The 143,733-nt window shown below is 48.3% G+C and overlaps 3 protein-coding genes and 2 pseudogenes across 3 annotated transcripts; 2 read left to right on the top strand and 3 right to left on the bottom strand.

Annotated features, from left to right (window-relative positions):
- Nucleotides 1-53,451: 53,451 nt before the first annotated feature.
- On the top strand, nucleotides 53,452-54,408 carry LOC144273971 (olfactory receptor 6N1-like). The gene has a single exon (XM_077832698.1). The coding sequence runs from the start codon at nucleotides 53,452-53,454 to the stop codon at nucleotides 54,406-54,408; it is 957 nt and encodes a 318-aa protein (XP_077688824.1).
- Nucleotides 54,409-78,347: 23,939 nt separating this feature from the next.
- On the bottom strand, nucleotides 78,348-90,901 carry LOC144275009 (olfactory receptor 6F1-like; annotated as a pseudogene).
- Nucleotides 90,902-99,212: 8,311 nt separating this feature from the next.
- LOC144275008 (olfactory receptor 6F1-like) lies at nucleotides 99,213-103,365 on the top strand (annotated as a pseudogene).
- Nucleotides 103,366-106,748: 3,383 nt separating this feature from the next.
- Nucleotides 106,749-107,702, bottom strand: LOC144275298 (olfactory receptor 14A16-like). Its single transcript, XM_077834506.1, has one exon. It carries the CDS (start codon nucleotides 107,700-107,702, stop codon nucleotides 106,749-106,751), a length of 954 nt encoding a protein of 317 aa, XP_077690632.1.
- A 15,225-nt stretch (nucleotides 107,703-122,927) lies between these two features.
- On the bottom strand, nucleotides 122,928-123,887 carry LOC144274428 (olfactory receptor 14A16-like). Its single transcript, XM_077833256.1, has one exon. It carries the CDS (start codon nucleotides 123,885-123,887, stop codon nucleotides 122,928-122,930), a length of 960 nt encoding a protein of 319 aa, XP_077689382.1.
- Between the last annotated feature and the right edge of the window lie 19,846 nt (nucleotides 123,888-143,733).

Raw genomic sequence — 143,733 nt, 5'->3', positions numbered from 1 at the left:
TGACGTGGTTTATGGCCAGCCTCCCTCTTCTGTTCTCTTCTCCCTCTGCCCTTCTCTCTGGGTTGTCTCCTCTGTAAACACAAATTCAACTCCCCTCTCCATGCTGACAACTCACCCATAAGCCTCTCTGCACCAGCCCCATCTCCTGCTGGCCAAATGAACACCTCAGCCTGTCTCTGGGACATCTCCTTGTGCCTACCTAGCTGTCAGCTCAAGCCCAACATGGCTAGAGCAGAGCTCTCTGTCTCTCCCCTCCTGTCCAAGCCCTCTCTATTACCTCCTTTCTCCATCGCTGTGGACAACGCCAGCATCCTGCCTGTCTCTCAGGCCCATAACCTGTCACCTTCCACTCACACCTCTCTCTAGGTCAGGGGTGGGCAAACATTTTGGCCCAAGGGCCACATCGGGGTTGCAAAACGGCATGGAGGGCCGGGTAGAGAAGGCTGTGACTCCCCAAGTAGCCTGGCCCCCACCCCCTATCCACCTCCTCCAACTTCCCGCCCCCTGACTGACCCCCATCCCTAACCGCCCCCTCTGGGACCCCATCCCCTAACCAACCCCTGTCCCTGAGTGCCCCAACCCCTGTCCACACCCCTGCTCCCTGACAGCCCCACCCCCGGGATTCCCACACCTATCCAACCCCCCCTGTTCCCCATCCCCTGACCGCCCCCCCCAGAACCTCCACCCCATCCAACTGCCCCCTGTCCCCTGACTGCCCCTTATCCAACCCACCCCCCACCCGCTTACCACGCTGCTCAGAGCAGCAGGAGCTTGCAGCCACGCTGCCCGGTAGGAGCAGCGGGCCAGAGCACCAGCGGCACAGTGAGGTGAGACCGCAGGGGCGAGGGAACAGCGGGGAGGGACCTAGGGCTAGCCTCCCCTGCTGGGAGCTCAGGGGCCGACAGGACAGTCCCGCAGGCTGGATGTGGCCCGTGGGCCGTACTTTGCCCACCTCTGCTCTAGGTCCTCACATCCAGGGCTGTGCTTAAGTCTTGTGGTGTTTTCCTGCATAACATCTCTAAGATACAGCCTTTCCTCTCCATCCACACAGCTAAAATTGCCATCCAGGCTTTGATCACATGACATCTCAGTTACAGCCACATGCTTCTCTTTTCCCTCTTCCCCAGCTCATCTCCATTCAGAATATTGCTGCAAGCTGCAAGGATCATTCTCTGAGCCCACTGCTTTCACCATGTCACCCCTCTTTGCATCCCTCCACTGGCTCCCCCTTCTCTATTGCATCAAACAGAAGCTTCTTGTCTTCTCTTTCAAGGCCCTTCACATACTGTCCTCTCCCAACCGGACATCTCTCATTCACTGTACCAAGGTGTTGATTCCCACCTCCAAGCGGTCCATGCTGCCAGCAACACCCACTTGTTAAATTTTCAGACAACCACCTTCATGCTTTCTGCCGCATGCCCTTCATGCTCGGAAGGAGAGCCCCTTAAACATTTGCAAACCTACCTCATTATCCATTTCCAATTCCCAAATCAAAGCTCTTCTTTGCCCTGGTGTCTACCAAAAATTCAACAGCCTGTCTCCTGGGGCGCTCAGACCACTGCCTATCATACCGACCGATACAGTCTCATTATTTCCTTGCACTCCCCTGTCTGTCTGTCTCCATCTGTCTCTTGTCTTATACTTAGATTGTCAACTCTTTGGGGCAGGGACTGTCTTTTGTACTATTTTGTACAGCACCTAGCACAATCGGTTCCTGATCCATGACTGGGGCTCCTATGTGCTACAGTAATACAAATAACACAGGCTAGAGAATGTCACTATTATGGCTTCAGTGCCCTCCCCCCTCACCACCAAAAAGCAGCAAAACAAAACAAAACAAAATCAACCTCCCAGCTCAAAACGTATGTGTTTACACTCAGCTGGCGAACTCAATGTAAAGTACTAGTAGAGGTGAGGGAGAGGTGTCTTTTACCTTGATGTAGCTAGTCCAGGAATGCTATACGCTCAGCCTAGTATTTACCTGGACAAGTGACACAGAGGTTAAAGCCACCTGTGCCTTGTCTGAAGCACTTATCCTGAAGCACTTACATGAAAGGAAAGTGATCAGGGACAGTCAGCATGGATTCACCAAGGGAAGGTCATGCCTCACTAATCTAATCGCCTTCTATGATGAAATTACTGGTTCTGTGGATGAAGGGAAAGCAGTGGATGTATTGTTTCTTGACTTTAGTAAAGCTTTTGACACTGTCTCCCACAGTATTCTTGTCAGCAAGTTAAAGAAGTATGGGCTGGATGAATGCACTCTAAGGTGGGTAGAAAGTTGGCTAGATTGTCGGGCTCAACGGGTAGTGATCAATGGCTCCATGTCTAGTTGGCAGCCGGTGTCAAGTGGAGTGCCCCAGGGGTCGGTCCTTGGGCCGGTTTTGTTCAATATCTTCATAAATGATCTGGAGGATGGTGTGGATTGCACTCTCAGCAAATTTGCGGATGTTACTAAACTGGGAGGAGTGGTAGATACCCTGGAGGGCAGGGATAGGATACAGAGGGACCTAGACAAATTGGAGGATTGGGCCAAAAGAAATCTGATGAGGTTCAATAAGGATAAGTGCAGAGTCCTGCACTTAGGACGGAAGAACCCAATGCACAGCTACAGACTAGGGACCGAATGGCTAGGCAGCAGTTCTGAGGAAAAGGACTAGGGGTGACAGTGGACGAGAAGCTGGATATGAGTCAGCAGTGTGCCCTTGTTGCCAAGAAGGCCAATGGCATTTTGGGATGTATAAGTAGGGGCATAGCAAGCAGATCCAGGGACGTGATCGTTCCCCTCTATTCGACATTGGTGAGGCCTCATCTGGAGTACTGTGTCCAGTTTTGGGTCCCACACTACAAGAAGGATGTGGATAAATTGGAGAGAGTCCAGTGAAGGGCAACAAAAATGATTAGGGGTCTGGAACACATGACTTATGAGGAGAGGCTGAGGGAACTGGGATTGTTTAGTCTGCAGAAGAGAAGAATGAGGGGGGATTTGATACTACCTGCTTTCAACTACCTGAGAGGTGGTTCCAGAGAGGATGGTTCTCGACTATTCTCAGTGGTAGAAGAGGACAGGACAAGGAGTAATGGTCTCAAGTTGCAGTGGGGGAGGTTTAGGTTGGATATTAGGAAAAACATTTTCACTAGGAGGGTGGTGAAACACTGGAATGCGTTACCTAGGGAGGTGGTAGAATCTCCTTCCTTAGAAGTTTTTAAGGTCAGGCTTGACAAAGCCCTGGCTGGGATGATTTAATTGGGGATTGGTCCTGTTTTGAGCAGGGGGTTGGACTAGATGACCACCTGAGGTCCCTTCCAACCCTGATATTCTATGTTTCTATTCTATGTCTCTACTCGGATTTTACATCAAGTTAGCTATCTCCGTGTAAACACACTTTTGCAGTGAAGACAATGCCTGGGAGACTCCTACCTCAAGCCCTGAACTTCTGGTTGAGCTAGAAATTGTTTGCAACATTTAAGAGCCCACTTATTGAAAGAGGTTAAACACACACAACATTTCTCCATTTTATCTTTGTGCAAATGACAGCACTCTGTGTAGTCAGGTTTCAGAGTAGCAGCCGTGTTCGTCTGTATTCGCAAAAAGAAAAGGAGGATTTGTGGCACCTTAGAGACTAACCAATTTATTTGAGCCTAAGCTTTCGTGAGCTACAGCTCACTTCATCAGATGCATAAAGTGGAAAATACAGTGAGGATGTTTTTATACACACAGACCATGAAAAAATGGGTGTTTATCACTTCAAAAGATTTTCTGTCCCCCACCCCACTCTCCTGCTGGTAATAGCTTACCTAAAGTGATCACTCTCCTTACAATGTGTATGATAATCAAGGTGGGCCATTTCCAGCACAAATCTAGGGTTTAACAAGAATGTCTGAGGAACAGTGGGGGGGAGGGGGAAGGAATAAACAAGGAGAAATAGGTTACCTTGCATAATGACTCAACCACTCCCAGTCTCTATTCAAGCCTAAGTTAATTGTATCCAATTTGCAAATGAATTGCAATTCAGCAGTCTCTGGTTGGAGTCTGTTTCTGAAGTTTTTCTGTTGTAATATCGCAACTTTCATGTCTGTAATTGCGTGACCAGAGAGTGAAGAAGAGTGAAGCCTGTTGATGGTTCTTTCGCCACTTGGATGTGCAGCAGTGCAGCTGCTCACAATGCACATAGAGGAAGGGGTAGGAAAATGGTAGTCCAGCATCAGAGTTACTCATGCCAAGCCACTGGCCAAGTGGCCTGGACATGAGGAGGGAGCAGGGCCTTGTCAGATGCACATCTGATGCTCCTGGAAGTTGGTTTGCAGAATCAGACCCCCAGAGAAGCATTCACCAAGTCTTTGGAAGCTGTGCACTACTTCAGGACAATACAATCAGTCATGTCTCTCTCCCCCCACACCCTCCACATGTGTATTCGTCAAGACCTAATCATCTTTATTTATACCTCCTCTGTACCCCTCTAACTAGTGCTTCATACACATCCCCAGGGGAAGGGGAGGGCAAATGAGTGCAGCCCACGCTCAGAGAGACACTGACCTGGGAGCAATTTCTAGACACGGTTGAAAATCTTTTCCAAAGGAAGGATTGTCTGTAGAAAAGTGACTATTTTTGGAATGCAAGGGTTTTTTGTGAAAGATTGTCAAGACTAGGAATTTCCTGTATTCACAATATTGTTCTGACACTTTTAAAATCAATCTTTTGTTCACTATATACTCTCTTCCATGCCTCTACCCCCTTTGACCCAAAACCTGAGTTTGTTTTGGGTTAAAGTGGGTGGAGGCATGGCAGAGTAGCAGCCGTGTTAGTCTGCATCTGCAAGACTAACACTGTTTCAGAGTAGCAGCCATGTTAGTCTGTATCCGCAAAAAGAAAAGGAGGACTTGTGGCACCTTAGAGACTAACAAAGACATTTGAGCGTAAGCTTTCATGAGCTACAGCTCACTTCATCGGATGTATGCAATAGAAAATACAGTGTGGAGATTTTATATACATAAAGAACATGAAAGAATTGGTGTTACCATACAGACTGTAACAAGAGTGATCAGGAAAGGTGAGCTATTACCAGCAGGAGAGTAGGGGTGGGCGGGGAAGGGCGGAGGGTGAAGAAAACCTTTTGTAGTGATAATCAAGGTGGGCCATTTCCAGCACTTGACAAGAACGGTAGGGGGGGAAATAAACAAGGGGAAATAGTTTTACTTTGTGTAATGACACATCCACTCCCAGTCTTTCTTCAAGCCTAAATTAATTGTATCCAGTTTGCAAATTAATTCCAATTCAGCAGTCTCTCCTTGGAGTCTGTTTTTGAAGTTTTTTGTTGTTGAAGAATTGCCCCTTTTAGGTCTGAGTTCGAGTGACCAGAGAGATTGAAGTGTTCTCCGACTGGTTTTTGAATGTTATAATACTTGACGTCTGATTTGTGTCCATTTATTCTTTTATGTAGAGACTGTCCAGTTTGGCCAATGTACATGGCAGAGGGGCATTGCTGGCACATGATGGCATATATCACATTGGTAGATGTGCAGGTGAACGAGCCTCTGATAGTGTGGCTGATGTGATTAGGCCCTATGATGGTGTCCCCTGAATAGATATGTGGACAGAGTTGGCAACGGGCTTTGTTGCAAGGATAGGATCCTGGGTTAGTGGTTCTGTTGTGTGGTGTGTGGTTGCTGGTGAGTATTTGCTTCAGGTTGGGGGGCTGTCTGTACGCAAGGACTGGCCTGTCTCCAAAGATCTGTGAGAGTGATGGGGCGTCCTTCAGGATAGGTTGTAGATCCTTGATGATGCATTGGAGAGGTTTTAGTTGGGGGCTGAAGGTGATGGCTAGTGGCGTTCTGTTATTTTCTTTGTTAGGCCTGTCCTGTAGTAGGTAACTTCTGGGTACTCTTCTGGCTCTGTCAATCTGTTTCTTCACTTCAGCAGGTGTGTACTGTAGTTGTAAGAATGCTTGCTAGAGATCTTGTAGATATTTGTCTCTGCCTGAGGGGTTGGAGCAAATGCGGTTGTATGGTAGAGTTTGGCTGTAGACAATGGATTGTGTGGTGTGTCCTGGTTGGAAGCTGGAGGCATGTAGGTAAATATAGCGGTCAATAGGTTTCCAGTATAGGGTGGTGTTTATGTGACCATCGCTTATTAGCACTGTAGTGTCCAGGAAGTGGATCTCTTGTGTGGACTGGTCCAGGCTGAGGATGATGGTGAGACGCAAATTGTTGAAATCATGGTGGAATTCCTCAAGGGCTTCTTTTCCATGGGTCCAGATGATGAAGGTGTCATCAGTGTAGCCCAAGTAGACTGGGGGCATTAGGGGACGAGAGCTGAGGAAGCGTTATTCTAAGTCAGCCATAAAAATGCGGGCATACCGTGGGGCCATGCAGGTACCCATAGCAGTGCCGCTGATCTGAAGGTATACATTGTCCCCAGATGTGAAAGAGTTATGGGTGAGGACAAAGTCACAAAGTTCAGCCACCAGGTTTGCCGTGACATTATCGGGGATACTGTTCTTGACGGCTTGTAGTCCATCTTTGTGTGGAATGTTGGTGTAGAGGGCTTCTACCTCCATAGTGGCCAGGATGGTGTTTTCAGGAAGATCACCGATGGATTGTAGTTTCCTCAGGAAGTCAGTGGTGTCTGGAAGATAGCTGGGAGTGCTGGTAGCATAGGGCCTGAGGAGAGAGTCTACATAGCCAGACAATCCTGCTGTCAGGGTGCCAATGCCTGAGATGATGGGGCGTCCAGGATTTCCAGGTTTATGGATCTTGGGTAGCAGATAGAATATCCCAGGTCAGGATTCTAGGGGTGTGTCTTCTGTTTTTCAAGGCAGGACACTTAGATACATTTGGGGCCTGTCTATGCCACCGGTCTAGAGTGTCTTTGTAAGCTGATGACCCCCAAATGTTGTTCAGAAGCTATGGATGACACAAGCTCCTACATTTGTTCTGTGCTTAGCCCCTAGGGCACAGCTGGGCTGGGCGGCCTTTTCTCACTGTGCTGTGTGGAGCAGGTTATGGGCACGAGGGATATGAAGAGGCTCTCAAGGACTAATTCTTGAAAATAAATATCAATGAACTGCAACCCAAATAAAATATCACTGCTGCTAACGTTGGTGGGTCATAAAATAGTAGCAGAGTGGTAATTAATGATGAGGAGAGGGCAGTGACACAGAGCAATCGGATCCCTTGATAAAGTGGAGCCATTCAAAGAAAACAAGTTGGAAAAGAACCAAAGGAAGGGTCCTATAGCTAGCGACAAAGCATGCAGGCCACACCTACAGAGTGGGGAAGTGTATCCAGGAAAGCACTGACTGTGAAGAGGATTTTGGGGCCATACTAGGCAAGCCATTCAACATGAGCACCCAGGGTGATGCTGTGGTGAAGAGGGCTAAAGCCATCATTAGATGGATGAAAAGAGCAGTGAGGAGCATAGGGAGGTGACACACCATGAGGAAGAAAAGGAGTACTTGTGGCACCTTAGAGACTCACCAATTTATTTGAGCATAAGCTTTTGTGAGCTACAGCTCACTTCATCGGATGCATACTGTGGAAAGTGTAGAAGATCTTTTTATATACACACAAAGCATGAAAAAATTTGGATTTGTTCTGGAAATGGCCCACCTTAATTATCATACACATTGTAAGGAGAGTGGTCACTTTATATAAGCTATTCCCAGCAGGAGAGTGGGTTTGTGTGTGTGCGGTGGGGGTCTGTGTGAGAAAACCTGGATTTGTGCTGGAAACGGCCCAACTTGATTATCATACACATTGTAAGGACAGTGATCACTTTAGATAAGCTATTAGTAGCAGGAGAGTGGGGTGGGAGGAGGTATTTTTTCATGCTTTGTATGTATATAAAAAGATCTTCTACACTTTCCACAGTATGCATCCGATGAAGTGAGCTGTAGCTCACGAAAGCTTATGCTCAAATAAATTGGTTAGTCTCTAAGGTGCCACAAGTACTCCTTTTCTTTTTGCGAATACAGACTAACACGGCTGTTACTCTGAAACCATGAGGAAGACTGATCATGGAATCCTGCATGCAGTTTTGGCATCCACCTTTGAAAAAAGATTTGGAAATATTGGAGATGGGGCAGCAAAAAGCAATGAAACGTTTTGAGGGCTGGAGAAAAATGCCTGCAAATAAGCTATTGAAAGAGCTCAGCCTGTTTAGATTATAAAAAAGATCGGGAGGTGACGTCATTGAAGTGTTGAAGTGACTTCATGGAGAGAAAATATCGGGTATGAAAGGGCTCATTAATCTAGCAGAGAAAAGAATAACAAGACCCAGTGGCTGGAAACTCAAAAGAGACCAATTCATATTAGAAAGAGGGCACACATATTCAACCGTGAGGATGAATCACCAAAGGAACAAACTAGAAAGGGAAGTGGTGGGAATTCCCCACCTCTTGATGTCTTCTAATGAAGACTAGATGCCTTTCTGGAACATGTGTAGTCAAAAACTAGCTCCTATGCTCTCCAGAAAGCATGTGATATGCAGGGGGTCAGATGACATGCTCTAATTGTCTCTTCTGTCCATAAAGTCTGCTAATTTATGAAAAACTGAGTGTAGCACTGGGAGAAGCCTCTGATGTTTTACTTTGTTCGGCTTGAGCCCACAATGAACACTCATTGCGTGGGATGATCCAGGGGAAGCGGCTGAAACATTCAATGTAGCTGGACAGGGGCAGGACATCAGCACTGCAAGGGAGGGGTGGGTGTGGCAGTGACATCACAAGGGCCTTTGGCAGGACCTCAGCCTATTGGACAAAGGTGTTGGGGAGGCGATGATCTCACAGAGAGATCTTGACATCAGCCAGGCAGGACAGGGGTGCAGGACAGGGGCAACCTCGGAGATCCCTGTGGCTTTGCTTCAGCACGTCTCCTTCTCGAGGTCTCTCCTGGAGGACTGAGAGAGCATTCACTTTCACATTTGTGAGCGCAAGGAGGACCCTCTTTGGAGTTTTCTCCTTTTCTTGTAGTGGTTTTGCTCAAAAACAGACGTTCCTGTATAGAAGGTAAGAGCCTCGGAGAGGTTTGGAACCTGACCAGTCTGATCAATCAGGTGCCAGCTGATTTTTAGGAAAGGAAAACACTAGATTGTGGGGGCAGCATTTTAATTCAGACCTAGGACTTTGTCCCTTAGAATTACTGGGGACACTGGGGTTTCGCCTTTTTGTTTTCCCTTTTCCTGTCTCTCCCTCCTTTCTCGTCTTCTCTTGCATCTTTGTCCTTTTCCCCTGCTTTCCTTTCACCACCAGGACCTGTCTGTGCATGTGGAGTTGGGGATGGGGGGTTGCTCCTAAAGACATGTGGCTGGAATGGTGCTCTAAGAGTGACTCCCTCTGGTGGTGACCCGAGACATCTGGTGAGGACTCTCACCTTTCTGCTTCTCAGAGTCTCAATGCTGATTGGGGGAGCTTGGGACTATTGTGAGGGAGGAGACTCAGGTCCTCCTTACTCTCTTTTCAGACCAAGGAAATAGGCTATAACCAAACATGTATTTGATTGCTCTTGCTGCTTTTCTCCATTCATTGTCTTGGAGTAATTCAGGATTCTCTCTCTAATGGGCTAGTTCTTCTAAAATACTTACGAAATAATTAGGTTTTAATCAAGCCAAATGCAACCCCATAGCTTCAGTAACAAAGGGGTCAGGTGGCACCCTACAGAATGGGGACAATCCGCTGGAAAGAAGCGACCCTGAAAAGGATTTCGGGGCCATAGAGGACGAGCTGCTCAGCACGGTCTGTCAATGTGAAACTGTGTTAAAAAAGGTTAAAGCCATTCTTGGCTGGATAGAGTAGTGAGAATGGAAAGGGAAGTGAAAGAGCATTGGTGAGACTGATGCTGGAATGTTGAATCCAGTTCTTGTGTCCACATTTTGAAGATTATGTTAAAACAATTGGAGAGGGTACAGAAAAGATTCATAATTGAGTGTTGGGGATGATGCCTTCTATTGAGACATTGAAAAAGCTCAATCTGTTTAGTATACACAAAAGACAAAGGAGGGGTGAGTTGCTTGACTTCATGGAGAGAAAATGTTGAGTATAAAAGGGCTCTTTTATGTAGCAGAGAAAGGCATGACAAGACCCCATGGATGGAAGCAGAAATCAGAAAAAGTATAATGACAATAAGACCCGGATTTGTAAGAGGGTGATTCGTCATTGGCACAAACTGCCAAGAGAAATCATAGATTCTCCATCTAGATGCCTTTCTGGAAAACATTTGAGTAAAGAAAAGCCCAGCTCTTCTGATATAGAGGAGGCCTTAGGATACGCAGGGGATGAGATTAAATGCTCTAACGGTTGCTTCTGGCCACAAAGTCAACTAACTTGTGAAAACCTAATTGCGGCCTGGGGAAGAAGCTCTGTGTTCTACTGTGTAGTCGGTGTCATCCCCACAAGGAAGAGTCATTGAGTGGGGTGATCCAGGGGAAGCGGCTGAAACATCCAATGTGGCTGGACAGGGGCAGGACATCAGCACTGCAGGGGAGGGGTGGGTGTGGCAGTGACATCACAAGGGCCTTTGGCAGGACCTCAGCCTATTGGACAAAGGTGGCGGGGAGGCGATGATCTCACAGAGAGATCTTGACATCAGCCAGGCAGGACAGGGGTGCAGGACAGGGGCAAGCTCGGAGATCCCTGTGGCTTTGCTTCAGCACATCTCCTTCTCGAGGTCTCTCCTGGAGGACTGAGAGAGCATTCACTTTCACATTTGTGAGCGCAAGGAGGACCCTCTTCGGAGTTTTCTCCTTTTCTTGTAGTGGTTTTGATCGAAAACAGACATCCCTGTATAGAAGGTAAGAGCCTCGGAGAGGTTTGGAACCTCTTCAGTCTGATCCAGCAGGTGTCGGTTGATTTTTAGGAAAGGAAAACATTAGATTGTGGGGGAAGTATTTTATTTCCGACCTAGGACTTTGTCCCTTAGAATCACTGGGGACGTTGGTTTTTCTCCTTTTTGTTTTCCCTTTTCCTCTGTCCCTCCTACCTTTCTCTTCTTGCTTCCTTTGTCATTTTCCTCTGCTCTCCTCCCACCACCAGGAGCTCTGTGTGTGGAGCGGGGTCCGGGGGGGTTGTGGGAGGCCCTCACAGAGAGGTGAGACTGGAATAGGGCTCCAAGAATGATCGCCTCGGTGGTGACCAGGGCCATTCTTTGGGCTATTTGATGAGAACCCTTAGCCTCCCACCCCTCAAAGTCTCAACCTTGATTGGCTGAGGAGGGAGCTATTGACAGGGAGGAAACTCTGGTCTTTGTTGTTCTCTTTTATGACCAAGCAAATAAGTCACAACCAGTTATATGTCTGACCAATGTGGATGCTGCTCTCCATTCATTGTCTCGGAGCAGTTCAATATCCTCTCGAACAATCCAATTCTTCTCAAATACTTGGTGCATAATTACTATGAACAATTGCTGGTCTGTAGCTCATTTGAGAGAAATTCTGCTATGGACTGGCAGCATCAGCTAAGACAAGTCCCTGCTCCTTTCTCAGCCTTTGTTTCTCCTTCTGTCAAGTACGAATAACAATCCTCTCCCACCTACCTCGCCACGGGTGGATGCTGGGGATCCACTGAAGAGTGTCACTTGGAGCAGTGCAGACTAGGAGGTGTCCGATCACACTGAGCCATAGCAGATTATGACCTAATATTCTCTTTTATTTGTATTTTATTCTTTTGAAATTGTGAAGAGCAGCAACTACTTAGCTCAGACTGAAGCATCTCATCTAATTTTCTAGATCATAGTTGGTTTCAGAGTAGCAGCCGTGTTAGTCTGTATTTGCAAAAAAGAACAGGAGGACTTGTGGCACCTTAGAGACTAACCAATTTATTTGAGCATAAGCTTTCGTGAGCTACAGCTGTCGTGAGCTACAGATGCATCCGATGAAGTGAGCTGGAGCTCACGAAAGCTTATGCTCAAATAAATTGGTTAGTCTCTAAGGTGCCACAAGCACTCCTTTTTCTTTTTGCTAGATCATAGTGTCTCTCCTTTGTGTACGACGAGACAGTTGAATGCACTGTGACAAACAGGAGATGCTCTTGTTTTGCAAACAAATATTTTTGCAAAGAATTTTCATCCTACTTCTTATGATTTCAAGAAACAAAGTGGTTTTATCTGAATGGATTTTCAGACAGAAAATGGTTTCCATGAAAATGTTCACACCTTATTTCTTGGGCTTTATCCCTGCCTCCGGGGGGGTTGTTGTCTGTTAGTTAGAACAGGAGTCAGGATTGTTGTCTTCTCTTTCTGGCTCCGTCACGCTTTGCTGTGTGACACCTTGGGTAGGTCCAGCGGGAATAGGGTCAATTCTCTAATTCCAGGCAGCAGGGAGCCTGGGTGAGATAAGGTATGTTAAGGCCATCTGCGAAGGAGAAAGGGATGTTTCCAGGTGCTGAATGTCAAGAATTCTAAACTTTGCTGATATGGCTAGTCTGGAGAAACAAGAACTAATTGTGGCCAAACTTTAACCATTGTTTTTTTTAAAGCCCATTCAGGGATGTGAGTCCCAGAGAGCCATGGAGAGGGGGAGCAACTTGCCCAAAGTCCCACAGATCAATAGGCAGCAATGGAAGCAGGAGTGACCCTCCCTCTCAAAGGCATGGGACCAGCCATTAGGGCCTGGTTGCAATAGCCAGCTGTGGAGGGAGTGTGCGGCAGCAGTTAGTGAAGGGCTCCATCCATGGCTCTGACACTCAGTGTGACCCTGTGCTCCTAGCTGAGGCCCGTTTGCCATCAGTAGGGTTAGGGTCCCATGGCTACAGCTCAGTGGGTTTGGGAGGCTCCAGGAAGGTGTGTAAAGTGCTGGGATGTCAGGATCCTGGAGGTGCTGTCACCTCCGCCCTAGGGCAGTGTTCTGCACCCCCCTGCTGCTGGCTGAGTTTCTCCATCCCTTGGCAATAAGACAGACTCTTGTTTTCACAGCTAGTCGATCGCCCTAGTGTCATCACCCTGCCTGCTGGCTGGGCAGGGTAACTCCTGAGGTCACCACCCTCTCCAGCCTGCCTTGGGCTTGGAGAGTGAGGAGGAGGGCGTGGGAAGTCTGCTGACCCTGAACATCCGCCATCCATCATCCCATCACTGAGAGCAAGTGAGTGGCATTCGGGTTCCTCGGTGGCTTCCCCTGTCTGTCTAGGGAGAGGCAGAAATGGGGAGATTTCCTTTGCAAACAGCCCCCAAGAGCCCCTCATTCTTAGGCCAGGCAGGGGCTTCTCCAGAGCCGTCTCCCGTGTGTTTGGAAAGGTTCCAGCAATGGGGCTCCCACCCCCTTCCCTTGTGGGACACCGTTCCCCAGGCTGAGAGTCTCGGAGCTGGGCCAGACCCTGTGAGCTGCTGAGTCTGGAAATCAAGGGGGAACAAGGAGGGCCCTGGTCTTCCTGTGCCTAGGGTCTTTGTGACTTTGACGTGGGGAATGGTTTCCCAGGAGAAGTCCAGACTCCTGGGTTCTGTTCCTTCTCTAGCCTGGGTGGGAGAGTGGCCTGGGACGACAGGAGGGGACTGCTTGTCCAGAGGAACCGATGGTCTTAAGGACTGACCCCATTCCTGGAAAAGGATGAGACTTCCTGGCTGTTGCAGCAGCAGGGATCACGAGGGGGAACGTTGGGAGCAGATCATGCAATGAACTCCTGCCTGTGTGTGTAGATGGCACTCCCTGCACTCCTGTAGGGGCAGAAGGGGCTGCTGTGGTTGGAGCAGGGAGGAGGAGTGACGGAAAAGGCCCAGGAGTGAAAGGCTGCCTTGAGCCCAGTCTCACCCCTGCTCCCGCTCGGTTCCAGGATGGCCAGGCTCCTGCGGATGTTCAGGAGGAAGGCTCTGCAGGTGGCCCCAGAGCCTGAGGGAAGCAGCTGCCGACTTCCCAAGGGGCAGAGCAAGCCCTGCGTCCCCACTGGTGGGGAAGCAGGTCCCGTCCAGGCCAGACGAGGGAAGTGCCCGGCCTTCTGGAAAAGGACCCCGGCTCCCGGCGCAGGCGCCGAGCTGGGAGAGGCCCCGACCAGGCCCCAGTGGAGCTGGCCCAGGCTGCGGTTTTGCAGACAGGACCCAGCCCAGGAGGGGCGCCGGGCAGGGTGGCTCTGGGGCTTGTTGTGTGGGCAGCAGCGGCCCCAGGAGCCCAGCCCTCCTTCCCATCAGGAGGCATCGCCCTGCCCGGTCTCTGAGGCCCTTCCAGCCCCCGCCGGCCAGGAGGGGGAAGGTCCCTGTCCCAGCACCGGCAGCTCAGCATGGGACAGCGGCAGCACCTGGGCCTCTGGCAGCAGCCAGGCCGATGGAGGCCACTGCTTTGTTCCAGGTGAGGAGCCAGGCTGGGCTGAGGGACGGGTGAGGACGGGGATGTGAACACCCTGGGCCCAGACACTCTCCCAGTGATATGGGGGGGGGGGGTCCCCAGCCCAGGAGTCTGGCCTGAGCCACGGGAACCCCACGGACAGCAGCAGCAGTCACACAGCTGCCCCTTCCGCACGGGGACCTGGGGGTGGGGGCGTGAAGAGCTGCTGCCACTTTGGTCCTTGCTGCTCTGGGGCCGGGGGAATCGGCACCTGCCCTGGAGTCCTGGCCAGTGGAGGAGGGGCTCTGCTCTGGGCTTCTGAAGCTGTTGGGGCCTGAAGGCATCCCTGAGAGGGAGGTTTGGGGCCCGATCTGCCCTGGGTGCCTTAGGTGGGAAGGGGGGTCTTGAATCCTGCTCTGCCCACCACGCCCCTGTCCTTCCCTCCGTGGTGCAGGGACCCCCCGGGATTCGGAGCAGGAGGAAGGGGTGCACATGGCCAAAGATGAAGCTGCTCTCAAGGTCATCCGAGAGCAGCTCCAGTGCAGAGATAAGGTAGAAATGTTCCCCACCTGGGCTTGAACCAAGATTGCCCTGTCCCTTCCCAGCATCCCCACCCCCTGCCGAGGGTCTTGTCCCTCATGATCCACCACCCCTAATGGGGCCCTTTTACACCCATGATGTGGGACCCCCAAGATGGGGGTGTTTGTCCCACAACAGCCGAGGTCGTTTCCCCCCACAGGCACTGTCCCACTTCCTGATCCTGCTTGTGTAGGAGTGGTGGGGGATTTGGACAATAGGCGGGTCCCCACAATCCCCCATTGAGGCCTGAGCCCTGGAGCTGGTTTGGGTGGGGTAGGAAGGTCCCTAGCTAACAGGTTCTCTCTTGCTATACCCCACTCCCGGTGGGTACAGGATGAGGGGCAGCAGCTCCTGTTCCTTCAGGCCATCTACCCCGCATGTCTGGCTGCACGGGAGAGAGGGGAGGACACGCTGGAGCCGCGCTGCTGCAAGGCGGCTGTGGTGAAGAGGATTGTGGTGAGTGAGACAAGCCATACGGCAGCTGGAGGGAGGAGAGAGACATGGGTTTGGCAGGGGTATGGCCGGGCTCATGGGTGGGGACTGGGTGGTGTTGGAGGGGGCAGCAGAGGACAAGGATTGCTGGGGCTGAAGACTTGGGAGAAGAGAAGGGAGAAATTGTGAGATTGGTCAGTAGTGGGCAGGGGGGGAATTGTGGGGCTGGAGGACAGCTGAGAGTGGGGGCCAAGGAATCACATGGTCCCAGCTCGGTCATCAGGATGGGGCTGAATGGGGGCAGTTTTGACAGGGAGGAGGAGAGAAGGGGATTGGGAGTGAGCTTTGCAGGAATCTGGGAAGGAGGACAAGTTTGATGGGCAGGAAGGAATTGGAGGAGCGGGAGGTGGTGGGGGATCCTGCTGGCCATGTGGGGCACTGGCTGTGTCATCTCGTCATTGGGAGGTGTCAGTCGGGCCTGAATCTCACACGCTCCTTTGTCTCCTTCGCGTCTCACAGGAGCTCATCGAGGAGCTTCCCTATGACTCGTCACCCAGCGCCGTCCTCGCCGACTCCCTGGCTGCAGTGGGGAACCTCTGGTACCGAGACAGCCCCATCCCCCCACTCCGCCGGCTCCCCTCACCCCAGTGCTGCTCAGGCCCAAGGCTGGGAGTCACCGTCAGTCTCCCTCCCAGGTCACCTCCCAAGAGTGGCGCCTCTGGCAGAGATGGTGGGGTGGAAAGGGTCACTCTCTCCTGGCGGGGCTCTTCTTTTCACTCCCATAACATGACAGGGGCCTTGGGGAGGGGCTCACTCCGGGGATCAGATACAGGAGGGGCAGCAGGCTCCAGGGAACAGCAGCTATTCCTGTCCTGCCACTGTCTGTCTGGGACGCCTTGGCCTTGTCATTCCCTAGCTAAGTGCCTCAGTTTCCATTCTTGCCAGCCTGTGCCTCTATCCCTGTAGCTTGGTGTATGTGTTGGCGACAGTCCCACCCCCGTACTGCACAGTCTAATAGCAGCTCCTCTCTCTTGCCAGCACCATGAAACCTGCCCTGGAGCCAGCCCTAGAGACCCACCTCTTGCGAGCTGCCCTTCACTCCGTCTTCACCCTGGGCACTGAGAAGGACACCACCGGCATCCAGGTACCTCCTCCTCCTCCTCCATCCTCCTCCTCTTCCAGAGTAGTCCTTGGTCCCTGCTCTCTTGATTCACTGGAGCTCCAGCTTTAGGGGTGGGGTAGTGGAGATGGAACAAGCTGCAGGCTTGGATCCTTCCCTCCACCAGGGAAGAGATTACGCCTCCCTTGGGGATTTCTTTCTTTCTTTCTTTCTTTCTTTCTTTCTTTCTTTCTTTCTTTCTTTCTTTCTTTCTTTCTTTCTTTCATAAGCCGTGTTTTGCCCAGAAGCCCAGCTTCCATCCAACTTGGCTGTTTCCTACTCTTCTGCCTACAAGTCCCTCTGCAGAGACCTGCTAAGCTCATGGATTAAAGGTCCAGGGGTCATCAATTCTTGTGAATTGCCTGCAGTGGGATGTGAAGGAGAGAGGCTGGGAGATGTGTTTGGGAGTCTCCCCAGTGCTTCCCAGAGACCCCTCTTCCCATCCTGTGGCAGGTGTAGGCCCAGGTTCCCTAAGTCTGACCCATGCTTTGCAGACTCTGCACAAAGTCATCCCAGAGGTCCTGGATGCCATGCTGGGGAACCTGCTGGCAGAGTCCCCAGACACAGACAGGCTCCACTTCATCTTGGAGGTGAGCCCCATTTCACCGTAACTCTTTGGGAGACTGGTAAGGAGAGACTGGAAGATCCATTTTCTACTCTGTCCTCCTAGCTGGGTCCCCAGTGGGCCGTCCTTGGTTGGTGGGTCAGTGCAATGTAGTGTCAGGTCCTTCCTTCTTGAGGAACAGAGGAAGGAGCTGGGTCTCCAAGCCAGAGCTCTGCCTGGTTCTGCTGAGCACTAAGCACTGGGCTCCTGGCTGTCTTGGGGAGTGAGAGTCTGAAAATCCACCCTTCCCCCTCCCCTCCAACACACAGAGCCCATGAGATTAGGGAGATAGTTCTCAGAGAAGAGGCACATGCTCCTTCCTAGAGAAACAGGAGGGCCCCAGGGAATCAGCCCTTCCCTCTGATCTGCTCTGAAATTCCTGGGGGGATTGTGCTCTCAGTCACTCCCTACATCCCCCCAAGGATTTCCGTAGTAGGGAAGGGCCGAGGGTTCAGTCTTCTTTCTGGTGAACTGTTCAGGAATCAGGAATTCTGGGAGGATGGGACCAATCCCGACCCCGAACATTGTCCCAATCTAGAGAACGCGGAGAAGTGGTGACCTGAAGGGTACAAGCTGCATCCTGGAGGAAAGAATCCCCTTCTAAAGCTCTGCCACCAAGGACTCAGATATTCCCCCCTGCGCAGAATGTCTCAGGCCCCTGGGGCTGGGGGCGTGGGGGGCTCATTTGCAAAGCAGGAGCAGCTGGCCACTGAGTCTGACCTGCCTCCTTTCCCCACAGCATGTCAACCTCTGGGTCGTGTCCAGGGTGTCCCAGGAGCGAGCCAGGGCTATCAGGAGCAGCACAGCCCTGCTGAGATACACAGTCACCCTCCCTGAGTTTGACGTAAGTGAGCTCTGAGCCCAGCTTGCTGGCTCCAGGCGGAGGTGGGCTGGCTCCAGCAGGCTACAGGATCTGCTGCTGCTGCCAGGGCTGTGGCTTAGGAGGGTTCTTCATGGGGAGGCAGAGTCAGAGCAGGATTGAGCTAAGCTTGAGTCAAGTTCTTCTTGTCCTGGTTCAGTGTTGTCCCTGGGCCTTTAAGGGGACCATGCTCCAGCCCCTGCTTGGCATCCCGGGCTCCCTTGGCAACAGAGCAAATGAAGGCTCGATCTCAAGCTCCTCTCCCCCAGCATCTCCTGCAGAGGGGCTAAGGGGAAGGAGCCCTCTGGCCCAGGGCGGACAGGGAGCTGAGAGGAAAATGCTGATGGAGTCCCCTCTGCTCTCCCTTCCATTAGATCTCAGCCGAGTTCCCTCGGATGGGGCACCATGTGGCCCAGCTGGCTCTATTTGTCAGCGATCCAGACAAGGACATCAGCCGGCAGGCCAGGGAGGGGACTTACCGGCTTTACCAACTGCTGCTCCAACAGAGGGGTAAGGAACCCACCTGGGACACGGAACCCAATAGGGCACTGAGAGTGACCACAGGTTGATAATGGGACCCCAGACCATTTCTCTCAGACTGACCCCAGCTGGAGGACAAGTCTCTCTCTGCCTCTGTTCTTCTCCACTCCACTGTGCAGCCACCAATGGGATCGGAAGGACACAGAAACTGCAACCAGAAGGAGGAGAAAAGTCTCTCTCTCTCTCTTTCTTCCAGGCCTGACCATACATGAGGCGGAAGATCTCTGGTGCTACGACTGGCACCAGGACAGCAGGCTGTTGGGCTACAAGAATACAGCCAGAGTGGGGGAGGTAAGGGCACTGTGCCAGGGCATGACACAGCTCCGGGAGTGTAGCTGGCTGGGTTCCCTGCAGTGGATGCCTACTGGAGACAGGAAAAGAGCCCGCTCCTTATTTCCAGTTCAGAGTTCCTCATCCAGCAACCAGTGGGACACGCTGGTGCTAAAGGTCCCACACTGGGACTGGGCCAAGAGTCTCCTTGTTCTTGTCAGGCTGCAGGTTGGATTCCCCTTGAAGAAACCAAGGAGTTGCAGGGGCCATAGCCAGCAACTAGAGAAATCACTTAGCTCGGGGAAGAGACCTTTGGTCTGTCAGCTCCAACCCCCTCCCCACGTAAGAACAAATGCACACTCCTCTAGTCGCTGAAGTGCAGGAGATCTCTCTGCTGGAAGCAAGACAGGGTCCCCTGTCATCTCTGTGCCCTGCACAGCAGATTGGGCCTGCTCACACACATTAGAGATCCATTTCCAGCCCATCCTGGCCCCTGCCATAAATTGCCTTCCCAAAAGAGCCACTGGAGGCTTTGGTCCCTCAGCATCTGCAACCTTTTAACAAAGGGGCTTCCCTGAGCCCTGGGAGCCTGAAAGCCTCCTGGGGAATGAACTGCCTTGGCCACGGCAGCTCTCTTCCCCGCCCTTTGGGGCATGAGACGCCATTGTACCGCCAGGACTTGGAGGCTGGCTCTGGGCAATCTGCTCGAGCCTCATGTCCTCTTGGTTTTAGGTCTTTGGAAAATTCTTCTCCGTCGGGCAGAGAAGATCCTTTGTGCAGACAGCTTTGCTGGCCATCCACGACCCCCTGCTGTGTGTCAGCCAGGCTGGGCTGGTGCTCGTCTACTCCCTCCTGGGGGAAGCCCAGCAACTGATGGGGGACACGGTAAGCAGCTGCAATCGACTCAGAAGCTTGGGGTGGGGCCCAGAGCCTCCTTCCCATCCTCTCGCCATGCGCTGGCCTAGTAGCAAGGAGCCTAGTGGGGACTTCTGGACTTCATGGACTTCTGTTCTTAGGATGTGGTGCTCTGCTATCACTCCTGGGAAGAACAGGAGAGTCTCCTAAGTGCCCTCTGGGAACCTTTCCTGCCCCACAGAGCTGCACCCATTTCCCCATGGCCTAGTGTCCATGTCACCCCAGCCACCATCGAGAGTTGCTCCCATCCCTGGCAGCCTGGGAGGCCAAGGACTGATGGGATGGTGACTGACTGAGGCACATGGGCGTGGGAAGCTGGTCTTGCTGCTGGTAGGGCTGGACCCGCTCTCGAGAGATTGGGAGGATTCAGTTGGCAGGGGCTGCTGACCTGCCCCGTTCAACAGGGCTGCCATCCTGTGGTTTCAGCTTTTGTCACTGGGGTGTGTTGGGGAAAGGTCTCAAGCTCTCCCCATCCCACTTCACTGCTGCCAGAATCCCTCCCGCCACCCTTCTAGAGCCCCCTCCATGCCCTACCTGGGTGGGGATGGAGGTGGGGGTGGAGGAGAGGGTTCTCCGAACTTGAGCGGTGTCCCCAGGTGGGTTGGAGGTGGAACAGCTGTCACGGGCACTGATGGGGAGGTGGCAGGAGCTCACCCGACAAGGAGGGGGGTTGGCACTGGAGGTCACTAGAGAGGACAGCAAGCCTCCATCCTGGGGGTCAGGAGGGTGAATCTACCACTCAGACATGAGCAGCTGCTGGGTGGAAATGATGGTGCTGGTTCCAGGTGCCCTTCATCCTCCCTGATTCCTGGGGAGTGTCTCAGTCTCTGACATGTTCTCGTTCCCCTGCAGCACGAGGATGTCACAGCCAAGGTCATGGGCCAGCTTCACATCATCCGGCACTTGCACCAGATGCCCGAGGCGCTGCAAGGGCTGTGGCTCATCTGACGCTCTTCAAGGTTCCCCTCCCTGTCCAACAAGTCCCGCTCCCTGCTGCAGGTACTGCTCTGTCTCACTGTAAATGGGGGGCTAGTGGAAGTGGAAATGGAGGCCCCTGGCACTCACAGAAACTCTCTCCCCTCTCTGTGGACCTTGGTCCTTCCCTCGGCCCCCCAAATTCCTTCATCTGAGGCAGGAGCTCTTTCCTTTCCACCCATACCCCTCCCCTCTTTCCTTGATCTCACCCCCATTCCATTCCCCGTGTTCCCAGGCAGAGATCTTCCTGCCCCATATGGCGCAGAAGGACCTTTGGGTCAGGGCTACAGACTGTCTGCCCAACTTAAGCTCAGGAAGCTCTACATTTGAGGAGGTGAGGATGGGACAAAGGCTCCGGGCTAGCTTCATCTCCTGCCCTTTATTCTTCCTTTGGCCCTTCTCTGGGCTCTCAGAGTCTGACATGAAGAGGAGCCTCCTCCCCCCGTGTCTTCTAGGCCCTGGGGTGTGTGACAGCCTCCCAGATGGGTGCAGTCAGAAGCTGAACCACCTTAGGGAGCAGTGGGGACAGGTCCCTTGTCCTAGGAAGCCAAGCAGTGGTAGTTCTCAAAGAGGCTGAGAAGGAAGACCCCGCTCCCTCTTGGAGGTAAGAGCCATTGACTTCTTTGGGCATCTGGGTTTCTTGGGGGAGAAATGGGATCCCTGCTGCATAGCCTGGCTGGGAGCTTCCCCCATCCCTGGGACAGAGACATCTCCATCAATGTGCCACCCTTGTTTTTTTCCAAGCAAGAGGCTCCCCAGAGAACTCCTCCTCAAACCTCTTCTCCTGGCAGGGTTTCTGGGAGGAGGCTCCCGTCCCTCAGTCTCCAACTCCATCATGCATCACTCTTTCACCTAACATCTCCGCCCTCCAGCTCCACTTCCCGCAGCAGGACAAACGGACCTTCAGCTCCTAGAGAACAGACTCTGACCTCCTTCTGATCAGCAATGGGGTTTCCCCCTCCCCTCAGCAAACCTGTCAGCCGGGCTGGACCGGATTTGAAGGAGGAGGTGTCTAACAGGGTGGCCTGGCCTATGGCTGCCTAGCCTGGGGCTAGGCCAAATTGATGATCAAGTGAGCCCCACCTGAGAGGAAACAAGGGAAAACAGCATCAAAAGTCCAGAAGCAGAGTGAGCTGTTCAGTAGACGGCCTTGGGCCAAACCCTGGAGTCCAGGGTAGGACTGGCTTCTCCCACCGTCCCTAAGGAAGGGGACATAGAAGACCAGAGAAACCCAAGAAGGGCAACCCGAACCGAAATCAGTCTGAGGCAGAACTCCCCATGAGGGTGGAAGGCCTTGTTTCTGTTCAAGACATTTTGGGACTTTGTTTGCAAGGAGCACAACCCAGGAAGGAGTGGAGTAAAGGACAGTCACCTGGTTGGAGGGCTGAGTTCCCAGCCAAGAAACTGCAAGAGTGAGTATCAGCGGGGTTGCTAGCCCAGAGAGAAAGCGGTGACACGAGGCATGGCCAGCATCTAGCGGTGAGTGAACTCTGGTACACACCCAAAGTGGCCGTGTCTAGAGCCCTGTGTAGGCTCTTCTGTGGGAAGCTCCCATGGGTCAGTGGGGCCGGATTCTCTCCTGCTCCTTTGGTCTCTGGGCTTCCCACGAGATGTCTGGTGAACTGCCCTTGGACTCTGGGCCCAGCACCGCTCAGAAATTATTCGCTACCTTCAGAGAGACAGGGCATAGCTGAGCCTGTTGGGTAGGCTGGAGAATCACACTTCACTCGAACACACAACACTGAGGTGGTTTGGGAAGCATAGTAACAAAGAAGAGATTTAAGTGATACTAAGCAAGAGAAAGAAACACATTTCAAAGAGAGAAACAAAACACAACACACTTTGTAGTGACTAAAACTGAATCTTAACAAGTCACAATCTTTGCCTAAGCAGTTTCCAGACTAACATCTCAGCTTTCCTAACAGACCTTCTTTGATGTCCCTGTAGGGTAGAAAACTTCTCTGTCGAATCCGCTGATTTGATTGCTTCGTCTTCTGGTTTCAGACCCTCTGTTCTCCTTCTGGGCTGCCTGGACCCTGATTGTAACATCTCTCTGGCCCAGCCTCTTACACAGATGTGTGCTGCAGCCAGCCCAGTGCAGGGAGCAGTGGGGACACATAATCTCCTCCTGTCAGACCAAGCAACAGGGGTCCCATTGAGGCTTAGATGGAAGATCCCAGGCATTTCCTGGAGGTAAGAACCGTCCATTCTTCTGGGCACTTGGGGCTGTTGCAACAAAGAGGGGACTCCTGTTCTATAGCCTATTTGTCCTCATGACTGTGTTTCTTTCTTCTCAGAGGATGCGCCCGGGACCCTGGAGACTGTTTTGTGCAGGAGGTATGAGCGGGGAGAGATCACTCACTGTCCTGACCCCTGGGTCATTAACCCGGGTCTGCAGGGTTCCTGGGAGCAGCCACCCTCCAGCACGCCACCGGGAAGCGTACGAAAAACTGCTTACGTAGGACTGACGAAGTCCAGACCCATTTTGAGGCTCCTATTGGCAGAGTCCCAGAGCAGCTAATTGGCCCCCAGGACCTCCTTAAACCAGGAGCAGGAACAAGAAGCTGTCTGAACAGCTGAGCTCCTCCCCGGCTCTGGACCGTGTGTTGGCTGTTCCTGTTCCCACTCCCCAGGCTTGATTTCCTGGCATCCGGTCTCGGGGTGACGCATCTGACTTGAGGTGCTGAACACAATTTGGTCTTTTGCTTCTGCCCTTCCAGTGTCCTGACCCAGCTGACTCTCGACTCCTGTCTTGTGAGTGTGGACTCTGCCTCTGACCACTAGGTCTGGCTGCCCATGACCCGGCCATGACACTGACTTTTCTACAATTCCTCCAATGCCCTTTTCTGCTCTCCAGCTCTGTTCTCCAAGCAAGACACACCGATGCCTTGGCTCCCAGAGTCCTGCTTGCCTGCTAGTCAAGGGCTCATGGGGAGTGTTTGTCTTGCCCCCTCCCCCACCACAGCTGCTTGTCCTCGGGGACTCTCCCTAGCGCAGAGGAGAATCCGTCCTGGCAGCAATTCAGGAAGTCACAGAAGGGATGGTCTGCTCAGCTCCCTCTGCAATGCCACTGCCCGAGAGCATTACGAGTGGGTGCCCAGTGACTGCGCCGGCAGCTCCTTGAGACACTCCTGGGGGCAGGGTAGTCGTGTTTCACGATGACTGCGGGAAGCCATGCGAAGAGTGCGGCATTGAGAAGACTCTCCTGCTGTCCCAAAGGATTTCTGTTCTCCTGCACGGTCAGACCATGGGGCCAGGTTGCAGAATGGGGAAGAGCTGGTTGGTGATGAGTCGGAGGATTCACCATACAGGTGGTAGCAGCTGCAGAACCTGGAGTCCCTGTGGTCGGGTTACCATGCGTCCGGAGTTTCCCGGACATGTCGGGCGTTTTGGGTTTTAAATTGCCCTCAGGGAGGAATTTGTAAAACTCTCCAAAGGGCCGGGATTTCCCTCCCAATGCAGCACTCTGGGGGCGGAGGGGGAGCTGTGCGCTCTGCGGGGGAGCACGGCACTGTGTCTGGCTCCGCACCCCAGACACACTGCTCTGAGCAGCAGGGTACGGGGGCCGGGGGGGCTGGAGAAGGGGCATGGGGTCCTAAGGGACAGTCAGGAGACAGGGAGCAGGAGGGGTTGTATAGATGAGGGGTTCTGGGGGGAGCCTGTCAGGGGGTGGGCATATGAAGAGGGGTCGGGGGAGTCAAGGGACAGGGAGCGGGAGGGGTTGGATGGGGCGGAGGTTCGGGGGGGAGTCAGGGGCAGGGAGCAGGGGGGATTAGATGGGTTGGGGGTTCTGCGGGGGCAGTCAGGGGACAGGGAGTGGTTGGATGGGTGTGGGAGAGCCAGGGGTCTGTCAGGGTCGGGGGTGCGGATAGGGGGCGGGGCAGTCAGGGGACAGGTAGAGGGTGGAGTTCAAGGGGGGCAGTTAGGGTGGAGGGGTCTAAGGAGGGGGCAGTTGGAGACAGGGAGAAGGAAGACTTAGATAGAGGGCAGGGTCCTGGGAGGGGGTGATCAGGGGACAAGGAGCAGGGGGGGTTGGATGGGATGGTGGTTCTGTGGGGGGCAGTCAGGGGGCAGGAAGTGGGAGGGAGTAGATAGGTGGCAGGGCTACCACTCCCCCCCCACCCTCGGAGTGTCCTCTTTTTTGAAAGTTCAAATATGGTAACCCTAACCTATGGGCCAAGCCTCCACTCCTGAGAGTTCAGGCGAACCTCCCCCTGCTCTCAGGGAGTCTTTGGCTTTCGCGGCTGGGCCTGCCTGCTGAGACAGAGGACTCAGTGCTTCCATCAGGCTGCTCACTTGCAAATGCAGCCGTCCAAAGAGGTAAAGAATGGAAGCGAAAGAGCAAAGCTGGACCCTCCGCTGAGCTCCTGCAATCAAGTGAGCACAGCCTGGGAGAGACGAGAGAAAGCTTCAAGGTGGCTGGTGGCTTCATGGAGCCAGGGGAGGAGAAATAAATAGTTCATGATGAATCCTACGGGCTTTGTCTTGTGTGGTGAAGGGTTTAAAATGGGTCTAGTTACTATCACATTCAACTTTACAATCGCTGTGTCTGATTGAAGGGCAGGTCTAGAAAGGTCAGAGGTCGCTCGAGGAGCTTCAAGTCTCAGATTCTGTCCCTATTGCCTGCTTTGACCAGCTGATCTCAACCCAACACCGCCCTCAGGTGGTCGCAGTGGTGAGCTTTTCCCTCTTTTTCTGGATTCGCCGCCGGCATGGGGACAGGATACATGTGGCCAAGGAAATGGAGAGGCATGGGGGTCACTTGCAGAGGCATGCAGAAAACTTGCAGAGTTGCCTGTTCATGCAGTTCCTATGGGGGAAGCACGGTAGGGTACCGTGCACTCCGGGGCACCATTTCCAATTTTGGAGGTGGCGGGGAGGATAATTTCACCATGATTCCAGGGGCTACTTAGGCACCTGAAAACTCTAGTGTTTTGACAGATAACTTAGCAATGAGCTTGCCAGACTGCTTTCTGGGGAAGACAGCTAGAAGAATGGATACAGGGAATGGTTCTGTAGCTCTGAGCTGTTTGGACACTTTCAGGGAACATTCCCCATGCAAGAGAGAGATCCCCAAAGTTATCCTGGGTAACCCTGAGAGACTTATGGAAAACTAGCAGATCCCACATCTCTGCTGTCACTTTGCACGGACAAACTCGGACTGTCCGAACCTGTTCATGTATTTTACCTGCTTTAACCTCTCAAGATCTTTCACGTATAAAAGAAAGAAAATTAAATAAATGACATAGGTACACCGATATAGGGCCTTAGTGTAAAGCCGATCTCAGAGTTGTCCCATTGAAATGGAATTATTCACAGCAGTAATTAAAGTTAAACATGCACTTAAGTGTTTCCAGGCCCAAGATTAAGGTCACAGCTTATGAGAGGTGCAGATGCAAGAAGAGAAGAGCTGTGCAAAAACTGAAATGCCACTTGGAACCTGGCCCAAACAATGCATCATGAAAAATAAACTCATCTTGTTATACAGTAACAGAGCTGGTTCAAAAGGGTTTTACACTGACAATGCAACCTTTGAACTAAAAATGCCACTTTGGATTACATTGATCATTTGAAAAAAGTTCCCTCTTTAAAAAAAACATTTGGGATTTCTCTGCCCACTTGAGAGAGAACATGGAGTTTTTCCCACCAAAACAAAACAAAAATTTGATCATTAAAAACATTTCCAAATAAGTTGGAAGAATATGGGGGGGGGAAGTGGTTTCTTCTTCAATTTTCATGACCCTCTCCACCCTCCCTATTTTTGACCAGTTCTAATTGTGAATAAATGTCTGTCTGTACATGAATGATAAATATGTCTGCTACTGAAACATTTACAAACAATGGCTCTCATCAGGAGCACTGAGGTCACATTACGCAGAGAAACACCCAGGCCGGCAGGGTTCACATTCTCCAAGACATAAACCGCCCCAGGACGGGAATGTCACACACAACACAGCGTGACTGGCCCGGGTTGGTTAGGTGCATGTTTTGCTGTTGCTGGCAAATTGTGCTTTTCTGAGTGTGGGGGGGAGTTATATTTGAAAGGAGTTCTTCATCCTCTCCCACTCTCATCCAGGGGTGCCGGAACAGGGGAGACCAGGGCCCACCACTTTTTACTGGCCATAAGTGTGAGCGACTGGATGATGGGGGAGAGAAGGGAGTGGGGAGGGCAGTGTTTTGGGGGCAAGGGGCGGCATGAAGTGGGAGCTCAGGGAGAAAGGCGGTGTGAGGGAGGGCCTCAGGGAAAAGGGCAGTTTGAGGGGGCAGGACCTCAAGGAGAAGGGGTGGAACAGGGGGTGGGCCACAGTGTTTGTGCCAGCAGCCCCGCCCCCCCCACACTTTTAGAAAGCTTTTGCCCATCCTGCCCTCATCCCAAATTAATTTGTTGCAGTAAGAAAACTTTGAGCAACAAGGGGACTTAGAGACCCACCATATAACCGCCAAAATCCTCACCCGCCGCTCGAGCTGGGCAAACAGAATTTTTTGGTCACTGGCAATTCCAAAAAAGAGATGGAAAAAAAACGGTTTCAGGTTGAACAAAACTAACATTTTTCCAAATTTTTGATGAACCAAAAAGCTTTTTTTTAAAAAAAAAAGACCCAGGAACATTTCAAGGGTTATAACTTTTTGAATTTTTAAAATAAAAGTGAAGGACATTTTTAAATAAAAAATAGTTTCAAACTGAAAAATCAAAATGCTTTGTTTGGAAAGTGTCTAAATGAAATGCTTCGACTTTTTAAGAACTGGGGGAAGGGTCTGGACGTGAACAATTCAGCAGACTGGATACAAATTCGCAAACAGATCTCCTTCCCCATTCTCCAGGGCTGGGTCTCGATTCCTGTTTCTGGTTCCCTGGGCCTGGTCCCCGTCCCTGTCACACACTGCGGGGAGCTCAGATTCCTGGGAATCCTGCGGACTTCCAGGCTACTGGGAGGGATGAGTCAGCAGCTTCCTGAGGACGAGTTGCGAGTAGGCAAACACTTTCCCTCTACCTTTCCAAAACTCGCATAGGTATAGTGAGACCAGCACCCCCACCACTCCACGCACCATGAGACGATTCCAGGACGCTGGCTCTGAAACAAAAGAGAGAGAAAGGCCCCATGACTAAGGGACTCCGTTAAATCATCCCACTGCTGCCATGAGGATCCCAGAAGATGAAGACGTTCCTGGGGTACAGGAAGAGCTGAGTTGGGTCGAGTGCACATGGGCAGCACTCAGAGCAGCGGGAATGAGATCTCCAGGCTCATTATCCCCATCGGCCAACCTGACGGAGGGAGAAAGGTGAGCCCGGCAAAGCAGCCCTGTTCCAGAGTCTGGGAACTGGGATTTTCAAGATGGGGTCCCTCAGGTTCTTAAGGTTAGAGGGGACGGTTAGGATCATCTCCTCCAGCGTCTCCTGAAGCGTGGGGAAGGGCTAGCCATGGTGGGAAGGGTGGGATTTGAAGATGTATACAGGAAAATGGGGGGGTGGGGTCACTAACACATTGCTGATGGGTGAGGGGCACGATTGGTTTCTTTGCCTTGAGGAGGGGGCTCAGCTTTTAAAAGTTTTGGGAAGAATAATTTAGTCTGAGCCCTGGCATAACCCAGGCCAGAGAACGTCGCCTACTGATTCCTGCACCCAGTCCAGTGATTTATGGCACTGCCTTTGCATTGAGAAGGATTTTATCATAGGCTTACATCCAGCTGCAGAAGAGAAAGGGCATTAGAAGCTGAAAGACCCCAGAAGTGGCTCTGGTTTTCTACTCAAAATAACCACCCGGGGCTGATTTTCCCCAGCCCAGCGCCTTGCAGTCATGCACCCAGCGCCTAGAGAATTTGGTGTGCAGGCAGGCTCCCAAATCCAGACAGTGGCACATCACATCGACTTTGTCCTCGTGTCAGGGACTGCCCTGAGCGCCCACCCTGCAAACACTTACGCACCTGAGCCCTCCCACTGCGATCCAAGGCTACTCCTACAGATGGAGTTAAAGATGTGGTTAAAGCGTTTGCAGAGGTTCCAGAGAGCTGAGGCTCCATGTAAAAGGAACAATACTTCAGTTATTCCAATCTTGGGTTTATGAGATGCTCCTGCCCCCCCGTCCCTTCACAGCTGAGTCTCCCACCCAGTGGAATTCTCCAAGGAACTTCCCACTCCGAGACCCTACACACTGTGTCCAGCGCTAGCTGTCCCTCTGGCCCAATCCCATGCTTCAGGACATAGCCTGAACGCCACCGAGGTCAGTAATTAATTCCCCACCTGCATTTACAGCGTGGTAAAACTAGCCATGTATGTTACAGCGGGTTCTCGCTTTTCCTGGAAGCATCAGATATTGTCCCCTGGGCTGGACCAGGCAGGACAGCAGCTTGAAATGCCCTGCGGCATTGACTTGAACTCAGACTGACCCTGTGGAAAACGGGCTCAGCCACCTGGACAATTAGGTAATCTTGGCAAGCTGTGAGATTTCAAACAAGTAGTATTTGAGTTTGGCTTGGCAATCCTGGGTCAGGGACTGACGTGAGGGGTTGGGAGACAATAAAGGGAAAGGGTCTGAGAAAGGGCGTCCCTTACAATAAATCATTCAACCAGTCACTGTTGAAGTGAGATGCTTTACAGATGCTCACAGACAGGCTCTCCCACCAGCTAAGAATTTGGACACTCTGGTTCCCTGCTGGGACCAGCTTTGCTATTCACTTGCAAACAGGGTGGACAAAAATCAATGATTTAAAAAAAAAAAAAATCAAAAAAATTGGATTTTTTTTGATAAAATGGTTTTTGCCCCTCCAAAAGCTATCTAAAGATAGTTTTAATTAAGATACATTCTAGCTCAAAGATCTCTCATCATGGAATAGGGAGGATAAATTCTAATTCTATAGTATGAGACAATATATTCATGTAATGTTTAAGAAAAGTTTTGTAAATGAGTTCCAATACTTCATGGATTAAGGACCCAATCTTATGGGGTTCCACAGGCTTCTGTATAGATTGTGTAGGTTAATCTTTCTATCCACCCAATGGGATTCAGTGCTCAGTCTAGAAGATACCATCAGAGATGCTTGATTTTGCAGTTCTCAAACTGTGGATTTGTGTCTCCAGAGGTAACATGCTTGTTAACAGCAAAAATGTTTTCAAATAAATAAATAAATATAGAGAGGTGATATACATCCTGGCAAGAAAATCCTCCAAATATTAACGATTAGCCTGTTGAATTGGAGATATTTATGAAGTCATTGCGAGGGGAATTATCTGCTTCAATAACCTTGGGTAAATGAAATAACCAAACAATCATTCATTTTCTGAGATAGCTGTAAAACTCATCTGAAAAGTTTTCAGAATAAATCACCCTTTAAAAATGTATAGTGTGTACCTTCTAAAAATGAAACCTACATCTATCTCTGAGTTGTGAAGAACATGTATTAAGGTTATAACAACCAACAAGAATACACTTTTATGTAGAAATCCATGATTAAATCGAGTCGTCCTGACTAGTGATTTAAATCAATTTGATTTAAAATCAGATCCACCCTGTTTTTGCTGACCAACAGGCAGTTCTGCTCCCCAGGCCCTTCCGGGGTGTCACTGCCCCAAACTCAGCTGTTAGAAAACCAGGAAATGCTCAGCTGAGATCTTCCCCATGTAACACTAGGAAAGAATCTTAGCACTACAGCGGAAAACGAACCACAGAGCTCTGCTAACCAGGAGGAGCTCAGTTATAGGTGCCGGTTCCCCCATATAACCTTAACTCTGTCCTCTTGGAATGCCACTTTATTGTATCTTGCAGAGTTTTGCCAACCCACAGCCTTCAAATCTCAGCAGGTTGCCTTAAAAATCATGAAATCTTTAAAAATAATAAATTTGTGGTGGGGTCTGCTTTTTCATCTTTTGAGTTTTGAGGTGGGGGGGGTAGGGGTCGGGGAAGAGAAGGGAGCAGGGGAAGTCACTTTTTTCAAGTCGTCCTACATAAACCCCATATTTTGGTTTAAACAAATGGATGTGCTTATCACAGGACTCCAGGCTCTGGGGCTTTTAGAAAATCAAACACCAAATACCGTGAGATGCATGACAAAGATCGGGGAGTTGCCAACAGTGGGAATGAGGAATATTTGCCTAAGTCACAGGGAACTAATTGTAGGGAATCCTCTAATTAATGCATCGTTAGGCTCTTTAGCTCTTCCCCCTGTGGAGGTAGAGGCCATGGGTACCCCGGGAACATCAGTGGTCTTGTGCCTGAAGGTACCTCTCCCCTTGACAACCCTCCACTCCCCACCCATTGCACTTCATGCCATTCTGCTGCAGGGCAGCACAACGGGAAGCGTGCAATGCAATCATTCTCATGTCTTTCCATCCATTCTTGGTCCTGTAAGGACACTGAAGTGCCAGGCTTTCAGCAGCTGCAGTTAGAGCGAGAGGGTCTCACACTCTTGTGCATCAGGCCACGTTTATAGAGCCCTGTGCTGGTACAACATTTGTTTCTGCACACGATCCATGGCTACGAAGCGGATCTCTGCAGATTTGCAGGGCGCTGCCCATTTATGCCTGGATTTAGGAGCTGAACTCTGGGCATTATTTTGCAAAACCTGCTCAAGCCTTTTAGAGCTCTTTCGTAGCAAACCATGGCGTTTTTTAAACCCCCGACATTCCATGACTGAGCAAAACATCTCCAGGAACATCAACAATGCTGGCTCGAAGAGAGGTAGCACTCTTCTTAAACAAAATGATTTTAAACGAACAACTTGCTACCAAAAAGTTTGAGATATTTGCTGTGGCAGAACAAAGGGGGGTTTCATCTAAAAGAATGTGACCCCAAGCTTCTTACAATTCGTTCTACAGGCATGGGGCTTGTGCATTTTCTGCTGGGGCTTGGCCGGACAAAGAGCCAGAGCTCAGCCCTAACAATCAACCGGGAGAGCGGAGTCAGAGGTGAGGAAGGCCTGAGAAGATCCTGAGACAGGGAATGAAGGGGTGTCCCATCCACCTGCTCCTTCCTGTAGGTAGATCACAGAAAGATCTAGAGGTGAGTGCTGGGATTTCCCAGCCATGAATAGGCAGCGTGCAATTAACAAGGGCTGCTTCTCATACTCACACACACACCCCCCATCACGCCATGCACACCTCTCACGCCGGCACCAGATCTGATTTCATCTCATGCATTTACACAGCACATCTCTGCAAGCAGATTATAACCCCCAGTGTCCATAACTCCAGTTAACTCTGCAGTGAGGACATGCTCCCCCCAGCCCCAAGACCTTAAAACCCAAGGTCGACTCCCCCTGCTCGAGAAGACACACGCTTCAAACCTGCCCCACCCCGCACCCCCAGTTCCCTAACCTGGGGCTTGCCAGGGGATTCTCTGCTTGTGATCAAGTGGGGCTGGCTGCATGCAAGACGCTGGCCAATCCTCTCTGTCTCCAGATGCTCAACTGCATTCAAAGAAAGTTTACAAAATAATCCCTCTCCCCCCTCCTCTGTATGTTCTTTCCATGCGCTCTTCCCTCCATCCCTATTCTCTGCGTCTCTAAGTTTCACCTGCTCAGCCAGCGGCTGGGGATTTGCAAATAAATAAATAAAAATAAAAAAACTGGACAAAAAAGCCCACAAACATTTTCTGTAAAATCAACATGGGCAGGACCACCAGTGCTGGACCTAGCGGGGCTGCCGCCCCCCGTCCCCCCGGCTTGAAGCGGTTTCCATCCTATCCAGGGTTTACAGTTTGGCTCAGTGGCTCTCTGCCCCCTCACTGTACAAATTGTTCCAGAGCCCCTGGGCGGGACAGGGCCTGAAGAAAGGGGCATGCGGAGGTGTTGGGAACACATGGGCCCTGCAGCTGCCCCCCCCCGCGCCATGCACCCTCCCCCCCGCCCCAGTTCTACCTTCTCTAACCCCCAGACAACACACCTCCCCCTCCCCTTTTCTGCTTAGGACTCCAGCCCCACTGAACAGTCCAGAAGGAAGATGGAATCTCTTACCTGAAGTGCCATCCAAAAACCCAGAGGGGCGGGCTGGAAGGAAGAGCCCCAGAAACACCCCGACCCACGGCATGTCAGAGGCGCAAAAGGAACGGGCGAGATCGGCGGCAACTTCACCAGAAGCTAAGGCCAGCCCACCGTCACCTGAGTCTACGAAAGCGCAGTAAGCTGGTGGTGTAAACGGTGCATGGGCAGTTCCACCAGACGATCAACAGAGCCGGTTAGAGAGTCATTTAACAACTCTGGAATGGCTTTGCAATGGGAGGAGAGTTTTCCGAGCCATGCTTTGCTTCCTGAGGCAGTCAAGATTTGAGCTTTACTAGAGGATTGTACAGGATTCAGGCACTCTCTAGTTCCTCCTTTGTCAGCCCCTTGCCCTAACACCCTGCCTGCCCTGGGTGCACAGCTGAGCTCTCCCTCGCTGCAGGGTGCAAAACCAGAACTATCCCATTACTCTCCCCTGCTGTGTCTCTCTCCCCATCTCTCCCCTCAGGCCAGGCTGCTGCTGCCCCAGGGGAGCTCACTGTGCTGGGTCCCCAGGGCTGTTGCAGATGCTTTCTCCTGCTGGGGCTGGAGGCCTTGTTCAAGCTCCCCTTGGAGAGAAGCGCGCTGTGTTTTTTTTACTTTTTTTAAACTATTCACTTGATTTGCTGCTTCCAAAACCTTGGGGAAGTTTTAACCTAAGCTGGTAAAAATAAGCTTAGGGGTTTTTTTATGCAAGTCCCCACATCTGTACCCTAGAGTTCAGAGTGGGGAAGGAACCTTTACATGGTGGCAGAGCAGTGGAATTAACTTGAAAGCATTTTGAGATCAATTTGAGATTTTTTTGAACAAGAAGCACAGATTTTAAAAAGGAAATTTTCCTTTGGGCTCCTGGAAAGCAGGTTTTAAGCTGCAAACAGTTAGAGGATTTTTTGTCTCTGCTTGGGGGTCAGAGCAGAGACAAAAGGGAATTGTCTTTTGTGAGCTGGAGTTTTCTCTACCTAAAGGCTGGGTAGTTAACCTCCTGCAGGGAAATTCACAAGTCTTCACAGACCTGAAGAAGTTTTTTTCTTTTACCTAAGAGCAACTAGAGGGGTTTTCTGTCTATTTGCCTGGAAACAAAGGTGTTAGGGTTTTTTTTAAGGATTTTTCTGTAGGCTGACAATCACTATCAGAGAACATAGGTATCTGGTTACAGCACAGCAAAATTTTACAAGCCAAGTTTTTTGTTTGTTTTATTTCTAACTCTCGGGTGTAAAGTTAGTTAAAAACAGAGAGGCAAACATGACAAAGCCCAAAACAAACAGCCAAAGAGGCTGCCCACAGGAGAGCTATGGAGGCAAAGGATAAAGAAAGGAAGCATGCTGAGGAGGAAAGGGAGCTGCCCACAGGAGAGCTATGGAGGCAAGGGAAAAAGAAATGGAGGAAAAGGAAAAAGAGAGGAAGCATACACTGGAGATGGAGAAGGCAAATGCTCAGCAGAATAGCAATCCTTCTCCAGGTACCACTTCCCATCCCAGGAAATTCCCCACCTACAAGGCAGGCGATGATACCGAGGCCTTCCTAGAAAACTTCGAAAGGGCCTGCCTTGGGTACAGCATCTCTACAGACCAATACATGGTAGAGCTGAGTCCGCAGCTCAGTGGACCCTTAGCTGAGGTGGCGGCTGAAATGCCTAAGGAACACATGAACCAGTATGAACTGTTTAAAACCAAGGTGAGAGTCAGAATTCGGCTAACACCCGAGCATTCCCATCAGCGGTTCAGAGCCCTAAGGTGGAAACCAGACGTGCCATTTACCCGACATGCCTACCACATTGTGAAACATTGGGATGCCTGGATATCAGGAGCAAGTGTTAAATCTCCAGAAGATTTGCCCTGCCTAATGCAAATGGAGCAGTTCTTAGAGGGTGTTCCTGAGGAAATAGAAAGATACATCCTGGATGGGAAGCCCAAAACTGTAATCGAGGCTGGGGAGATTGGAGCCAAATGGGTGGAGGTGGCAGAAAAGAAAAAAACTGGTCGCAGTTGGAGCAGAGACCAGAAAGGACAACCTCAGACCACACCCTACTACCGGGGGCAGCCGAAGGCCCCAACGACCCCCCAAAGAACCCTCCAGACACCTTATTGTCCCGTCACACCGTTCTCCAGCAACCCACCTCGCCCCAGTGATCAGTCAGCTGGACAATGTTTTAAATGTAACGAGCAGGGGCATGTGAAGGCCAACTGCCCCAAGAACCCCAACTGATTACAGTTCATTGCACTGGAATCACCCCAGAGGTCCTCAGGCCCAGATACCTCCCAGATACCCTTGGAGTGGAGGGAAACTGTGAGTGTGGGTGGGAAGAAGGTCACTGCGTGGAGGGACACCGGAGCACAAGTGTCAGCTATCCATGCTTCCTTAGTGGACCCCAATTTAATCGACCCAGAGATCCAAGTGACAATTCAACCCTTCAAGTCCAACTCTTTCAATTTGCCTATGGCCAAGTTGCCTGTCCAGTACAAGGGCTGGTCAGGAACATGGACTTTTGCAGTCTATGATGATTATCCCATCCCCATGCTGTTGGGGAAAGACTTGGCCAACCATGTGAAGCTAGCCAAGAGGGTGGGAATAGTCACCTGCAGCCAGGCTAAACAAGCCGTGATGCCTAGCTCTGTTCCGGAAACTTCTATCAGGACCCGGTCAGAGGTGATGGACCTGGACCCCAGGCCAATGTCTGCAACAGCAGTGGTGGATCCAGTCCCACAGACCCAGACAGAGCCAGAACCAGAACCGACGGAACAACCAGCACCAGACCCATTGCCAGCACTGAATCCAGTACTTGCAACCCCAACACCAGAGGGCCCCACCAAACCTGAACCGGCAGCAGCCGAAAACCCACCAGAGGCTCAGCCGGAGCCTGAACCCGAACATAGTGCACCAGCGGAGAGCGGTTCACAGTCAACGGAAACAGCCCCATCCCCTACATCGCTTCCAGAGGGACCAAGCCTAGGTCCACAATCCAATGAGGACCTGATGTCTCCAACATCAAGGGAACAGTTCCAGACCGAACAGGAAGCAGAAGAAAGCCTCCAGAGAGCTTGGACAGTGGCAAGGAGCAACCCCCACCGCCTCTCAGCTCTTCTAATCGATCCAGGTTTGTTGTAGAAAGAGGACTTTTCTACAAGGAAACACTTTCTGGTGGACACCAGGAAGACTGGCATCCTCAGAGACAGTTGGTAGTTCCAACTAAGTACCGGGTAAAGCTCTTGAACTTCGCCCACGATCATCCTAGTGGCCATGCTGCAGTGAACAGGACCAAAGACCATTTGGGGAGGTCATTCCACTGGGAGGGAATGGGCAACAATGTTTCTACCTATGTCCAGTCTTGTGAGGTATGCCAAAGCGTGGGAAAACCTCAAGACCAGGCCAAAGCCCCTCTCCAACCACTCCCCATCACTGAAGTTCCATTTCAGCGAGTAGCTGTGGATATTCTGGGTTGTTTTCTGTAAAAGACACCCAGAGGAAAGCACTACATACTGATGTTCATGGCTTTTGCCACCCGATGGCCAGAAGCAGTAGCTCTCAGCAACACCAGGGCTAAAAGTCTGTGCCAGGCATGAGCAGACATTTTTGCCAGGGTAGTTTGACCCTCCGACATCCTCACAGATGCAGGGACTAATTTCCTGGCAGGAACTATGGAAAGCCTTTGGGAAGCTCATGGGGTGAATCACTTGGTTGCCACTCCTTACCACCATCAAACAAATGGCATGGCGGAGAAGTTTAATGGAACTTTGAGGGCCATGATACTTAAATTTGTAAATGAGCACTCCAATGATTGAGACCTAGTGTTGCAACAGTTGCTCTTTGCCTACAGAGCTGTACCACATCCCAGTTTAGGGTTTTCACCATTTGAACTTGTATATGGCCGTGAGGTTAAGGGGCCATTACAGTTGGTGAAGCAGCAATGGAAGGGGTTTACACCTTCTCCAGGAACCAACATTCTGGACTTTGTAACCAACCTACAAAACACCTTCCGAACCTCTTTAGCCCTTGCTAAAGAAAACCTACAGGATGCTCAAAAAGAGCAAAAAGCCTGGTATGATACACATGCCAGAGAGCGTTCCTTCAAAGTAGGAGACCAGGTCATGGTCTTAAAGGCGCTCCAGGCCCATAAAATGGAAGCATCGTGGGAAGGGCCATTCACGGTCCAGGAGCACCTGGGAGCTGCTGATTATCTCATAGAATTCCCCATCTCCAACCGAAAGCCTAAGGTGTACCATATTAATTCTCTAAAGCCCTTTTATTTCAGAGAATTAAAGGTTTGTCAGTTTACAGCCCAGGGAGGAGACGACGCTGAGTGGCCTGAAGGTGTCTACTACGAAGGGAAAAGTGCTGGTGGTGTGGAAGAGGTGAACCTCTCCATGACCTTTGGGCGTATGCAGCGACAGCAGATCCAGGAGCTGTGCACTAGTTACACACCAACATTCTCAGCCATCCCAGGACTGACTGAACGGGCATACCACTCCATTGACACAGGTAATGCTCACCCAATTAGGGTCCAACCTTACCAGGTGTCTCCTCAAGCTAAAACTGCTATAGAATGGGAGATCCAGGATATGCTACAGATGGGGGTAATCCGCCCCTCTGGCAGTGCCTGGGCATCTCCAGTGGTTCTAGTTCCCAAACCAGATGGGGAGATATGTTTTTGCGTGGACTACCGTAAGCTAAATGCTGTAACTCGCCCAGACAACTATCCAATGCCACGCACAGATGAACTATTAGAGAAACTGGGACGGGCCCAGTTCATCTCTACCATGGACTTAACCAAGGGGTACTAGCAGGTAGCGCCAGATGAATCTGCCAAGGAAAGGTCAGCCTTCACCACACATCTCGGGCTGTATGAATTTAATGTACTCCCTTTCGGGCTGCGAAATGCACCCGCCACCTTCCAAAGACTTGTAGATGGTCTCCTAGCAGGATTAGGAGACTATGCAATTGCCTACCTTGACGATGTGGCCATATTTTCGGATTCGTGGACAGAACACCTGGAACATCTACAAAAAGTTTTTGAGCGCATAAGGGAGGCAGGACTAACTGTTAAGGCTAAGAAGTGTCAAATAGGCGTAAACAGAGTGACTTACCTTGGACACCAGGTGGGTCAAGGAACTATCAACCCCCTACAAGCCAAAGTGGATGCTATCCAAAAATGGCCTGTCCCAAAGTCAAAGAAACAGGTCCAATCCTTCTTAGGTTTGGCCGGATATTACAGGCGATTTGTACCACAATACAGCCAAATTGCCGCCCCACTGACAGACCTAACCAAAAAGGAACAGCCAAATGCCGTTCAGTGGACCAAAGAGTGTCAGAAGGCCTTTAACCAGCTTAAAGCGACACTCATGTCTGACCCTGTACTAAGGGTCCCAGACTTTGACAAACCATTCCTAGTAACCACAGATGCATCCTAGCGTGGTGTGGGAGCAGTTTTAATGCAAGAAGGACCGGATCAAGAATTCCACTCTGTAGTGTTTCTCAGCAAGAAGCTGTCTGAGTGGGAAAGCAACTGGTCAGTCAGTGAAAAAGTATGTTACGCCATTGTCTACGCTCTGGAAAAGCTACTCCCATGTGTTTGGGGACGGCGTTTCCACCTGCAAACCGACCATGCTGTGCTACGGTGGCTTCATACTTCCACGGGAAATAACAAAAACATATTCGGTGGAGTTTAGCTCTCCAAGATTTTGATTTCGACATCCAACACATCTCAGGAGCTTCTAACAAAGTGGCTGATGCACTCTCCCGTGAAAATTTCCCAGAATCAACTGCTTAAGATCGTCCTTGACATGTGGAAAATATTGTTAGTCTTTTTATACTTGGTAGTACATTTAGAGGTGCATGTGTCTTATTAAGTCTGTTTTCTCCTAGAGCTCCAGGAAGAAATCACAGCCAGCGTTTCACCCTATCTGTGATTTGGGGGGCATGTCATAAATATAAAGGGAAGGGTAAATACCTTTAAAATCCCTCCTGGCCAGAGGAAAAACCCTTTCACCTGTAAAGGGTTAAGAAGCTAGGATAACCTCGCTGGCACCTGACCAAAATGACCAATGAGGAGACAAGATACTTTCAAAGCTGGAGCGGGGGAGAAACAAAGGTTCTCTCCATCTGTGTGATGTTTTTGCCGGGAACAGAAAAGGAATGGAGTCTTAGAACTTAGTAAGTAATCTAGGTAGATATGCGTTAGATTCTGTTTTGTTTAAATGGCTGATAAAATAAGCTGTGCTGAATGGAATGTATATTCATAGAATCATAGAATATCAGTGTTGCAAAGGACCTCAGGAGGTCATCTAGTCCAACCCCCTGCTCAAAGCAGGACCAATTCCCAGTCAATCAATATTCCTGTTTTTGTGTTTTGCCGAGAGGGATTCTCTGTTTTGAATCTGATTACCCTGTAAGGTATTTACCATCCTGATTTTACAGAGGTGATTTTTACTTTTTCTTCAATTAAAATTCTTCTTTTGAGAACCTGATTGGGTTTTCATTGTTCTTAAGATCCAAGGGTTTGGGTCTGTGTTCACCTATGCAAATTGGTGAGGATTTTTATCAAGGCTTCCCCAGGAAAGGGGGTTTAGGGTTTGGGAGGATTTTTTGGGGGGAAAGACGTTTCCAAGCAGGCTCTTTCCCTGTTATATATTTGTTAGACGCTTGGTGGTGGCAGCAATAAAGTCCAAGGGCAAACGGTAAAATAGTTTGTACCTTGGGGAAGTTTTAACCTAGGCTGGTAAAAATAAGCTTAGGGGGTTTATCATGCAGGTCCCCACATCTGTACCCTAGAATTCAGAGTGGGGAAGGAACCTTGACACAGGGGCATGAATGTGCTTTGTGAATATTAGAGGAACAAGGTGGGTGAGGTAATATCTTTTATTGGACCAACTCCTGTTGGTGAATGAGAGAAGCTTTTGAGCTACACAGAGCTCTTCCTCAGGTGAATATTAAGAGTTTTAGCCTCTCCTTCCCGCTGCAGCGCCAGTCAGTGTTCATAGCACCTTTTCACAGAGATGGAGCATGAGATTCATGACTTGTGACAGGTCCTCAGTTGAGGAACTGTCCCAATGACAGAAATGGAGCTACCTTGATTTACACCAGCTGAGGATCTGGCTCAGTGTGTGCCCCAATGGGTGGCGAGTAGTGATAGAGTCTTACTAAGCCAGATCACACATGCCAGATTGTTTCTAGACTCTGAGTTTAGGGACAGCATCTTTTCCCCCCTCCCCCGTCCCACCCCAGGGCCTTTCCTGTTCGTGTATTATCATCCCACACTCATTATGGAGTGGGGAGGGTCACTCCCCAGTTAGGGTTGCACATCAGCCTGGTTTTACCCCTTTCTAAGATCCACCCTCCAAAGAACTGTATTTTATGACTGCTACATAGCTACTGTTGGGAAACAGAAAAGGCACTGCCCGTCCCTCACCACGTTACCATCACCACCACAGGCACTAAAAGGGAGAATTTACTCCACTTCATAATTTATGGCATGAACTGATCTCTTGTGAGGGAGTGAATATTATTCCTTCTCCTACAGGGCACTGAAATGCTGAATATACCCGGATATATTGTTAGAATTAATGGAAAGAAATCTAACACAGGACGGTGCCTAAGAACTCTAGACCACATTGAAAAATCTCAGTCCAAGATTTTAGTTGATGTTTGATTTTGACTCATAAGACATGGCATGATTCTGGCCATTGCCAGAAATGAAATACAGCAGTTAAGCATCATTGTTAAGCTCTGGTATGTCAGATAGACAGAGAAATGATCTGATCTGTCATATGAGTATTTGGCTACGAGACAAATGGGCTGTTATAGTAGTCACTGGTATCCGTGTCGAACACCCTCTTCCCCATCAGAGCAATGTTCTGTCCTCAGACTCAGTTTCCTGGCACTTTGCTCTGAAATCTAAATTTAGTCTTAAAATTTCAGCCTGTAACCAGGAGAGGAAGGGGAGTTTCTGAATATTTATGGAATTAATTCATGAGATTTAATTAACTTTTAACTCTGTGTCCTTCCAATTCAGTCGCACAGATTTATTGTTCCGAGACACAACCAATGGCAGACTGCAGAAACCAAACAGCCATCACTGAATTCTTCCTCCTGGGATTCGGGGATCTCCCTGACCTGCAAATTCTTCTCTTCCTGATGTTCCTAGTGATCTACATGGCAACCGTGGTTGGGAACACCCTCATTGTGGTGCTCGTTGTGGCTGATCAGCACCTTCACACCCCCATGTACTTCTTCCTGGGGAATTTGTCCTGCTTGGAGATCTGCTACACCACAACCATCCTGCCCTGGATGCTAGCCAGTCTCCTGACTGGGGACAGAACCATCTCAGTCAGTGGCTGCATCACACAACTGTATTACTTTTGTGCTCTGGCAGCTACAGAATGCTGTCTCCTAGCAGCGATGTCTTATGATCGGTATTTAGCAATATGTAAACCACTGCACTATTCAACTCTGATGAATACTGGGTTTTTCCTCTAGTTGGCTGCTGGGTCCTGGTTAAAGCTTGTTTGGCTAGTACTATCTTTGTTTTATTCCTATCACAGTTAACATTCTGTGGCCCGAATGACATTGACCATTTCTATTCTGATGTCATCCCACCTATAGAGCTCTCCTGCAGTGACACACACTGGTTAGTGTCCTGTGTATTCACCCTGTCTCCATTCCTACTAACCCTGACATCCTACGTGTGTATCATTGCCAGCATCCAGAATCCCCTCCACCACCAGTAGGCAAAAGGCCTTTTCCACCTGCTCCTCTCACCTCATTGTGGTGACAATTTTCTATGGAACCCTAATGATTGTCTACATGCTACCGAAACGTGATACACTGAGAGACCTAAACAAAGTGCTCCCTCTTTGCTATATGGTCCTCACTCCCCTGGTCCTTCCTCATCTACAGCCTGAGAAACAGAGAGGTCAAGGAAGCTTTGAGGAAAGCATTCAGTAAATGTGGCTTTTGCAAAAACGTGCAGAGACTCTGAGATAATAACTTAGCTTTGAAAACCTCAGGCTGTCTGGGTGATTTCAGCAATCATCCCCCATTAAAATTAAGTTGAAAAGTCCTAGTGAAAATCTCAGCACTCAGTGTTGTCCACCTCAGTGGAAGGACCAGGGAGGGAGGTGGCCATAACCATGTTCCCATCATGGAGTTATGGGCACTAGGCAGAATGGAGACAGAATTGTAACCAATTGTTTAGATCTTTAAAAAAGCCATTCGTGATCAAAATAAATGTTTGGACAATAAAAATAGTAACTCCTTGTGCAGCAGAGATGGGAACGTAAGGCTGGGAAATCTGCCACCCCTGAAATTGTGCATATTACAGTCATAATCCTCTGCAAACCAACCATCTTCACTGAACTCACAGAGGCCGGAGGCAAGCAACCAGGCCCCAGCAGTGACCTCTGGACACGTCACCAGGAACAGCGTTATAGCTCTTATCTGGGCTACACCCGGCTGTGACCAGCTCCGTGAAAGCAACAGCTCCAGGCTCACCGGGCCCTTGGAGGCAGGGAGGTTGGGCAAACAAAGAGGTAGACTCACACGCCAGGTCCACTGGGACTGTCCAGGCCCAGCTGGGGGTTTGCTAGGGCACCCGTAGAACGGAGGCCGTTCCGGGGGTCGGGTCTGTCAAACGGTCACTGACGAGGGACTCTGCTCATGGCCCTGCAGGGCACCAGCTGCTCTGCTTCCACCAGCTGCACAGAGCAGTTCAAAGGGAGGGGACCTGTTACAATGAGCGTCCCCAAAACTAACTGCAACAAGCCCAATGTCCAACAGGGCTAGTTCTGAGGGCACAGTGTCTAGTCAGCCTCAGGTACCCCAGGCAGCTCTGCTCCAAACAGGGCCCTTTCCTCAGGGGGTGAGGCAACTTATGGTGAGAGGAAGCGGCGACCACCTACCAACGGGCAGAACTCCTGTGATGCCAAACACGGCAGTGCTGGCTCAGTCACTGGGAGCACGTCAGGGCTTGGCCAGAGGCCGGGGAGCTGGGCACCAGTAAGAATTGTAGGCCTCCGACTCTGTGGAAAGGATTTCCCAAGGGACCTGACGGAGCTAGTCACCCAAATCTCTTTTAAATGGGAGATGGATGCCTATCTCCCTTAAACGTCTCTGAGAATCTCAGCGTGGAGAGCCACTGGGATTCTGTCATGGGAGCTTCAAACTATGCATTTCCATTGGAAAAGGAACCCACATCAACTGAAAGGCACTGAATGGATGGGAAACCCCTGCTAAACCACGCTACATGGCAGAGGGGCATTGCTGGCACATGATGGCATATATCACATTGGTAGATGTGCAGGTGAACGAGCCTCTGATAGTGTGGCTGATGTGATTAGGCCCTATGATGGTGTCCCCTGAATAGATATGTGGACACAGTTGGCAACAGGCTTTGTTGCAAGGATAGGTTCCTGGGTTAGTGTTTTTGTTGTGTGGGGTGTGGTTGCTGGTGAGTATTTGCTTCAGGTTGGGGGGCTGTCTGTAAGCAAGGACTTGCCTGTCTCCCAAGATCTGTGAGAGTGATGGGTCGTCCTTCAGGATAGGTTGTAGATCCTTGATGATGCGTTGGAGAGGTTTTAGTTGGGGGCTGAAGGTGATGGCTAGTGGCGTTCTGTTATTTTCTTTGTTGGGCCTGTCCTGTAGTAGGTAACTTCTGGGTACTCTTCTGGCTCGGTCAATCTGTTTCTTCACTTCAGCAGGTGGGTATTGTAGTTGTAAGAATGCTTGAATCTTGTAGGTGTTTGTCTCTGTCTGAGGGGTTGGAGCAAATGCGGTTGTATCGTAGAGCTTGACTGTAGACAATGGATTGTGTGGTGTGGTCTGGGTGAAAGCTGGAGGCATGTAGGTAAGCATAGTGGTCAGTAGGTTTCCGGTATAGGGTGGTGTTTATGTGGCCATTGCTGATTAGCACTGTAGTGTCCAGGAAGTGGATCTCTTGTGTGGACTGGTCCAGGCTGAGGTTGTTGGTTGGATGGAAATTGTTGAAATCATGGTGGCTTCTTTTCCATGGGTCCAGATGATGAATCAATCATCAATGTAGCGCAAGTAGAGTAGGGGCGTTAGGGGATGAGAGCTGAGGAAGCTTTGTTCTAAGTCAGCCATGAAAATGTTGGCATACTGTGCGGCCATGCGGGTACCCGTAACAGTGACGCTGTTTTGAAGGTATACATTGTCCCCAAACACTCCCTCCTCAGGCCCTACACTACCAGCACTCCCAGCTATCTTTGAGACACCACTGACTTCCTGAGGAAACTACAATCCATCGGTGATCTTCCTGAAAACACGATCCTAGCCACTATGGATGTAGAAGCCCTCTACACCAACCTTCCACACAAAGATGGACTACAAGTCGTCAAGAACAGTATCCCTGATAATGTCACGGCAAACCTGGTGGCTGAACTTTGTGACTTTGTCCTCACTCATAACTGCTTCACATGCCTGTTGCCAACTGTGTCCACATATCTATTCAGGGGACACCATCATAGGGCCTAATCACATCAGCCACACTATCAGAGGCTCGTTCACCTGCACATCTACCAATGTGATATATGCCATCATGTGCCACCAATGCCCCTGTGCCATGTACATTGGCCAAAATGAACAATCTCTACATAAAAGAATAAATGGACACAAATCAGACATCAAGAATTATAACACTTAAAAACCAGTTGGAGAACACTTCAATCTCCCTGGTCACTGGATTACAGACCTAAAAGTGGCAATTCTTCAACAAAAAAACTTCAAAAACAGACTCCAAAGAGAGACTGCTGAATTGGAATTCATTTGCAAACTGGATACAATTAACTTAGGCTTGAATAAAGACTGGGAGTTGATGTGTCCTTACACAAAGTAAAACTATTTCCCCATGTTTATTTCCCCTCCTACTGTTCTTGTAAAGTGCTGGAAATGGCGCACCTTGATTATCACTACAATAGGTTCCCCCCTGCCCCCCGCCCCGGCTCTCCTGCTGGTAATAGCTCACCTTACCTGATCACTCTTGTTAAAGTCTGTATGGTAAAAAGAAAAGGAGTACTTGTGGCACCTTAGAGACTAACCAATTGTTTCATGTTCTCTGTGTATATAAAATCTCCCCACTTGCAGGCATCCGATGAAGTGAGTTGTAGCTCACGAAAGCTTATGCTCTAATAAATTTGTTAGTCTCTAAGGTGCCACAAGTCCTCCTTTTCTTTTTAAGAATGGGAAAGAGGCAGCTATAGTGAGAAGAATCCACCATAGGAGAGAAGAGCAACAGGCTGTCATGCTGGGAAATCGACACTAGATGGCAGCAGAGTAGAGGAAATGGGGCGGGGGGGCATCAGAAATACTGACTAGTGACCAATAGAGTTCAGTAGCCAATACAATAATGGGAAAGTTATACTGTAAAATGGCTCCTAGGTGGCAGCATGTTGTAAGAGTGAGACATGGGCCACTATTTTCAAAAATGCCCATTAGATGGCAGCATCTCTTGAATACTAATTCGGGGTGGTGCAAGTACATGATAACTGGCCATCACCTTGGACAGCCATCTCCCCAAAATGTAAGCTGGTGTTTGTCCATGATCTAAAATATTTTCCACAAAAGGATCATTAGACTAAAACGTGATGTAGAATGGGACTTGTATAATTGCAACTCACAGTGGTCATTGTTAGCTACAACGCTTTGGAGACACAAAATGAACCAAGTGGGAAAAAGGTCAAAGTGGGACCATTTTGAAAAGCACGAAGAAAGAATAAGTATGAGAGAGCATTTACACTTTTTAAAACGAAGGGGAAGCCCATTTTCTGTCCCTTCAGGTAACTGCAGGTCTCTACTGAGAAAGTCCCATTTCTGCAGAATGATGAAAGACAAGAACCTCAGTGGAACTGGAGTCCTGTCTGCCAAACCCTGAAGAGCTCTGTGTGTCGAAAACATGTCTCTCACCAGCAGAAGTTGGTCCAATAAAAGGTATTCTCAAACCCTGAGAAATGAGTTCATCGACTCCAGTGAGAGCTGTCCTATGAATAGAGGTGAGCACCCAATTCCAAACTGCTGCTGCTTTGCATTTATATATCACCTTCCGAACCGGGGTATTAAAGTGCTTGAGTAATTAAGCATGAGCAATTTAAGATTCACCTTCTGTGAAGAATGTGGGAAGTATCTGTATTCATTTTTACGATACATAGTCTGTGTCAGGATGCTGGGCAAAGGTAGGTAGGACAAGTGGTAGGAGCTGGAGATCCCGGAACTGAAGCCAGGGGTCAGAGTCAGTATCAGGGTCAAGAGTCAAGCCAAGGGTCAGAGCCGGAGGCAGAATCAGGAATTTTTTTCCCCTTCATTTCATTTGCTTACAGTTCTTGCCATTCCTTCCTTAGCTCACTTTTGATTAGGTGTTTAAATGCCAGTTTGCTTAAGGGGATCCCGAGGTCAACTTGTTTGTGATTAATAACACTTTTTGCCAGCCAATTCGTTGCCTGCTATCCCTGTCTGCACCAGGATCCATGCGATTACGTTGGTTATATCCAGTTCCACCAGTCTGGCTGTTAGCAGTAATATATCATTAAGAGAATCATTTCTGCTGTCAGACTCACCACTGTGAGTTGCCTGCTGCAGCCCTGATAAAGAGTCAGACAGGATGGCCACAGCAGCTGGCCACACATCTAAAGCACGATTTAGTGCTAGCATAATCCCTGTGTATCTCAGCCATAAAGACGGATACAAAGTTAGTCATACAGCTTTCTTGAGTCCGAGTGAGGGCACACAGGAAGCTGTTCCCACTCTGTTCTTCCTCTTTGGAACCCTCTGTATGTATTTGTCAATAGTGTCCCCACTTATAGCAAATCAATATAATTGTGACATCTTGTCTATCATTCTTTTATTGATTTCATCATATAATTCCACGTCTTTCCCGACCGGGGGTGATTTTCTAAGGATAGAATATTTTCCCATAGCTATACATTTTGGTCTCTTTCAATCCCTTCTTTTCATGAAGATCAGCTATCCACTTCTGTACCTTATTTACATGGGGAATGTTGACTTTTTGTCCGAACCGGTTAGCTTAGTGCTATCTTCACTATTATCTCGTACTTTGACCCAAAAAGGTTGAGTCTGGGAGCTTCGTTCTAAGAGTTAGCAGCAGCTGATGGAAATGCGTATATCTGTAGTACAGAGATACAGTAATGAACTCACCACCTGATATGCAATGCGTGTGTGTGGATATAATCTAGTTCGGATTTGTATTCATGGCTGACCCAAAGGCCGGGCATCCATACTCAATAACTGGTCTAATTAGTGCTCTGTATAGCATTGCCACCATTTTCATATCCACTCCCCAGGATGTTCCAAAGGTATTTGACTTTTGCACTTATCTCATATTTTCAGTATGGTCCCTCCAAGTGAGCTTGTTATCAAATATCACACCGAAGAATTTGTAATGTCAGTATATTTATCTATTGGTCATATAGCTATAACTTTACATCTTTTTGGCTTTTCCATGTTGTGAGGATCATTCCCTTAGTTCTGTCTATGAGAATTTGAAGCCCCACCTCTTTCCCCATTCTGCACTTCTCTTAAGTGCATCATCATTCTTTTGGTGGCACTTTCAAGGTTTCTGCTTTTGATCCATATGGCACAGTCAGCAAACATGATCCCTATTTCTATCCTCATCTATTCAGGGCGATCATTTATCATGATGTTAAAGAGGGCTGGTGTAACTACACTGCTCTGTGGAGTTTCACTTGCAATTTACTATACGCCGGAGAAAGCTTTCCCTAATTGGACTTGTTCTTTTGCCTAAGAAGTTCCTTATCCATCTGTACATTCTTCCTATGTTACCCATTGAGGCCACTTTATGAAGTAGTTCCTCTCTCCAGAACACATCGTAGGCTTTTTCTATGCCCAGGAATATTAGTATAATTAATTCTATGATTCTCATGCTTTTTTGTGCTTCTGTCTCTATCCTGACAGCGTGGTCAATCACACTCCCACCTTACTGGAGCCCACTTTGTGTTTTATCTATAAACCGTCTTCTTTCTAGGTGTGCTACTGTTCTCTCCCTTACTATACTTTCCGTGGTTTTACCTAAGCCACACTAAAGTTTACATTTAAAATATCCATATCCTTCTCCCATCCCACCTCTTCATCTCATAATTATCCTTAATGTTCTTTTCTTTTCCCTAATTTGTATCCTCTGATATTCATCATTACTGACTTTTTGAAGCATGGTGACCAGAGTTTCTGCTTTTCTTCTCTTAGAGCTTATTACTCCATGCCCCGCAACTGGAAGACGTGGTGTACGTGACTCTTACTCTTTATTCCATTCATTTCCCTAGTTTGTTTATATATAAACTTTGCTGTATTGGTATTTTTACTTACTTCCCCATGTTATGGTTTCCAGCTCTCTCTTTTTGCCCTTTTTATAGCCCTTTGTGAAACTACCTTACTTTTTTATATTTAATTAAGTCCATTCTTTAAGGATTTTTTGCTGTCTTATATGCCTTATTCCTTTCCCTAATTACCGTTTCATATTCCCTCTTCCACCATGGTACACTTCCCCTATCTTCAGGCAGGGTTGGCATCCTAGGAATAGCTAGGCTGGCTGTCTTTATGATTCCTTTATTAATATTACTACAGAATTCCTCAATATCTTCACAGATCCATTACTTACTCACATATTGCTCACTTCTCTTTCCAAAGATTTTTCCAGTTTGCTTTTTTAAGATTCCAAGTGGGGATATCCTTTTCCTTGAGATGTAATTAATGTCAGGATGTGGTCACTAGCCATTCCCACCCCTCTGTCAATTTCACAGCTGCATTCACTCCCTATGGTCCCAGATCCAGACATGAGAAGCTTCCATCAGCTGTATTGAACCTGGTAGGCGCTCCATCATTGATTGCTAAATTATTCTCTTCAAAGATTTGCTCTGAACATTTTCCATGTTTTTCTTACTTCCCTGCAATCGGTTGTGACTATTCAGATCACCCCAGACAATGAGTGGGCATGTGACACTTGCAATGAATTCTTTCAGGTCCATAGCCTCTAGTTTCCTGCATGGGTCATAAACATGATAAAGTCTTAGAGATGCAGAATTGTTTTGTATTGGTATCTCAATAGCATTATCCTTGCTATTTAGCTTTCTAACCTCTATTTCAAGGTACTTCAGGTTCTCCTTAGTGAAAGGGTATGCGTCCCCACCTTTTCCATTTCTCTATCATGTCCATATAGACCATATCCTGGGATTTTATAGTCTCATTTTTCTATTAGCCAAGTCTTGTATGCATATTAGATCAGGCTTTGTTTTCATATCAAAAATATTGGTCTTTAATTCCTACCCATGTGCTATTAAGCTGTGGGCATTCAAGCTGAAAATCTGTTTCTAACCGTCCATAGTAGTTTCACTGAGGAAAGTCTGAAGTTGTTCCACTGACAGGTTGCTAGCCTGCAGCTTTAATTATAATTCTCATTTTCTGTTTTCTTTCCTGTTTGAGAACTACAATTGATTACATCAACCATTACTGCAATGAATCTCTTTTCATCCCAATGTTACTCATTCCCTCCCATTAATTTCTTGCAGGCTATTGCCTTTCCTCACATCAGGTTCTCTTTTATATATCTCCTAACAGCTTCTGCACAGGACATGTTATTAGCAACTTGGGTTTCTTGTAGTTCTCTAGCTTGCTCCCCTCAGTCCAGCTTGCATATTCTGAGCTGTGTTTCCCCCACAGTTGCAACATTTTTGTTCTGTCCCTTCCTCACAGTCATCCTGTGAATGGTCACCTCCACACTTACTGCACTTTATTTTCCCATTGGACTTATTTGCAACATGACCAAATCTCTGGCCGCTGTAGCATCTCACAGAAAGAGGACTATAGGACTTTGATACCCTAAAGTTACTCTGATATTCTGGACTATCTGGTCACATCCCTCCCTTAAAATGTGACCAGCACAGCTGTCAAGCACTTGCTATCACTGCCTCTTCTGCTAGTTAGCCACTTAGCACTTATCACCTTATCTCCACCTATTCCTTGCTTTCTTTCCTGAAATTTCATTTGGCTCCCAGATAGTACCCATCTTGTTTCTGTGAGGAATTTGGGTAGCTGACAACTTATTTGTATTTTACTTAGCACCTTTGTCTTAAGGAGTGTCCCTACTTGGTCTTTGTTTTTACATTCCACTAATGAGTCTCCAACAGGTACCATCTTAGCTCTTGCTCTGTCTCCAGCACTTTTTTGATCCCCTCTGCCATTCTCAGGGGGTTGATATCTCCTATCTTTATGTCCTTATCTACGGATTTTACTGTTAGGTAATTTCCCCCCATTTCCCTTTCCTGCCCTCCTATTTGCTGGTCCTTCTTCTGGGTGCAGAGAATCTCCCCTTTTCTTTTTCCTTGCTGGCATCCAGTCTTCATCAATGCTTTCCCTGTACTCATGGTCTAGCCTGGTTTCAGTTTCATTTCTCTCATCCATCTCACTCTGCCCAGCCAGCCACCAAGCCAGCACCCCACAGTCACTACTGAAACAGCCTTTCTTCAACCAGAGCCTGGACACTTCCTTTTACACCCCATCGCTTTATATAGGATCAAGGAGCCAATCAGGGATAGCTAAGACCACTGTCAGTCAGATCACATGAGGCGGAACTTCCCCTGCTGTTAAACCACTGCAGATTGTGTGTTGCAAGGAATAATCAAATTACAGGTAGCAATGTGGGGATGTTTGTTGCCTGGTAGCCTATAGACCCACTAGGCCTTACATCATCTCTTCTAGGGGTGCTGCCCAGACAGGCTCTTCTAGGAGGATGATGGTATGCTTGGCAGATAAGGGAAGCTTGACTATCAAATCCACAGTAATAATCACCTAGAGTCTAGATAGGGTGTCTGAAGGTGCTGAGGGGCGCCTTCTTACTAACTAAAGGAGGAAGTGGTCTTGGGGAATAGAGCATCCAGGAAAATATAGGGCTTGAGGATGCACACCAGCTGGGTATGGTCAGGGAGGTATTCCCCTTTTCAGGACAGGGCATTGGCTGCCTTGTTCTGGTGACAGGTGATGGTAAAATAAAAGTGTGTGAACAACAGGGCCCACTGAAGCTGTCTTTGGTTCAGCGCCTTTGCCCTACGGAGGTAGTCCAAGATTTTATGATCTGTGTATACCTGTATTGGATGTTGGGCACCTTCAAGGTGGTGGCGCCATTCCCTGAAGGTGGCTTTGATTGCTAGAAGCTCCGTATCTAAAATCTCATAATTTTGTTCTGCTGGGTGTGAGTTTCCGAGAATAATAAGCACAAGGGAACAGGTGCTGTTGGGGGCCTGATTCTTGGGGAAGTATGGTCCCAATTGCAACATTAGATGCATCAGTCTCACTGACAAAGACCCGCATTGGGTCAGGATGGATCAAGACTGGAGCACTGGTGAAGGCCATCTTGAGCTGGTCGAACACCTGTTGAGCCTCCGGAGAGTAGGTGAAAGAGGCGTGTTTGGGGAGGAGCACTGTCAATGGGGCTATCTGGTGTGAAAACCCAGGCATGAAGTGCCTATAAAAATTAGCAAACCCAAGGAAGCACTGCAGCTCCTTGATGTTCCAGGGGTGCCGCCCAGGTCCAAACAGCGTTCACCTTCCTGGGGTCCATTTTGAGGCCCTCGGAGACAGGATGTAACCCAACTACTTCACGGAGTGTTGGTCAAAGCTGCCCATTTGTGTTCGCACCATGGGAAGTTCTCTCCGAGGGCTGTCAACCTGTTCAGGCGTGTTTAGTGCCCCTTGCAACATGCTGGGTAGGGGGTGACCCACTGCCTCCATGTCCCACAGGGTTGGCCTTGTACAAGTGTGAGGGGTGGTCCAGGAAAACTTCCAGAATCCTTGGCAAAGGTAGGCAGGACTAGTGGCAGGAGCTTGGGATCCCAGAACTGAAGCCAGGAGTCAGAGCCAGTGTCAGGGTCAAGCTGAGGATCAAGCAAAAATCAGAGTCAGAGTTAAGCTGAGGGTCAGAGCCAAAGACAGAGTCGGGATTGGGATGTGGGTCAAACCCAGGTTTTGACCTTTAATCGTATTTGTTACTCTTCTCTGGACTTTCTCCAATTTGTCCACATCTTTCCTGAAATGTGGTGCCCAGGAGTGGAAGAATTACTTCTCGTGTCTTGCCTATGACACACCTGCTAATACATCCCAGAATTATATTTGCTTTTTTTTGCAACAGTGTTACACTGTTGATTCATATTTAGCTTGTGATCCACAATGACCCCCAGATCCCTTTCCACAGTACTTCTTCCTTCTGCACTCATTTCCCATTGGGTATGTGTGCAACTGATTGTTCCTTCCTAAGTGGAGTACGTTGCATTTGTCCTTATTGAATTTCATCCTATTTACTTCAGACCATTTCTCCAGTTTGTCCAGATCATTTTGAATTTTAATCCTATTCTCCAAAACACTCACAACCCCTCCCAGCTTGGAATTGTCCACAAACTTTATAAGTGTACTCTCTATGCCATTATCTAAATTGTTGATGAAGATATTGAACAGAACCCGACCCAAAACATATCCCTGTGGGACCCCACTCATTATGCCCTTCCAGCATGACTGTGAACCACTGATAACGACTCTCTGGGAATGGTTTTCCAACCAGTTATGCACCCACCTTAGAGTAGCTCCATCTAGGTTGTATTTCCCTAGTTTGTTTATGAGAAGGTCATGAGAGACAGTATCAAAAGCCTTACTAAAGTCAAGATATACCACATCTACCACTTCCCGCCATCCACAAGGCTTGTTACCCTGTCAAAGAAAGCTATCAGGTTGGTTTGACATGCTTTGTTCTTGACAAATCCATGCTGACTGTTACTTATCACCTCATTATCTTCTAGGTGTTTGCAAACTGATTGCTTAATTATTTGCTCCATTACCTTTCCGGGCACAGAAGTTAAGCTGACTGGTCTGTAATTCCCTGGGTTGTCCTTATTTCCCTTTTTACAGATGGGTACTATATTTGCCCTTTTCCAGTCTTCTGGTATGTCTCCGGTCTTCCATGAATTTTCAATGGAGTGGCGAGTGGTGATAGAGTCTTACTAGCCCGGATCACACATGCCAGATTGTTTCTAGACTTTGAGTTTAGGGAAAGCATTTTTTTTCACCCAGTGCCTTTCCTGTATTATCATCCCACACTCATTATGAAGTGGGGAGGGTCATTTCCCAGTTAGGGTTGTACATCAGCCTGGTTTTGCACCTTCTTAAGATCCACCCTCCAAAGAGCTGTATTTTATGACTGCTACATAGCTACTGTTGGGAAACAGAAAAGGCACTGCCAGTCCCTCACCACGTTCCCATCACCACCACAGGCACTAAGGGAGAATTTACTCCACTTCATTATTTATGGCATGAACTGATCTCTTGTGAGGGGGTGAAAATTATTCCTTCTCCTACAGGGCACTGAAATGCTGAATATACCAGGATATATTGTTAGAATTAATGGAAAGAAATCTAACAGCAGGATGTTGCCTAAGAGCTCTAGACCACATTGAAAAATCTCAGTCCAAGATTTTAGTTGATGTTTGATTTTTACTCCTAAGACATGGAATGATTCTGGCCATTGCCAGAAGTGAAATATAGCATTTAAGCATCATTGTTAAGCTCTGGTATGTCACTAGAAAGGATATGATAGACAGAGAAATGATCTGATCTGTAATATCAGTATGTGGCTATCAGATAAATGGGCTTTTATAGTAATCACTGATATCCATGTCGAAAACCCTCTTCCCCATCAGAGGAATGTTCTGTCCTCGGACTCAGTTTCCGAGCACTTTGCTCTGAAATCTAAACTTAGCCTTAAAATTTCAGCCTGTAACCAGGAGAGGGAGGGATTTTCTGAATGTTTATGGGATTAATTCACGAGATTTGATTAACTTTTAACTCTGTGTCCTTCCAATTCAGTCGCACAGATTTATTGTTCCTAGACTCAACCAATGGCAGACTGCAGAAACCAAACAGCCATCACTGAATTCTTCCTCCTGGGATTCGGGGATCTCCCTGACCTGCAAATTCTTCTCTTCCTGATGTTCCTAGTGATCTACATGGCAACCGTGGTTGGGAACACCCTCATTGTGGTGCTCGTTGTGGCTGACCAGCATCTTCACAGCCCCATGTACTTCTTCCTGGGGAATTTGTCCTGCGTAGAGACCTGCTACACCTCAGCCATCGTGCCCCAGATGCTGGCCAGTCTCCTGACTGGGGACAGAACCATCTCAGTCAGTGGCTGCATCATACAACTGTATTTCTTTGGTTCTCTGGTGGCTACAGAATGCTGTCTCCTAACAGCGATGTCTTATGATCGGTATTTAGCGATATGTAAACGCCTGCACTATTTAACTCTTATGAATATCAGGTTTTCCTTCCACTTGGCTGCTGGCTCCTGGTTAAATGGTTTTTTGGGTATTACCATCTTTGTCTTATTCCTATCACAGTTAATATTCTGTGGCCCAAATGAAATTGACTATTTCTATTGTGATGCCCTCCCACTGATAGAGCTCTCCTGCAGTGACACCCACCAGCTCATATTGGTGGATTTCATACTAGCCTGTGTATTCATCCTGCCTCCATTCCTGCTAACCATGACGTCCTACATCTGCATCATCGCCACCATCCTGAGAATCCCTTCCACCACCGGGAGGCAAAAGGCCTTTTCCACCTGCTCCTCTCACCTCATTGTGGTGACAATTTTCTATGGAACCCTAATGATTGTCTACATGCTACCGAAACGTGATACACTGAGAGACCTAAACAAAGTGCTCTCTCTTTGCTACACGGTCCTGACTCCCCTGGTAAACCCCCTCATCTACAGCCTGAGAAACAGAGAGGTCAAGGAAGCTTTGAGGAAAGCAGTCAGTAAATGTGGCTTTTGCAAAAACGTGCAGAGACTCTGAGATAAAAACTTAGCTTTGAAAACCTCAGGCTGTCTGGGTGATTTCAGCAATCATCCCCCATTAAAATTAAGTTGAAAAGTCCTAGTGAAAATCTCAGCACTCAGTGTTGTCCACCTCAGTGGAAGGACCAGGGAGGGAGGTGGCCATAACCATGTTCCCATCATGGAGTTATGGGCACTAGGCAGAATGGAGACAAAATTGTAACCAATTGTTTAGATCTTTAAAAAAGCCATTCTTGATCAAAATAAATGTTTGGACAATAAAAATAGTAACTCCTTGTGCAGCAGAGTTGGGAATGTAAGCCTGGGAAATCTGCCACCCCTGAAATTGTGCATATTACCGTCATAACCCTCTGCAAACCAACCATCTTCACTGAACTCACAGAGGCCAGAGGCAAGCAACCAGGCCCCAGCAGTGACCTCTGGACACTTCACCAGGAACAGCTTTATAGCTCTAATCTGGGCTACACCCGGCTGTGACCAGCTCCGGGAAAGCAACAGCTCCAGGCTCACCGGGCCCTTGGAGGCAGGGAGGTTGGGCAAACAAAGAGGTAGATTCACACGCCAGGTCCACTGGGACTGTCCAGGCCCAGCTGGGGGTTTGCCAGGGCACCCATAGAACTGAGGCCATTCCGGGGGTCAGGTCTGTCAAACGGTCACTGACGAGGGACTCTGCTCATGGCCCTGCAGGGCACCAGCTGCTCTGCTTCCACCAGCTGCACAGAGCAGTTCAAAGGGAGGGGACCTGTTACAATGAGCATCCCCAAAACTAACTGCAAGAAGCCCAATGTCCAACAGGGCTAGTTCTGAGACTACAGTGTCTAGTCAGCCCCAGGTACCCCAGGCAGCTCTGCTCCACACAGGGCCCTTTCCTCAGAGGGTGAGGCAACTTATGGTGAGAGGAAGCGGCGACCACCTACCAATGGGCAGAACTCCTGTGATGCCAAACACGGCAGTGCTGGCTCAGTCACTGGGAGCACGTCAGGGCTTGGCCAGAGGCCGGGGAGCTGGGCACCAGTGAGAACTGTAGGGCTCCGACTCTGTGGAAGGGATTTCAGAAGGGACCTGACAGAGCTAGTCACCCAAATCCCTTTGAAATGGGAGATGGATGCACATCACCTTACACGCCTCTGAGAATCTCAGCCTGGAGAGCCACTGGGAATCTGTCATGGTAGCTTCAATCTGTGCATTTCCATTGGACACAGAGCCCCCATCAACAGAAAGGCGCTGGATGGATGGGAAACCCCTGCTAAGCCTTTGAGAGCTGCTGCCACTGTATGCGCTCTTGTAGCCACGAATGTTGCAATCATTTTTTGTACGATTTTGTTCCCAGTGGCTTTAGTTTGAAACAGCACACACCTAGCAGTAGGTAAGAAACGAGGAGAGATGCAGTTATGCTGTCTAGGGCCACAAGAGGGCAGAGAGGACAGGTGCAGCTGTGCTGTCCAATGAACAGCAGCCAAAGTGGAGGGGCAAGAAAGGAGAAGTTATGTTGCCAAAGGACCAATGGAAAGGGAGGTGAAGCTGTGTAACGGTGTGTAAGTGCTGAGTAGAGAGCACTGAAGAGACGAGGACCTCTGTGCTGCATAGTGAAAGGTGGACAGTAGCAGATGTTATGGAGTGAGTTTTGGGCTGTTATATTAAATAACGGCCACCATGTGACATGATGGTCTCTTCTGTCCTTAAACTCTATGAATTGCTGATAAATGGGGATGGGTGGTAGGGGAGAGGATTGAGGGTAGGGAGAGTGTTCCGGGGGGTGGGGCGTGTCAGGCCAGAGGGAGGGGAGAAACACTGGAAAGGGATCATGGGAATGGATGGAAGGGGGAGGGGGGGCTAAAGAGGTGGGGATTGTCAGCTCCACATTCCCCTATCTCGTTTGAAGCCACCACCCCTTTCCCTTTCCCTTCCCCTCCCCTACTCCTCTCTAGCCTGGGTGGTAGTGGGGGGGAGGAGAGATGCCTCTTGTTCACAGCCCCATTGCTCAGAGCAATGGCTGGAAGACAGAGAGGGACACACCTCAGACAAAGGCGGGAAGGGGGTGTCAGCAGCTCCAGGCTCAGTCAGGATCTCAGATACATAGTCTGGGAAATGTACTCAGTGTGTCAGCTAAATACAAGGTGGAACAGATTGTTTAACATAAGTAGTTAACATATTTCAAAGGACTGCTATAGAGTGATCTCTTGGTGAAAAGTGTTCACCCAAAGGTGATACAGTGTTTGTCTTTTATCATTTTTCTGTGTCAGTTCATTTGAGAGCATAGTGATTGTTTGGTTTCACCCACATAGCTGTTGTCTGGGCATTTGATTCACTGGATGAGGTACACCACATGTCATGATAGGCACAGATAGGACCCATGGATCTTGAAAGGTGTGTTGGGGGAAGTATTGCTCATTGTAGCAGAGGAGATATGTCTGCTGCTTTTGCATCTATTGTTCTGGCAGGGTCTGATGCGGCTTTGAGTTGGTGTGTCCTGATCTGTGGGGAACTTGCTTCTGATGGTGAGGTTGGAAAGGACGGGGGGTTGTTTGAAAGCCAGAAGTGGGGGTTCAGGAAAGATTTCTTTCAGAATGTGATCCCCATCGAGTGTGGATTTTAATTGTTTAATGATACTTTTCACAAAGCCTTCACTCTACATCTGACCTCTCGGTCCTCATTCTCAAAAGAAATCTGCACAACCCTGTCAAAAGATGAGCCTGGGAACTTAAATGCATAACTTTGCAAGACACTAAAAATCATTAACTGAATAGAGACACTAGATTTATGGCTTATTACAACAAACTGTAACCAACTAACCCCCCCCCTACACACACACAGTTGCATTTCCCACCCTCCCTCCCATGACTGGTGGTGTGTGTGTCATAACCATAAGGGTAGCCTAAAATTCCTCCTTACCTGTAAGGAGGAACCTGGTTGGCACTTGACCAAAGGAACCAATGGGGACAAAAGATACTTTCAAATCTGGGCAGGGGGGAGGCTTTGTTTTCAGTTCTTTGTTTCTGTGTTCCTTCGCTCTTAGGACTAAGAGGGACCGGACTTCAATCCATGTCCTCCAAACCATTCCAAACCAGTCTCTCAACTTGTGAATTTTCCCTTTGCTGGAGGGAAGTTTATCCCTGTTTTGTAACTTTGAAACTAAGGCTCGAGGGGGTTCCTCTGTGTTTTGTTCATCTTTTGTTACCCTGTAAAGTTATCTTCCAACCTGATTTTACAGAGGGGATTTTTACCCTTTTTTTTTAAAAAAAAAAATCTTCTTTTAAGAACTGATTGATTTTTTTTTCAGTGTCCAAAGATCCAGGGATTTGGGTCTGTGTTCACTTTGTACCAATTGGTTAGGATATTGTTCTCAAGCCTCCTTAGGAAAGGGGGTGTAAGGGCTTGGGGGGGGGGATATTTTGGGGGAACAGGAACTCCAAGTGGTCCTTTCCCTGATTCTTTGTCTAAATCACTTGGTGGTGGCAGCATACTGTTCAAGGACAAGGTGGAATTTGTGCCTTGGGAAAGTTTTTAACCTAAGCTAGTAAAAATAAGCTTAGGGGGTCTTGCATGTGGGTCCCCACATCTGTACCCCAGCGTTGAGAGTGGGGAAGGGACCCTGACAGGTGTTAATCATAGAATAATAGAATATCAGGGTTGGAAGGGACCTCAGGAGGTCATCTAGTCCAACCCCCTGCTCAAAGCAGTACCAATCCCTGACTAAATGGGACATTTCAACTTGAATGGTCCCCTGAAATGTGTGTGAACTATTTATGATAAATTATCTGTTCCACCTTGTACTTAGCTGTGACACCGAGTACATTTCCCAGACTGAAGAAGAGTTCTGTGTAAGCATGAAAGCTTGTCTCTCCCACCAACAGAAGTTGGACCAATCAAAGATAACACCTCACCCACCTTTTTTTTCCTCTCTCTCTCTCTCTCTCTCTCTCTCAAAAAAAAAAAATGTTCTGTTGTTTTCAGTTTTCTTTCAAAACCTTTGGAGGTGGTTTGCACTGTGCTCCTTTCTACTCAGCTGAGGAAAGAGAGAGGGGCCCAGACTCACAATCCCCGCCCCGCCCATGCGCACACACCTCCTCTCCACCCTGCAAGACTCTCACTTCCCCATTAACCCGCTGTTCCTGGGGGGAGAGGAGCTCCTAGATACATAGATTGTAAAGTTAAAAAAATCCATTCTGATCATTTTAGTCACATCTCCCGCATAGCAGAGGCTGGAGCTTTCCAGCCAGCAACTCCCCCCTCAGGCCCATCGCCCTAGGGGGCTGGTGAAGATACCCTTTGGGGGAGCTCAGGGAAATGGTCAGGCCCCACTCTCCGGTGTCGGGGTCGCTGTCTCTATCCCAGGCTGGTGCGGAGATGAGGCCCCAGAAAGAAGGGGAGGGAGGTTGGAGAGCCAGCCTGCCCCACGCTCACCCTACAGCAGTGTGCTGTGGGGCTGGGCCCGGCTCCCTGCTCTCGCCTGTTGGCTCTCCCCACTCTCAGATTTGCTGGGCAGCTCATTCCAATGAGTGGGGCTCAGACCTCTGACCACCCCAAGGAGACAAGGAAGGGGAGGGCTAAGGAGGGGGAAAAAGGTCCCCAGCCCACATACGGGTGAAGGTAGGATGCTGGATGTCAGGGTAAAGGGGTGAGGGGCCCTGTGGGGGGTTCCGGGGTGAGCCCCAGGGGACCGGAGCGACTGAAGAAGGGAGAGGGGAGTTGGTGTAGCCAGGAGCTGGGGGCATTCGGGCTGATGGGTAGGGTAGATGGACCTGGGTGTTGGGGGCCACAAAAGGGCCCTGGGGAGAGTCAGGGTGCTGGAGCAGTGGCAGGAGGGGTTGGGGTGAAGACAGAGGGAGGTGTGGGGAGGGAAGTGGTTTGAGGATGGCGGGGGATGGGGGCGTAGGGACGGTCTTCAGAGGTGGGTTTATTAGGCAATGGGGCTGGGGGGAATGACGAGCAGCGGCGGGGGGAGGTCTGGGTGGGGTGAGGGGGTGCTGTCAGGGTGACGTTTTCTGGGGGTGTGTAGTTGGAGGGGTGTGCCATGAGGTGGATATATGTGGGGAGAAGGGGGTTGGTGTAGTGTGGTGGGTGGGGGATGTGGCAGAAGGAGATTTTGTGGGGTTTGTGTTTCTCCGGGGGTGGGTGGATGTGTTTATTTGGGGATGGGGTAAAAGGGGGTTCGATGGGTTTAAACAGGAGCTGTGGGGAGGGTTGGGGGTTATATGGGGGTCTGTGGTGGGGGTGTTGGCTGGGAACTGCAGCAGGATATTGGGGGGTCTATGGCAGAGGGTTGGTTGGGGGGCTATGGGAAAGGGTTGAGGGGCACTGTGGGAAGAGATTAATTGGGGGGTCTATGATGGGGGTTTGGAGGGGGAAAGGGAAGGGCGGTGGGGGGCTGGGAGCACAGGCAGCCGTGTGGCAGTGCTGATGGCAGCAGCTGGCTGTGTCTGTCTCCCTCCCTCCCCTGCAGCCCCTTCCCCCTCCCCTCCCCTTCCCCTCCCTCCATCTTACTCCCCACACCGGGGACAGGCCTGGCACGCTGGGCACGCTCAGGATGGACTCTGCCTGAAGCACCACACCTGGCCACGGGGACTCTCCCTGCACGTCCTCCTGCTGGGCAGCCAGCGGGCTCTCACCAAGCGGGAGGCTCACTCAGATCTGGCAGGAGATGAACCCCCTCTAGCCCGAGCCCACCCCTGGCAACACCCATGGCTTGTCCCGGAGCTAGAGAGGATCTTTTAGAAGGAGGCATCGAGCCCTGATTTAAAGACTGCAAATGACCCAGAATCCACCACAGCCCTGGACAAACTGTTCCAATGGCCAATTGCCCTCACTGTTAAAAATGTGCCCCTTCTTTCTCGCCCAAATTTGTCTCCCTTCTGTTGCCAGCCATTGGCTCTCATTTCGCCTTTGTGTAGGAGACTGAAGAGTCCCTGGCAACCATCAATACCCTCCCTGTAGGTACTTCTAGTCAACTCTTTGTGGAAGCTTTGCTCACCGTCTCCCTGTTAAGTTACATAGTTTGAGGTTCTTGAGTCTTTCACTGTAAGGTTGGTTTTCCAGATCCCCAAATTGTTCTTGGAGCACAGGTCAGCACCACCATGTTGTGCGACGGACACCTGACAAAATTACTGGACTTGGTGACAGACATTGCAGGAAGGGTTATGTCTTTCAGTCATTCAACCCAGATTCCAGTTGCCATGGACATCACAATTTTTACTACGGACACGTTGCCTACCCCTGTCTTGGAGCAACTCTGAACCATTTACCAAGGGATGTGGTGGAGTTGCCATCATCTGGAGACTTTACAGGAAGGCTGGAGTCTCCTTCTAAAAGCTACACTCCAAGTAGGGTCATAATTGATTGACTGTAAATAATGAACACGCCTTTAGAGCAGGTGGACTGAATCCAGGGTCTCCGATGTCCTTGGGAGTGCTGTACCCCCTGAGGCTCAGAGTTATGGGGCAGCTGTGTCTGATTCAAAGAGAGGGGCTGAGAGCCCCAGTCAGAAGGATGCACCTCCCTCCAGCCAGGATTTAGGTGCTGAACTTTGTGAGGGGGCGGGTTTGGGACACACTCCTGTGCTTAGCATCTCCCAGGGGCTACCTTAGGCGCCTGCCTGAAGAGCATGCTGGCTTTTGTGACTCCCAGTTTTAGCTCTGTAGCTCCCCGTTCATTGTCCAGGGAGCCTGAGTACCTATCTCAGGCATTGTGAACCCCAAGGATGTCCTTGCCGCTGACAAGCTAGGAGTTGCTCCACTCTAAGTTCCTATGTGAATCACAGAAATGCAGGGTGGGAAGGAACCTTGAGACGTCCTCACTGCCCGGGTCAAGATGACCCCAGTACCCTGCTATTGACACAACCTAAATCAGTGGTTTTCAACCTGGGATCTGCACACTATGTCTAAGGTTTCCAAAGGGGTTTGCATCTCCATTCAAAATTTTTAGAGGTCCGCAAATGAAAAAAAGCTTGAAAACCACTGACCTAAATGATTCTGTATTGGAATGGGTATTGACAGCAGTGAGATAGGATGTGAGAGTGGTCTGCAGCTTTAATGACGGGTAGGGAAAGTATAGGGTTAGTTGGTATCATGCATGCAACAGCGAAGGGTTTGTTGCGACACAGGGGCCTCTTGGTGCCAACTGGCAAAGAGTTTGCTGTTTACAAGCAACTCCTGTCTCAGAACTGACAAACTCACTACAACTAATACATCTTTTTCAACATGTTTATCCATAAAGGGTAGCATCCAAGGTGTCTACTGAAAGCTTGTAATGTACTGCTACTCAATTATTGCGAGGTGTACATATAGGGAATAATGTAGCTGTACTAAAAGTTTTGCCCTTATGGTCTTGGAGTAAGAATTAGTCAGCAGGGAATCGTGTCTCGGTGATGGCCCATTTAACTGGGAGGGAGTTGTCATCCCTCCCTGGCTCATCTATTATGTAATGTATCGCTCAATTGTCTACCAATCCAGAACAATCAATGGAAAGACAAGACACTATAAATATCAAAGCCCCGTGGAAGCGAAAAAGACAAAATAACAGTGAGGGGACGGCCCTGTCTGGGAATAAAGACAAAAGACTGATTCCGTACATGACAGGAGAAAGAGACTGCACTCGTTCACTGAGGAGGTGCCTGGCCGAGCAGGGGTGCTTTATGAAAGACCAGGTCCTAGCTCCGTGGGGCCTGCAATCCCTGTGACAGACTGAACTTTGGGGTGAGAATCTACTTTATTAGATAGGAAAGGTGACCATGAGTAAGCTTAGGCCCTAGTTTGTGCTTTATGATTTTGTTTTCTATGTAGCCATTTGCTTCTGTCACACATACTTGTTTCTGTGTGTATCTCTGTTCTTTCTTAAATAAATTCCCTTTTGTTTTACTGTGACTGAACTCAAGTGCTGTGTGACAGAGGACCGGGGGCGGACGAGGTAAGGTGAAACTAAGGAACCCAGCGATCGGGGTGGATACCAGAAGGGGACACTTTGAAGGGACTCAGGAGCTGGGGTGCATCGATTGTGAGGCTACAGGGCTGGTGGAGACCAAAGGAGAGCGTCTGAGCGGCCAGTTGTGTCCGGAGCTCTCACTCAGCCAGGAGAGGAAGGACTCCCTCGTGCTGGAGACAGGGGGTAACAAGGTGACTCCCAGCCCTGGGCTCCCCGAGAAGCATCATAGTTGTAAAAGTCTGGTTACATTTTACAGGGCCTGGCTCAGCACTGAGGGCCAGGCAGCTGTAGATATACCCGTCCATTGCCGTGACAAGGCAGAGAGGCAGCGTGTGTATTATGGTCATGGGGGAGGGGCAGCATGCACTGAGGGCAGAGTTAAGGTGACATGGGCTTTTACCTTACCCAAAGTTTGAGTTTTGCTGAACGCAATGTTATGGAAGGGCACGAGCTTTCCCCTCAGCCACACGGTTGCTCTGTGATTCCGCAGTGATCCTCCCCATACTTTGGTTATAGTGAAGTGACTTTCAAACTTTATTCATTGCAGACTCCTAAAAAATTTCCAAGGAAGGTATGCACCCCTCTGGAAATCTTACACAGACTACGGACCCCAAAGGGGTCTGTGGACCACAGGCTGAAAACCACTGGTTTAGTGCAATAAAAGTGCCTCGCAATGTTTGCAGTTGCTACCAGGACTGCCAGGGCAAGTTTTAACACAATCTGCATAAGCATGTGAATTTTAGAGCACTTGGAGTCATCCACTTAACAAGAAGGGCTTCCCAACCTTGGCTAGGGCAGAGCTACCCTGGCACTCCATTACTGTATGAAGCAGGGGGAGAATGAAGGAGAGAGGATCCACCCATCTATCTGCAGCAGATTGGGCTCAGAGAGGTAGGAAGTGGCCCACTCATCTCCCTGAGAGGTTCTCAGCTGAAAGAGAACACCCAGGAGGGCTCAATACAGCCTGAAAGCACAGCTCTGAGGCATGTGAACTGCCCCCATTCACTTCAGAGGGGGTTCCTCTCCCCCCACCCCAGGGCTGGAGGGTTTCTGGTGTGTCAAGCACCCCCCTTCTCAGCAGTGTGTCCTCGGTGCATGCCCCAGGCCTGCCTGTTCTCAGCTCCCCCATCCAGAGGGGCAAGGGCTCCCCAGATCCTGGCCCACAGAAAGGCAAGCTCCACTTGAACCTGATTCAGGTAGGAGGAGACTAGAAGAAGGGGTCAGTCCCCCATAGGCAGGCAGGCAGGGCCCAAAAAATACTGCAGAGCTGTGTGGGGACCATAAATTGGAGTGACCAGGACATCTCTGTAAATGCGCATGAGCTAGCCCTGACCTTAGTACAGACACACACAGACTTTCACTACCATTCAGCTGGTTGTGGACATCCAAATCCCCTCGGCACTTTTGAAATCTCAGCCTGATCTCCCTGGGAAGGGAGTGACTCAATGCAGGGACACCTCCTCCTGGCTCGGTCTGGGAATCAATTCTCTCCCCATGTGGTGCCCTCTTCCATTAGTTGCTTACATTACTACCCTTCCCCATAACTCAGGGTGCTCCCTTCTTGTGACTCAGCCCTCCGGCCAGGTCACGATGTGGTACCCCAGGGTAACGCAGTCCCAGCCGACAAGCTGTCCATCTGCCTTCTCAGGCAGCTTCTGTCCCAACGCCAGGTCCTAGGCCACTTTGCCGGTGGGGGGACCCAGGTACCCTCTGACTAGCACGCTAGGCCTGCTCAGTCTCAGACCCGGTTGCTGCAGCCCAGCACTCTATCTCCTTGCCTTCCCCTGGGTTCACCCTTGGAGCTTCCTCCACACCCCTTTGCTACTTCACTCCTCTAGATCTCTTGTCAGACTTCCTGGCTCAGGGCACAACTCCAGGGCTTCTTTATCCCCCTGGATCTCCTTCTTGTCCTAGGCCAACTCTCTTTCTCTCCAAGGAACAACTGCAGACATTCTGCCTCCCAGCAGCTCATTCCTGCATGGGCTTCCTGGCTTGATAATGCTCACCCAGCTCCTCCCACAGCTGGGCTTCACTGCCATTAGGCCCTATCAAGCCCTGGTTTCCCTCCAGGTGCAGCATTGAAGGTTAATTGGCCCTTCCCAGCCCACATTAACCCACTCAGGGCTTGTGTGGGGTGGACACCCCATCACACCCACATACCCAGTGCAATTTTCTTGAGTTCAAAGTCCTTACAAAGAAAGAGAAGCTTGGCTAACCCCCTTTTGCAGATGGGGAAACCGAGGCACAGAGGAGTCATGTGATTTGCTCAGGGTCACCCAGTTGGTCAGTGCTAGGCATGGAAACAGACAGCAGGCTCCCAGCTCCCCAGCCACTGTCTCCCAGGATATAAACACCAAGTTAGTGAAGAAAATGATAGAGCCCAGGATTGTCAAAGGGGCTCACAGGGGCCAGCTGAAATTCCAGGGGAGCTGGGCCTCTATATCCCTCTCAAAGCCCTTTGAAAATCTAACCCTAAGAGAAAAGGAGTACTTGTGGCACCTTAGAGACTAACCAATTTATTTGAGCATGAGCTGATGAAGTGAGCTGTAGCTCACGAAAGCTCATGCTCAAATAAATTGGTTAGTCTCTAAGGTGCCACAAGTACTCCTTTTCTTTTTGCGAATACAGACTAACACGGCTGTTACTCTGTAACCCTAAGAGAGGGGATATTACATCAATGTTTGTGGGGTTTTTTTTTTTTTTTTGCATGTGTTTATTCTCCTTGGCATGAGACAGGAGAGATTCTCTTGCCGTGAGCACCCTGATAGTGCTATGAACTAAGGTGAATGGACGTTAACTAACAGAGATACATGTGTGATTAATTCAAAAGTTGACGTGGGAACATGCAGGTTTTTGCGGGGGTTTCCCCAAGGTCAGACTGGCAGAGAGCCTGGGGGGTTTTCGCCTTCCTCTGCAGTGCGGGGCAGGGGTCACTTCCTGGCTTGAACTAGTGTAAATGGTGGATTGTCTGTCACTTGAGGTCTTTAAATCAAGATTTGAGGACTTCAGTAACTCAGCCAGAGGTTGGGGGTCTATTCCAGGAGTCGGTGGGTGGGTGAGGTTCTGTGGTCTGCGATGTGCAGGAAGGCAGACCAGATGATCATGATGGTCCCTACTAGCCTTAAAGTCAACGTGATCTCCGGGGGGAAGACAGAAGCAGCACCCAGCAAAGCCCCCCTCAGCTGCAAGGGGTGCTGCAGGAGGTGATGGTGACCTTCGGTACAGCCTGGATCCATTTCATTTGAAACACATTAATTTCACTGACGCTCTGCTGAGGACAAAAATATTTAAAAAAACAAACAAAAAAACCCAGACAAACCCAAAAGGCTGCTTCATTCTGTGCTCATTAAAATATTCCTGTTAGCAAAGCTCCTTCTAAAAAGAACTCTCTCCAATGAGCCTTGCAGTGTCTGTGAATGTATGGAGACCGACAGGAGGACACACTGGTCATTACAACTTTGCATGTCTTAATGAGCACTCGGAGAAGGGCTCAGGCCAGCACAGGGCTGGGCCTGGCCTGGCGAGCTGACAACCCTCTCGAGGAATTACGGGCCAGCAGCAGAAACAAAGTTACTCGTTGCTTTAATGGGTCCCGCCGCGGGCCATTAGAATGGCAACACTGCCGGGAAATGCCAGTCTCGGTGGCAGTCTCGTGGGGCTGATCAGAACAGAAACTCAGAGGCATTGATTAAAGTTAGACAAAGGAAGGGACGAGTCTGTTTCTATGCAGATAGCCCCGATGGGTAAAGCCAAAGGAGTCAAGCCGTTCATTCCCAGTGCCCGTGACAGGTGATCTCTCCCTTCATAAATTCCATCAGACCCTCAGGTAGTGAGGGAATGTGATGGGGTGGGCTACAGTGAAACAGACATGTAAACAAACCTCAGTTTCCCACGAGATTAGCAAAGGCATCACCGCCCAGGGGCAGTGAGCAAAAGGCAATTCCGGGTTTCTAGGCCTCCGTGACTGACGGGCATTGCTGTCCTGCCTGCAACCCCTACCTCTGCCGATGTCCTCGGTCCTAACCCACAGCCCCCTTCTCCCCCACCCCGTTCCATCTCTGGGCTCACACACACAGCCGTGCTGCTGCCCCTCCATCCCGACCCGCAGCCCCCTGCGGTCCCAGCCCTGACTCCCTGACAGCTCTGCTGAGGGATCTCAGCCCTGACTGACAATACCCCTGTTGTGCCCGTCCTGACGCTGCCCATACATCACAGCAAGGAGCTGTCATTGCTGCTCTGCCCCAAACACACAGCGCTGACAGTTCCTGTCCCTCCTGACCCTCTGCGATCCAAGTCCACCCCCCACCAGAGCTCAGTCAATGCACCACAGTTGTGACCGGCAGCTCCCCTCCTGCACTGCTCCTGCCCTGTCTGCAGCACGCAGGCGAAGGAGCCTGGCCCAGGAGCGAAGTTTGGCACTTTGAAAGCAGCTTTATAGAAGCTATATGTCCAAATCCCATTGAAATTCAGTTGGATTTAGGTGCCTAATTCCAGCCTAATTATTATTATTAATTTTAGGTCCCCGAATTTGAAAATGTTGGCCACAAATCATCTTCCTAAAGCTGTTCATCTGGGAGAAGCAGAGGTTGCAATTTTCATTGAGGAGCAGGACACTTCTTGCTAAACGATTCTTTTGAACAGCCACGGATCAGTTTCGCCAGGAGACTCATAGGTTCCCAGCTGTTCCAGTGCCAGAAGGGACCGCTGTGATATAGTCTGTTCTGGGCATAGAACAGGCCAGAGACCCTCACCCACGGACCCCAGCGTGGCGGTGACGGCTGAGCATGTGTTGGAGGCATTGGACTGGCCCTCGGAACTCCAGGCTCAGTTCCTGGCTTTGCCCCAGACTCCCTGTGTGGCACTAAGCACGACGCTTAGGTTGATGTTTTCAAACTAAATGTGATGGGAATTGTGTGTCCAAATCACCTTGTCAGGATTGGAAAATACCAACCTTAAACTCTGGCTCCAGCTGAGGATCTGGCCCACAATCAGTCGTCGCTCCATTTGAGTCGCTGGGCAGATCCCCAGGTGGTGTGACCCGGCCGTAGCTCCACTGGACTCATCTCATCCCTGTGTGTGCTCAGACACGACCGTGCTCAGAGGCATTTACCTACCTAGATAGACAGTGAGGGCAAAACCTGTCCTCACTGAGATCAAAGGCCAACCTCCCATTGGCCCTGTCTCACCAGCATTGGGGCCTACGTGTGTTCCCTGCTGGTGACTTAATACAAAGGCAAATCTCAGCGGGTGCCTGGGGCGCTGCGATCCCACCCACAGTCCAAGCACCCCAACCAGCCCTTGCTGCTTAGGAGTTTTGACTGACAAATGGGAAGCATTTGGAAGTGAACCGGTAAAGAGAAAAGATGGACAATACAGCAGATCTCCATGAAATTCTGGTTGCTTCTTGCAGTCGTCAGAGGGCAGCAAAGGATAAGGAATGAGAGGGAAGCAGCATTATAGGGACTGGACTGGAGGGGATGACTCCCTGGTCTCTTCTGGCCTTGGAAACTATGGGACCATCTCATCTTCCCTCGTGTGTAACACAGGCCCTAGCACTGGTCGCATTCTGGGCTGTATTAACAGGAGGGTCGTACGTAAGACGCGGGAGGTAACTGTCCTGCTCTGCTCAGCCCTGGCAAGGCCACAGCTGGGGTACTGTGTCCGATTCTTGGCACCACACTTAAGGAAAGATGTGGACACACTGGAGAGAGTCCAGAGGAGAGCAACAAAAATGACCAGAGAGTTAGAAAACCTGACCTGTGAGGAAAGGTTAAAATACTGGGCATGTTTAGCCTTGAGACCAGAAGACTGAGGGGGACCCGACAACAGGCTTCCAATAAGCGAAGGGCTGTTCTGAAGAGGACGGTGATCCATTTTTCTCCATTGCTACTGAAGGGAGGAGAAGCAGCAATGGGCTTAATCTGCAGCAAGGGAGATTCAGGTTGGATATTAGGAAATCTCTCTCTCTCTCTCTCAGGGTAATCGAGCTCTGGACCAGGCTTCCAAGGGAGGTTGTGAAATCCCCGTCACTGGAGGTTTTTAAAACCAGGTTGGACAAACACCTGTCAGGGATGGTCTAGGTTTACTCTCGCTGACTCAAAGATTAAAGGATTTATTCCAAGAGGAGGTGTGAAATATACATTTGATAAGTGAAGTTTCTTGCTCAGAACTATTTCTGCTGCAGTAACTGACCAAGATGTTACCCATCATGTATCTACCCTAGGTATTATACCGCACCCAGCACTGTCATGTCTGACTCCCAAGTATTTTTCGAGTTATCCTCATAGCACAACTGGAAGTGGGAATATCATCCTCATCCCTATTTTTCAAAGGGGAAACTGAGGCACAAAGCAATGAAGAGACTTACCCAAGATCACGCTATGATTCAGTGACAGAGCTGAGAATCGAACTCAGCACCCATGTTCCCCAATCCAGGGCATCACTGGGATGCTCTCTGTAGGCCAGTCTTCGATATCGCACCCCATCAATATTTTGAGGACCACACTGTATTAAGTTTATGTATCATTGTGGGCCAGGAATTTTACATAAATCCATGGGAAAGGGCTATACCAGCTCCTCCAGGAACCAAAAATACCAGGGGAGGAGTGAGTAAAGCAAAGCAACTCACCATCTATGTCTACACTGCACCCTATGCCCGGGTTCTGACTCATGTCTGAGCCCAAGGCCCCCTTCTGCGTGCACACAGGTCAGTCTGACTCAGCGCAGGAAGCACTCAGGGTCCCAGGGTCCTAGGATGCTGCTCGGGGGATGGGTCAGAGCCCGACTCCCACTGAGACTCGGGTCCAAGCCCTGTCATTGTGCAGTGTGGACGCGGGTCAAGCCGCAGACCCGAGTCAGAAGGTCTGCACAGTGCAGTATAGACATGTTAGCACAGCTAACCCAGACCCAGCATTGTAAACCCAGGCTTCCAATGCAGCGTGGACACTCAAGCAGGGGCTTGGAAACACCGAGTCCACAAGCCTGGGTTTACAATGCAGTGTAGACACCCCACCGCAGACTGATCCGCTCAACAGAAGTTCCACGCCCTCACGGGGATTCGCACACATTGGGTCAAGCTGGCTTTTCCAGAAACGAGGAAACAAAGAAAGGACTTTTGCTCTGAAAGGATGAGCTTGAACTGACTCGGACCCATCGACGGACAGGACCTTCTGGGCTGGTGGAAGCGTTGGAAAGACTCTGACCTGCTGGGGCCCCATAAGACTGACGGGTGACTCCTGCTATGCTCAGCGTGTTTACATCGGTTTCTTGTCTTGGTTTCTCTGTGATGCTTTTACCACAGTAGAAGCCAGAAGTCCTGAGTCCCAGTCCCCCCGACTCAACCCACTAGGCCACATTTGCCTCCAGGAACCAAAACAGAACCCGGGAACGCCATGGGCCAGTCCCCTGCTCTAGTCGCTAGCATGCCAAGCCCAGCCAGAGCCAAGGAGAGGACCTAGGAGCCAGGACCAGACGGGAACGGATGGGGCATTATAGGCTGGAGGGTTCATACATTAATGGGTGTGCTACAGTACATGAGGCTGTTTATGGTCACATACGTGGGAGTACAGACGGTTGTGTGATTTTATTTTGTTATTCTTTGTGTGGATTTTTTATCTATCTATCTATCTATCTATCTAAAGGCTCAGAAATACAGACTGGGTCTGCTTCAAAGTCCACTGGAGTCAGCTGGAAGCTGGGATATCCAAAGGCGCCGAAGGGAGCTAGGTAATCAGCTTCTACCAGCTTATGGAGTTTATCTAAAGACCCCTGGAAAGACTCACTCTGGCTGGAGTTTTCAATGGGAGTTGGTTCCCCAGCTCTCTCTGAAAGAGCCTTTCCTCTGACTTCATTGGGTTTGGAACAGGATAGTAGGTTGGGATTTTCAATTTGCAAAAGCCTCGTAATTTGCAAAAGCCTCGTAATATGGGCTGAAATACTGTGCCCGTTGAAGTCGAAGACAAAACCGCCTTTGATTTCAATGGACCAGGGTGTCACTGCTGGTATTGAAGTTCCACTATTCATAGCGGGAAGTGAGAATTAAGATCTCTGAATTCCGTCTGGCCTTTGGGGAAATCTCAGTCCCACGGCAGCATTCCTTCAGGCCTTAAGGCAATTAATCCATTACCTGGTATCTTAATCCTTCCCTGGAGTCGCTGCGCAATGTGGCTGTAAATTGAATTTGCTGAGTTGCCTTCTCAGACATGGAAAGGCTGAAATAGGGACACCACCCAGCACAGAGTCATATGGTGAAAACTGTTCAAAGGGGGTCAGTGCTGGTTAACATGAAGTGGGAAAACTGTTTGCTTCTTCCGTATGCTCCTGCAGTTTCTTGATAAAAACAGCACTTTCTTTCCAGGGAATTAACCAGCTGAGGTCTTTCATCATTTGCTAGAGTCCCAGGATGTCCTGAGAAGGGCCCGGTGCTGCCCAGGATGGACACAGCGTGAGCATTAACCATCAAGATGGACGGTCAGGTTTTGAAGCATTTCTTCCTGTGGTAGAGAATTCAGCAGCTGGTGAACAGGGAGGGATTCACAACACGCAGCACGGGGCAAGCTTCCTCCATCTGCTGCCTGATTCCACCTTTCAGCCTTCACCACAGAATTGCACTTGCCAACACAGCACTGTTCAGCTGGAAAATGACTGACCAGCTCTAGTCTAGACCTAGGCAGAGAGGAAATGAAGAATTAAGCCAATCACTGTGCTCATGTTTGCGTTGAGGATTGTCCAGCGAAGAGAAAACTGCCATTACGACAAAGTGAGGTTGTGTTTGGACAAGGAAAGATATTGTTGGTCTGGCTGGCTGTCCAGTAGCTGAACTCCATGCAGATGGGACTAGGTTGACACTGGATGGCTCATGCAGGGCGAGGTCAATGCAGCCACCTCTGGGGTGGGGGCCAGGGGCTGTTTACAGAGGGACCCCTCAGTCATTTGTAAAATGCGAAGAGATGTGCAACATTGATGCAGGCGATCCCGAGGACTCCCCCACAATGCAGAGAGGAGGCGGCGGCTGTGAGCAGCGTGGGGGTTACTCAAGAGTGGGTCAGAGTGGGGTGGAGCTGGGGGGCAGCCCTCGCTCCTCTTCAGCCAGTGGGAGGCAGATGCATCCGAACTGGTGGCAGAGATGGGATCCCAGCTGGGGGTTTGCTCCGAGCTGGGCACAGGCCGCCCAGGTGGGTCTGCACCCAATGTCCCCTGCTGGCCCTCGGGCTCCCAGTTGGATGCCCAGGGTAGTTTGGGGAGTGGGTGCGGGGATCCTGGAGGGGGCTCAGAGCCCGAAGATGGCAGGGCCAACGCTGCAGCCCAGCAGGGCGTTGGCGGCTTCCAGGCACTCGCTCAGCCGGGCCCCTGAAATGAGAGGGGGGCACTGGAGAGACACCTGCCCGGGGAACGAGGGGAGGGCCTGGGGACAAAGGTAACAGAGCTCACAGCACGTGGGGGACTGGTGTGGGGGTTGGGAAGCTGGGAAGTAAAGGTGCTGGGAGGGGGGCATGGAAACCCCGAAAGGGTGCTGGGATTGGGATGGGGAGAGGCTGGGGACGGGGGCTCTCAAGGGCTGGGCTGTGGGGCCCTGGGGGGCAGGAATCTCAGGAATGGGGACCCATGGGGCACAGGCTCTCAGGGCCCTGAAGGGGGCTGGGCTATAGGACATGGGGGGCAGGCTCATGGCTCTGGGCCGTGAGGATGGAGGTTCCTGGGGCCCAGGCTCAGGGGCCCCATGGGGCAGGGACTCTCAGGGTCGAGACCTTGGACACTGTCCCTGCCCCCCACCCACCAGGACCCCTCTCACCTGCTCAGTCCTGTACCCAGACCACAGTCCTGGCCTCCAGCAGCTCGACTCGTCACGCTACCCCACGGCCCAGTTGTGCAGCCAGACCATGGCCAGCACCATGGCCCAGATGCTGGGGGTCACGTCCTGTGGGGGGCAGGATAGAGACAGCCTGAGTCAGCGCCCAGCCTGGCCCCCTCCCCTGACCTCCATCCCTCACCCAGCCCTCCCCCTTCCGAAGGGACCCCCTACTCCATCCTCCCACCCCGACTCGGAGGGTTCCTATCGCCCCCGCTCCAGCACCGTGGACCTTCTACCCAGATGCCCAGTGCCATGTCCAGGGAGTAGAGAGATGGCCTGAGACAGGGCCCAACTTGGGCTCCTCCATCTGGCCCTGGGCCCCCACGATCCAATGCTCCGACCCTGTTAGGGGGTTCCCAGCCCCCCGATCTGGGCCCGTCTCGCCCACTGGGCTCCAGGTTCAGGGGTCCTTTAATCCAGTCACCCTCAGACTCCCCCCCGAATGGGTCACCCCTAATCTCATCTGGGAGCAGAGAACAGGCCCAATCAATGGCACCTGCCCCAGATCTCTCCCCTCTCCTCTGCACCCCCGCTCACCTCACTGGGTATCCTCCCCCTGGCGTCAGTCTCGCTCACCCCCAGCACAGCAGCCAGCCAGGGGTCCAGGTTCCACAAGATGTCGGCATTTTGCAGAGACACCAGCCTCAGCAAGGGAGACTCCTCCGGTGCCTGCTCTGGGGAGAGACACAGGGAGATGGGGCTGGCACAGGGTTGTGGGTACAGAACAGCGACATGGCCTGTCCAGGCTGGGGGACAGCCAACAGCCTTAACGGTCACCCTCTGTGTGGCCTTAACTCTGTCCCTCTATGGGTGTCCTTAACCTGCTCTTCTGCACCCTTAACCCCACCACAATCATCCTTAACTCTGCCCCTTCTTGCACCCATGGGATGACAATTAACTTTCAATCCGAGATGGGCACCCAACTCCCTGTGACTGTTCCTGCCCAGGCATTAATTCCACAACCCCACGGTGTTTCTCAAACACAGTCTGTCCCCGGGACTATCCCCCACTACAACCTGCGATACAGACCTATGGCCGGAGAGAGACACAAGAGTCTAAAGGGGTAGCAGGGGATGGGACGTTACAGAGTTTATATGATATTATAGCCATGCATGGGCCAGGGTTACGGCGCAGAGTTAAAGTTATCTGGGCTACAGTCACTATGTATTTCCAGACTCTCCAAATACAGGTTTTAAGGTAACTTTAAAATTTCTGCCTTTCGTGGGTTTCTTCGTTTATAAACCAGAAGGTGCCAAGAAAGACTTTTGCCCCTGAACTCGCCTGTACAAACCTCCAAGCTCAGAACCAGCTTCACAAGGTTTTTTTGCCTGGGAATTTCCCTCTGGCTTTATTTCAGAGAAAACTGCTCAGAGACATTCCTGTTACGAAAAACTACTGATCCCCGCCCCACACACACCCCCTTAGCTCACTGACACAAACTCACACCCCAAATTCCACCTTCACAGAGTTTTTTGCCTGGGGGTTTCCTTATTTTTTTATTCATTTTCTTTCGAGATAATTTGCTTCACAACACTAAAAAAAACAGCCAAGAATTCCCCCTCCCTCAGCGACACAAAGGTTTCTCACCCAGGAATTTCCTTCGTTTTCTATGTCGTTTTTAAAGACTTGCACAGCTCCGTGACCTTCAGGGCATATGGGTCTCTAACCCGATGAAGCATCACCCTGGCGTTTGCCCACCCCCGGAGTCCTGACTCCCAGCCCCCTTCACCGTTCTGGGGTGCCGTCTCCGGTGGGGCCCCCTGATTGCAGGACTGTCTGCCCTTGTGTTGAGCCACCCCGGCTGAGCTTTGGGAGGCCACGGAGCCAGGACAGGCGCTTGCAAGGGAGGAGATGGCCGGCGCTGGACTTTGGGAGCTGCAAGCATGCGTGGCAGAGGTACTCACGTGCCGCAGCCAAGTCACGGGACAAGCGGCCGAAGATGCTGCGCTGGTTCGGTTCGTCCAGGCGCACTCCGCTCGCCGGCCGCTCGCAGATGGGGTCTATGGAGACCCAGACTATCACCTCCATATAGTCTGTCAAGGTTCCTCCCCCACTCTGAACTCTAGGGTACAGATGTGGGGACCTGCATGAAAAAACCTCCTAAGCTTATCTTTACCAGCTTAGGTCAAAACTTCCCCAAGGTACAAAATATTCCCCCCCGTTGTCCTTGGACTGGCCGCTACCACCACCAAACTAATACTGGTTACTGGGGAAGAGCTGTTTGGACGCGTCTTTCCCCCCAAAATACTTCCCAAAACCCTGCACCCCACTTCCTGGACAAGGTTTGGTAAAAAGCCTCACCAATTTGCCTAGGTGACTACAGACCCAGACCCTTGGATCTTAAGAAACATGAACAATCCTCCCAACACTTGCACCCCCCCTTTCCTGGGAAATGTTGGATAAAAAGCCTCACCAATTTGCATAGGTGACCACAGACCCAAACCCTTGGATCTGAGAACAATGAAAAAGCATTCAGTTTTTTACAAGAAGACTTTTAATAGAAAATAGAAGTAAATAGAAATAAAGAAATCCCCCCTGTAAAATCAGGATGGTAGATATCTTACAGGGTAATTAGATTCAAAAACATAGAGAACCCCTCTAGGCAAAACCTTAAGTTACAAAAAAGATACACAGACAGAAATAGTTATTCTATTCAGCACAATTCTTTTCTCAGCCATTTAAAGAAATCATAATCTAACACATACCTAGCTAGATTACTTACTAAAAGTTCTAAGACTCCATTCCTGGTCTATCCCTGGCAAAGACCAGCATACAGACAGACCCAGACCCTTTGTTTCTCTCCCTCCTCCCAGCTTTTGAAAGTATCTTGTCTCCTCATTGGTCATTTTGGTCAGGTGCCAGCGAGGTTACCTTTAGCTTCTTAACCCTTTACAGGTGAGAGGAGCTTTCCCCTGGCCAGGAGGGATTTCAAAGGGGTTTACCCTTCCCTTTATATTTATGACATAGTCCATGATGAAATCGAAATTTAGCGAGTAGATGGACAGTCACAGAGACAGACGGACACGAAAACAGACCCAGAGAAGCAAAGGGAGGGAAGAGAATTCCGTCCCCCCTGAGACACTTAGAGCCAACGCACCGCTGGGACCCCTCCTCCATACCCCCCAGCCCCTTTCCCCGAGCTGGGACTCCCCCACACCCAGCCCCATCCTCCTCTCCCCGCAGCTCCATCACAGCCAGGATCTCCAGCTCTTGCCCCTTCCCCCCTGGCTGTGACCCCCAGATCCAGTCCACACAGCCCCATTCTTCTCCCCCCAGCCAGGACCCCTCCTCCAGCCCCAAGGGATGCAGGGGTGGGTGCTGCACTCCATGGATGAGGGCAGGATGCTGGGGGGCGAGAGGCCCCTACTAGCCAGGTCTGCTCATGACAGCAATGTGCCCGCCCCTCCTGTCCCTGCATCTGCCCGGGTCGGTCTGTCTGTCTGACTGGGTCTGTTTCTCTCTCTGCGTCTCTCCGTCCTGTCCCCGTCTGGGTCTGTCGGCTGATTCTCGGTCTCTGTCCCTGTCTGACTCTGGGTATCCGCATGCCTGTCTACTTCTGTCTGTCTGTCTGGCACAGACCCCTCTCTTCCGGCTGGGGTGGGGGGCGGTGCTACTCCCCGTCTCACCATGCTAGTGCCCCTGCTCTCCCCATGCCCCGGAGGTATGGGGATTGTGGTCGCCGTCACCCTGGAGGAGGGAGGGGGCAGCACAGCCCCCGGGACTCAGGGGGGCAGGGAGAGGGGCAAAGGGACATTACCCCATAAACATGATGCCTGCGCATGCCCCTTCTGGGTCCCCCCCTCTTACACTGGGATCCCCCTGTGCTGGGATCCCTCCCTGGCGCCAGGTTTCCCCCACCTCCCCATACCGCCCCCAGTGCCAGGTTCCCCCTCCTACCCGAGTTCCCCCCACATGCTGGGTCCCCCCTGGCGCCAGGAGCCCCAGCCGCTTTGGGGGTTACCTGCCAGCGGGACATCCCACCTCACCAGCTGCCCCCGCTCCACGTAGGCCGTGAGGGAGCAGACGACCCCAGAGCTCAGGCTGGCCTCCAGTGCCCGGCGTCCGTCCCCCTCCGACCCCTGCTTTTGAAAGCAGCTATCAAATCCCCCCTCATTCTTCTCTTCTGCAGGCTAAACAATCCCAGCTCCCTCAGCCTCTCCTCATAAGTCATGTGTTCTAGACCCCTAATCATTTTTGTTGCCCTTCGCTGGACTCTCTCCAATTTATCCACATCCTTCTTGTAGTGTGGGGCCCAAAACTGGACACACTACTCCAGATGAGGCCTCACCAATGTCGAATAGAGGGGGACGATCACGTCCCTCGATCTGCTCGCTATGCCCCTACTTATACATCCCAAAATGCCATTGGCCTTCTTGACAACAAGGGCACACTGCTGACTCATATCCAGCTTCTCGTCCACTGTCACCCCAGGTCCTTTTCCGCAGAACTGCTGCCTAGCCATTCGGTCCCTAGTCTGTAGCGGTGCATTGGATTCTTCCGTCCTAAGTGCAGGACCCTGCACTTATCCTTATTGAACCTCATCAGATTTCTTTTGGCCCAATCCTCCAATTTGTCTAGGTCCTTCTGTATCCTATCCCTCCCCTCCAGCGTATCTACCACTCCTCCCAGTTTAGTATCGTCCGCAAATTTGCTGAGAGTGCAAGCCACACCATCCTCCAGATCATTTATGAAGATATTGAACAAAACCGGCCCCAGGACCGACCCCTGGGGCACTCCACTTGACACCGGCTGCCAACTAGACATGGAGCCATTGATCACTACCCGTTGAGCCCGACAATCTAGCCAGCTTTCTACCCACCTTATAGTGCATTCATCCAGCCCATACTTCCTTAACTTGCTGACAAGAATACTGTGGGAGACCGTGTCAAAAGCTTTGCTAAAGTCAAGAAACAATACATCCACTGCTTTCCCTTCATCCACAGAACCAGTAATCTCATGATAAAAGGCGATTAGATTAGTCAGGCATGACCTTCCCTTGGTGAATCCATGCTGGCTGTTCCTGATCACTTTCTTCTCATGCAAGTACTTCAAGATTGATTCTTTGAGGACCTGCTCCATGATTTTTCCAGGGACTGAGGTGAGGCTGACTGGCCTGTAGTTCCCAGGATCCTCCTTCTTCCCTTTTTTAAAGATTGGCACTACATTAGCCTTTTTCCAGTCATCCGGGACTTCCCCGGTTCGCCACGAGTTTTCAAAGATAATGGCCAATGGCTCTGCAATCACAGCCGCCAATTCCTTCAGCACTCTCGGATGCAACTCGTCCGGCCCCATGCACTTGTGCACGTCCAGCTTTTCTAAATAGTCCCTAACCACCTCTATCTCCACAGAGGGCTGGCCATCTCTTCCCCATTTTGTGATGACCAGTGCAGCAGTCTGGGAACTGACCTTGTTAGTGAAAACAGAGGCAAAAAAAGCATTGAGTACATTAGCTTTTTCCACATCCTCTGTCACTAGGTTGCCTCCCTCATTCAGTAAGGGGCCCACACTTTCCTTGGGGCGGGGACTGCAGACCTGGAGGGGTGGGGGGGGCGCACTTACCGCAGGGAACACAGTAGTGGCCTATGGGGCATTATGGGGGCTATATGGGTCTTTCACTGTGGGGTATGTAGAAGGGGCTATGGAGGTTTCAGGGGGTACAGGCTGGGGGGTCACTCACAGTGGGGTGTGTAGCTGGGGTTCTGCGGGCTATGTGGTACAGGGAGCTATGCGGGATCTAGGGCACCTAAAGGTCTGGTCTCAACATGGGGCATGTAAAAGGGGTGCAGCATGGTTGGAAGCACACAGCTGGGGTACAGGAGGGTCTCACCATGGGGCATGTAGCAGAGGCACAGGGGGATCTGTGGGTCTCACTGTGGGGCGTGTAGCGAGGGTGTAGCATGGTCAGCAGCACGTAGTGGGTGGCCCCGTCCCCGTACAGCTCCTGTGCCTGCCGGGAGAGACAGGGTCACCCCGAGATCCCTGTCCCCCAAGATCCCCTGCCCCCACCGACCAGCACATCCCTGTACAGCTCATGCACCTGCTGGGAGAGATGGGGTCACCCCGAGATCCCCTCAGCCCGGTCCCCTCCTCTCTCCCCCCCGGGACTCCCGCCCCCAGCACCTGTCTCTTCTCCTGGAGCTGGGCCTGGATGCAGGGCCCCGCAGCCGGGCCTAGAAGGCATCGACAGCCGCCTCGGCGTCCACGGGGAATTTGAACACGGCCTCCACGGGCCCCAGCTCCTCATTCCTGCAGAGCAGTTGGCAGCCCACGTCCGCCACAAAGCCTCGGATCAACACCGACACCGAGCTGTGGTGCAGGGGCACTGCGGGGAGGGGGACATCAGCCACAGGCCCCCCACGGGCACCGGGGAGAGGAGCCACGTTAGCCATGGGGCCACCCTCCCCCTCAATGCACCATCCCCCGCAGCCCTGACTCACCCGGCTCCTTGGAGCTGGTCAGGAGGCCGCAACTCATCATCTCGGCTCCAGGGTCGGGGATCTGTGTGAGGGGAAGGTCGGGGGGTGAGATACAGGGTTCCCATGGAAACTGATGGGCACAGGGTGCCCTGACACCCTCCCCACACACACACACACTCGGCGATGGCTCTGAGACCCCAGCCCCACCCCTCTGCTCAGCCAGGTCCTGTGGCAGGGAGTCCCACAGGCCCAAGCTCCTGAGATCAGAGTCACGGCTCTGCTCCAACTCTGCCAGCCCCCCGCAGGGAGGGGCAGACAGGGACTGGGGTACAGCTGGCAGTTGGGGGATGGAGAGAGAAACATAGGGGGATGTATGGGGATGGATGGACAGATGGAAGGAAGGAGAGGTGCAGGGGTCAGACAGACAGACGGAATGAAGGGGGATGGGGGACTCGTGCATTAGAATGAGGGGGCTGGGAGCCAGGACTGCTGGGTTTTATCCCCAGCCCCTGGGAGGGGGGCCCTGGAACAGCGACAGGGGTTGCAGGGGACTCGGCTCGGTCACTGGGGGGTTGTTAACCCGGCTAGGCCCTTCTCCCCACTGTCGCCCTGCAGAGAAGCAGAGGTTTGTGGAGCACGCTCCAGCTCCTGGCCGTTCTTGGCAGGGACATGGCCCTGCTATTTACTCAGCTTTCACCCCAGGCTGGAGCAGTCGCCATAGACCCCCCGCCCCAACGGGGGTGAAATCCAGCCCTTGGCCGTGCCCAGGGGTTCCCGGCGTTCTTGTTCCATGCCCCCGAGCCGTTTGGCCTGGGCCTTGGATTTGCTGCCTTACGACGGGGTAAGAGGGCGGCAGCCGGTTGATTTCTCCCGCAGCAGAAATCTGGCTCTGAGGCGTGCAGGGAGTCTCTGCGGAGGAGCGGGGAGCTGAGGGTGGGATGGGGGCGAGGAACGCCAGAGCTGCCGTGAGCGAGAGGGGCTCCCAACCCCACTCTCCGAGCCTCGTTTCTGCTCGCCACCACTCCAGCCCCCTGGAGAATTCCCAGCTGGAAGGTGGGACGGGGAGACTGGGATCACCTGGCGGGGGGGCGGGAGGGGGGAACATAGGCAGATTTCTAGACAAACCTCCTGCCCGGCTTCACACATGGCCCAGGATGGAGAATCCACCGGAGCCCCGGGGAGTTGGGCCAGCAGCTAATTCCCCCCCCCATCCCCGCCAGACAGGTGAGCCTCCCTCCTCGCCTGAATTCATCTGCCTGCAACTCCCAGCCACAGGACAGGCCACGTTCCCCCCGCAGGTATTTACCGCCTCTCTGGGCTGCGCTCCCTAGGCTGGGAAAGGGCTGAGGGCAGGGCAGGGCTCCAGCGGGGCGCGGGGGCGGGTCGGTTGGTCCCGGCACTGAACTCTGATGCCTAATTCCCCGCCCGGAGGAAGGGAGTCGGCGTGAAACTTCGGCCGATTCACAGGCGGCGGCTCCTGCTGCAGCAGCTGCTTCTTGGGGTGCGAGGGAGCCGCAGGGCGGGGTGGGCGGGGGTGGGGAGCTCCGACCCCTCATGGGACCCAGCGGACCCCAGGAGCCTGTGGGGAGCAGGTCAGGGCCGGTGCCCCCCCGGTGCAAAAGGGGAGGGCTGAGATTTGTGCCGTCACACCGGCCGGGCGCCACGGGGATGGCCCCTGGGAAACCCACGCAGGGAGAAGCGCGGAAAGGGGGGTGGATCGGGGGGGGGGGGGGCGGAGCAGAAACGTTTCGGGGTCACCTCCCTCCAAACACCCCCAAACCCGCCCCGGCACGCAGGGCCCCGCAGCCAGGGCGGGGAGACTCTGCAGGGGCGAAGCCCTGAGTCGGGGGATGGGCCCAGACCAGTGGGTGGGGGGCCCTGGACACGGAGGGGAAGGGGGGACCAGGCCCCCCAGGGGAGGGGGCTCGACTGGGGCCCGATCCGCACCCCCGGTACCTTCTCGCTCGGTTCTGAGCAGCGAAGCCCTGAGCCAGGCTGGGAGGGAGAGTGTCCCCGCGAGCCCCGCCCCCGCCAGGGAGCGTCTGCAAACGCCTCACCCCCCCCCAGCCAGGGAGCGTCTGCAAACGCCTCACCCCCACCCAACCCAGCCAGGGAGCGTCTGCAAACGCCTCACCCCCCCACCCAACCCAGCCAGGGAGCGTCTGCAAACGCCTCACCCCCCACACCCAACCCAGCCAGGGAGCGTCTGCAAACGCCTCACCCACCCCACCCAACCCAGCCAGGGAGCGTCTGCAAACGCCTCACCCCCCCCCCACCCAACCCAGTCAGGGAGCGTCTGCAAACACCTCATCCCCCACCCAACCCAGTCAGGGAGCGTCTGCAAACGCCTCACCCCCACCCAACCCAGCCAGGGAGCGTCTGCAAACGCCTCACCCCCACCCAACCCAGCCAGGGAGCGTCTGCAAACGCCTCACCCCCCAGCCAACCCAGCCAGGGAGCGTCTGCAAACACCTCACCCCCCCCACCCAACCCAGCCAGGGAGCGTCTGCAAACGCCTCACCCCCACCCAACCCAGCCAGGGAGCGTCTGCAAACGCCTCACCCCCCCAGCCAGGGAGCATCTGGCAGCTCCCCGTCCCCAGCTTCTATAACCCAGGGACCTTCTGCACAGTTCGCCACCCGCCCACCCGGGAGCCAGGGACTGTCTGCAAACTCTTCGCTCCACACATCCTGCCATGTCCCCCCATTGAACTGGGGCTGGGGAGGGGGTTCTCCAAACTGCCCCTTGCTCCTTCCTGTCCCTTTATGGTGCAAAAAGCGGGGAGGATTGTGGATGCAAATGTTTCAACTCCAAGATACCCCTTTCCCATCAGGGTATTCACCCCACACTCTCCATCCAGGGGCAGTGGTGAAAGAGGGGCGAGAACCCGTCAGTTGACTGTCACACCTGCCTCTCAATAGCGAGAAGGCATCTGAGAGACATGAGGAAGCTCGGCCAGATGTGGGGAAGGGAGGGCGGAGTTTTTCCACCCACCGCGTTTCCTCTGGGGTCTCTGCAGAACCTGTTTTTAATGTCCCGCTGGATGGTGCTGGATCTGTCCCCCCGGCCCTGAGTCCTCTGTGGGTGGGAGCCCAGAGCTGGGGCAGAGAGAGCCCCCCCCTCCACACACAGCCCCACCCCCACGGACCTCTGGCCAGGGGGGACTCATTGTAATGGGGAGGTGGGAGGTCAGTCTCCATGGCCCCTCCAGACCTCTCTCTCGCTGCTGAGGCTGTCAGTGAGGTAGTGACCAGAGGGATGGGGGCATCTTCTCCCCTACAGCCAGAGCTGGGACCCACCAAATGGACCCCACAAGCAGGCATCAGCTGGGGTCGCTCTTCCACCCCCACGGAAGTGGCTCTGGACCGTAGCTGCTGCTGGGGCAGGTTCATAGGAGGCACCTGTGAACGGGGCAGCCTGACCCACCCAGGGGATGGGGATCCCCCCTTCCTTGCAATTTCAAACATCACAGTGTGAGAGGAGGGGGATCCCCACCCCCCACTCCCTGATACCCCCTCACCCTCGCTGTGAGCCTCTCAGCAAGGACTGCGGGGGACCCCAGCCTGGAGAGAATCTGGAGAGAGAAGAGAAGAGAAGAGAAGAGAAGAGAAGAGAAGAGAAGAGAGCTCCAGGGAGGGGATGGGGGTGCAGAAGGATGGAGGGATGCTGGGCGGGGGTATCTCCAGATAGACAGACAAAGGGATGCGGGCCGAGGGAGGTCATTTACCCAGCACAAGCAGAAGGAGAGTTCGTGCCATCCTGACCTGGTTGCTCTGGGGTGGGAGCTGGGTTCTCAACTCAGCCACCGGACCCGTCTGGGTGCAGGGAGGGGGACGGGCCCTTCCCCTCTGATGGAGGCAGAGGAAGTCACAGCCTTAGGCGCAGTCACCGCTCAGCTCAGAGGGCCATTGCACTGTAACTGCAGTCCTCTTACTTTAAAGTGTAATGTGTATCCCTCTTTTGTATTTATATAGGACTCATGTTGAAGGAGTTTTTTGTCCACCCACTCTGTTCCTGTGAGACACTAGGGCAAATTCTCCAAAGTCAAGTGAGTTACACCAGATGTGAATTTGGTCCAATGTCCCTTTGTAACATCAGTACCCAAGCTTGTATCCCAACTTGATAATCACTCCATAGGAAGGATAAATAAGTCTTTAATTTAAATACTCAGATCCTCAAACCATGAGCCTGGGATTTATATTGCATATTAGACAAAAAGCGCACAATAAAAATCATATTGTATGAGGTGATCAGGTCCCTCATTCACATTAATTGCTGTGTTTCTGTGTCTTGCTATCACTGTACACTGAGTTGAGTATGTTGTGAAATCAGTAACTTGAATTATTCTTTTATCTTGTGAACCATCAAATGATATTTCCCGAATTGTTTCAGGTGCTCCGATGGTCCAGTGAAGCACAATCTAGAAATTCCATTTGAAACATCCATGTTTGCCAAGAGAAACCAAAGCTATCAGTAAAATTCTATTCAAGTATCAGGGGAAATGAAGGTGTATTAACTGTATGGAGATCACAGTTAACAAAAATTCTCTCTCTCTGTGTCCCCAGACACAACTATCTATCTAATCTAATTTATCGTACTATCTAGGTATTCCAACAATAAATATATTCAGACTAATCAAGTGCATAGTGTCTCACAAAAGTAGAATTCACAGAATAAACTAAATTGGTTGAGAACGATTTGGGGACATAATCTTCCTTGTACATATCACTTTCATAACCTTTAACATTTTGAAACAGCCTCCACCAGGCCCAAAGTGATATTTATCCACAAAAGCACCACATTTCGGAGGCATTTCATGATTCTAACACCTGTGAGTGCATGGAAACGTTAGAATTTACACTCACGAAACTCAATGGGCTCAAGATTCAATGGAAACATGGACACTGCTTATGTGAATCAGTGAGTGACCACTTACAATGATCTTTATGTGAATATTAGGTAAATCAGATGGCACAAAATCTTAACCAGTTCCATGTTATTTTATGAAGCGATATTAATTATACATAGCACATCCGTATGTTTTAAGTCCATTTGGTAGACTGGATGCTAATCTACTGTAAATTGGCAGTTGAAGGTCTGGCCCAAGACAGCAGGCAAGCCTCAAAGGGTTTGAATGTTGGGTTAAGATAAAATTCTGGACAATGTAGGGTGAAATCCTGGCCGCACTGAAATTAAGTTCTGTCGTTGACGTCAGTGGGGCTAGGATCTTCTTATGATTTTTAATGTCTGTCTCACAATATTTGTTGTTTTTCTTCAAATCTCAACTGCTTGAATCAACAGATCAGCTTTCATATTTTCTTTTACATAATCATTATCCCTCTCTCTGTGGTAGTTCTTTTCATCCATAGATCACAAAGCACTATATAAAGGAGGTGAGAATCATTATCCCCATTTTACAGATGTGGAAACTGAGGCACAGAGAGAAGCCATTTGTTAGGGGGCTTATTCCTTCACCCACTTACTTCCCTGGTCCTTCTCGCATGAACAGAGAGCAACAATACCCGAAGTCCAAAGGTGCAAACAATTCGATGTTTATTGGGGTGAACTTCCAGCAAGCATGATTCCAGTTTCCTTCCTTAGTGTCCCTCTTCCCAGCTCTGATACCACAGAGCCTTACACCTGTCTCCCTCTTCCCATTCCTGCCGTTAGCCAAACATGATTCCAATTTCCCCATCCACAGTTCCCATTTCCCCCTGCCCACACACCCACCCACCCACTCACTTCCTGATTGACTGCAGACTATACAGCCCCCTAACACCATTACTTGCCCAAAGTCATCCACCAAGCCAATGGCAGAGCCAGGAATAGAACTAAGAAAAGGAGGACTTGTGGCACCTTAGAGACTAACCAATTTATTTGAGCATAAGCTTTCGTGAGCTACAGCTCACTTCATTCTCCTAGTTACAGTCCAGTCCTCTTGCCACCAGGGCACACTCATGGTTACAGAGAAAAGCATAAAAACATGAAGTGCACCCTACAGACTCAAAAACCAGACAGCAAATCAAAAGAACCCAACATTTATTATTTAAAGCCAATCTCATGATTTCTAACAACGTCTCCTCTCCTTGCTGAGATGCTCGCAGCGAGGGTGAGGGGGTATCAGGGAGTGGGGGGTGGGGATCCCCCTCCACTCACACTGCGATTTTAAAGGTGAATCAGGACTAAGATTCTGGATTCAGTTTTGACATCATCAAAATTTTATAAGCTATTCTCACATATTTTCAGTCCAAACCGGCAGAATCCGTGTGAAATCAATCTTTCCAAAATTTTGGAATGCCCGTGTACTAAAAACAAAGGAAAAAAGAAGCCTACAAAAATACCCATCTGGGTTTTTACCCAGTCTGGAACTGGAAACGGAACTTTATTCTGAATCCCCTTCAAAATCCACTGGGGTCTTGATTTGAGGTTCCTGTGGGTTTATCTTACCTCGGTTTGGAAGGGTTAAATTTTTATCAGTAAATGTCAGGAAATGTCAGTTTCGCCACACAGAACGTCAACCGCCCCCCCCCCAACAAAAAGGTCCAAAAAACCAGTTGTCATTCAATAATTATTCTGTGACCCACCTTGTTGTCTGACATGCCACAGTAATTTCCCACAAGTGTGAAAATACAAATAGATAATTTTTTTTAAAAAAAAATGCTCACAAATAAACCTTGATATTCTCTGTCAAAATTATAAAAAATAAAAATTGAATTCTGCCAAGCCTGTCGATATCTCTATCCTCTCCACAGGCCAGGCCTTAATAGAAATAAATAATTGGCACATGTGCACTTTGTTTCATTTTAAATTAAAAAGAAAGTAAGAGGATAACAATGCATAAGGGCTGGATTTTGAAAGGTATTTAGGTGCTTAGTGGGGTTTTAAAAAGTATCTAGGCCCTTAAAACTCATAGAAAATCCCATTAGGCACCTAAATACATTTAACAATCTGGCTGTAAATGTTCAAGGATGTGAGACACTAAGGACCAGATTGTTAAAGGTATTTAGTCACCTAACTCACACTGATTTCCATTGGAGTTGGGCAGCTAATTATCTTTAGACTTCTGGCCCTCAGGGATTGTTGTTGTTTTTTCAGTACCCTATCAACTTTGGTATATCTTCCATGTGCAGACTCATTTTTCTTTCACCACATTTTCTGTGACAGCCAATGACCTCCAGCACATTTTGAAAAACATCGCTTCCCTGAATACATGTCTCAGGGCTTCTTTTACCTCTGGGTTCCTCAGTGTGTAGATGAAAGGGTTCAACAGGGATGTGACAATAGTATTCAAGATGGTGACTATTTTGGTCAATTCCAATGAGTTCTGCATGGAAGGGCTGACATGTAGGAAAATGGTCGAACCGTACCAGATAATCACAACTGTGAGATGGGAAGAGCAAGTTAAAAAGGCCCTTCTCCATTCCTTATCTGATGGGATTGTCAGTACAGTGGAGATGATGTAAATGTAGGAGAGCAGGGTTATGACACAGGAGCCCAGGATGAAGATGAAGGAGATGATAAAGGCCACCGGATCAATAAGGTAGGTATCTGTGCAGGAAAGAACTATCCACGGTGCTAGGTCCCCAAAAAAGTGATGGATGACACTAAGGCACAGAAGGACAACCTGGTGATCAGAAATGGTGGGACAGAAATAGCCAGGAAACCACACAACCAAGAGCCAACAGCCAGCTGAGCAGTCAAGGTGCTGTTCAGGATGGAGCTGTAGAGCAAAGGATAGCATATAGCCAAATAGCAGCCGTAGGCCATGACAGCCAAGAGAAAATCTCTGTGCATTCTAGGGAGAAAACAAAATACATCCGTAGGACACAGCTGACAAAGAAGATGGATTTGCTTTGGGACACAAGGTTGGCAAGCGTCTTTGGGATACAAGCTGTGGTCTGCCATACCTGCGGGAAGGAGAAATTGCAGAGAAGGAAGTACATTGGGGTGCGAAGGTGACGGCTGGTTGCCACTAGGACTATGATCGCCACATTTCCTGTGACAAGGAAGAGCACAAAGAGCGAGATCTGCAAATATTGGGTCCCAGGGAATCCCAGGAGAATAAATTCCTTCACACTGGTGTGATAGCCCTTTTCCAGTGCGGTCAGCTGTTTTACCTGCCAAAACAAATGAAGACATGAAATTAAACTGATTACACACAACTGTGGCTTTGTGGGTTACAGATGATTTTGATGCACAGAAAGAGCAGATAAACCATTATTTCCTGCCTCTTTTAATTAAGGCTGAAAATATCCTATTGCTATTACATTTCTGGAGCCTTCCTGCTCACAGGGTGAATTTAAGCTTGTCCGAAATTTTCCTGTGGAAACTTTTTTTCCAGTGGAAAGTGGCTTTTGGACCAAAAAGAAACTTTCAGGATAGAAATTCCATTTTCAGGTGTTCCTTGAAAAACACAATTTTTAGTTTTTGTCAATGAAACATGTTTTTTCCACGGTCAGCATCCAAAGCCCAAGATTGATTTTATTTTAATAGATATTTTTGTTGTTTTAAATTGAAAATTTTCAAATCAAAAGTTGTTTTCTGGGTGTGTGTGGGGGGCAAGGGTTGTCCTTTTGACAAAACCCTGAAAAATGTCAACAGAAAAAACAACATTTTTCCTGTAAATTATTCAGGAGCCAAATCATTTTCAAATGAGACCTATGGGTGTTAGGCATTCAGCACAATCTGTGATTCTTTTAGAAGTGAACAAAACCCCATCGTCTCTTTTGAAAATCCCTGCTAAATAGGGTGAGCTTTTCACAAGTTCTCAGTATAGGCCTATTTCTGCTCCCGAGGAAGGAAGTCAATAGGATTTTTGTCATTGAGTCAGTGGGAGCAGACTTAGGTCAATACTGAACACATGAGATTTGTACCTGTCAATTTCCTTCCTACAATGCAAGAGGACATTTAATTCTTTTTGTGCAGAAAGTCTCAGGTTCTAAGCCTGCTGAAGTCCCAAGTTGGAGTGGGGATGTTATACAAAGTTGCAGTTCAGAGGACAGCTACTCAATTTTGGAGCATAAATAACCATTTACATCTATAAACCAGCATTCATTTTGAGTAGTTGAAAATGAGTCAGTTGCAACCTCCTTTGACCAATTGAGACTGAGGTGTGCAAGGCCATGCAATGCGCCAATTACAGCAAAGCTCAGGGACAGAGAGGACCAAAGAACAAAGGAAGCAATTGTCCTAAAAATAAATAAATAAATAAAAAAATGCATCCCTTTTTTATCAGAATTTTAAATTCTGATGAAGAATTTCATCAAAACTGTGAATTTCAAACATTTTTGACCAGCTGTGCCAGGAGTCTGCAATTCTTCTCCCCGTTTAGTCAGTCGAACATACTTCTCAACCAGAACCGTTAATAGAACCCAGGAGCCCTGATTCTCAGCCCCCGCTCTGCTCAAACCACGATCCTAACCCCCCTCAAAGAATGGGAATAGAACCCAAGTGTACTGATTCCTGGTCCTTTGATACAACAGCTATTCTACGCATCCCTAAAAGAGCTCGGCACAGAACCCGGGTACCCTCACTCCCACACAACAGACCGCAAGCCCCACAAATACAGCAAAACTGTAATATGCCGAGTTTCTAAAACACCTTCTGAAAAAAATATCAGGTTCCCAGTGCTGGCCAAAAGTTTCCTTCACAGATGGATTAATGCTGAGGTCTCAAATTTGAGGCATTCAGAATTAGAAGCCGCTTTTGAAAAAGTTGTCCCTAACTTGAAATCTATCAATGACTTTTACAGTGAATGTTCTGAATTTTTGTTTGATTGCTTGTTTTGGGTGTTCTGATTTTTCATTTTTCATAACCTAAATTTAGTCCCCCTCCCTATTTGGATTTGAATTTGCAAAGGATCCGAAGGGAGTTATGAAATGTAATGGAGTTGGGCGCCTAACTCCCTCAGACACCTTTGAAAATCCCAGCCTTAAATATTTTGTATCAAAGTCTAATCAACACGGGCAATCAACTATTATATTTTCTCCCTCTTCAATATAAACCATTTATTTTGTTATGAATAACATCCTATGAATAACATCTAATGCCCTGATTCTGCAAACAGTTAATACATAAATAAACTTGTATATATAGACATATATAAAACAAAAATGCCTAAATTTACTCACATGAATGATTCCTTTGAAGTCAAGGGTTCCACTCACATGAGTAAAGTGAGGAAAATAAGTAGAATTTCTGAACATTTTTAAACAATGGAACTTACTGCAACTCATCATTCAGCAAATCTTCTCACTGGGCAAACCTTCAGCTGGTGTGAATTATCAGTAGACAAGGCTGATGAGAGAGGGAAGGTGGAACAATTGTACTGAGGTCCTGAGCTCAGTGCCCCCGGAAAACTATCTATTTAGGGTGAAATGGGAGGGGGAAAATATAATTTACCGGGTCTCCAAATTTCTCTCAGCAGACCTCTCAATGGAGCTACGATTATTTAGACCAACTGAGGATCTGGCTCTTTGTATTCAGTCTCCACTGATGGAAAGAGCTGAACCTAGCAAAATTTCCAGAACAGTTAAAACACCTGATTGACAAAATCTACTTGCCTGCCCTTTACCATGATGAAAATGATGAAAACAGCCGTGATATTCTATTTTCTCCATAAAAAGAAGGACTCATCTCAGTTGAATGGTAGAGTTAATCTTTTCAAGACTTTCCTCCTACTTTCAAGACTTTCCTTGTACCAACGAGACCTTATTGGCTTGCAGGGAACTGTATGCCTTTCACAGTAAATTATGTTAAAAATATGGAATTCCTTTAAAAAAATACCTCGTTTGTAAGGCAGTGAATTGTAAGCACTCAGAACCAAGTTGGACAGTAAGAAGACGATTGATTAGATAGATAGGATAGGATTAAAGTTCAAAATGATCTGGACAAACTGGAGAAATGGTCTGAAGTAAATAGGATGAAATTCTGTGAAGACAAATGCAAAGTACTCCACTTAGGGAGGAACAATCAGTTGCACATATACACAATGGGAAATGACTGCCCAGGGAGGAGTACTGTGGAAAGGGATCTTGGGGCCATAGTGGGTCACAAGCTAAACATGAGTCAATAGTGTAACACTGTTTCAAAACAAAAGCAAACATCATTCTGGGATGTATTAACAGGAGTGTTGTAAGGAAGACACAAGAAGTAATTCTTCTGCTCTATTCTGCGCTGATTAGGCCTCAACTGGCGTATTGTGTCCAGTTCTGGGCACCACATTTCAGGAAAGATGTGGACAAATTGGAGAAAGTCCAGAGAAGAACAACAAAAATGATTAAAGGTCTAGAAAACTTGACCTATGAGGGAAGATTGGGGGGGAGGCGGGGAGGGAAAGGACTTGTTTAGTCTGGAGACGAGAAGACTGAGGGGGGGAGATGATAACAGTTTTCAAGTACATGAAAGGTTGTTACAGGGACGAGGGAGGTAAATTGTTCTCATTAACCTGTGAAGATAGAACAAGAAGTAACGGGCTTAAATTGCAACAAGGGCAGTTTAGGTTGGATATGAAGAAAAACTTCTGAATTGTCAGGGTAGTAAAGCACTGGAATAAATTGTCTAGGGAAGTTGTGGAATCCCTATCTTTGGAGATTTTTAAGAGCAGGTTAGACAAACACTGTCAGGGATGGTCTAGATAATACCCTTTTAACAAAGTTAAAATAATTTTCTAACCTCAGATCAAGTTCGGTGGTTGCTTCAGATATTGATGGAAAATACAAGGTCTTTGGGAGAGGAAGAGTTATTTTGTAGATTTGCAAACTCCCTTATGATTAGTTCTCCACAGAATGTTTACATCCTTTCTGAGGTCATATGAAAAAGTCACACATGAGGTACTTTCTGAGGAACAGTTTATGATCCTATGGGTGGCTGAACTTTCTGTTCAGCTCACAGTTGCTATCATGCATTACATTTGTTCTTGTTCACATTTGCTTGTACTAACAGAAGAAACTTCCAGTATGGGCAGGCTGTTCCCATAACTGCTTCTGCATGTGGCCTCTTACAGCTCTTTCTGAAGGACGAGCATTTGGTGACGATTACCATACACTCGAGACTGAGACAGTCAGGTTTATTCATTCAAACCTTTCTTTGAACCAAAAGCAAGGCCCTGCACATTACAATTACCATAAAAGCAATGAATGACAGATATACAGAAAAAGATATTGCCCAATTACCTTCTCTTGGGGGCGTAGTCACTGTCGATTTTTCCTACGAGGGTCTGACTATTCCCTTACACTCTAGCATATTTATACTTTACACGTTATCTGACCATCCAATCAACATTAAGCATTGTGTCTTACCTTACCCATAGTATATACATGTGCAGGCTTCAGTTTACAAAACTTTTTCTGTCCAGGCTACTTTCATGTCATCATGTCCCTTTTCCAATTGGTTTATTTACTTGGATCATACCACTCAAATATAGGGACTTTTCTGTTTTTCACAATACAGGGACTTTTTGGCAATACCTTTTATGTATTTTACTGATTAACTCCCTTTTATCTATGTCCTTCAAAACAGTACAAAACACCTTTGTCTTATCCAGCTGCTGTAAGCATTGTTTAAAGAAGTCTCTCCACACGGACGAATTTCGCAAGCAACACTCATGTCAAGCAAAGACTTGGCTGAAGCCAGTGAGCTTAGCATAAGTATTACCCTGGCCTGTCCACATTTCTTCACCAGACTAGACCCATGTGTAGGACTCTTCCAACACCAGGCACTGGTCACTGTTACAGATGCTTTCCTTAGACTCCAACAACAGGGTGTAAACTGGTGACAAATGCAATGTTGATATTTCTCCACCACAATGTGAGCAAAGACTTAATAATTCATATCATACAAGTCATCAACTCACTATATCAGCTGTAGATTTCTATCAACCTATGTCTTTGGTCCTGTGTCCCATGCTGAGATGAAGAATCGACTTCACCCAGTGCACTACTGAAGACCTCCGTAAGTGATCCTGTGAGGGTTAGGTGTAAGGTAAGTATTTCTCAGCACAGGATGATTTTCACCCTAAGGCGTTCAGAATCTGCCCACTGGCTCTGAACTGGAACAAGTCACATTTTCTGTATTCTAGCCACAAACACACGTGCTCTCATCTTTGCAGCTCCTTTACATTTAGGAGCTCTGACCTATCATTTAGAATGGGGTGTCCATGTTGCCAAGCCTAGGGATGTTATCATGAATCTCTCACGGAGTTGAGGGCCATAAAGTCACAGATCCTGATTCTCTTCTCACATGTATTGCACTATTATGGGGAGTAGCTTCTGCTTTAGGGGCCAGTCCTGCCTCAATTAAGTCCATGCCAAAGTGGACTGGTATTTTCAAATGTGCTTAAAGGAATTTAGGCGCCCAAAATTCATTAATTTAAATGGGAGTTGGAAACCTAACTCCCTTAGTCGCCTTTGAAAATCCCAGCCTAAATCTCTGGAAGGGGAAGGGAGATCAGGTGCATAATTTCAGCAATTATTTTACCCCTGACTTAAATTTTATTCAGTCCTGAGCCCAGCAAATTCCCATTGTATTTACCGGGATGATGCCTGATATTGCTCAGTAATTTTCACACCCATGTGGACGGCAAATGCTCTGAGCAGTTCAGGATTTCGTGAGCACAATGACAACCCGGTGGAACTGGATAGCTAAGCACCAGGGCTGAGCTCCCCAAAGGTATAAAGGTGCTAAAGAGACAAACAGGTGCCTAGCATGATCTTCAAAAGCACCTTGTGTCTAACTTCCATTGAAGTCCCTAGAATTCAAACTATATTACATTCAAGCACACTAGGGAGCCTTAGGGTAAAATTTCCTAAAGCACCTAGATGACTTAGGAGCTTCAATCTCATTGGCTCTTTAGTCAATTAGCTGCACTTGAAAATTTAACTGTCCATCCTATTTTCAAAAATGATTTAGGGCCAGATTAGTTGAGGTATTTAGGCACCAAGTGGGATTTTGAAAAGCACCTTGGTACCTCAAACATTGATTTCAATGGATGTTAGGCAACTAGAAGGTTTGAAAATTCCACTAGGTGCCTAAATACTTTTAAAAATCTGGCCCTAGGGCTTGTCTATGCAGAGAAGACACAGCAACTTAACTTCAATATCTTTATTTAGCCCACTGCAACTTTTGTGCCTTTGTGGACTCTTAGGTTGAAAACTGGTTATATCAGTTCAGTTTGCACCTGAAAATTGATATACATGAGGTTTAAACCAATATAATGTCCACACACAAAGTTGCACTCTTTTAGCTAAATTGGTATAAAATCACACCTTTCATTATGTCAGTACAACTTTTTGTGTAGACTAGAGGCAAATATTTTAAAAGCACCAAAGTGTCTTAGAACCAGATTTTCAAAGGTTATTAGGTGTCTAGTGGGATTTTCAAAGGCCTAGGCACCTAAACCCCATTGAATTCAATTGGAGTTATGTGCTTAACCTGCGTCGGTACTTCTGAAATTCCCACTAGGTACCTATCTGCCTATCTTCAAATGTCTAAATGTCTTTAGCCTCTGGTGCTTTATACTTCTGTATCTTAGACCACCTATTAGGTTGCCTAAATGTGGACGTAGTTGCCTAACTTTGGGCAGCCACTTAGGGCCAGATTTTAAAAAGTATTTAGTCACCTAGTAAGATTATTAAAAGGACATAGGCACCTAACATCCACAGAAATCAATGAGTTGTAGGTTCCGAGGTGCTTCTGGAAATTTCAATAGGCATCTAAATATCTTGAAAAATCTGACCTTTTGTCTTTTACAAATGGAGAAACTGAGGAACAAAGAACTTAAACAATTTCACAGTGGTCCATCAGCAAGTCAATGGAGACACAGAACCAAGGTCTCCTAACTTCCAATGCTCTTCTTTAAACAAGGACACCGTCCTTACTAAGCCAGGGGTTTGGCACGTTCTTGAGAAGACAGTGAAATTCTGTCGAGACCAAATACCAAGAGCACTTCTGAGGAACATAAGTTCGTCTTCTTTCTTGGACCTGTTGAGTTGCCATACATAAACGAAGCAGGTAAGGGAAAAAGACAGCAGGGTGATGACAAAATGGTAATGCAATGAGATTCTAATCAATATAGAAATTTATGCAATAAGTAGGAAGATTTTGTGTATGAAACCTTTAAATGTTTGATTTATAGCTGGAAGAAAAATATGGCTCGCAATGCATTTTTTTCCTCAGAATCCAAGAACTCCTCATTCTAAGGAGAGAATATAATGTGTGAAGGGGGTCTGTTCTGGCTAGATCTGTCAGCAAAAGCTAATAAGTTAGGTCCACTAGAGAGAGAGAGAGGATCCCAGAAATATACTTTAAACCACTTGTATTAAGATCTATTTTTTGTATACTTGGTAATGTGACCTACTGGGCCATATCTGGTTGGAAGGAATAGGTTTCCCAGTGAGTAATTGGTTCATCTGTAACATACTTCCTTCTCTCTCACTTACTTTCTCACTTTCTAAATTTCACTCATCTTTTTCAACTCTTGAATGCAGAAGAGAAAATAACTATATGATAGATCTGTGGCACTCGCTGGTGCTGTAATTTATTGAGTCGCATAGATAAGAATGTAAAAATGGATTGGATATTTCTCTTAGAGGTAGACTTAGGTTTCCATAGCCACAAATGCCACATGGATGCCCACTCCTCATTCATTTTCACGGGCATTTGTTTGTTTAAGAACCAGATTTTTAATGGTTTTTAGGCACCTAATGTGATTTTTAGAAGCATCTCGGCACCTAAAAATCCTTGATTGCAATGGGTATTAGACACCTAGCTGCTTTGAAAAATCCCACTACGCACCTACAAGCCTTCAAGAATTTGCCCCATAATCCCTTAGGCAGCTTTTGAAATCTCAGCTGTAGCCTGGTCTGGTAGATGGGAAATAAGGAGTTGGAGTTTGTCCCAGCTCTGTCACTCATTTACTGTGTGAAAGTCAGATTAACAGTCTGTGCCTCAGTTTCCCCATCTGTAAATAAATGAAATAATACCATTCACCCACGTTGGTAAAATGGTTTGAAATCTACAGGTGAAAAAGCACCATGAATTTCTTCCCAAGTTTACTAGAGTGAATGAATAGAATAACTTTGACTTCCTCTGTCATTGGATCAGGCCCTCTGTAACTATGAAGTTTAGGGTATTAGAAGGCAGGAGATCCTGGTCTCTGTTCCGGGCTTTTCCCCTGACTTCCAATGCATCCCTAAGCAAGATCCTTTACCCCTCTGCCCTACTTTCTCCTCATATGGCAGAGGATTGATAATGATTAATTATTTACTACAGAGGGGCATTGGGCCCATTCCAAACAACACTGAAGTTATGGCTACAAAGGGAGTTCTTTTCAACCTGTTGTAGAATAAAATAGCTTAGGACTGGACATTGATTTGAAGATGTAAAGAGGTTTATAAGTACAAAGTATTATTATCTTCGCCAGACTAGCTCAGATTAGCATAAGGAGGATAATCATTATGGGTGCGATTTTTAAAAGAGTCTGTGGGAATCAGGCATTTACATTCTACTGAATCACAATGAGATTTGAATTTTTAATTGCTTTGAACTCCTTTGAAAATCCCATTGCACAGTGATAATCAACCGTTTATCCTTCAGGGCAAAGTCTTATTTCCGTCTCAGCTGAGCATGGAATGTGCCTCTAAGGTCCGGCACTGCAAAATCAGATACATTTATTATGGTTTATAATTTCTTCTTTTGTAAAATGGGGACAATGACCCTGACTCCGGTTGTAAAATGCGTTGAGATCTACTAATGAAAAGCATTGCACAAAAGCTAGGGATTATACTTAAAGAGCATTGTCAATTAAGCACTGTCTGGTACATAATTCTGTATGAAATTCTTGTTCTGGTCTCACTTGTATGTTAATATCTCATGGATAGGCTTGGCAGCATTTTATTTTTATTTTTTATAATTTTGACGGGTACTGTCACTGTTTATTTTTAAGCATTTTCTCCACTTTTTATTTATTTCAGTGTTCCTAGTTGTACAAAATTATGGGGGTGGGGCGTGGGAGACTGTCAGACAAATGATAGTTAACACTGAGATTCAAAAAGTGAAAGCTCTATAAACCATTAAAACACAAATTGTCAACATCACGTGTTAAACTATAGAAAGTAAATATCCTTAATTCAACAGATCATACCTGTTTTCACTATTCATTCACTAATCCATTTGTAAGCCGAATTCAAAAGTCTAAATCACTGGATTTTGACTCTAATAAGTTCTCCCGCAGTATTTTTCTTACTTTGCCTATTTGTAAATTTTGAATATTATAGATGGAAATACATTTTCATCAGTTTGTGTGTGTGTGTGTGTTGAAATCGACATTTACCAACATTAACCAATAAAAATCTAATCCTTCCAAGCCTAGCCATGACGTCTGTCCCTTGGTTGTTAGAATTTGATCCTGGGCAAAATGTATGTAAGCAGTGTCAGGATGAGCTCCACCCTGACATCTGGTGGTGAGGTGTGGCAAGTTGTGGAAAAGAACTTCAGGGGCCGATCTCATTTGCATAGGCACACCCACCATGCCTAAAATGAGACCATAGCTGCCCAAAGTCACTTTGGCTGCTGTGGGATCCCCAGTGTCTCTGTTATTGAGGCAGGAAGAATAAATTGTTATTACCATGATTATGGGAACTGTGCTTGGAACTGTACGTGGCCTTTTGTTATGATGGAGGGATTCACCATCAACTAAGTAGCACTCGCTAGGCAAGGGTCATGGGTTCCAAAACTGTGTGAATGGAGAGAGGCTGGGGACAAGTATTAGTACTTGGTGGTATGGGCCCTTTGGTGAGGGCCTTACATGCTAATTGCACTTCTTTCTGTCTCTACTGTGGAATATCAGAGCTAATTTTGATTTCATTAGAAGTGTAGTTATAGGCTGCTGAGCTCATTTTGGGCTGATAGTGCACCAGCACTGGGGCTCCCCTACTACAAGCTGAATTCACCTAAGAGCTGAAATCACTGAGTGTTGTGTTAAGTAGTGGGGGAGCCTGAAGATATATTGTGGAGCAGTTTGCGGGACAGCTGGAGTGCCTTGCGGACCGGCTGGTGAAGCAGTTTGATGCGTAGCAGTTTGTGGATGGCAGGAGCTGCTTGTGGGCCGTGGAGCTGAGCGAAGGAGTTCGTGGGGCGGCTGGCAGAGCGGAGCGCAGCTGTGTGAAGGAGTTTGTGGGGCGGCTGGCGGAGCGGAGCGCTGCTATGGAGCTATGGGGCGGTCAGCTTCAGATCATGTAAGGTGCCTCTTACCCCGTCCCATTTCCACCCAGGTTGGGAGGTAAAGCTCCGCAGATAAACTTTCGAACTCTGGGGCTGCCCTGACCAGGGACAGAGACTTTTGGGGCATTGGACTTTTGGGACTTTGGGTGATTTGGGGTTGCTGGACTCAAGAACCAAAGGGAAAAGGGCATGCCCCAATTTGCTTGGGGTGGGTTTTTTTTGCTCATGGGTTGTGTTATGAATCCTGTTGGTGGTGTTTCCCCAACATAATGCCACATTGTTTCTCTCTGTTATTAAAAGGCTTTTGCTACACTCAGACTATGTGCTTGCGAGAGGGGAAGTATTGCCTCTTGGAGGCGCCCAGCGGGGGTGGTATATATTTGTCCCAGGTCACTGGGTTGGGGCTCGAGCCGGTTTGCATTGTGTTATTGGAATGGAACCCCTAGATACTGAACCCGGCCCTTGTTGCTGCCAACTCTGGCGGGCAGAAGGGTTACATGTAAAATCAGTTTTAATGTTCGATACAAATGGGGAGATTGTCAAAGGATTTTCAATGGGAGTTGGGCCATGGAATTGCCCTCTTTGCCTCTGAAAATCTTCACCAAAGACAAAAATCACGGTCCTGGACTCAGAAGAAGACACATAAATAACCCCAGCGTTCCAAAGGTGTGTATTGGGAAGGGTAGCTGAGTTCTGAAATGAGCTGGAGAATGGAAAATGAGGGAGGATCCAGGAGAAAAGATTAGGAGTTCAAGTTTGGCAATGTTGTGCTGGAACTAGAGATTAGGATTCTCTGCCTTGGAATATACCGATGTAAAATGTTCATCGTAGAGCCTTTGAGGAACAAAGACAAGTCCTGCCTGCCGCAGAGCACAGCAGAGATTCATGAAGGAGAAAATAGCAGAGGACAAGACTGACCCATTTACCTTAATATTAGAAGAAAGGAAATTTTCAGGGAAACTGGGATATTTTTCTTCCTATTTTTCTTCATGCTAAATTCCGCAGATCTGTTAAAATGGGATTTGCATATCAGTGATTCTCCAGAGTGCAAGTCAAGATCATCCCTTAAATATGGACATCCAGAATCAAGGGAAATTCTACATGCCGTGTGTCCATAACCTAATGGAGTTCAATGGGTATTGGGTACCAAACTCTCTTAAGCCCCTTTGAAAATCCCAGCTAAGAGCATGGAGGGACTTTTGACAAGGAATAGCACTGGCTGAAGATTGAATGAACAAGTAGTAGATCAAAAGTGCCATCAACATTTCCAATGTCAATGGGAAAAATGATGAAATGATCAGGATCCCCTTCCCTTCCCTTGCCCTGTTTCTTGACAAACTCTAGTTGCAAGTTGTAGCTGATTGAGGCTTAGGGAGATGGGGAGGTGGTAATAATTATTCAGGCACTAGGATTCTGACTTGAACATTCAAGGAACATCCAATAATGCATTTTAATGCATTGAGCATCTCTTGTAACCTACAGAATTCAAGACTGGGGTGGAGATGGAAAACTGATTCGGTGTGTTGGTTTTCACCCTCTGAGTCCTGGATTTCCCTATTGCTGCTATTTGCATACAGAAGGAAGCGTCCACTCCCATGGATGATGAGATTGTTTCTCATCAGGAGGACTGAGAAGAACAGAATTCAATACAAAGTATCGTTTATTTCTCCAGATGTTAGAAAATCTGTGGACCAAATGAATTTGGTCACTGTGTGGGGTGGGGTAAAATTTTCCACAGCAGCTAAGGGCCAGATTTTTAAAGGTATTTAGGCACCTAGTGGGATTTTCAAAAGCATCGAGTTGGCTAACACCCACTCAAACCCACTAGTTCCTCAGGAGGATGTTAAACAGAAGCTACTAAAGTTAGACATTTTTAAATCAGCAGATCCAGATAACCCGCATCCAGGAGTGTAAAAAATGCTAGCTGAGGAGCTCACTGGGCCTTTACTGTTGAAACACTGGAAGAAAGCTAATGTTGTGCCAATATTGAAAAAGGGTAAATGGGAGGACCAAGGTAATTATAGGCCTGTCAGGCAAGATAACGGAGTGGCTGATTGTGAGGTTATTGACATAAGCTGGGACCGTATAGATCATTGTTGCAACCAAAGTCCTGTAGTGGCACCAAATCTTGTATAAAGGGAGTCAAATAAGGTGTCAAAACAAGGCTATGGTTTGCTGGTGCTGATTATGCTGTCTATTTGTGTGTATTATTTTTGTTGTTAAAGTTATGAATATTGGCTCTATACTGTCTGTATTTCAAACTTATACTACGCTCCTCCGTGACACCCCAGGCAAGCTGGTGTCAGCTCTGCCTAGCCTGCTTGGTGGCCCATTAAGGACCACCAGATATACACTTGACCCATTGAGAGAAGGCAGACACGCATTGGGACTCAGCGAGGTATGCACGGACCTGCCTATGGACAGAACTCTCAGGTGTTTCCAGGCCAGGTGATGGACAGCTTCTCTTTGGCACAAAGAAAGAAAGACCACATGGCAAGAGACTATAAAAAGCTGCTGCAGCTCCTCCATCTTGTCTTCAGTCCTGCTTCATCCCTCTGGAGGGACTTTGCTACACTGAAGCTTTGAACCAAGGACTGAAAGATCCATCCCAGCTGTGGATGTTCTCCTGAGACTTGATTTGAATCTGCAGTTTATTCTCTCACTGCTGCAAGCCTGAACCAAGAACTTTGCCATCACTGTATGTCATTGATTCCATTGAACCAATTCTAGCTCTCGTCTATATCTTTTCTTTTTATGAATAAACCTTTAGATTTTAGATTCTAAAGGATTGGCAACTGCGTGATTTGTGGGTCAGATCTGATTTGTATATTGACCTGGGTTTGAGGCTTGGTCCTTTGGGATCGAGAGAACCTTTTTTCTTTTACTGGGCTATTGGTTTTCATCACCATTTGTCCCCATAACGAGTGGCACTGGTGGTGATACTGGGAAACTGGGGTGTCTAAGGGAATTGCTTGTGTGACTTGTGGTTAGCCAGTGGGGTAAAAGCAAAGTCTTCTCTGTCTGGCTGGTTTGGTTTGCGTTGGTGTGCACAGAAACCCCAGCCTTGGGCTGTAACTGCCCTGCTTGAAGCAATTTGTCCTGAATGGGTACTCTCTGTTGGGTCCCGCCAGAACCAGCATCATTACACTGATAAGGGACTCAATTAATAAAGAAATAAAGTAATATAATTAATGTCATTTAACATGGGTTTATGGTAAATAGATCCTGTCAAACTAACTTGGTATCATTTTTGATGACATTACAATTGTGATTGATAAAGGCAATAGTGCTGATATAATAGACTTCTCTATGGCATCTGACTTGGTGCTGCATGACATTTTGACTAAACAACTAGAAGGATACAAAAATAACATGGCACACAATACATGGACTAAAAGCTGGCTCACGGTTAGGTCTCAAAATGTAATTGTTAAAGGGAATTGTCTTGGAACAGGTATGTTTCCAGTGGGGTCCAAGAGGGTTCTGTTCATATCCTAACTCTATTTAACATTTTTTCATGACATGGAAGATGACATAAACTCATCACTGATAAAGTTTGCAAATGACACAAAAATGAGGAAGTAGTTAATAATGAAGAGGACAGGGTTACAGAGCGATCTGGATCGCTTGGTAAGCTGGGCGCAAGCAAACACTATGATTTTACTATGGCTAAATGTGAATGTCTACATCTAGGAACAAAGCATGTAGGACATACTTGCAGGATGTGGAACTCTATTGTGGGTAACAGTGATTCTGAAAAAGATTTGGCGGTCATGGTGGATAATCAGCTGAACATGAGCTCCCAGTGTGATGCTGTGCCAAAAGGACTAATGCAATTCTTGGATGCATAAAGAGGAAAAAGACTACGTCCAGTTCTCGTGTCAACAATTCAAAAAGGATGTTGATCAATTGGAGAGGGTTCAGAGAAGAGCCATGAGAATGATTAAAAGTTTAGGAAGCACGCCTTATAGTGACAGACCCAAGGAGCTCAATCTATTTAGCTTAACAAAAAGAAGGTTAATGGGTGAATAAACCACAGTCTATAAATTCCTTCATGGTCTCTTCAGTCTAGCATAGAAAGGGATAACACCATACAATGGCTGGAAGTTTAAGCTAGGCAAAATCAGACTGGAAATAAGACATACAGTGAGAGTAATTAAGTTTTGGAGCAATTTACTAACGGTCATGGTGGATTCTCCATCACTGAGAATTTTTCAATCAAGATTGGATGTTTTTCTAAAAGATCTGCTCTAAAAATTATTTTGGAGAAGATCTATGTCCTGTGTTATACAGAAGGTCAGACTAGATGATCACAATGGTCCCTTCTGGCTTTGGAATCTATGAATCAATGAAACCAATGACTTTAGGTGCCTTGGTGTTTTTGAAAATCCCACTACATGCCTAAATACCATTTAAAATCTGGCCCTGGGTGACTTGAGAGCCTACATCTAATTTTCAAAAGAGCTTTAATCTTTCAGAGCCAGATTTTCAAAAGTATGAAGATGTCTAAAGCTTCAGATAGATGCTCAGCGGGATTTTCAAAAACCCCTAACCAGATTAGGTGCCTAACCTGCTTAAGCATTTTTGACAGTCTGCACCGTTGACATCTAAACACTTTTGAAACTCTAGCTCTTAGGCTCCTAAGCAACTTACATGATTTTGTAATGGGATTTAGGCTTCTATATCATTTAAGCACTGTCATAAATATAAAGGGAAGGGTAACCACCTTTCTGCATTCAGTGCTATAAAATCCCTCTTGGACAGAGGCAAAACCCTTTCACCTGTAGAGGGCTAAGAAGTTAAGATAACCTCGCTGGCACCTGACCAAAATGACCAATGAGGAGACAAGATACTTTCAAAGCTGGAGGGGGAGGAACAAAGGGTCTCTCTGTCTGTCTGTGTGATGCTTTTGCTGGGAACAGATCAGGAATGCAGCTCAGAACTCCTGTAAAAAGTTAGTCAGTACTCTAGCTAGAAATGCGTTAGATTTCCTTTTGTTTAATGGCTGGTAAAATAGGCTGTGCTGAATGGAATGTATATTCCTGGTTTTGTGTCTTTTTGTAACTTAAGGTTTTGCCTAGAGGGATGCTCTATGTTTTGAATCTGATTACCCTGTAAGGTATTTACAATCCTGATTTTACAGAGGTGATTCTTTTACCTTTTCTTTCATTAAAATTCTTCTTTTAAGAACCGAACCTGATTGCTTTTTCATTGTTCTTAAGTTCCAAGGGTTTGGGTCTGTGTTCACCTGTACAAATTGGTGAGGATTTAATCAAGCCTTTCCCAGGAAAGGGGGTGTAGGGCTTGGGGGGATACTTTGGGGGAAGACGTCTCCAAGTGGGCTCTTTCCCTGTAGTTTGTGTAACACGCTTGGTGGTGGCAGCATAGGGTTCAAGGACAAGGCAAAGTTTGTACCTTGTGGAATTTTTTTAACCTCAGCTGGTAAGAATAAGCTTAGGGGATCTTTCATGCAGGTCCCCACATCTGTACCCTAGAGTTCAGAGTGGGAAAGGAATCTTGACAGGCACCCTTGAAAATTGTACCTGTGATGTCTAACAATCCATGTAACAAAGCTTCTCCTGAATTATGATCTTTTGTATCTTGACAGATGGAGCCTGTGACTGGAATAGAGAAGGAAATCTACTCCAGGATATAGGAATTTATCCTTCTGGGCTTCCCCCGTAGTCAATATTTGCAGATCTCTCTTTCTGTGGTGTTTACCATGATGTATGTCCTGACAGTTGCAGGAAATGTTGCCATCCTAGTCCTAGTGAGGGCCAGCCATCAACTCCGCACCCCCATGTACTTCTTCCTTTGCTACCTCTCCTTGCTGGAGATATGATACAGCACAGCCTGTGTTCCCAAGACCATTGCGATTTTCCTGGGGAAAAGCAGAACCATCCCCTTTAGTAGCTGCATCCTGCAGATGGACTTCATTTTCTCCCTGGGCTGCACAGAATATTTCCTCTTGTCCGCCATGGCCTATGACTGCTATCTGGCTATTTGCTACCCATTGCGCTATAGCACCATCATGAACAGCACCTTCTCTGCTCAGCTGGCCCTTGGCTCCTGGGTGTGTAGTTTCCTGGCTATTTCTATCCCAGAATCCCTGAGAGTTAGATTGTCCTTCTGTGGCACTAATGTCATTACTTGTTTCTTCTGCAGCATAGATTCCTTCATCATTCTCTCCTGCCCAGACACCTACATGATTGAGATGGCAGCTTTTATCATCTCGATCATCGTCATCCTGGGATTATGTTCAATAACTCTGGTCTCCTACATTTACACCCTCTCCACCATACTGAGAATCCCGTCACCACAAGGCCAGCAAAAGGCCTTTTCCACTTGCTCTTCCCATCTCACTCTTGTGATTATATGGTACAGCTCCACCATCTTCCTGTATGTCAGGCCTTCCAGACAGAATGCCTTGGACATGAACAAGACTGTCAACACTTTGAATACTATTGTAACTCCGCTGTTCAACCTCTTCATTGACAGTCTGAGAAACAAAGAGGTGAAGGAGACTTTATGGAAGGTATTCAGTGGGCCATGAAGTTGTTTTTGAATGGCTTAGATGTTACTGGGTCTGATTCTCAGCCTGTGCTCATGTTCCTTTTGGTAGTAACCGTCCTTGTTGTTGTTCTTTTAATCCTGGTTCCAGTTTTACATTTACAATTTTTGTATTTGGGTAAAATGTTCAGAAGTGCCTAAGGGCCAGATTTGCAAAGGAATTTAGGCACCTAAAGATTCAGATAGGCCCCTAAACACCATGAAAGATGTGGTTTCTAGGAGCCTAATTTTTATTGAAAATCTACTGGACGTGAGCTCCTAAGGGGCATATTTTCAAAGATATTTAGGTGTCTAAAGATGCAGATAGTTGTTTAGTGGGCTTTTCCAAAGCACTTCAGCAGATGAGGCACCAAAATCCCATTGATTTCAGTGGTAGCTACAAATACTTTTGAAAATCTGTCCCTTAAAATCTCTCGAGAGGTCCCATTGGCATGAATGAACATCTTTCAACTGAATTAAATGGCCTTTCGATCAGGCCCTATGTAGACATTACTTTTAGCAATTCACATTTAGGCCCCCATCCTGAGATCCTTACTCAAGTGCTAAATTATATTATTTTGAGTCGTCCACTTGACTCTAATGGGACTACTCACACTAGGAAAGAAAGCTTGTGCATAAAGCGTGTGCAGGATCAAGACCTTAGTGACACTGAATCTGCACTCAGAAGTTTGTCCTAAGTTTAAATTTGTAGCAACTCCAGAATTTTCATTATCTGTGATGTATGACTGGTTGGCCAACTCACACGACATTGTGTCTGTTCCTTGGTTCAATAGCTGAAAAATTATTAAACAGCAGACTAAAGAACAACATGCAGGAAATAAAGAATGATGAACAACGATGGTGGATTTTTTTTTTATTAGTGAAGAATTTCAAAAAATCAAATTTATTTCCCTTTTTAAGGGTTCTAAGTTTGGGGGTCCTACATGTTGGTAAATGGAAACAATTCAATCAAGTTTTTTTATAAAGTTTTCCATTTAAATGTGGTAAAAAAATCACTAAATCAACAGTTCTTTACAAAAATTTTCATTTTTGAAAATGGTCATTTTTCAACAAAAAGGAATTACAAGGGAGAAAGAAGTTCAATTAATGGTGATCAATATGTTTTCACAGAATCTTTTTTATCAAATGAACTTGATTTGACTGTGACATTTCTGATTGTTAAAGGCAATGGTGTTGACGTAATAGACTTGCATTTTTCTAAAGGTTTGATTCAGGGTAACATCACACTATTTAAAAATAACACTACACAAAAACTATAGTAAATTGATTAAAAACTGGCTAACTGTTTGTTCTCAAAACATAACTGTTGATAGGAACTGTTCATTTTAATGGGTGATAGACACCTAGATGCTTTTGAGAATCCCACTAGGTTCCTAAATACCTTTACATATCTTGCCCTTGATGCCTGACTTATTTGTATTTTTGTATATTTGTATCTAGACCAGTCTTATCATCGGAGTGTAAATAAACTTTAACTTTTACCTTTGTATCCCCCTACCTTTTGGAAAGTGTTTTACTTATTAAGGCTGGGGATTTCAAAGGAGGTAAAGACGTAGGCTGGGTTTAACAAAGGAACCTGAGAGAGTTTTAATAGAATTTTTGCACCTATGTCCCTTTGGCATCTTTGGAAGTCCCAGCCATAATTGGAGCTGGTTGGAATTTTCATTGTAGAGGAAATTCCAATAGTTTGAAATTGATTTTTATCCCAAATCTGGATGAAAATTTAAAACGTGCTGATACAGACTAACACGGCTACCACTCTGAAACTTGTATTTAGCTGTGACATTCTGAACACCTTCCCCAGACCTGAAGAAGAGCTCTGTGTAAGCTTGGAAATTTGTCTCTCCCAACAACAGAAATTGGGCCAGTACAGATGTTACTTCACCCGTTGCTTGGAAAAACCCATCAAGGAGATGACATACGGGCACGCCCAATAAATGAGAAAACACTGACAACACTGTCTACTCAAACACTCAGCATCTCCCCAGGCAGAGGAACCAGAATGGAGATGGGGGTGGAGGGGCAGGGGGCCATGGCGCCATCACTTTTAAAAGTGGGAGGGCTATGTTCTCCGCTTTTTACTGGCCTTAAGGGTGAGCGATGGTGGGGAGGGGGCAGAGAGGAGCAAGCGTGGGAAAGGGTCTTGGGGGGAAGAGGCGGCACGAGGGTGGGTCCTCGGGGGAAGAGGCCGTATGGGGGTGGGACCTTGGTTCAGGTGTCGGTGGCCCCCCCACTTCTAGGGAGCTTCCAGTGCTCCTGTCCCCAGGCACTCCCACCTCATAAAGAAACAAATCAATCCACCAGTAAAAAAAAAACAAAAAAAACCCCCTAAAATAAAATTTAAAAAATCTGAGAAAGAAGCAAGAACCAAACAACTGCACTGATACCACAATCATATTTTTTACCCTGAGGGGAAGAACAAAAAAAGGAATGGAGTCTCTGGCTCCTCGCGGTCTACTAGGGGCTTTGCTATGGCTCCTGATTTTATGTGGAAGGTGCTCAGATAGCATGGTGATGGGTGACAGTGTGGAATCCTACGATAGATGGATAGATTAGATTAGACAGAACGAACTCCTGCAAATCCTTCTTACATGGGATTATGGCTGGCACCTGACACAGGGTAGGACTCTGCACTTAAATAGGTCCCCTGTCTCTTTGTCATATGCTAAAATTAAGACTTCCAGACCCACCAGCCATGCTCCCCCCCTCCCCCCCATCACTTGCAGACTCCCTATACAGCAAAAGACTTGTTCCATGCAGCAGGGCCTGTAGGTGAAAGGCAACAAAAATCAAAGGCCCCAGACTTCAGTCTTGATTTCTCTGAGTGATAGTCCTTCAGCAAAGTAACAGGCACCTTTCTCAGGTAGGAGGAGAGCTGCCATGAACAAAGAACGATAGACGGCTATTGAGCAAGCCCAGACTTCTGCAGTCACCATGTCAATATTTACCCAGATAGCAAAACACAGAGTTCATGATCTGATGCTGCCATATCCCACTCTGTCACATCAGCAAACAGAAACCTAAAAGCCATCATACTCCAAGCAAAGTTTTGACCCCCAAAAAGGAGAAGAACCAGAGAGTCCATGAAGTCCAATGGGTACTTTCTAATGGCTACTGATTTTATGTGGAAGGTACTCAGATAACATGGTGAGGGGTGGCAGTATAAAAGCATGAGATAGATAGATTTTCATCTTACTTATACTGCTATAAACCTAGAAGAACTCCACTGACTGAGTGGAGTTAGTGTGGATTTACCACTATACATACAGCATTTTGCAAAAAAAAAATCACACACCATATTCTTATGGGGACAATAATGTCATCAGTTGATTGTATTTGTAAAAAAAACAGATAAAACCATGTTCATCAGAGAAATGCAGACATTTTATTTTTGTTGAATAACCTCCACCCAGTCAGTTTCCTCAGGGAAGCTTTGATTTCCTTGTTCCTCATGCTGTAGATGATTGGATTCATCACTGGCGGCAGCACGGAATAGAGAACAGCCACCACGAGATCCAGAGCTGACGGAGAGCTGGAGATGGGTTTCATGTGAGCAAAGACAGCAGTGGAAAGAAACATGGAAATTACAATGAGGTGAGGAAGGCATGTGGAGAAGGTTTTATGTCGGCCCTGCTCAGAGGGGATTCTCAATACCGTGGTCAAGATCTGAACATATGTCACAATTATAAAAACAAAACAACTTAGGGTTAAACACACACCAAATGCAATAACCCCAACTTCACTGAAGTACGAGTTAGAGCAGGCGAGCTTGAGTAGCTGGGGGATTTCACAGAAGAACTGATCCACCATGTTGCCTCCACAGAAGGTTATCGAAAACGTGTACCCGGTGTACAATGAAGAATAGAGAATTACACTGATCCAGGCACTGGCTGCCATTTGGACACAAGCTCTCCTGTTCATTATAGTCTCATAGTGCAGTGGTTTGCAGATGGCGACGTATCGATCGTATGCCATGATGGTGAGTAAGACAAAGTCGGTTTCAGCAAAGAAGATGAAGAAAAAGACTTGGGTGACACATCCAGAATAGGAAATGGACCTGGTGTTCATAAGGGAATTGGCCATAGATTTGGGGATGGTGACAGAGATGGAGCCGAGGTCTAGGATGGACAAACTCATCAGGAAGAAGTACATGGGGGTGTGAAGGTTGTAGTCAAGAGCTATGGCTATGATGATGAGAAGATTTCCTGTCAGGGCTGCCAGGTAAAGCACTAGAAACACCATGAAGTGCAAAATCTGCAGCTCTCGAACATCAGAGAATCCCAGGAGAAGGAACTCGGTCACGGTGGTTTGGTTGGACATTTTCTTTCTTAGTTCATCGTGTGATGGCTGTGGAGGGAAGGACAAGAGCAATGGTCAGGGTTATAGCGAGAGAGGGAATGACTCTGATTCCCCTCTCCCTGATATCTCATGGTGTGAATGTCAAAGGTGCACAGCACTTGTCACTTCCATTGTCTGGAGTAGTGAGGGCTCCTCACCGCTCACAACCAGGGCACTACTCTGGTGCGTTATGATAGGAGTGTAAATTGGCATCGCTCCCTTAAAGTCACTGGAGCTGGGTCAGTTTACACCATCTGAGGGTCTGGCCCAAGATGAGGATGTGGCTTGATCAAATGCAGGATGAAAGATGGAACAAAGTACAATCCAAATCCAACAATTTGAGCCAAAATTATGCCCCTATTGCTACAGACAGCAGGCTCACAACTTGGCCAACTCAACTAAAATACTAAAATGCCAGCACAGTCTGATTCCCACTTAACTGAGAAATACAGCACAGAATCACCCAGCTTCCCGCATGGCAGCTTTTCTGTGATGATTCCACCCCAACATCCCACATACCGCCTGATGCCTACTTACAAGTTGATTTATGGCACCAGATCCCAGCTGCACTCCCATTGCTGGGTGATGGTGGGCTGGTCGCATCGCTCAGTTGCTCCTAGGTTGTGTGGTTCCCCTCTGTGACTTTATTTCTGTGCTGTGTGAGTCAGGAGACTTTGGTTCTAGTCTTGCCTCTGTCACTTTGTGACCATGGAGCAGTCACCGCTGCCTCTCTTTCCTCCCCTTCCCTTTGTCTGTCTTGTGTACTTTGAATGTGAACTCTTTTGGGGATGGATTGTGTCTTCCTATGTGCATGTTCTGTGCACATGTTGACAGTATTTTTGTTTAGCAGGCAGCAGTGTGGGACAGAGGCTATGATGGTAGAAGTGGAGATCTGGGTTCTAGTTCCATCAACCTCCTGCCTGTCCTTGGGTATGATAAAGAGAGACAGGCTTTGTCTGGGAGCTTCGACTCTCAGGGCTTTAGTTTAGAGAGGTTAGTATGTTTAAAACACATTCTCTGGGCGACCAACTTTGCTACTTACTCAGTTTTACCATCCTGCAGCTACCCCTTTGAAACAGACAAACATGGTTGCAATACAGGGAATGGGGTTGGAAATTATGGTGTTATTGGACAATATTCATGTTCCCCACCCTGGCAAAAAGCTAAGTTTCCAGGTAGGAGTAGTCAGACAATTTCTACTTTATTTCAAAGGAAAATTCAGTTTTCAGTTGAATATATTTTCATGGAAAATCTCTGATATCCATAACAATGAAAACTTGTTTTCATTATGCCTAAAAATTTTCAGGTTCCAACAGTTTTCGGTTGAAACTGTTTGGTTCTCACAACCTCAATGAAAAGTCAATTTTTTCTGGTGGAAAAAAAATCTGATCATCTCTAGATATCTGCATAATTTGATAGTAAAAGTCTTCAAGAGTTCTAATTGCAATTCATATCTCTGATATTAAATTTGCCCCATATATTAATACTCTAACATATGTAATTGAAATAGAAAACTTACTTTGTTGGTCTTTATTCCAATTTGCGATGCATTTGATCCTACAGTGTTAGGAATCATTGGTCATTATCTATCTATCTATCTATTCACCCACTGCCAGGATTGTTTGGTTCTCTCTGTCATGCCCCCATCACTGTCGTATCTACCAGCTGTTGTCGCATCCCTTCGCTGGATGTCCTGAGTTGTGGGGGTCTCTCTGCAGTTCCTAGCACAGATGGGTCCTCCCTGCTTCCCTCCTAGGGCAGGCTTGGGTGAAAGGTGATGGACTAAATGGGATCAGGGGCTGAAAGACACTCCCAGCTCTCGAGCTGATCCTGGTTTGTGCCGGCTTCAAACAAGGTCACAGCCCAAGATATCCCTGCTCTGGGGCTAAATAGCTGAATCTGGTCTCCAGGGCTGTGAGCCCAGCTCTGCTCTCACCACAGGAGCAAACCATCCTGACAACCTGCCCTAGTTGACCCTAACCCCCCAGAGGAGGAACAGCACCTGCCCTGCATCTCACATGATGACAGCATCTCTTGAAGGACCTTTAGCTAAAAACAAGGCAGGGCTGGATGAGAAAGAGGGTCCCCACAGGATGGCAAAATAAAACATATATTTGTAGCACAGACATGGGATCTACAATAGCTAAGAGCCTCTTGGCACCAGAGTCTCAGTTGGCCTGGAATAGCCTGTTCCTTCATTAACTCCACATAGTCACCTCTAGGGGAGCAGAGATGTTTTTCTCCTGCATTGCACCAGCAGCTCTTGGGATGCAGCCACCAGAGGAACCCACAGCTCAGGCTGCCCTGGCTGCTTCAAGTTCCTCACTAAGAGACAAACACTAAAAACTAAGGACCAGGTCCTGAGTTTGTGTAAACTGGTACACTTCCACTGACTTCATAGTAGCGAGGGCTATTTACACCACTTGGGATCTGACTCATTGACTTCCAGGGAGCTACATCCATTTACACCAGCTGAGGATCTGGCCCATGATGCAGTTTCCAACCCATATCCTTTGCCTGTGAAACTGAACCAAAGAAGAGTCAAACATTCGTAACCAGGCTCCTCTTTCCTAGCTCTTTGTCCACTGGGATGAATTACAAGTATAACTTGTAAGTGTGACAGAGCGATTCATTCCCACTTGGGACAGAACTGGGGACAGTGTTGTGGAGATTTTCTGCATCTGATCTTCAACTTTTATTGGGATGAATAGCCCAGGTCTTTTTCTTTCTTTCTTTCTTTCTTTCTTTCTTTCTTTCTTTCTTTCTTTCTTTCTTTCTTTCTTTCTTTCTTTCTTTCTTTCTTTCTTTCTTTCTTTCTTTCTCAGTAGTAACACTGTTGTCCTTCCGGCAGACAACATTAAAATAAAAGGCTCCTTTGGCTGCAGATGCACTGTTTAAAAATGTGTAATTTACACAAGACATTCATGTCAGAGAAACTGATGAAATGCAAAGAGCCAGAGAGTAGAAATCAGCCCGAGACCTGTTGGAATCAATGGTTCCGATCCTCAGCAAGTTCAAATCAGGGTAGCTCCACTGAAGTGGATGGGTCAGTGCCCCAGTTTCTGTAAATCACCTCTAGCTGCCTTGGACTCAGAGGGTCCAGACCCCCAAACAGCTGTTGTGTAAATCAGCCCCAGCCCCACTGAAGTCAGTTAGACCAGTTCCTCAGCGAATGTAAATTGGCAGAGTGCTATGGAACTCGGCCAGGTTACATGAGCTAAATATCTGTGCCATGATGTCTAGTTTTTCCTTTGTTCCTGTCTCTGAGATTCTCATTGCTGAACATCACAATCCCATCTCAATGCTCCTGGAATATTCCAATAGCAGGGTTCATAGAAACCTGCAAAATGGGTACCCAACCAGTAAATGAACTGATGAATATTATTACCATCACAGCAACGCCCTTCTAGTTATGGTTGCATCATGACTTCTGTTTAAAGGTCCTCCTTTCTTAAAAAGAAAAGAAAAAGAAATAGAAAAAACAGAAGACATGCTTAATCAGATTCTTTTGAAATTTAGTGTGCCTTAGGAGGGTGCAGGGTAGGATTAGTGACCTAAATGTGGGGTCATTTGAGTGAAGGGTTGTGGAGATATGAGCCCAGTTACAAGATTCTAGGTTTGTTTATTTTGCTCAAAGCTAGAGATCCAACTATTGATCTGATGCAGGTCAAACTGGTCTCAATCTGTCTCATTTTTCCCAAGGTAGTGCACGGCCCCCACTAAATCTTGGGGGACCCAAAATGAGAATGGAATTTAAGAAAGTCTGCGTGTTGGATTGTGCTCTTGTGCCAATGCAGAAGGAGGGCTAGCAGATTTCCATTCCCGCCATTTCGTATGGTTTAAAGCTCAGTTTCTGGAAGTGCACTAGAAGCTGAATGGTTACTCGGATAGCTTTGAAATTTGGGTGCCTTGGGCAGGCCCGGGGTAGCATTTGAGTTCCAAATTTGTTGTCATTTGACCAAGGGCTTCCGGAGTTATAAGCCCCTCCATAACTTCCAGTTTCCTTCTGCTGCCTTGTATTGTTAAACTGTGAGGTACGAATGACGGGATCAACCACAGACCTCATTGAGATTGACGGCTATGAATTCATCCTTCAATTAACATAACTAACAATAAGTTAACCAAAAGCCTTCACCTTAAGCTTTGTCTACACTACCACTCTTGTCAGTCGGGATGTGAAAAAACCACCCCGACCGACAAAAGTTTTACAGACACAAGCGGTAAAGGTAGTAAGATCCGAAGGGTAGACACAGCGGTAAAGGTAAAAGCTGTAAGGTCCATAGTGTTGACATGGCCTAACTCTGTTGAGTTACTCACTGGGTGAGTAAGAGGAGAAACAGCTTCATTTCCTTGACTAGAGTTACTCTTTATTTACACCAGGCTGAGGGCGAGAAGAATGAGTCTCACTGTGTCCAGTGGAATCACTCCTGGTTTCCCTGGGGGGAGCGTATCCGCACCAATGACCAGTGGGGGAACACACAGGGATGCCATTAACGTCTCTCTGTTTGAACTGGGGTAAGTCAGCTTGGAAGAGCAGCCCATGTTTGTAGCTTTCGGCGTTCCTAACTGTGCAACCCTGGACTCGATCACTTCATTTCTTTCCCCACCTACATTTCCATCCATACAAATGTCCTTTGCTTGATGTGGCCACCTCTCCATGGAATGGGGGAAAATGAAACAAAAACCTGTGAAGTGAAGAAATTTTCTTGGAGAAATTTGCTCTGATGAACACATGGCGTGCACCTCTGTGACCAAACCCTGGAACTGCTGAAGTCAGTGAGAGCATTGCTAGTGACTGCAGTGGGATCAGGACCGGGCCTTCCCTGCTATCAGGAAATTGCAAATTAATTTGAGATGAGCCCAGCTCAGACACTGGGCTCTTTCTTGGGATCCTCACTTCCCCAACGCTCAGGCAAGGGGGCTTAGGATCTGAGGTTCTGATTCCACACTAAAGCCCATCGCTACAGAACCCACCTTTACTTTGACTGGCAACAATTGGCTCCTTTGATGGCTATCGCAATCTCCATGGAGAGACCATGTAGTGAAGGGGAGTGGGAGCCCGATCTACCCTCTCCCATTTTGAGATGATCTCTTCAGGTCTGGGCTGGTCCATGGTCTCTGCTGAGGCTGCTCACAGGGGATTAACACGTTCTAGTTTGGATGGATGAGATGTTTGGTGGGTGCTTTCATGACGTGTCCAAGGAGATGAGGCACAAAACCAATTTTTCATGGAGCTCAGAAGGGGAGGACACTGGGGCACTGCTTACTGGGGCTGGGTTGAATAGGTGACCTAGACATGAAAGCAGCCGCTTCATCGGTTATCTCCCAAGCCAGCATGTCCCATCCTGCGCCGAGATGGCTATAGCATTCATGTGGACATGGGGTGTGAACTGAGACCTCCTCTCCTTTCATATGTCCAGTGCTGGAAGCGAAGACCAGGGACTGTCCTGCTCTCTAAAGATGCTGTTTCGGGGAACAGAGAGACAAGGTGGGTGAGGTAATATCTAGTGAGTAGAAAACAGCTCAACAGAATGGGCACCATGCATCCCGGGTACTAATTGCTGATTTCCATGGAGAGGCCCCAGGAATGGGCTTGGCCCTCTGGGGGAACCTGTAACCGACTTTGCAGCATCCTGTGTAATTAGAGCAGAAGCAAGGGGGTGTGGGTGCTGCAGAATCTGGAACAATACAGTGGACACTTGCTCCAGGATGTGAGCTATGACAGGGATTTTCAGAGTGGTTTCAGGGAAACAGGTGCCCAGTGCCCATTGTCTGCACAATGGGAGTTAGATGCTTAACTCTCTTAGGGTATATCTACACTACGAAATAAGGTCGATTTTATAGAAGTCAATTTTTAGAAACTAATTTTATTCAGTCGATTGTGTATATCCACACTAAATGCATTAAGTCAGCGGAGTGCGTCGTCAATACCGTGGCTTGCGTCGACTTACAGAGCGGTGCACTGTGGATAGCTATCCCATAGTTCCCGCAGTCTCCGCTGCCCATTGGAATTCTGGGTTAACCTCCCAATGCCTGATGGGCATAAACATTGTCGCACGTGATTCTGGGTACATGTCGTCAGGACACCCCTTCCTCCTTCCCTCCCTCTGTGAAAGCAACAGCAGACAATCGTTTCACGCCTTTTTCCCTGGGTTATCCATGCAGACGCCATACCACGGCAAGCCTGGAGCCCGCTCAGCTCACCATACGTCTCCTGGGTGCTGCTGGCAGACGCGGTGCTGCTGGCAGACGCAGTACTGCATTGCTACACATCAGCAGCTCCTTGCCTTCACGGCAGATGGTGGATTGGTAGCCGGCGTACGTCTCCTGGGTGCCTCTGGCAGACCTCGGTGAGGTGGATTGGGGTGGCCGGACAGACATGGCGCTTCTCCTCTTAGAGCACCGAACGGGAGCCAGAGACTCCAGGTCATTCTCTTCTTTAGGTTTCGTCTCATGGCGATTCAGTCCTGCCTGGAATATCATGCGAGCTGGAGGCTTCTGCCTCAGGCTGCTCTCTCAGCCGGCAGCACTGCGCGGTCGCACCTACCCAGCTATAATGATTTAGACCAACTGAGAACCTCTCCCTTCACCTTTAAGAAACCTGTGTAGCCCTTCTGCCAGTTGGAGTCGGCAGCAACAAGGGCCGGGTTCAATATCTAGGGGGTCCTTTTCAACAATGCAACACAACACCGGCTTGAGCCCCCAACCAGTAACCTGGGACAATTACACATCCCCCGTTGGGCGCCTCTAGAGGTAACACTTCCCCTCTCACAAGCACAGAGCCCGAGTGTAGAAGAGAAACTTTTAACAATGTAACCCTTCTGCCAGGCCGAGTTGGTAGCAGCAAGGGCCGGGTTCAGTACACAGGGGTTCCCTCTCAACAAAGCAAACGCAAAATTGGCTCAAGCCCCCACCCAGTGACCTGGGAAAATCTAACACACAACCCTGGGAGCCTCAAAGAGACAATACTTCCCCTCTCGTAAGCACAGAGTCTCGGTGTAGTCTCGGAAAATCTTTAATAACATGAGCTAAACGACATCAGCATTAAATTGGGAAAACACCACAACTAGGGTTCATCAACCAAACCATGAGCAAAGACCCACCCCAGCAGATTGGGCCATGTCCTTTCCCTCTGGTTCTTGACTCCAACAACCCAAACATCTCTTGAGTCCAGCAACCCAAAGATCACCCAAAGTCCAAGAACCCAAACGCCCAGCCCCAGAGTTCAAAAGGTCATCTGCAGAGTGTTACTCCCCAGCCTGGGGTGGGGGTGTGTGTGTGTGGTAAGGGGCACCTTACATGATCCGAAGCGGACTGCTCCGCCGCTCCATAGGGCTTCGCTCCGCTCCGCTCTACCAGCCGTCCCGCGAGCCACTCTGCTCTGCTCCGTCCCACTCCACCAGCCATCCTGCAGGCAGCTCCTGCCGTCCTACTCCACTCACTGTCCAGCAATAAATATCTTCAGGCTCCCCACTACTTAACACAGTGCTCAGTAATTTTAGCTCTTTAGTGACCTCATCTTGTAGCAGTGGGAACCTCAGTGCTGATGCACCATAACCCCAAAGCAAATTCAGCTCAGCACCTGTAGTTAGACTCCTAATAGACCCAAAAGTAGCTCTGATATTTCACAGTGGAGAAAGAGGAATGTGCAATTGATGTTTCAGGCCCTCTCAAAAGGCCCACAAGACCAGGTACTAACACCTGTCCCCAACCTCTCTCAATTCACTGAGTTTTGGAACCCATGTCCCTTGTCTACCCTTGTCCCGAGTGCTACTTCGTTGATGGCGAGCCCCTTGTCACGGAGTGTGGGGGAGTCCGGGGCCTGCACCCCTCTTCCTGGGATTCACTGTGACTCTCAGCCAGCCAGTAAAACGGAAGGTTTATTGGACAATCGGAACACAGTCTAAAACAGAGCTTGTGGGGACAACCAGGACCCCTCAGTCAAGTCGTTCTGGGGGGCAGGGAGCTTAGACCCCAGCCCTGGGGTTCCCTGTGTTCCACCACCCAGCACCAAACTGAAAACAACCCCACCCAGCAGTCTCTCTCCTGCAGCCTTTGTCCAGTTTCCCGGGTAGAGGTGTTACCTCCCCCGCCCCGTCCTGGCTCAGGTTACAGGCGCTCAGGTATCCCATCCCCAGTGAAACTCCCCTGCCACATTCCCAGGTCAGCACTCCCCCCTCCCTGCAGTGTCACACCCCTCCATCATAACAAAAGGCCAAGTACAGTTCCATTCTCCTTGATTCACATGATCAAGATAATAACAATTTATTCTTCCTGCCCCAATAACAGAAACACTGGGGATCCCACAGCAGCCAAAGTGACCATTTGGGCAGCTATGGGCTCATGCTAGGCGGGGTGGGTGAGCCGATGCAAATGAGATCAGCCCCTGAAGTTCTTTTCCACAACTTGCCACACCTCACCACCAGGTGTCAGGGTGGAGCTCATCCTGACCCTGCTGACAGTAAAAAGGGGGAAAGGAACCTGGCATTAACTTGGGAAAGCACTGCAAGCAGGATTCATAACATAAACCATGAGCAAAACACCCACCCCAGAGTATGTTGGGCAGTGTCCTTTTGCCTCAGGTTCTTAAGTCCCACAGTCAAAGATTCCAGTAACGTGCCCATCCCTTCACCGCACCCCACGCACAGCTGTTGTCCTTGGTCAGTGAAGACCCAGAGTTCAGAGGTGCATCTGTGGCGTTCACCGCCCACCCTGCTGGACAGAAAGAAAGGCACCTTGCTCTCTCCACTGTCCGGGCATTTGCTCTGGCCCTGCCTCTGCTCCGCCAGCCCTCCTGCACCTTCTGGGATGTCTTGAGGTCCTGCCACATAACACAGCTCTCAGTGATTTCAGCTGTTATTGGGGGAGCCTCACTGATAGTGCAGACTGGGCAGCCTTATGCACCAGAGACACTGTCCTAAAGCAAGACTCATGCTTAGACCTGGTTATTAGTGGCTTTAGCTCTATGGGTCTGCAACAAGACTCTCAATTGAGTCGTAATCAGCTCTGTTATTACACAGTGGAGAGAGAAAGGGTCAAATCGTGTCCAAGAGCCCTTACGCAGTGCTCACATCAGCCGGCCAGCAGGCAGGCACACACGCACCCATAACTCCAGAGCTTTTGAGGATGTAAATTTTGGACTTAGGGACCAAAATGCTTTTGCTCATTTAGCCCTGGGCTCCTGCTCAGTGGGGCTGGGTTTGGACAGGTGACTTAGAGGTGAAAGCAGCAACTTCATCTCTTATCTCCCGAGCCAGCCTGTCCCATCCTGCTCGACAATGTTTGTAGCTTCCACATGGAACTGGGGTGTGAACTGAGACCTCAGCTCCTCTCAAATGTTCAGGGGCTGAAGGCGAGGGACAGTCCTGCTCTCTCAGGTTGCCTTATTGGGGCACAATCTATTCCCAGGCCCTGCTGCAGCGTGGTGCACCCAGCATGATGTGCCAGGGACATAACATCAGCCCAGGGATTCAGTTACTGAGAGCAACCAAAGCAATCAGACCAAGTGGGGCATCCCCTAGGAAACCCCTGTGAGGAGCACAGAGCTGTGATTATCCCCAGGGGGCATTAGCAGGGGAGAGAGTAGAAAACAGCTCAGCAGAAGGGACCCAATGTATCCTGGGTGCAAAATCACTGATTTCCTTGGAGAGACCCCAGGAATGGGCTTGGCCCTCTGGAGGAACCAGTGACCGACTCTCCAGCATCCTGTGCAATTAGAGCAGACACAAGGGGCTGTGGGTGCTGCAGAATCTGGAACCGTACAGTGAACTTTCACTGCGGGCCATGAGCTGTGACAGGGATTTTCAGAGTGGCTTCAGGGAATTATGTGCCCATCTCCCATTGACTGCACAATGGGAGTTAGGCAACTAATGTCCTTAGACCCCTTTGAATATCCCAGACTTAATATACAGAGATTTCTGTCTTGTCCCCTTGTATCCTAAGTTTCTTTGCACCACCCTAACCCTAAGCGGCCAGATGATTAGCCCAAGGTTCTGAAGTCTGACATTTTTCAGTAGTACATATAGAAGCCCAGGTGGCAGCTGTGCGATCTTCCCTCACTTTCCACTCCCCGGGCATGTGCTTCTACCCTGCCGTGGAGGGACCCTTGCTATATAGGACAGAGGATTCCTTTCTGCATACTTCTGGACCTCTCTATAGTAATGGAGCACAAGGATGCAAATCTATTTCCAGTGATGCTGATGTTTGTGTGTTGGGGACACGTCTTCTAGAAACCACACAAAGACCCCCAGTCCATTTCTTAAGGCCACCATGAAGCCATCACAAGGCACAAACTTTGATGCTTATGCCAACATAGTCACTAGCGGCCTAGCGGGGGAATGGTCCCTGTGCACCCCTAGGCAGTGATGAAGGCAAGGCTGGATGTTGAACACTGCAAAGCTCAGGGATGGATGTTTCTGTTTGGCCAATGATGAAGAGAGGGGCCATTTGTAAAATCTGACAAAAGATCATTTTCCACTTGACAAAGCCCTCAGCTGGCATTTTCAAAGAGGCCTCATTTTCAAAGCTACCCAGTTACCACTGACTGTCAGCTATCCAATGAATATCAGCCTTTCTCGTGTACCCTGCTGGGACCAGATTGTTCTGCATGATCTAGAGGTGAGGTGGTCCCTATCTCAGCTGAGATGGGAGCAGCCTTATATTTTAAAACCTCAAACTCATGAGTCTTTGGTCCTGGGGTCTGTGTCTGGCTCATTTTAAAGGGACAGGGCCATTTGTAGAACCCATGTCTGGATACGGCTGCAGTTTACAAAGCCCTTCAGTGTTAGGAAGGGCTCAAAAATATGGTTTTTGGATCTGTCTTCAGTCTTCTGGGATGATATTATTAAAGCCTCTTCGGGGATATCAGACACTCAGGGCTAGATTCACAGAAGGAATTAGGGCCTGATTTTTTTAAGGTATTTAAGCATCTAGTAGGACTTTCAAAACACCCTTTGATTTCAATTGGATTTAGCTACCTAAATGCTTTTGAAAATCCCACCAGGCACCTAAATACCTTTAAAAATCTTGCCTTTAGGTATTCTAACAATGAGCATTGCAGCACCTAACATTTAGGCACTTAGAAAATCCCCATGATTCCTAAAGCCTGTGTTTGGAGCCCAGGCTCCCTGTTCAGTGAATGGGGAGAGGTAAACACCTAAATGGGATCCACAGTTGCCAGCATGCGGTGGGGAGGTGCCTAACCTGACCACTGGGAGATGATGACTAGACTCGGGTGTGCCAAGCTCCACCCCCTCACAGAGATAGTTGCCTATGTCGACCTGTTGGGTGGCGCCTATCCCTGCTTGTGATGCATACCTGGGAACCCTCTCCTTGGGTCAGGCCCCTCCGGTGTTTTGTGTGAGAAGGAGAAGGCCCTCCTGTTTCACTTTTAGCCCAGTGGTTAGGGTACTTACCTGGCCATGGGGAAACCCCCAGTTCAAGTCCCCCCTCTGCCTATGAAGGAGAAGGGATCTGAACGGGGATCTGCCACCTTTTGGGTGAGTATCCTAATCACTTGGTTGTGGGATATTCCCATGTGGGGCTCCCTCAACCTCTCCTGTTCAAGCTGTTCCACTTTGGATTAAATCATTAAAGAATCATTGGGTCAAAGAGGGAGAGAGAGCACATGAGAATTACCCTGTAGCCTGGTGGTCAAAGCACTCACCTGGGAGACCCCGTGTCCAGACCCCCTGCTCCAACAACTCTTTAATTATTTTTCCAGACTGGAACAGCTTCAACTGGAGTGACTGTGGGAGCCTCACATCAGAATACCCCTAACACTGATGACATGGACAGTGGCACAGCGTCCTTTCTCTGTGCAAGTCCTTGTCAATGTTGATCTCTCTCTCTCTACTCCATTCATCGGTGTGGTGCCGAAAGTCACTGAATCTTCCGACCTGTCTGTGATACTTCCAAGCAAACCAGAGTATGTTAAAAATATATCCGGTCAAAACAGATCAAAGTTCAAACACTAAGTGCGTTAGGATGAGCTGTTTGTAAATGAGCGATGGAGTAAGATATAGTCATACAAAATCTTTGCGAAATAATGTGTAATAAGGAGTACTTATAAGAAAATCATGATCTGGACATAGACAATCATTAGCAGGAAAAGAAGCACAGTAATTTGCACAATAATTTCCATAGATTATTCATTATCTAGTGTGACAGGGTCGAGCCAGATGGCTACAGGAGAGTAGTAGAAGGCAGATATCTTAGCCCCAGGTTAAGTAGGTCCCTTTCCCCTGGGTAAGGTAACAGGGAAGGTACCAGAACAATCAGGAACCTTCTGGAGACAATTAAGACAGACAGGCTGATTGGCTGCAGGTGTTCTAATCAAGAAGCTGCTAGAATCAATTAAGGCAGGCTAATCAGGGCACCTGGGTTTCAAAAGAAGCTCACTTCAGTTTGTGGTGCACGTGTAATGAGCTGGGAGCAAGAGGCGCTAGGAGTGAGAATGTGGACTGTGGGAGGACTGAGGAATACAAGCATTATCAGACACCAGGAGGAAGGTCCTATGGTGAGGATAAAGAAGGTGTTGGGAGGAGGCCATGGGGAAGTAGCCCAGGGAGTTGTAGCTGTCGCACAGCTGTTCCAGGAGGCACTCTAGACAGATGCATTCCACAGGGCCCTGGAGTCGAGGGTGAGCCCGGGTTCCCCCCAAACCTCCCAACTCCTGGTCAGACACAGGAGGAGTTGCCCTGGACTGTGGGTTCATGAAAACGGCCAAACTGAGGGCTGCCATGAAGCTCAAAGGCAAACAAATCCACTAATAAGCGCAAGACCCACCAAGGTAGAGGAGAAACTTTGTCACACTAGCTAGCTAGCTCATGTAATTTACAATCAAATAGAAATCTATCATTATCACTCAATGAGATTGTGGGTTAGGACAAGGAATGGTCCTGTCTGTCTGTCTCTCTGGCTAATCACATACTCTGCTTTTGTCTGTCATATATGAAGTGTACACAACCATGCACAAAGATGATATTCTAATACTACTAACAGGCCAACTTCTGAGATCCTTTCTCAGCTTGGGTGTGAGTACATCTACACGGGAAGGCGTATGGAACACCAGATCAGTGCACGTGATGGCACTTGTCCACTTACACCAGGGCTAGAACAAAATGACCCCAGACAAGAAGACAAGAAGACCCCAGACACCAGTGTTCATGTCACTTACTTTAAAACAGTCTTTCCACCATAGCAAGAATGACACTGTTTTTACATCCCCACAACAGAACGGATGTGGACAAATTGGAGAGAGTCCATTGGAGAGCAACGAAAATGATTAGTGGGCTGGGGCACATGACTTATGAGGAAAGACTGAGGGAACTGGGGTTATTTAGTCTGCAGAAGAGAAGAGAGAGGGGGGATTTGATAGCAGCCTTCAACGACCTGAAGGGGTGTTGCAAAGAGGATGGAGCTAGGCTGTTCTCAGTGGTGGCAGATGACAGAACAAGGAGCAGTGGTCTCAAGTTACAGTGGGGGAGGTAGAGGTGGGATATTAGGAAACACTATTTCACTAGGAGGGTTACCTGGGAAGATGGTGGAATCTCCATCCTTAGAGGTTTTTAAGGCCTGGCTTGACAAAGCCTTGACTGGGGTGATTTAGTCGGCGTTGGTCCTGCTTTGAGCAGGAGATTGGACTAGATGACCTCCTGAGGTCTCTTCCAACCCTAATATTCTATGATGCTAGACTCATTTAGGTTAAAATAATAAAAAGATGCCTTACATATTCTCAAGATTCCTTCCCCACTCTGAACTCTAGGGTACAGATGTGGGGACCTGCATGAAAGACCCCCTAAGCTTATTCTTACCAGCTTAGGTTAAAAACTTCCTCATGGTACAAACTTTGCCTTTGTCCTTGAACCCTATGCTGCCACCACCAAGCGTGATACACAAAGAAGAGGGAAAGAGCCCACTTGGAGACGTCTTCCCCCAAAATATCCCCCCAAGCCCTACACACCCTTTCCTGGGAAAGGCTTGATCAAAATCCTCACCAATTTATACAGGTGAACACAGACCCAAACCCTTGGATCTTAAGAACAAAGAAAAAGAAATCAGGATCTTAAAAGAAGAATTTTAATGAAAGAAAAGGTAAAAGAATGACCTCTCTAAAAATCAGGATGGTAAATACCTTACAGGGTAATCAGATTCAAAACATAGAGCATCCCTCTAGGCAAAACCTTAAGTTACAAAAAGACACAAAACCAGGAATATACATTCCATTCAGCACAGCTATTTTACCAGCCATTAAACAAAAGAAATCGAATGCATTTCTAGCTAGATTACTTACTAACTTTTTACAGGAGTTCTGAGCTGCATTCCTGATCTCTTCCTGGCAAAAGCATCACAAAGACAGACATACCCTTTGTTCCCTCCACCCTCCAGCTTTGAAAGTATCTTGTCTCCTCATTGGTCATTTTGGTCAGGTGCCAGCGAGGTGATCTTAGCTTCTTAACCCTTTACAGGTGAAAGGGTTTTGCCTCTGGCCAGGAGGGATTTTATAGCACTGTGGAGAAAAAGGTGGTTACCCTTCCCTTTATATTTATGACACATATCATTAATAATACAATAATATCCCAACAATCTACACATAATCATGTCAGTAGGAACTAAGCCATGCATAATCCTCTTTTGCACACTTTTGTCATTGTGGGGAGCAAACCTTTAGTTCGCTCAGAAAACCCCATCAAAGAGATGACATATGGATACTCCCAAGAAGGGACAAACATTGAAAATCCCATCTCACCAAACACTCACCATCTTCTCAGGCCTTTCCACCTCCAAAACCTCCTAAAACAAACAAACAAACCAAACCACCAATCCACCAGTTAAGCAAAAATAAGCTAAAAATCTGACAAACAAACAAACAAAAAACACAAAAAACAAATGCATCGATACCTCCATCTGAGTTTTTATCCCAAAATATAAGAAGAGCCAAAGACCTCACCAGGGACTCTGCTATGACTACTGATTTTATAGGCAAGGGTCTCAGGTAGTATGGTGATCGGTAGCAGTATATGATATATTCCAATCTTATTTCCATTGGTGTAAACCTATAGAAACTCCTTTTTTTCCTGAGTCATGTTTGTCTGTATCTGTACTAGTGCAAATACCCAATTCCGCATAAACAGAGTGCACAGTATTTTCTTATGGAGGCAATAATGTCATCAGATTTTATTTATAAAGAAATACAGAATGAAATTGCTACCGAAGGAGACATATGGACATTTTGTTCTTAGTGAATAACCTCCAACCAATCTGTTTACTCAGTGCACCTTTGATCTCTTTGTTTCTCATGCTGTAGATGATCGGATTCATCATCGGTGGCAACACAGAATAGAGAACAGCCACTATGAGATTCAGACGTGAGGTTGAGCTGGAGGTGGGTTTCAGGTAGGCAAAGGCAGCAGTACTAAAGAACAAGGACACCACGGTGAGGTGAGGGAGGCAGGTGGAGAAGGCTTTATGCTCACCCTGCTTAGAGGGGATTCTCAGCACTGCTTTGAAGATCTGAACATATGACACAATGATGAAAAGAAAGCAGCTTAAGCCTAAGAATGAACTAAAGATGAGAAACCCAACTTCAATGAGGTACAAGTCAGAGCAGGCGAGATTGAGGAGCTGGGGGATTTCACAGAAGAACTGATCCACCGCGTTGCCTCCACAGAAGGAGATTTCAAACGTGATCCCAGTGTGCAGTGCAGAGGAGAGAATACCAGTGATCCAGGCACTGGCTGCCATTTGGACACATGCTGTCCTGTTCATCACTGTCTCATACTGCAGTGGTTGGCAGATGGCGACGTATCGGTCGTACGCCATGATGGTCAGTAAGGCAAAATCTGCTGAAGCGAAGAAGAAGAAGAGAAAGACTTGGGCAACACATCCAGAATAAGAAATCGATCTGGTGTTCGTGAGGGAACTGGCCATGGATTTGGGGATGGTGACAGAGATGGAGCCGAGGTCTAGGATGGACAGATTCATCAGGAAGAAGTACATGGGGGTGTGAAGGTGGCGGTCAAGGGCTATGGCTGTGACGATGAGAAGGTTCCCCAGCAGGGATATCAGGTAAAGCAGTAGAAACACCACAAAGTGTAAAATCTGCAGCTCCCGAATGTCAGAGAATCCCAGGAGAAGGAACTCGGTCACGGCAGTTTGGTTGGACATTTTCTTCCGCAGTACACTGTGCAATGTCTGTGGAGGGAATGAGAAAGACAATGGTCAGGATTAGAGCGACAGAGGGAATGGCCCTGATTCCCCTTTCCCTAATATCTCATTCTATGAATGTCAAAGGTGCGCAGAACTCATCACTTACAATGAGTAGGTGTTGTTAGTGCTCCTTGCCTCTGACAATCAATGAGTCACGTTACCACACTAGTGTAAATTAGGTCAGCTCCTTTAAAGTCAATGGAGCTTCGTCACTTTATCTCATCTGAGGATTTGGCCCAAGGTGTGGCTTGATAAAATGCAATATGAAGGATGGAACAAAGCACACTCCAAACCCAACAATTCTCACAACTTGGGTATGAAACTGATCAACTAAAATTCTAACACAGCCTGATTCTCACTTTGCAGGGCAATATGATGTTGACTCACCCAGCATCGTAAATAGCAGCTCATCTGTCATTTTTCTACCCCAAGCTCTGTGCATAGAGGCTGGTTGGAAATTTTCAGCTGTGTTCTTTTTAATGGAGATTGGTTTTTAAGCTAAATAACACATCTCAGAATCTGTCTGCTTTTCTCAAACATTTTGGGATTGTTTTGTAAAAAAAAAAATGAAAACTTAAAAAAAACAAACTATATTGGTTTTGGAATAAAAAAAATCAGTTTTCAGCAGAAAGTTTTCATTTGCCAAAAACTGGGGTGGTGGTGGGGGGAAATGGATTTAGGGTTTTCAGTGAAAAGTAAAAATTTTCCTCATGGGAGGAAAAATTCCAGTCAGCAGTAGGTATTTGATTAAACTGATGGGAAAGATCTTCACCAGTTCGTATTGTAATTCATATTTATCATCTTAATTCTTCCCTGTATGTTGATCCCCCAACACATTTAATTGAAATAGCAAACTTCCTGTGCTAGCCTTTGTGGATTTTTTCCCAACGGAAGACACATTCAGTCATCCAGCACTAGGATTTTTTGGTCACTATCTATCTATATAGCAGAATCTAGAAGCTAAAGGCACAGGTATCTGAGAATCCTTTCAGCCTCATTCTGCGATTGAACTAGGCTCAAACCGATTGCTCTCTGCAGATGAGCTGTGAGTAGCTGGCGTTGAGCTGCACTGACATTAAAGGACTGATGCTGCAGGAAGGTGATTTATCCATATCTATTTCCTGAGGGTTAGCAGGACTCATGCCCTGGAGCCCTGCAGAGCTCAGAAGCAGAGATTCAGAGGCAAGGGCACAGAAACAAAGGTGATAACGCCAAAAGGGCCATTCAGACCCTCTAGTCTGACCCCAGCATAACACAGGGAGTACAATTGCCACCAGGGTTCCCTGATTCCAGCCAAGCTTCTGTGTTATCTGTGGGCCAGCATTAAAAGATAGCACCTAACCTGCTCAGATGCTATTGTAAATCCCCAAAGGCGCCTTGCTCCTTCTTTAGGTGCTTAAACCCTTTGTAATCCTGGTCCTGTGTCTATCTTGTTAACTTCCAAGGAAATCCTGGAAATATGGGTTCTAGTCCCATTTACCTCCTGTATGTCTTTTGGCAACATTGAGATAGACTGGCTTTAACTGGTGGTTTAACTCTGAGCCTAAAGGTGCTGGTGTGCATAACATATCAACTGTGGCTATCAGCTCTGCTGCTTATTCAATTTTGACCTTCCAGTAATTATCCCTTTGACACAGAAACAAACCCAATTTCAAGAGAAAAAATGGTTTTGAAATTATGCTATTATTGAACAGTATTAGTGTTCCCCTCCCTTGTTTAAAGCTCCATTCCAAATTAGAGATGTTTGGAAATTTAGATTTTTTTGGTAGTAGTAGGAAAATGAGTTTTTTGTAGGAAAACGAGTTTTTGAACTAAACAAAAATGTTCAGGGAAAGTATCTCCTATACTCAGATATTTGGTTTCATTTTTTTGAAATCTGCAAATCCCAATATTCTTTGGTTTGCAATGTGCAATTTCCAGTTTACAGTAGTTTTTAGCTGAAAAGAAATTAGTTGTTGCTTGCTGAACCCTGCAAACATTTCTGATTTCTGATGCAAAGTCATTGTCCACCTTCTTTTTCTCTGACTGGATCTCGATGTCTGACTAGACTGAGACTTAATTCCTTAAAGAATTCAAATTGTAACTTATATTTCAGTTCTTACATTCTGCTGAAAAGAAATCTGACAGGCTCTAGCTGTTTGATAATAAAAGTCTTTAAAAGTTCCAATTACAATTCATATCTCTATTATTAAATTTGTCTGTACATTAATACCTTCACATGTAGAATTGAAAGCAAAAATGTAGTCTGTTGGTCTTTGTGGATTTTTTCCCAACGTGCGATGCTTTTGATCCTCCAGTACCAGGATTCTTTGGTCATCTCTCTCTCATGCCCCCATCACTGTATTATCCAGCAGCAGTTTCCATGTCCCTTTGCTGGATTTCCTGAGTCTCTCTGAAGTTCCTAGTAGACAGGGATCCGCTCCACAGAGGGGCGCTACCTGCTCCCCTCCTTGGACAGGCTTGGCTGGGAGACGAAGGACTAAATGGGATCAGAGACTGAAAACTCCCAGCTCTAGAGCTGATCCTGTCTTGTGCTGGGTTCAGATATTGTCACAGCCCAGGATGTCCCTACTCTGGGGCTAAACAGTTGAATCCGGTCTCCAAGGCTTTACGCCCAGCTCTGATCTCACCTCTGGAGCAAACCACCCTGACAACCTGCCCAACTCTAACCCCACAGAGGGAGAACAGTACCTGCCCTTTATCTCACTTGATGGCAGCATCCCTGGAAGGACCCTTGGCTAAAAACAAGGCAGGGCAGAGGCCCAAAGCATGTCCCAAGGTGTTTGTAGAATGAATCATAGAATGAATGAATCATAGAATCTCAGGGTTGGAAGGGACTAAAACAGCGATTTCTAACAGAGATACATGATCCACAATAGCGAAGAGCCTTGTCGCAGCAGAATCTCAGCTGGCCTGGAATAGCCTGTTCCTTCATTAACATCACGTAATCACTTCTGGGGGAGCAGAGACTTTTTTTCCCTCCTGCATTGTATCAGCAGCTCTTGGGATGCCTCTGCAAGAGGAACCCACAGCTCAGCCTGCCTTGTCTGACTGAAGTCAGTCACCAAGAGGTACCCAGAGGTGAAGACTAAAAACTAAGGGCCAGGTCATAGGCTCGTGTAAATTGTTACAGTTCCACTTCCATCCGATGAAGTGAGCTGTAGCTCACGAAAGCTTATGCTCAAATAAATTGGTTAGTCTCTAAGGTGCCACAAGTCCTCCTTTTCTTTTTACTTCCATTGAGTTCATGGTAGTTTGGCCTATTTACGCCAACTGGGAATCTGGGCCTTGGATTTCTGTCGAGCGATGTCAATTTACATCAGCTGGGGATCTAGCCCATTACACAGTTATAAATCCATATTTTTTGCCTGCCAATGTGATCTGAAGCTGATTCAAAAGTTCTGAACCAGTTTGCACTTTCTTAGCTCTTTGCCCCATGGGTTTAATTACAAGTGTAACTTTTATTGCTGGCGGAGAATGGTTCAGTCCCTCTAGGGATAGAACTTTGGAGGAATTCAGTGTTGCACAGTTTTCAAGTATCTCATCTTCAACTTCTGTTGGGATGAATGGCCCAAATCTATCTTTCTTTCTTTCTTTCTTTCTTTCTTTCTTTCTTTCTTTCTTTCTTTCTTTCTTTCTTTCTTTCTTTCTTTCTTTCTTTCTTTCTCAGCCATTACATTATTTTTTCTCTTGCTACAGACAGCACTAAACCAAAAAGCTCAATGAGCTGCAGATGCAACGCTGCAAGACTTTTAAAAAATATTGAATTCACATTGGTCGCCCAGCAGGTGTAAATTGGCTGTAGCTCCTTTGGAGTCAATGGGCCCTGCTGCCTATTCTGCAGAGTGTTAATCGCCCACTTCATGTTAATTGCCCACTTCATTTTAAGTGGTCTCCTACAATATGTGTGATCCCCTTATGCATAACAATCTGTCCCACCTTGTACTGATCATGGACACTATGGTTCTCTTCTCCAGACCAGAGGAAGAGCTCTGTGAAGCACAAAAGCTTGTCCCATCCACCAACAGAAGTTGGTCCAATAAAAAATGATACCTCACCTTCTTTGTCTCTCTCAAATCTTGAAAAGTCTTGCAGGATGGGAAACCCATTTCCCACCCAGCTGCATTCTTCAGGTATTCTTCGCTGCTCTGTGCCTGGTTACCCTGTAGATCGAGATTACAATACAATTTAGCTGTAGATCTCAAAGTGATTTATCAAGCTGGGTTAGGATCATCATCCTCATTTTTCAGAGTGTACAGAGAGGGGAAGTGACTGGCTAGAGGTCACACAGCAGCTCTGAGGTATATAACCCGGGTGTCATGAGTCCCAGTCCCTTCGGGTATGTCTACACGGGGATAAAAGCCCTGTGGCATGGCTTCGGCAGGCCTGGGTCATCTGACTCGGGGTTGCAGAGCTTGGACTGTGGGGCTAAAAATTGCTGTGTAGGATCCGAGAGCTCGGGCTCCAGCCTGGGTCCGAATGTCTACACAGCAATATTTCAGCCCCGGAGCCCAAGCCCCATGAGCTCGAGTCGGCGGATCCAGGCCAGCCATGGGTTTATTAATCCCTGTGAAGGCATACCTGAGTAATGTCGCTCCCTCTGGTCACGTAGCAATTGTGACACTGACAGGCCAGCTCAGGTCAGAGCAATAGGCCTGTCATCAAAATAAAGGGAAGGGTAAACCCCTTTGAAATCCCTCCTGGCCAGGGGAAAGCTCCTCTCACCTGTAAAGGGTTAAGAAGCTAAAGGTAACCTCGCTGGCACCTGACCAAAATGACCAATGAGGAGACAAGATACTTTCAAAAGCTGGGAGGAGGGAGAGAAACAAAGGGTCTGGGTCTGTCTTATGCTGGTCTTTGCCGGGGATAGACCAGGAATGGAGTCTTAGAACTTCTAGTAAGTAATCTAGCTAGGTATGTGTTAGATTATGATTTCTTTAAATGGCTGAGAAAAGAATTGTGCTGAATAGAATAACTATTTCTGTCTGTGTATCTTTTTTGTAACGTAAGGTTTTGCCTAGAGGGGTTCTCTATGTTTTTGAATCTAATTACCCTGTAAGATATCTACCATCCTGATTTTACAGGGGGGATTTCTTCATTTCTATTTACTTCTATTTTTATTAAAAGTCTTCTTGTAAGAAACTGAATGCTTTTTCATTGTTCTCAGATCCAAGGGTTTGGGTCTGTGGTCACCTATGCAAATTGGTGAGGCTTTTTATCCAACATTTCCCAGGAAAGGGGGGGTGCCAGTGTTGGGAGGATTATTCATTGTTCTTAAGATCCAAGGATCTGGGTCTGTAGTCACCTAGGCAAATTGGTGAGGCTTTTTACCAAACCTTGTCCAGGAAGTGGGGTGCAAGGTTTTGGGAAGTATTTTGGGGGGAAGGACGCGTCCAAACAGCTCTTCCCCAGTAACCAGTATTAGTTTGGTGGTGGTAGCGGCCAGTCCAAGGACAACGAGTGGAATATTTTGTACCTTGGGGAAGTTTTGACCTAAGCTGGTAAAGATAAGCTTAGAAGGTTTTTCATGCAGGTCCCCACATCTGTACCCTAGAGTTCAGAGTGGGGGAGGAACCTTGACAAGGCCGATTCACTTGTGTGTTATTAGGGCTTCCCCTACCCTCTCTTGGTTCTTGTCATGCAGACAGAAAGCAGGTAGCCAGTGTCCAAACTGCCAACAATGCATAACCACAGCTCTTTACACCAACAGAGCTTCCTCTCCCTCCTCCTTTGTAGTGGGCTTAGTTATACCTGAGGTGTACTCCCCGGTACCCTGAACCCTGGTACCACCCTTGCAATTTATGGTCATATTCCGTTTTGGAGGGTCTTGAGTCTGGGGGCTTCGGTACCACCTCTTTTGTACCCCGTGGGAGGGGTAGGGAGTGAAGTTATGCACCGGTCAGGGTTACCTTTTTCATTGGTTTTTAGTGTTCCTTATAGCTTCCCCCATCTCCCTGGCCCCTCCCAACTGGTTACTTGACCTTGTCTTGGGAGAGGAGTCAGGCAGCCGTCAATTATACACTGTATATCAAACTCCCGCCATATCCAGCAACACTGGAACCCTATTTCTTATCTTTTCTCTTTGTATTGAAAAACCCCCGTCTCTAGGCAGAAGCAACACACAGTGGTGTCCCCCCAGCCCCTTGTTCACATATGTTGATAAGGGTATAAGACACAAACAATTCTATTTTAAAACCTCAAAATTCAAGTGGGCAAACAAAACCCAAAATTCTATCTCAGGCAAATAAACAGGACTACATACTATATTACCATCATTAACTTGTGACTATCAAAGAAATGTTAAATGTACTAATTCACTCAAGAGTTAATTTAGTTCAAAGGAAATGGGAATGATATTGCCTTCACTTATCTGTAACCCGTTGTATGCTATCCCTTTACATTATGTATATCCCTCTACTTCATTAAACCTAGATCAAAATTGTGAATTTACTTGATGTGTGAACTTCATGAAAACTAAGGAAGGATTGTTGTCTGCTGTTACATTGCAATTTACATCGCATGTATCCCGGTAATTATGTTTGCCCATCAAATGCGATTGGAGCCTTGGAAATGTAAATGAAGAACATGCTACCTTCAAAGCACTGGTCATTGTGTTGGACAAAGGGAAATCCACAGACCCAGTCTGCGTTTAGTCATCAGAGGAAAAACCCATGCTGTGATGGAAACACTTGCCAGATTTCAGAGTAACAGCCGTGTTAGTCTGTATTCGCAAAAAGAAAAGGAGTACTTGTGGCACCATAAATTGGTTAGTCTCTAAGGTGCCACAAGTACTCCTTTTCTTTTTACTTGCCAGATTGCTTTCCGGGGAATACAGCTGTGAGAATGGATCCAGGGAATGGTTCTGTCTCTCTGAGCTGTTTGGACACTTTCAGAGAACATTCCAGATGCAAGCAATGTGCCAGCAATGCCCCTCACAAAAGCTCATGCTCAAATAAATTGGTTAGTGTCTAAGGTGCCACAAGTACTCCTTTTCTTTTTGCGAATACAGACTAACACGGCTGTTACTCTGAAACAAAGTAAAACTATTTCCCGATGTTTGTTTATTTCTTCCCCCCCACTCCCCCCACCATACTGTTCCTCAGTTGTTCCTGTTAACTGCTTGAAATGGCCCACCTAGATTATCACTACAAAAAGTTTCCCCCCTTCTTGTTAACTGCTGGAAATGGCTCACCTTGATTATCGCTACAAAAAGTTTCCCCCTCCTTCCCCCCACCCCGCTCTCCTGCTGGTAATAGCTCATCTTAATTGATCACTCTCCTTACAGGTTTGGTTTTTTGGTTTGGTTTTTTTCTCATGTTCTCTGTGTGTATATATATGTCCTCACTGTGTTTTCCACTAAATGCATCCAAAGAAGTGAGCTGTAGCTCACGAAAGTTTATGCTCAAATAAATTGGTTAGTCTCTAAGGTGCCACCAGTACTCCTCTTCTTTTTGTGAATACAGACTAACACGGCTGCTACTCTGAAACCTGAAAAGATGCAAGACAGAGATCCCCAAAGTTATCTTGCGTAACCCTGAGAGACTTATGGAAAACTAGCAGATACCACATCTCTGCTGTCACTTTGGACTGACAAACCTGTTAATGTATTTTACCTGCTTTAAACTCTCAATAACTTTCATTTCTTTTCTTAGCTAATAAAACTTTAGTTAATTTACTAGAGAAATTTGCTGCCAGCATTGCCTTTGATGTGAGATCAAGAGTATCCATTCACCTGGGATAAGTGACTGACCCATTGGGGTTGGGAGTAACCCAATATAATGTGATTCTTCATTTTAATAACCTTTTATCACAAAGTCCAGTTTATCTGGTTGGTAAAAGTGGCTGGAGATCCTAGGGGACTGTTTGTGACTCCATGGTAATACTAATATAGTGATCCAGGAGTTGACATTTATTACTGGCTTGGTGAAATCTAATTACTAAATATACCACCAGGGAATGGGCGATGGGCTGGATGATTCCCTGTTCTGTTCATTCCTTCTGGGGCACCTGGCATTGGCCACTGTCGGAAGACAGGATACTGGGCTAGATGGACCTTTGGTCTGACCCAGTCTGGCCGTTATGATACAATGGTTCCTTCTAACCTTGGAATCCATGACTCTGTATTGGTGGAAACCTCTCTTGTTTGAATTCAGAAGTGTCTTCTAAAAAATTAATCCGGAGATTTTAATCAATAATTGTTGTAGGAAAATATCCTTATGAAAACTTACCCTCTTTCTCTGCCTTGGAGATCAGAAAGTTCAGTTGATAGGGCAGGGTCTCTAGAGGAAGAAAAGATCAGAGGAGAGGTGATTTGCCCCTTTTTTGTCGGAAAATAGCCTCATGAAAACAGGGCTGGATTCACAAAGAAACTTAGGCAAGCTGACACTTAGCATCACAACACCCAACGCTTAGGCACCTAGAAAGTCACTAAAAGAAAAGGAGTCCTTGTGGCACCTTAGAGACTAACACTGTGATTCACAAAGCCAGAGTCAGGCTCCCAGGCAATCTGCACCATGAATGGGGAGAGAGATGCGCCTTGGAATGAGCTTCATAAAAGCCAGCATGCTAGGCGACTCCCTGCTTACGCCAGCCAGTGGGAAATGCCAAGGTCCGGGGGTGTGCTAAGCCCCGGCCCCCTCAGGGAGTTCGGCGACTGAATCTGGGCAGCACCGTAGGCGCCTCCCTCGGCGTGGGATTCTCAGCTGCGAGCCCTCTCTTGATGACCAACACCTGTGCCATTTTTTTTGCAAGAAGCCTGGCAGGGGAAGGAAACCCACCTCGCTCATAACTTTTAGCCCTGTGGTTAGAGCACTCAGCTGGCCTTTGGGAGACCCCTGGTTCAAGTCAAGCCTGTGCCGCAGAGGGAGCAGGGATTTGAAATGGGATCTACCACCTCTCAAGGAGCGCCCTAATCTCTGGGCTGCAGGATTGCAGGGCTGCGGGGTGCCCACATGCTCTCCTGTGGGAGTGGTTCCACTGGGGATTCGGGCCTAAATTCCATTTGGGGATTCGGGCCTAAATCTCCTTTGCAAATGGGACTTCGGCCCTAAAGTCAGTTGGTGCTCTTGAAAATGTGCTCGAAGGATCTTCTTCTGTAATTCCCCAGGGGTGAGGTGTTGCAGAGCCACAGAGAGGATTTAAAAAGACAGCTCCCATTCATTTCATGGCAACTGGGCATCTCAGGCCCCATTGTCAGCCCTGCTTACTTTCCTTCTATGCTGTATATGTCACGCTGCCAGGGAAGAGAGAGGCCTTGGGGGCACCAGACCTAACATAGAGACTTAGGGACTCTGTCTAGAACAGCCCTTTGCCTCCAGCGAATCCTCCAAGTGCTGCAGGGCAAAGGGTTGAAGTTGTATCCATTTTGCAGCAGTGTAGGGTAGGGTGCCCTGCTCCCAGGCAATGACAGAGAAAACTATACGAAGAAAGCTGGACATCAGAGAGTTAAAGCTGAGCAACTTAAAGGGAAGGGAGTTTTGGTAACAATGTTTAACACACTTTAAAAAAAATAGTACATTAAACTCCAGTGCCTAATGAACACTTGGGAGAAAGAGACTCCTGGTTAAAAATCCTACACACTCACAAGGTGCATAAATATTGTGCTCGATTGTTCAGCATGGGGGAAAGGGCTTGTTCAACATGGTCCTGGGAATCAGCCATTTTCTTCCTTTAATCTTATTGTGGCACTACTACAGCCCACTTCGTCCTTACAGCTAGCGTGGCGTACAGCACAGCGGATTCTGCCCCGAGGGGATTGCTCTGTCCGACAGGCTTTTTAAGGTTCCAATCCACTTGGGCTTCATGGGCCCTAGAATGTTGCAAAACTTCAAAGGTTGTATGGGCAGGACGTGAGCCACTGGTTCAGGGAGACTAACCCCCAGTCCGGCCCCTTCTGCCAGAGGCCCCCCCAGACCAGCCACGGGGGAAGAGCTGCAGATCCCCGGCAGGAAGCAAAAGGGAGTCTGGCGGTGGAGGGGGCCACGCAGGGCTGTGCCTCCCCTGGCCCGTCATACCCGTCGCCCATGATTTCTGCTTCAGGAGCAGCGAAGTGACCATCCTTCAGCAAACCCGGGAAAAAGGGAATTCATCATCCTGGTTTTTCCTTGAGGAAAAAGTTACGCAGATTAACCTTTGTTTCTTAAACAGAAATCTTTCAGGGCACCTTATGCATCAGAAAGTAGCAGAGAACAAACTCCTTGAGAACACTGCTGACCATGTGTTATTTTCCTGTGTCTCGCCTGAAAGCAGCGGTCATCAGCTGTGAAATGTTCAAGCTGGGGCGCTACGCCTCCAGTCTGCAGCTGTGCTGAGATGTTGGTAATGTGACGGTAGAGAACTGCATGACAGGAGTGATGAGAGGCGGTGTGGTCTAGTGGCTAGGGTACTAGGATGGGCATGGGGAGGCCAGGGTTTAATTCCTGGCTCTCCTACTGAGCTGCTTTGTGAGCTTGGTTAAGTCACTGCCGCTTCTGTGCCTCTGTTTCCCTCCCACTCCTTTGATTTGTCTCCAAGCATGCCCACCAGATCAGGCCCCGTAGAGGAGAGAAGCAGAATGCCTGGTTTTCCCCAGCTCATGGATTGCTCTGGGTGTGGCCAGGAGACAGGCAGCCAGATGCCATGGGGGACAGCTGTGCACATGCCCAGAGACAGAAACACAGGCACTGAAAGAAGTTGTACCCTGAATACACAGGCACTGAGTGAGTCTGGGCTCCTCCTTAATGACAGGTTTCAGAGTAGCAGCCGTGTTAGTCTGTATTCGCAAAAAGAAAAGGAGTACTTGTGGCACCTTAGAGACTAACCAATTTATTTGAGCATAAGCTTTCGTGAGCTGCAGCTCACTTCATCGGATGCATAAAAGTGGATTATCATACACATTGTAAGGAGAGTGATCACTTTAGATAAGCTATTACCAGCAGGAGAGTGGGGTGGGGAGAGAAAACCTTTTGAAGTGATAAACACCCATTTTTTCATGCTCTGTGTGTATAAAAACATCCTCACTGCATTTTCCACTTTTATGCATCCGATGAAGTGAGCTGTAGATCACGAAAACTTATGCTCAAATAAATTGGTGAGTCTCTAAGGTGCCACAAGTACTCCTTTTCTTTTTGGGCTCCTACAGGAATTCTGGGGATTGCAGTGGAGCCGAAAACTGGCATTTAGGTGCCTAAACTCCAGATTTATCCACTTAAATCTGGGGTATAGACACCTTAAGTACCTTTCAGAATCCCCAGCCTTTGTCTATCTTGACTGTTTACATCAGTGGTCCCCAAACTGGAGCATGGAGGAACATTTGAGGGAGCATGGCAGGGCCAAGACCAGCCCCCACAAGGGGCAGGAAGGGAGTGCCCCTCAGATCTGCTATGGCCCCCTTGGCCCTGGCTCCTACCCCAGCTCCACTCCCAGCCCCAGTCTTGACCCTGGCTCTGCTCCCAAACCCAGTTTGAGCCCCCGACTCCCGGCAGCCCCACTTCCAACCCCAAGACACCCCCACAGCTGTGGCCCCAGCCTCTGACTGTGGCCCCACTCACAGCTCCTAACCGCAGCTGCGGGTGGGGGGCCATAGCCAGTGTAAGGGAGAGCCTGAGGGGAAAAATTTGGGGACCACGGGTTTAGACGGTCTGTGTGTTTGTACAGAGCCTCGCACAACAAGGGCCCTGATCTCGGTGCCTTTAGAAGCTATTGTAATAAAAATTGCAAACATGCCCAAACCGAAGTAATTACCCTGCACAGCAGATTCCTACCTTGTAGGCCTGGGCAGCCTCCTCTGTGGGGACCACCCTGTGAGTACGGTGAGCCCGGGACTCTCTGCAGATCACACAGATGAGCATTTGGTCCTGGTTACAGAAGAGTTTGAAAGGCTCCTGGTGCACCTTGCACCAACTTCTCCTGCTGCTGTTTGGAAACTCAGCTGCTTGGCTATTTCCACAAAGTTCCCCAGTTGTCTGTTCGGCCTGAGGGTCCTCTGGGGAAAGGTCTCTCTGCACTGAGGACAGGAGACAGCTGTATCCGATACCTCCCAGCACTGGGCGATGCAGGCTTGGCAGAAACTGTGCCCGCAATCTAAAAACACGGGATCCTTATAAAAACTCAGACAGACGGAGCAAGTTGCTTCATCTCGGAAGCTTTTCAGAGGATTCACTGCAGCCATGGCTCCCTGCAGACAGTGTCACAGGGATCTAAGATGTGGCTTAACCCCAACTGGGCGTTTTTCACGTGGCTTCTTTGGGGGCTTTTTGGCTGCTTTTTTTTTTTTTTTTTTTTTAAATGTCCTGCCGGAGAACATGATTGTCTCCCTGTTGCCCAATCCCTCTCCCAACACCCAAAGCAAGGAGAGGGGAAGAAACCAGGACTCTGAGACTGACAGTGCCCAGGGCCAATGGGGGAGAGGCCAGTGCGACAGGTCAGCCCGATAGGGCATTACAGATGAAGGAGGGAACCTGGAATCCAGCTCAGTCAGCTGTGGCTTGGGTTCGTCTTCCCTAAGTGAGGTTCTCGCGGTGAGAGTGTTGCATGCATGCGTGTGTGTGTGTCCGGGCCCTGCAGTGCCTACTCTCTCCCCACCGCCTGCCTCCTGCCTGGACTGCTCAGGTGGTTGGGTGAGCTGATAACAGTGGGCTGTGGTCAGTGATCTTTCTGTTGGTGCATTACTGGTGGTGGTGTTGCACCTGCATGGGGGAGGAGGGACGCAGGCAGTGGGTGACAGGGGGTTGCAAAGCTGAGGGGGGCTGCAGCATAGCTTGTGCCAAGTTGGGGCCGGGGAGGACTGGGGAGTGGCCAGGCTGGGTTTGGGGGTTGTGGGGGGAGGGAGTGGCGTGCACAGCACCACCGCTGTTGGCCAGTGATGTTTGGGGCATTTCTGGTGGGGTGGTGCGCTGTTGAGGGGGGTCTTTTGGGGGTCCGGTGGTATTACGGCTGTACTAGCGGTCGGCCACTGGCATGACGGACATGGACCGTTGCCGACCCAAAGCAGATTGGCTTGTTTTGGGTAATTTGGAGGGGTGGGGAACGTAGGCAGAAATTAAACCTTGTCTGTCTGAGGAGAGAAATGAAACTGATGTGTAAAAAGTTGCTTAAATCCGCTTCCAATTTTGCTTTGGTTTAGTGTCTATAATGGGGCTACTCAGTCTGCTGCCTCAATTTTGTCACTGCAACAAAGTGACGCTGATCCAGGCTGGATCAAATCCAGGGCCCAACTACACCAGAATCCTGTCTCCAGCAGCAGTCGGCACCAGGTGTCTCTGAGAAAGATGGAAGAACCACACAGTCGACAGATTCTACACACATAGTAAACCCAGGCTCAGATTCAGGTTTAAGGCCAGACCCCTCTCTGGACCTCAGTTTCCACACCTCTAAAATGGGGTCAATGATAGTGACAATGATAGGCTCAGCTCCCAACCCTAGCAGCTTGGCTGTTCCATCCCCTACTGTGTACCGAAACTGACTTGAAAGGACGATCCAAGCCCCTCCCAGGCCTGCTCCCATTGTGGGTCTCTCTCCTGTCTGAGCACAGGCTGTTCTTATATTGTCCAACAGGCTTGGATCCTAGTTCCATGCTGCTCCTTCTCATGTGACCCCTGCACTTATTCCCTTCACCTGGGGATAGGTTCAGTTGAGCTACTACCCCTTTCATGGCCATCTCACCCTGGGACAGCCTGAAACTGGAAACCTGTGCTCGAACAGGAACTGTTTGCTAGGAAAGGTGCTGAAGACAGAATGGAAGAGGAAATCCTTTGGACTGGATTGAAATTATTCCAAAGGAAAGTGAATGAGAGAAAATGTCCAGCGTTATCCTCCTAGCGAAAGAAATAATTGAAGGTCAGAAAGGACCATTCTGTCCATCTTCTTTGTAACACAAGCCCTAGAACGTCACCGAGTGCTTCCTCCAGAAAACCTGCTACGTGGGACTGAGCCAGAGCACGACTTCTGGAAAGACATCTCCATGCATTAGAGCCAGCTGGTCAGAAAAAATCTTTCTTCTCCAGTGACGTGAAGTTAAAGGACACAGAGAAGAAGAAAACCTCGACTCGGGTTGTTACTGGAGCTGAAGCAGAGAGGCCAGGACAAACACGGCTAGGGCCCAGGACTGACTATCAGCAGATCTGCCGTTTTCTCTTCCTGGTTATGTTTTTTTCCCTCCTGTTTTTCAAGGCGGGACATTTAGATACATTTGGGGCCTGTCTACGCTACCGGTCGAGAGTGTATTTGTAAGCTGATGACCCCCACATGTTGTTCAGAAGCTGTGGATGACACAAGCTCCCTACGTTTGTTCTGTGCTTAGCCCCTAGGGCACAGCTGGGCTGGGCGGCCTTTTCTCGCTGTGCTGTGCGGAGCAGGTTCTGAGCATGAGGGATACGAAGGACTAATTCTTGAAAATAATTCAAGGACTAATTCTTGAAAATAAATATCAAAGAATCCTAGAATATCAGGGTTGGAAGGGACCTCAGGAGGTCATCTAGTCCAACCCCCTGCTCAAAGCAGGACCAATCCCCAATTTTTGACCCAAATGGCCCCCTCAAGGATTGAACTCACAACCCTGGGTTTAGCAGGCCAATGCTCAAACCACTGAGCTATCCCTCCCCCCAAATAGAACTGCAACCCAAATAAAAAATCACTGCTGCTAACTTTGGTGGGTGATAAAATAGTAGCAGAGTGGTAATTAATGATGAGGAGAGGGCAGTGACACAGAGCAATCGGATCCCTTGAGAAGCTGGAGCCATTCAAAGAAAACAAGTTGGAAAAGAACCAAATGAAGGGTCCTATAGCTAGCGACAAAGCATGCAGGCCACACCTACAGAGTGGGGAAGTGTATCCAGGAAAGCACTGAGTGTGAAGAGGATTTAGGGCCATGCTAGGCAAGCCATTCAACATGAGCACCCAGGGGGATGCTGTGGTGAACAGGGCTAAAGCCATCATTAGATGTATGAAAAGAGCAGTGAGGAGCATAGGGAGGTGACACACCATGAGGAAGACGGATCATGGAGTCCTGCCTTCAGTTTTGGCGTCCACCTTTGAAAAAAGATTTGGAAATATTGGAGATGGGGCAGCAAAAAGCAATGAAACGTTTTGTGGGCTGGAGAAAAATGCCTGTAAATGAGCTATTGAAAGAGCTCAGCCTGTTTAGATGATAAAAAAGATCGGGAGGTGATGTCATTGAAGTGTTGAAGTGACTTCACGGAGAGAAAATATCGGGTATGAAAGGGCTCATTAATCTAGCCGAGAAAAGCATAACAGTGGCTGGAAACTCAAAAGAGACCAATTCGTATTCGAAAGAGGGCACACATATTAAACCGTGAGGATGAATCACCAAAGGAACAAACTAGAAAGGGAAGTGGAGGGAATTCCCCACCTCTTGATGTCTTCTAATGAAGACGAGATGCCTTTCTGGAATGTGTGTAGTCAAAAACTAGCTACTATGCTCTCCAGAAAGCATGTGATATGCAGGGGGTGAGATGACATGCACTAATTGTGTCTTCTGTCCATAAAGTCTGCTCATGTATGAAAAACTGAGCGTAGCATGGGGAGAAGCCTCTGATGTTTTACTGTGTTGGGCTTGAGCCCACAATGAACGCTCACAATGAACGCGTGGGGTGATCCAGGGGAAGCAGCTGAAACATCCAATGTGGCTGGACAGGGGCAGGACATCAGCACTGCAAGGGAGGGGTGGGTGTGGCAGTGACATCACAAGGGCCTTTGGCAGGACCTCAGCCTATTGGACAAAGGTGGTGGGGAGGCGATGATCTCACAGAGAGATCTTGACATCAGCCAGGCAGGACAGGGGTGCAGGACAGGGGCAAGCGCGGAGATCCCTGTGGCTTTGCTTCAGCACGTCTCCTTCTCGAGGTCTCTCCTGGAGGACTGAGAGAGCATTCACTTTCACATTCGTGAGAGCAAGGAGGACCCTCTTCGGAGTTTTCTCCTTTTCTTGTAGTGCTTTTGCTCCAAAACAGACGTCCCTATAGAAAAGGTAAGAGCCTCGGAGAGGTTTGGAACCTGTTCGGTCTGATCTATCACGTGCCGGCTGATTTTTAGGAAAGGAAAAGACTCGATTGTGGGGGCAGTACTTTATTTCCGACCCAGGACTTTGTCCCTTAGAATTACTGGGGACGTTGGGGTTTCTCCTTTTTGTTTTCCCTTTTCCTGTCTCTCCCTCTTTTCTCGTCTTCTCTTGCATCTTTGTCCCTTTCCCCTGCTTTCCTTTCACCACCAGGACCTGTCTGTGCATGTGGAGTTGGGGATGGAGGGGGGGCGGGGGGGGGGTTGCATTCCAACTCTCATTGCGGGAGGCCCTCCCAAAGACATGTGGCTGGAATGGTGCTCCAGGAATGACTCCCTCCAGTGGTGACCCGGGACATCTGGTGAGAACTCTCAGCTTTCTGCTTCTCAGAGTCTCAATGCTGATTGGGGGAGCTTGGGGCTATTGTGAGGGAGGAGGCTCAGGTCTTTGTTACCCTCTTTTAAGACCAAGGAAATAGGCTGTAACCAAACATGTATTTGATTGCTCTTGCCGCTTTTCTCCATTCATTGTCTTTGAGTAATTCACGATTCTCTCTCTAATGGGCTAGTTCTTCTAAAACACTTACTAAAGAATTAGGTTTTAATAAAGCCAAATGCAACCCCATAGCTCCAGTAACAAAGGAGTCAGGTGGCACCCTACAGAATGGGGGACAATCCGATGGAAAGCAGTGACCCTGAAAAGGATTTCGGGGCCATAGTGGACGAGCTCCTCAACATGATCTGTCAGTGTGAAACTGTGTTAAAAAAGGTTAAAGCCATTCTTGGCTGGATAGAGTAGTGAGGATGGAAAGGGAAGTGAAAGAGCATTGGTGAGACTGATGTTGGAATGTTGAATCCAGTTCTTGTGTCCACATTTTGAAGATTATGTTAAAACAATTGGAGAGGGTACAGAAAAGATTCGTAAATGAGTGATGGGGATGATGCCTTCTAATGAGACATTGAAAAAGCTCAATCTGTTTAGTATATACAAAAGAAGAAGGAGAGGTGAGTTGCTTGACTTCATGGAGAGAAAATGTTGAGTGTAAATGGCTCTTTTTATGCAGCAGAAGCATGACAAGACCCCATGGATGGAAGCAGAAATCAGAAAAAGTATAATGACAATAAGACCCAGATTTGTAAGAGGGTGGTTCGTCATTGGCACAAAGAACCAAGAGAAATGATGGCTTCTCCATCTCTTGATCACTTTGAATAAAGACTAGATGCCTTTCTGGAAAACACTGAGTAAAAGAAAAGCTCAGCTCTTCTGACATACAGGAGGCCTTAGGATACGCAGGGGATCAGATTAAATGCTCTAACGGTTCCTTCTGGCCATAAAGTCAACTAACTTGTGAAAACCTAATTGCGGCCTTGGGAAGAACCTCTGTGTTCGACTCTGTAGTCGGTGTCACCTCACAAGGAAGAGTCATTGAGTGGGATGATCCAGGGGAAGCAGCTCAAACATCCAGTGTGGCTGGACAGGGGCAGGACATCAGCACTGCAAGGGGTGGGTGTGGCAGTGACATCACAAGGGCCTTTGGCAGGACATCAGCCTATTGGACAAAGGTGGTGGGGAGGCGATGATCTCACAGAGAGATCTTGACATCAGCCAGGCAGGACAGGGGTGCAGGACAGGGGCAACCTTGGAGATCCCTGTGGCTTTGCTTCAGCACGTCTCCTTCTCGAGGTCTCTCCTGGAGGACTGAGAGAGCATTCACTTTCACATTCGTGAGAGCAAGGAGGACCCTCTTCGGAGTTTTCTCCTTTTCTTGTAGTGCTTTTGCTCCAAAACAGACGTCCCTATAGAAAAGGTAAGAGACTTGGAGAGGTTTGGAACCTGTTCAGTCTGATCCATCAGGTGCTGGCTGATTTTGGGGAAAGGAAAACATTAGATTGTGGGGACAGTATTTTATTTCCGACCTAGGACTTTGTCCCTTAGAATCACTGGGGACATTGGGGTTTCTCCTTTTTGTTTTCCCTTTTTCTCTGTCCCTCCTACTTTTCTCTTCTTGCTTCCTTTTTCCTTTTCCTCTGCTCTCCTCCCACCACCAGGAGCTCTGTGTGTGGAGCGGGGGCCGGACGGGGGGGCGGGGGGTGTGGGAGGCCCACACAGAGAGGTGAGACTGGAATAGTGCTCCGAGAGTGATCCCCTCGGTGGTAACCAGGGCCATTCTTTGGGCTATTTGTTGAGAACCCTTAGCCTCCCACCCCTCAAAGTCTCAACCTTGATTGGCTGAGGAGGGGGCTATTGACAGGGAGGAAACTCTAGTCTTTGTTGTTCTCTTTTATGACCAAGCAAATAAGTCACAACCACTTAAATGTTTGACCAATGTGGATGCTGCTCTCCATTCATTGTCTCGGAGCAGTTCGTGATCCTCTCCAACATTCCAATTCTTCTCAAATACTTGCTGAATAATTACTATGAACAATTGTTGGTCTGTAGCTCATTTGAGAGCAACTCTGCTACTGACTGGCTGCATCAGCTAAGACAAGTCCCTGCTCCTTTCTCAGCCTTCGTTTCTCCTTCTGTCAAGAACGAATAACAATCCTCTCCCACCTACCTCGCCATGGGTGGATGCTGGGGATCCACTGAAGAGTGTCACTCGGAGCAGTGCAGACTAGGGGTGTCCTATCACACTGAGCCATATCCGATTATGACCTAATATTCTATTGGTTTTGTATTTTATTCTTTTGAAATTGTGAAGAGCAGCAACTACTTAGCTCAGACTGAAGCATCTCATCTAATTTTCTAGATCATAGTTGGTTTCAGAGTAGCAGCCGTGTTAGTCTGTATTTGCAAAAAGAACAGGAGGACTTGTGGCACCTTAGAGACTAAGCAATTTATTTGAGCATAAGCTTTCGTGAGCTACAGCTGTCGTGAGCTACAGATGCATCCGATGAAGTGAGCTGGAGCGCACGAAAGCTTATGCTCAAATAAATTCGTTAGTCTCTAAGGTGCCACAAGTACTCCTTTTTCTTTTTGCTAGATCATAGTGTCTCCCCTTTGTGTATGACGAGACAGTTTAATGCACTGTGATAAACAGGAGATGCTCTTGTTTTGCAAACAAATATTTTTGCAAAGAAATTTCATCCTACTTCTTATGATTTCAAGAAACAAAGTGGTTTCGTCTGAATGGATTTTATGACAGAAAACGGTTTCCATGAAAATGTTCACACCTGATTTCCTGGGCTTTATCCCTGCCTCCGGGGGGTTGTTGTCTGTTATTTCGAACAGGAGTCAGGACTGTTGTCTTCTCTTTCTGGCTCTGTCACCGCTTTGCTGTGTGACACCTTGGGTAGGTCCAATGGGAACAGGGTCAATTCTCTAACTCCAGGCAGCAGGGAGCCTGGGTGAGAAAAGGGATGTTACGGCCATCTGCGAAGGAGAAAGGGATGTTTCCAGGTGTTGAATGTCAAGAATTCTAAACTTTGCTAAAATGGCTAGTCTCGAGAAACAAGAACTAGTTGGGGCCAAACTTTAACCATTGTCCTTTTTAAAGCCCATTCAGGGATGTGAGTCCCAGAGAGCCATAGAGAGGGGGAACAACTTGCCCAAAGTCCCACAGATCAATAGGCAGCAATGGAAGCAGGAGTGACACTCCCTCTCAAAGGCAGGGGGACCAGACATTAGGGCCCGGTTGCAATTGCCAGAAGTGGAGGGAGTGTGCGGCAGTGGTTAGTGAAGGGGTCCATCCATGGCTCTGACACTCAGTGTGGCCCTGAGCCGGTAGCTGAGGCCCGTTTGCCATCAGTAGGGTTGGGGTCCCATGGCTACAGCCCAGTGGGTTTGGGAGGCTCCAGGAAGGTGTGTAAA

This window comes from Eretmochelys imbricata, chromosome 14 (genome assembly GCF_965152235.1).
Source record: "Eretmochelys imbricata isolate rEreImb1 chromosome 14, rEreImb1.hap1, whole genome shotgun sequence".
Taxonomy (NCBI): domain Eukaryota; kingdom Metazoa; phylum Chordata; order Testudines; family Cheloniidae; genus Eretmochelys; species Eretmochelys imbricata.
This window is presented reverse-complemented; position numbering and strand designations above follow the sequence as displayed.

Coding starts and splice junctions, on each gene's coding strand:
- LOC144273971 (XM_077832698.1), top strand. CDS start 53,452: ATGGCAGACTGCAGAAACCAAACAGCCATCACTGAATTCTTCCTCCTG.
- LOC144275298 (XM_077834506.1), bottom strand. CDS start 107,702: ATGTCCAACCAAACCACCGTGACCGAGTTCCTTCTCCTGGGATTCTCT.
- LOC144274428 (XM_077833256.1), bottom strand. CDS start 123,887: ATGTCCAACCAAACTGCCGTGACCGAGTTCCTTCTCCTGGGATTCTCT.